Source organism: Apus apus, chromosome 6, assembly GCF_020740795.1.
Source record: "Apus apus isolate bApuApu2 chromosome 6, bApuApu2.pri.cur, whole genome shotgun sequence".
Classification (NCBI taxonomy): Eukaryota; Metazoa; Chordata; class Aves; order Apodiformes; family Apodidae; genus Apus; species Apus apus.
In genome coordinates, this window is record NC_067287.1 from 547,487 (window position 1) to 687,144 (window position 139,658).

Below are 139,658 nucleotides of genomic sequence, written 5' to 3' on the forward strand. Positions count from 1 at the left end.
GCAACAGAGCCAGGAGAAGGCACCTGAGCTGGCAGCTTCATCCTGCTGGAGCTGTGCTGCTGCCTGCCCTGCAGCCACCACGGTGCTGCCAGGAGGAGGAAGAAAGCACGAGCAGCTGAGAAGGAGGTGGCACTGCCAGCACTGGGATGACAGCTGCTGGTCGTCCCCAGAGCAGAGGTACAGAGTGAGGGGGCAGTTCCATTAGAGAATTAACTTTTTTATTGCACTTCTTATGTCTGAATGATACTAAAACGTTCTGAGAAGTTCCATTATTGCTCCCCTCGTCAAAAGGCGCTCACTGGGATGAGCACAAACTTTTCAATAGGTTGATGGGCTAGTGTTTAACAGGATTTCAGAGCCTTGGAAGAGCATGTGGGTGGTGGGGGAGCCAGGGAGCAACTAAAGAGTTGTAAAATGGTTCTTGGAACAGTCTGGGAACAGAAAGATCCTGATCTTTTTAATTGCAATGGTCAACAACACAATGTTTTTGCAGGGATGCATCATTCTGATGGCAATTCTTGGAAGGGCTCATAGGATTTCTGGATGGAGCAGAGTGGGTGACAGACTGCAAGACAGCTCCTTAGTGAGGACATGGGCCTGGGGTGCAGAGGACCAAGGTAAGTGGTAACCACTGCCCTGCTGCCTGCTCAGGGGTGTCTATCTAGTTTGTTTTGCTTGCACAAAATTTCAGTAGGTCTTAGTTTTGTCCCGATGTGGAGCAAAACAAATTACAAAACCAAATTCTTGTTTTCCAGCCAACCCTAGAAGTACTCCCAGTTGGCAAACACTGTTGTGGTGCTGCCTGTTCCCAAAGACTCCTAACTCCCCAGGAGATGTTGTTTCTGTCCTACCACGAGCCGTGCTATGCAAGCCTCTAACTCGGGAGCACGTTGGCCTCCCCCATGGCCTCGAGGTCTGGTGGGTTCTTTCTCCTCCATCCCCTGTTTGGTTCTTTTGGCACTTGGTGTGTCAAAGTCCTGGTGAGGCTTAGAGACATGGTGTGAAAGATCAGTGTGTGGGTCACTGGGACCCAAACCTGCAAGTCGCTGAGAGCTGCAGGAACACGGAGAGATGGAAGTGGCTCCTCTCTGCCCTGAGTGTGTTTTTTTTCGGTGGCTCCTGAAGGGCAGTTTCAACCCATGGACACAGTTGGGCCTCAGACCAGGGTTGTCAGCAGAGTGACCCCCACCCGAGGTGCTGGGACCTAGGGGGGACACCCACTGCTTTTCCTTCTTACTTCTGTGCTAATGAACACAGGGAATTCTGCTGTTGAGTTACAGAGGTAAAGTTTAAATGCAGGTTGTTGTCTTTTCCACTCATTGAATCTCAGACAGTTCACCAAATTCATGTCTGCAGAGTGAAGCAATGTTGTTAATCTTTGGAAAAACAAGAACAGGCCAATGTTCAGAGCACAAGCTGTGTGAAAAGGCATCTAAGCATTTCTGCTGCTCCCTTAGCAATGGGCTTTATTGCCTGTTGCAGGCACCTGAGATACTGCCTGGACAGCTGGGGCTGGAGGCAAAGACAGGGAGGGTGAAGAGGAGGGTTGAGAGGATTTGAGTGTGTTTGGTGGGGTTTTTGTTTCAAACTCAGTTTAAAAGTGATTTTAAAACATAAGCAGCTTGTGATTCTGGATCAATAATAGTTACAATGCCACTTGTTGACACAAAACCTATTGAAGAAGGGGGTTAACCCAGACAATTTGAAATGCATTGCTCCAGATTTCACAGACATATAATACATATAATACAGAATGTAATAGCATATGAAGCACCCAGACCATTAGTTTTTAATGGCCTAGATGGCAACAGAAGGTCTCAAGTGTGTTTTGAAGACACAGAATTATCAGTATTAAAACATGTGAAGGGACCTTGTTTAAAATAGATTTGTTCTGGTTTCTCAAGAAAAAAAAAATGCAGTTATGATAGAGATGTGAGAGGGAAAGGAAATACTAAGAACACCCCAACTCAAAACTCAGGGTGTAGAGCAAAATAATACTTGGAAAAAAGACCCTCATTACCTGTATTATTCAAGGAATAAGGTAAAAACTGTTAAAATGGGGAGGGGGTGTCAGGAGCAGCAAGTAACTGACATCTTCATCAGCTCTTACGTGAACACGGGTTCTGCACTGTCCTGTCTGGATGGCTCAGCAGCTGCTCTGTACTGGTGTGGTGGAAGGGGAGGGTGAATAGCACCAAGTCTGACAGATGTACCAGTTCACACCCGTGTCAGTTGCTGTGGGTGGTACCCACCAGACAAGGGGTTTGGGCTTTCTATAACCTCCTTGACTTCAGTGCAAGGACAGGCACTTGGCCTTTCTGAATATCAAACTAAAAAACATGAATACACAGAAATTTCACATAGTTAAAACCATGGTGCACTAAGGACAAACTAATTAGTGCAAATGGAGGCTGGTTTTGGCATTGCTGATGAGAACATGGGGCATGGGTCTTCTGTTGTGTGCTGTGCTTCGGCGGAACCGCCAGAGCGAGCAACCCAGGCTGTGAACCATGGTACAGAAATCAGGAGAGGGTGGTGGTAGTTAGGAGTTCCTTTTCTCCCTTCCCAGATCTGCTCCTAGGATGGGAAAGAGCAGGTAGAGGTGGAGAGAGCTGCACTCTGGGGCTCTTGCCCAGGCAGGTCTGGGTGTCCTGAGGCTTTGTGCATCAGGGCTGCTTAACACATCCATCCAGCAGCATGAGGAGCTCCAGACAGGGCTTGGGTGCTTCCAGGCATCCAGCTCGTGGGTGAGCTGGGTTGTGCTGCTCCAGGAGGAAGGCTGATGATCCCCTCACTGTACACAGGGCTCCCAAACCCAGGGGGCTGATCTGCTGGCAGCACCAGGGTCACCATGAAATATGGTGCTGGAATTATGGCCCTTCCTGGCCACACCAGGTGTTCTGTTCTGATGGGTGTCACCAGCCAGGTACCAACTGTAATGTTCTCTTCACTAGGGAAGAGATGAGTTTGGCTCTGCCACCTGCTCAAACATGCAGTCACACCCCAGACTTTCCAAAGGCTGAGGCACAGGGACACACAGTAAATCCCTGGGATCTGCTCCCTTCCTGCACTGGAGGGGGAGAGAATGGAACATTCTTCCTGCTGTGCCCCCCGAACCTGTGTAATGAAAATGGAAAACTTTAGTAGAAAGACCTTTCCCTTTTATGTAGTGAGTTAAAAGTTACATTAGGGGGTGCTTTTAAGATAAATAGCTGACCATTATTTTTATCAGAAATATTTATCTAAAAACAGAACAGATGTTTTATTAAGAACCATATTTTGCAAGTATGTGTGCTGGAAACTTCTTTCTACAAACTGATTCTTGCTCTTGACAAGCACAGGAGATGCTATTTTCTTCATTACTTCTGTAAAATGTGAGCAAATGTGTTGTATAGATTTTTTTTTTAACTGAGGAATAACCTTAACTGCTTTAATTATATAATAAATAATTCCATGTCTTCCTTCAAACAAAAAAGCAGAAGTAATAATTACATTATGAACAAGAGATGAGTCTGAGTGAGATCTATTTACACTTTCTAATAGCACTGAGCAAATAACTTGTGAGTGTCCAAAAGGAAAGAAAGAAAACATGGATTTGCCAAGAACAGTGTTATGTTTATCTAATTTTGACAGAATGATGAGCAGTAGCTAGATGTTGGTGAGGATTCAGTTGTAAGTTTTTCCCCAGTTACTTTATTGCTTTGACACCCAAACCTGCATTATTTTCTTAATCAGTTCTTGGCATGTGTTCTCTAGTCACTCTCCAATGTTTACAGAGCAGTAAGGTGTATGATATGATGTTTCACTATGATACTACATACAGTTTGCTGTCCATACACTGTATTACTTTGTGTTCTATATAGATACACACACTGTGTTACATCCAGTGCTTGCTGTGCAATAGTCAACATGTCAGACTTACTTGTAATAAGATGTTTTAGTTCCTGTTGCATTACAGTGACGATGGGGTGACATGGAAGTCTGGAATTCCTTCCCTAAATATCTTTGAATGACAATCAGAAAGAAGTTGTAGAAGAGCAGCTTTTTTGGGTCTTATTTAACAGTTACTTGGACTACCTGGATTTCATCTGTTGTGCTCTTATCTTGGTAGAGGTTAATTAATGTTCTTTCTAAAAGCGTTTAGTTAAATGCTTTTTGCTTGTGAGGGGCAGTGCAGAACCGTGGCTGGACGCAGAGCGAGTGATGTCAGCCTGAGCACATCAGCTGAGATAAACACCAAATACAAGTCGGGGGAAAATCGCACAGCACCGGCACAAACAAAAGGCCACTGACACAAACGGAAAGCCAGCCAGAGCCGGGTTTGCGGGGCTGGGAACCGGCTGTTCCCGGCTGGCAGCCCTTGTCCCTGGGCGTGGGTGCTGAGCAGGGGGGAGAGGAGCCCCTGCAGCCGGGGGGCTGGGCTGCTCTCCCGCTCGTGTGGCTCCTGCCGCTGCCTGTGCTGAGGTGTTCTCTCCTGGGATGCAGCTCCCTGGGATGCAGCTGCTCCGTGCTGGCAGCCGGGATAGCGTGTCCAGGGCCCAGCTTTCTCCCTTCCGGGGGGAATCTATCCCTGAGTTTGTTCCTGCACGGCCGGGCACTCCTCGGCTGTTGGAAGAGAATTTAGTTAGATCTGCTGGATTTTTCAAGAGCAGGTTGTGAAGGAGGATCCAAGGCTCCGGATCCCAAGGGAGAGGGATGCCTGGCTGTGGTGCCCCAGCTCCAAGGGCTGGAGTGGGAGCACCAGCACATCCCTGCACTTAGCAGTTACTGTTGGCACCGTTCCCTTCAGGTTGTTTAGGTCTGTGATCCACACCATCAGACTCTTAATTGAACCAAGTCCTAAATTAATTTTCTGTCGTTAGCAGCAAAGCACTGGAATGCATTGAATTCCCAGATCCCACAACCTGAGTATAATTCCCTCTAGAAAGGCATTTGCAGCCACAGGGAACAACACAGGCTCCGAGGGTGCAGGGGAGCAGCCCAGTGAGTGGGGCAGAGGAGCCTGAGCTGGGATCCCACAACAGAGACAGTTCTGGGATCAGGAGCTAGTAAAGACCTCAGGAATATGGCCAGAGCTGTAGCCCTGGATAAACATTTAGGGAAAACAACATTCAAAAGATCAACAGATGGTGATGATTTGTGCTTTTTCTTACTTTTTTTTTTTTTCCCCCCAGGCATTTAAATACAATTATGGAACCTCTGCCAGCACGTTTGGAAGTATCAGGTAGAACAAGGTGGGCTGCAGGAGGCTGATTTGACTAATGTCACTAACCAGTATTAAAAAAAACACCTGGAAAAAGATCACTATGAGGAACTACTGTCTAGGGAAGGCTAAAAGGCTTAATAGAAATGTCATAACAATAATAAAGCATTACAGGACAATGATTAAAATCTGGAGGTGCATCTAACTGTGTGGGAAACGGGCACCTGGCTCGTGTTTTTACTTTAATACAGAGAAAAGGAGCCTGTGCAACACCTTCCTACAGACAACCTAGGCTAGATTGTCTGCTCCTCTAAAGATTTTAGAATAGACTTGACTAAAATCCAGTTGATTTTTATCATGATACCTTTAATGCTCCTGAGGCTTCTGGGTGGTGACGGGGGCAGGATGGTGGTTTGTAGTGTGTGGGCCCCGGGGTGCTGGTACTGCCCTGGCTGTGAGGAGCTGCTGGAGCTTGTGAGGGCCTCGGTGTGGGATGAACTGTAACAAGACACTGAAGAAAGGCTGGAAACAGTGCAGAGTTTTTTTTTCCCTATGTAGAAAATCTGGCATAGCCTGGTGAAGGAACCAAGGGAAAAAGGCTGAAAGCCACGAAGAGGTATTTGATAATTTCACGACTGAGGAGGAGAAGAAGTCGTTTCTGGGGCTAGTTCTATGTGCCCCTGCAGCTGGAACTTCCCCGAGGCTGAAACGCTGGAGCCCAGGGGCTGACTGGTAAGCCCAGCTAGGAGCTGCTGCCCCGCTCCCACCTCCCGGGGCGGTGCGGGGGCTGCCGGGCCCCTCCGGAGGGACACAGCCCGGCCCCGCAGCCCGGGCGGGGAAGGTGCGGCGGGCGGAGCCGGGCGCGGCCCCTCCCCGCCCCGCTAAAGCTGCTGCCGCGGGCCCGGCGCCCGGGGGAGCTGCCGGGGGGACGGCACCGGTACCGGCCCCGGCCCCGCCGGTCCGCGGCCATGGGGCGGGCGCTGCGGGCGGCCCTGGCGCTGCTGGCGGCCGGCGGGCTCTGCGCAGGTAGGGAACCGGGAGCGGCACCGGGAGCGGCACCGGGAGCGGCACCGGGAGCGGCACCGGGAGCGGGAGCAGCGCCGGCACTGGGAGAGGGAGCTGGGAGCGGCATTGGAAACGGTGCCGGGAGCCGGGAGCAGCACTGACAGCAAGCCCTGGGGATAGCACCGGGAGCAGCACCGGGAGCGGCCCGCGCGCCGCCGGCGGTGCCGGGATGCGGGATGGCTTGCGGGGCGGTCACCCTGCCCGCCGCTCCCAGCGCCCGGACCCCCGTGCCCGGGTCCCCCCCGTGCCCGGACAGCCCGTCCCCGCCCCGGGGGTCAGCGCAGTCCCTCGGGAGGCTCAGGAGCTTAATGCGTTTAGCGATGCTCACCGTGCGTAAGGCAAGTAGGTCAGCCGGGGTTTACCGGGACGCGCCCCCCGCCGCCGGCTCCGTCCCACGCCCCCGGGACCGCTCTCTAAGAAGCGTCGGGCCCGCTGGGGTTGAACGGGCGAGACCCGACAGGGCTCGGCTGAGGATGTTCCGTCCCGGTTCTTTGGTGCTCAGAGGCAGCTTCTCGGACCCGGTCCTGGCGAGAGGCTCCTGCCTCTGCCCATGCTGGTGTCGTGCCACGTCCCGTCCCGTCCCACCACAGATGGGACAAGGTTCACAGTTCGCTGGAGGGCTTTGGGTTGTGAAACACCAGTGTCGTGGTTCTTCTGAGACAGGTCCTTGCAGGCAGTGCAAAACATTCGTTCCCCTCAGTCTTCCCTTAAGTACTCAGCCCGTGCTCTCAGGTAATGCTCTGCAAACCAGCAGCTATCTTTAAGGCAGAGTGTAGAGTAGAACACAATTTTTCTGTTAGGTTTACTCCAATTTACTTTTCTCTCCATGTTTCCCCCCGGGGTTTCTTGGTGTGATGATCATTACACTTCTACAGTGAGAGGTGGTCACAGTCCCCAGCTGAAAGTCTGTGCCCACTACCCCATCAAAGTAGTCATGTACTTCCTTCTTTCGGAGAAGCAGCATAAAACCTGAGCTATCTGAGCTCTTCTCTTTGTCTAGTTTTTAAATTATCCAAGTTTGGAATTTCTATTGCTATAGGAATAGGCAACCCCATGCTACTCTTTCTTTCCCCTGGTACGTTTGCATGGAATCACCAGTGCTGTGGCCAATAACACTTCCCTCTGGAGACCATTCTGTACACTAATGAATCTCATTGCCTTTGCTTGTCATTTATATAAAACACTGGTCTTGGTTTGCTCTCTGAAGTTGCAGTAGTGTTCTCCTCTTTTTTTCTTACCCCTTCAGTTATCTTTCCTGAGTCTGAATCAGGTGTGGAATGTGTGTGTGGTCCAGGATAGACAGATGTCCTCTTTGGAGGGAGCACCAAGGGGAGTTACCCATATCTAGAAAGTCTTCAGGTTGCTGTTGAGTGTCAAGGGTTTAGCTCTGCAGCTGCTGCCTCTACATCTGTTCATACTCCACCACAACCTGTCTGAGGTACGTGACTAAGCATGCTCTGGTAAGCTTTTTACCCCCTGTTCTCTCTCATGCAAGTTTGAAGGTGTTGTGCTGTGCAATGGAGGTCTCCTGAGGAACCTTCACTGTGCCCCAGTACTCAGGAATGTTTATAGGATTAAGAGGAATAGTGCTTTGTGACTGACGTGGTGAATGTTCCTACTCTTCCCTATCTGTTTATCTCATCTGGGCTTCCCAGAATTGCTTCGCTCCCTCCCCAGCTCCTACCACCTTTGTTCTACACCACCTCCCCGTGTTGTGCCAAATGCTCTGCATGCTGCCCCTGACCCTTCACAGCATCACTGCAGGGAAGCAGAGGGTGCTCAGTGTGCTGCAGTGTTTCTGAACAAACAGGAGTTGTGGGTGAGGATTGCAGTAAGGAAATGTGTGACTGCAGGTGGTGGCAGGTGAGCCTGTCCTGGCACTCACCCCTCCATCCTGGTTTGTGTTCCTCAGAATATGTCTGAAGGCTCTCTTAAGTTTGTGGGAGTTTGTTTCCCCCTTAAATGCAGCGTGATCCTCTAAAAAGCAAACCACACAGCCCCCAGCCATCCCTGCTGCTTGGCAAAGGCTCCTGGAGGAGCAGCAGAGGTGAGGTGGCAGGCCTGGACCTTGGCTGTGGCCCCAGAGGGCTGGAGGCCCAGGGGAGAGCACAGACACCAGCTCCTGCTGCTTCCAGCCAACAGCTCACATCGACTCCCTGCTGAAAAGTGAGAAGCAACATAGATTGCTGTTGAAATCTGCTACGTGTGGTTAAGCGTGGAGATACAGTGTAAAATAGGACCCTTGCTATGTGAGCAGCACTGTGTCCAAACAACTTCGTCTTTCCCACACAGTAAAATGTCCTTATATTGGGTGATAAACACTCAGGGAAAATGCATCTTCACTGAATTTTCTAGCACACTCGGTTTACTCCTGTGCTTCCTATAGAATGTAAACTTGGGATAACAGTCCAAGGAAGGTGACGGGCACAGTGATGGCTGTTGCTCACCCAGAAAGCTGTGAACCAGCCACTGCACATCCCTGTGTGTTCCAGCTTCATCATTTGGTTGCTAATCCTTATTAACTGGTAATATTGAAAAGCCTATGTCTTGAGCACCAAAAATAGTATGTCCTTGGAAAGAAGTGCTGCAATAGCAAAGCAGTTGTACTTCACTGAGCAATTTAATTCCATGCTATGTAACAAGTGAACAGTATGATGCTATCTTCTCATTTCTGTGCATCACTGAAGCTCTGTTTTCCTGGCTTTTAGTAAAAAGCTTTAATGAAACAAGGTGGATGAGAACTATAAGCAGTTAATGACCTGACACCCTGAGCCGTGTGTCTGCCAATAATTTGCCCAGATGAAAGGTGGTGTGTGGGGTGAGTGGGTGGAATTTAGTTCTGACTTTTTGGAGTAGGCTCTGGACCTCTACCAGTTCCTTGCAAATTATTAAATCTGGCCAGGATATCTTGTCACTTCTCACAAGCACTACGGGAAGGAGAGCAGCACAGTTGCTCTCCACACACACAGGGCAGCAGTGCAGCCATGTCCATTGCTCTGCCAGGGTGGGAGTGAGCTGCCAGGTGTGCCAGGTGTACCTGTGTTGGAACATCTGCCCCAGTCTGTCTTGAGCTCCGGGTTATGGCACTGAGATGTCGCAGCTTTCAGCAAAGGACCCTAGAAAAGGGGTCCTGGACATCAGACTGAAGCCCCTCAGCACAGTAGTCTATTACCACATTCTTCTCCCCATCAGGTGCTGAGAGGGAGAGAGGCTCAAGGGTTGGGTGTTTTTTTCCATGCTTATTTTTGTCTGCTAGGAATTCATGCTCTGCCTGGCTGTGAAGGTTCTGGTAACCTGGTAATTAACAGACCTGCAACATGCGAGTGTTGAATTAGGAACAGATGATAGGGAGGAGATGCTGAGCTAATAACTCCAGCCCAGTTCAGAAATGCCATTTCCTCTCTTTACCTCAAGTGCTGTTGTGCTCTGAACTATGCTGGGTTGCCTCCAGCTGTTGTGCAGACAAGAGTCCTGATGGAAGCCCAAGTTGTATGGCTACATTCAGATGCTGTGAGTACCTGTTGAGAGGGGGATTCCCCCAGACCCAGCAACTTTGGACGTGTGAATCTGGGCACTTGCAAGTCCCTGTGATGGAGGCTGACAGGTTCTGTGACTCCAGCACACGTCCTGTGTGAGCTTTTGGTGACGTGGTGTCCCCCAAGGTGAGAGATTTCTTCCACGCCTGAGCTGCTGCCTGTGCCAGCCTGCTCTCAGGGGCAGCAACATCTCACTGCTGGAGTAGCCTAGGAAATGCTTTTTTTTCCAGACTAAATGGTCCTTGCAAGTTGAGTTTTTCTTACAGAAGAGAACAGTTCAGCTGGAAGGGCCCTTCAGTGGTCACCCAGTCCAGCCACCGGCAGTTGGCAATTTATCTTTCTGTTCTTGGCTCATCTGAGGCAAAAATAAATGAGGTACATTAAAAAGTCAATGTTTTCTTGTTTCCATGTTTCCCAGGAAGCCAATTCTAGGCAGTGAGAGCTGTGTTTGCAGAGCTCACATCCCCTGCTTCTCCAGCAGTGCACGGGCGTCCTCAGTCTGACATTCGAGGGGGCGAAACCAGCGGCAATTAAGTAAGAGGGAACATTTTGGGTTTCCAAGTGGTGTTTTGAAACACTTTGCTCTTTTTCATGCAGTAATTCTAAGCCATTCAGCTTTTCATCATCGAAGTCAAACGTCATTCTGCAGTAGTAGCTGCTTCTTGTGAAGAAGGCTGTTTGGCCAGAGGGGAGCGTGCAAAGATGGTCAGTGGGATTTCCCAGGTGTGACGTACCTGGCCAGGCTGTTCTCTGGTACAGATTCTGTTCTGCTTTCAGCACTAAGGATTCTTTTTCGTGCTGTGTCAGGTGTGTAGTCAGGAAATGCTGTCAGGGCCGTGTCACCACAGCCGCCTCCCAGCAGTGTGTGCCCCCAGCCCCAGGCTGGAGCCTCCGCTGGCACCTGCCAACCTGCTGTGCTTCACACAGCTCCTGCACATGTCGTGCTTTACCTTTCAGGGGGCCTGCTTTTTGAAAGATACCTTGCCTGTTTGAAGCTAAGGAGGAATTAGCAAATGTCCTTTGACAATTCAGTCCAACAAAAATAATCTAATGGGTTTTGTTCCCCTTTCCCTGCTCAGTTAATATTCATTGAAATTTCTCAGTTTCTGCCTATTGCTTTTTTTTTGTCAGGGTTGCTGGGCTTTTCTAGAACAGAGAATTGGAGTACCTGATATCCTGCCTCCAAAATTATGATACTTGCACACATTAATAATACATATTTTTAAGAAAGAAAAGCATTGGAGCTATTTAATAGCTCTTGTCACAGAACATTTTCTTCAGTTGTGGAATAATTATTTTTCTGCTCTTCTCTGCAGCTTTCCAGTTTTTTGCCTAGCTCAGGATCAGTCCTTTTTGACCTTCTGAGGTCTGCACACGATGACCCTGGCAATGTGCAGAGCCCACACTCACACGAGCCCCAGACCTCTTTGTGTGGGAATAAAAGAAAGCAGAAGGGATGTACAGAATGAGGATGGAAACGTTCTGGGTATTCGGCCCTCCTTCCCACCAAGTTTAACGACAACTAATTGTTGCAAGGCCATTTAGATATTTGCTTTCCAATTTAATTTTGAAATGCTCTACTGTCCTGTAGTCACAAGAATAAACTGCTTTTGTGGGTAACACTGGATTATGACTTAATGGAAGATTAATGCCTTGTTAATCTGTATAGTAAGACGTCTGTGTTGAAATGCAGAACGTTGTGTGGCTCCTGAGAGCAACTCTGGGCTTTTTTTTTCCCCTGTAGTTTTAAGTTTATTCTTTTAATCCCACAGTATTAGTCAGTTTATGTCAATTACATGCTCAGTTCTTCCTATTTAACCTTTGAGGTTGCTTACTTGTTTTAACTGTTAGTTGCTTTCATTAAACCGGTGTCTAAACCCATCTTCTTCCACCTGGTTTTCATATGTGTCATTCTTGTTCCTCAGTTATCTAGTGATTCAGGTGTTTGAGGCTGACACTTGAGGAAAAAAAAATGATGGAAGTACATAAAAAAGAAATCAGCTGTGCAGCTCTGTGCTGATTTGTTGTGAATTGGAGGCAGGTTCATTCCTTCCTGCTCGGCAGGTGAGCTGGGCAGCGTTTGCCTGCGCCGTGCGCTTTGTCAGGGCTGTGCTGAAAACTGAAGGGAAAAAACCCAACATTGCTTTTTCTGTAAGCCACGCAGGTTATTTTCTGCTCTGAAGAGCAGCTCATTCTGTCCTTGATTCACAGTGAGTCTCATCCAATAGCCTGTTATATGGACTCAGCTCCTGTTGTAGAAACAGCAGAAAAAACCCAAACATTTGGTAAGTGTTTATGTCTTATAAATGCCACAAGCAGGGAACACCTGTTCCTTGTGGTGTCTGTACCTAAAAGTTGCTTTCCTTGTGTATCTGACAATTGCAAATCAAGGTCCAGGTTGCCTGGGTGGGCTTTGGCTTCTCCAGTTCTTCACTTGTGTAATGCCAAGTGCCTCCCTGCACGCCTGCCACTGCTGCCCCTTCCCAAGGGAGCCTGTGGTGTGTCCTCTCCTCCTGCCCTGTGCCCTGCAACGTCCTCAGCATCCTTGTGAGCGCATCCTCTGTGGGCTGCGCTGCCTTGGTGAGGTTCAGGACAGATTTGTCCACGACTGCTGGAGAAGGAGGTGCTGGGGGAGCTGTAGCCATGGGTGACCGAGCTGGGATGCCGAGCGCAGCTCGCGGCAGCCACCGCCTGCTTCGCTGCTTCACTTTCTCCTAATTTCTCAACCAGAGAACGCAGCGTTTCGAGTGAGATGTTCTCGTGCTTGAGTAAATAGTGATGTTTGTTACTGGACTAGAGAGCGCCTTATTTTGAAACTCTGGGAGCACGTTTTCCTCCCGTCTCTTTGATCCTTTTCCCTGTAGCTTCTTGTTCCCCTTCCCTGGTTTCCACAGCGGAGGAAGTCCCGACTTCTCCCCCTGACACCGCGTTGCTGGTAGTGGTGCCAGGACTGTGGTTTGCAGCTGTTTTTAAAAGGAATGACTCAAAAAGGCAACAGTTCAAGCCTGGTGGGACAAACGTGCATTGACGTGTGGTTTAGGATGCAGTGTTTCCGAGTGTGGACAGAGGTTTGTGTGCTCCTCTGCCCCTTCCAAAGGGAATGCAGTGTTGGTGGCCAGTCTGACGTGACTCCTGGCAGCTCAGTCTTTCTGCAGGAGAAGGGGGAAGGCTTATCAAGCCATCTCTGTCTCCAGGACTCTCTAGTCTACAGTGGGCACTAAAATTCTCTGGAAGTTCAACATCCTCCTGTCCCTGCTCCTCCCAGCTTGTCATCAGGTGGCTGAATCTGTTCACTTTGAATAATAATGCTGGGCTGTATTGAGAATTTTGGCCAAAGTTTTGTTTCTTTTTGTTCTTCTTTGCATTAATGGCTTCTAGCAGAAATGGCTCTGTGGGGATCAGGGCTGACTTCCTCCAGCTGTGGGCAGTAGATTGGACTGGTCCATTTTGACCAACTAACAGGAAACATGGGACTCAGAATCTTTCTGTGGGTGATGTGGGCAGAAAAAAAGGACAACCAGCAGAGTAAACCACTCTGGCTGTAGTGGTGGGAAACAGGGATGCTCAGTGGGGTCAGTCCATGGTTCCCCTGCCAAGGAAGGGGCTCAGCTCCGGGTGCAGGAGGCTCGAGGGCTGCAGGGCCCTTCCCCTCTAGGGACGAGGGACAGTCTTGGCTTGGCCAAAGCAGGCTCAAAGAGCCCTCATCCATCCTTCCCCTGTCCCGTGTTCATGGTGCTCTGAGGAACACCAGTGGAGCTGCTCAGGGCTTGCAGTGACAGGCTGGACCAGCTCCTCTCTCAAGCAGTGCACAGAACACTAGAGGATGGATAAATCTGCCAGTTGTCTGCTGTGGATGATGTTGTACAAACCGTTTCCCATTTCATTTTTAGGCCATGAGGAGGGGAGGGAGAAAGCCAGCCCAGTGAGGTGTCTGAAACACTGCAGGCACCTGGACAGCCTGGTCCTCATTTCCTCAAGTCAGGCTTTTATTTTGCAGCAGGGCGATGATGCTTTCTGCTTTCTGCTGCCAGATCTCCTGTTTACTTGGAGCTGATCAGCCTTGCTCCTGGCACCTCTGCTAGGAGCCCAGTGATGTCCTTAGGGCAGAGACTGCCCCGTTGCTGGGGACTGATTGTGCTCACTCCCCGTTCCGAGGGAAAGCCAGAGCAGGCAGGCAGGGATGTGGTTCCTGGCACACCCTGCATCCAGGATAAACACGAACATATGGTGCCAGGGAAGTTTGTTGTGGGCCTGAGCTGCAGATAAACACTCCAAGCTGTTATTTCAGAAGGGGAGCACAGGATGAAGGTTGTTGTAAAGAAAACAAGTAGCATCACAGGAACAGAAATTGGATTGGTACTGACATCTGTTGGGGCTTCTCTGCTCCTCTGGAGACTCTCTTTGTGATGGTATTTCTCAATCTTGCAGAGTTAAAACTGACCTAGGAAGGTAGACAGAAGACATTTTGGGGACCTTATGGTGGGACAATAACTGATCAAGTAAAATGTTGAGGAGATCAAGTCTCTGTACTCTAAAATGAGAGGTTTTTTCCTTCAGAAACAATTGTATAAAGTGCAGTTAAGGAAGTGTTTCCTGTGGAAATTGCTTTCAGCTGAAGGTTAAGATGTCTTGCTTGTTGTATCACTGCTAATATGGGCTCCTAAACTTGGCATGAAGCAAGTAAAAATTGTTTGTTATGAAGCAGGTGAAGAAAACAAGGCAGGCAAAAATAAATAAATATATATATGCATATATAGTTGGCATCAGATGTTTTACTGAGATGATGTGGGTTTGGCTTCCTCCTCATCTTCCAGAGTCAGTAAAGCCTGGAACATGTAGTAGTTATTAAATGTGTTTCTATTTGATTTGGTGAAACGTGAAGATTTGGTTAAAAAGATGCAAAGCTTAGAAGTCATCTGACCTGCACCAAAATGAACTGGGCAGCTGTTGATGTGCCCAAGAAACATGTCTCATCTTGGAAGGTGAGGGCAGGAAAAGTCCATCATTACAGCCCGTGTCTGTCTGTCAGTGTGGGTGGGACTTTGCATCCTGGTGGCTCCTCAGACTCGTTGCTCTGCTGGGCTGTGCTGTGCCTGGCACTGCTGAGGGTGGTCACGTTTGGGCAAGGCTCTGTCAGCAGTGCCTGTTGATGCTAGTGAGAATTCCATATGTAATGGGAGTAGCTGTGTCCGAACACCCGCCTGGCAATGGAGCATGTGCCCGTGTGTTTGCCTTGAGTGTTGTCTGAGCTGTTGTCCTGAGTCTGTGGGAGCTCAGGACATAAACTTGAAAACCTGAAACTCTGTCTCCCCACCTCGGCAAAAGGCAGCTCTCAGAGAACCTTCTGCTCAGGGTGGTCAGTCTTCTCCACCATGTGAGATAGATGCTGCAGCCTTTCCTGTGACCAGGGACCACTTGGTTTAGGAACTCACCATCTGTGGGTGTCGGGGGCCAGTGCTCTCGGGGGCCTCCTGGGACTGGCTTCCTCCTTTGTTCACCAGCAGAGGTGAGGGCCTTGGCACGGGACCTGTGCTGGAGCTGCTGGGGGTGCTGGTGAACCAGCTGGCAAGGCAAGCTGCGTGCTTGCTGTGGGGGGGGGGTCTGTCTGCCTGGGGTCTTCTCACGAGAGCTGGAACCCTCTTTTCCAGGTCTGAAGTGCGTGTGCCAGCTGTGCGAGCACACCAACTTCACCTGCCAGACAGAGGGGGCCTGCTGGGCGTCCGTCATGCTGACCAACGGGCGGGAGGAGGTCATCAAGTCCTGTGTCTCCCTCCCCGAGCTCAACGCTCAGGTCTTCTGCCACAGCTCCAAGAACATCACGAAGACCGAGTGCTGCTACACCGACTTCTGCAACAACATCACCCTCCGCCTGCCCGTCGGTGAGTGCCCAGGCCTGTGCGCGGCTTGGGGGGGCAGCAGAGCTGTGCCAAGGGCACTGGCAGCAGAGGCAGAGACTGGGGGTTTAAAGGCTGGCTGTGAAGAGGGAGCTGTTTTCCCCCTGCTTGTTTCAGACGGGAAAATCTAACCCACAGCTCTGGGGAAAAGTGCGTTTCTTGCACCTCCTAGAGATGCTCCAGATGTTGTTGTGTTTGGTATCCAACAGGGCATAAAATGTGAAGACAAAAGGAAGTGTCTGAAGGAAGCAGACTGGTAACCCCACAGATTGTTTGGGCCTGGAATAGCTTAAGGGAGTTTGTGATTGGAACTGGCATCAGTCTAGGTGTGAGGAAGGTGATGTCTGCTGTGCCAGGGACTCTCCATGGTGCATGGATCTGCAACGTACAGCAGCTTCCAGTGAGGAGCTGGGACTGTTAGCTGGTGCTTCACAAAGGAACAATGGAGACCTTGCACTGGCTGAAGTCTGACAGTCTCAAAGGTCTCTGCATGCAATTTAAAAGACCTGCTTTAGGTGGCTCAGGTAAGAATTCAGACCAGGGAGGTTTGGAAAGGTGGTGAGTTGTAGGGTCATGCAGCACCTAGTGTCTTCTCTGGGGGGTGAGAGGGGTGAAGGACATAGAAGCCCTGTAGATGTGGTGCTGAGGGACATGGGTTAGTGGTGGGCTTGGCAGGGCTGGGGTAACTGTTGGAGTCCCTGATCCTAAAGGTCTTTTCCAACTCAAACTATTCTCTGAGTCACTGGGGGGGGGATGTCTCTGGCTGATGTTGTTTCAGCAATCTTGTTAGTCTCTCTTGAACTTTGAGGTTCTGCAGTTCATTTTAGCAGCTTTTCTTTGGTGCTAGATCAGTGTCATTGATTCCTGCCCAGCAGGTCCAGCAGAGTGTAAGATTCCTGGCCCCAGTTAGAAGGAGGAAGAAGATTGGCAGGTCCAGGAGCTCTGTGTGTTTCACAGCTGGTGGAGTACTTGAGTCTGCCAGACTCAAAATTGTGTGTTGGAGTGGATTCAGTGCTTTTAAAAAAACCCAAATATTTATACTTATTTAATTGTTTGGCTCTTCTTTCCAAGATTTGTGTTTAATCCAGGCTTTTTTTGAAAAAGATGTGGAATATACTACTTTATCAAATGATGCCTTTTTATATACTTGTATCAGTGGGAGATGCTGCAGGTAAGAAGGATGCACATGAACACACAATTTACAGCTCTAACTGGCATTTCAGCTGCTCTCAGGCAGCGCTTCCAGAATTTAAAAGGCTGTTACTGGAAGCACTTGCTGTATCCTACAGGAGGCAGGAGGGCAGACCCTGGGGGTGTTGCTGTGGTGGCCTTGGGGCAGATGCTGGATGCTGCCAGGGGAAGGCCCATTCCCACCAGCATCCAGAGGAGCCAGTCTAGGTGGAACCTGGCAGCTGGGGGGTCCATGCCCCTGTATCTCATCTCACCTGTTACGCAGAGCAGGAATTAGGATTATTTAAAGATTTTTCTTTCGGTTGACAACAGGAAGGAGATACTCATAGTGGTCACACTCTGGAAACGTAGAGATAAAATGCTATGCTTATTTCTTTTCTCCCCCCCAGCTGGGATTCTAGAATCCTGGGGGAAAACTGCTATTTACAGAGGAGCAGGGGAGGCCTGTCTGTCCTCCTAGTGCTTGACCTGCCGGTTGCAAAACCTCTGGTTCCGTGTTTCAGCGCTGGAGAAAATTACTTAATTTTCACTTGAGCCCTTTGCTCTAAACATTTGGAAGACATCAAGTCGGAAGTGTGACAGTGCCAGTGTTCTTTGTTTGCTGGCCTTTCTGCACAGCCCTGCCTCCCACGATCCACAGAGCAGGAGAGTTTGGGCTCCGCACAAACAACCTCCCTTGCCAGGCAGAGCACGGGCTGAGTCCTGCTCCTCCAGGGAGGGGTGAGCTGGGAAGATTCCTGCCATGGCAGAGGGGTTCCTGCTGTGCCTGCACCCTGGGGAGCAGCAGTCAGGGTGCCATTGCCTCAGCTGCCCTTGTGGGTGCCTCCCTGCCCTTGGGAAACCACTGCTTCCAGAGCCTTGGTCAGCCTGCGTTGTTTTCTTCTTCTACTTCTGGTCCTGCACAGCCAGAAAGGAAGGTCTTGTGCTGAGAAATCCCAGTCCTGATTTCAGGTTCTCGTCTGGCTGAGGAAATGTAAATTAGAGGTACCAGAGCAAGGCTCCAGCACTGGAGCTGTTGGCTGGTCTGAGCAGGCCTGGAAGCAGCTCTTGGGTCAGTAACTCAACCATCATTGCTGCTGCTGCTCCCAGTGCTGAGCAGGGGCTACACCAGGACTTGCTGTGCTTGGACCATGCTGGTGTAAAGGATCTGTGTGTCCTGTCCATGTGTAATGTCACCTTCTCCTCTGGCCTGTCACAGTGTACAGCTGTAGGGCTTTTCCCGTGCTGGTTGTCCCTTGCCAGCTGTGGTGGGTGACTTAGCCCCTGGGACTGCTAGTACCTACCATAGTGCACAGGCTCCCTGGTCTTTAAACTACCCCTGCTTTCTCAAGAAGTGCCTTGAAGCCAGCTCACCTCCACCACCTCTCATGAAGAGTAATAACGTGTGGTTTGACACTTGGTGCAGGCGTCTCAGAGCGGATTTGGCAGGTAACTCTTATGCAGATTCCAGTTTAGAAGCACAGCACGTGGCTGGGAGAAGCTGGCCTTGGGGTGGGAGCACATCTGGTGGCGAGGAGCAGCCCCGAAAGGCCGGTGTGGTGCACATCCCAGCCAGACGTGGCAGGACCTGCAGCCACCACAGGTGCCTCCAGAGGGGACACGGGCCTGGCCTCAGCTCTTCGTGCCCACCTGCATCAGCTCAGTGCGTGTGGTTCCCGAGGGCTGTGTTGTCAGTGCATGCAGAGTGGGTGGAAAAGGATGGAAGGACTTGCAGCAGGAGGCTCTCCGAGGGCAGGAGGGCTGGTTTGTTCCGAGGGCCCGTGCCTGGATTTCTGCAGCGTGACTGCAGGTGGCATCACCTGCACCGGCAGCAGCACCCGGGGCTTGGCTTCAGCTGGTGGTTGGTTTTGGTTTCTTAGAACCACGGGTGAAAATACACGGCTCTAAGGACAGATTCGACCTGGGTATCTGCTGCTTTTGTGCTCCTTGTTGCTGGCAGGGGTTTCATGACAGTGTTCTGCATGAACAGGGGCCAGGTGTCAAAGTGCAGGGTCAGTTTGCAGTAACTGTGGTTCTTCTGTGTTACCCTGACTTCATTTCTAGGTTATTTTAACCAAGATGCTTTCTGCCCCGGCAGGTGGCTGGAGGTGCCTGTCCCCTCTCAGTGGGATGTCCTGACAGGGCTGCAGAGCAGCTGGTGTGCTGCTGCCTTGATGGATCTGCCCATGAATCTCTGTGTAGGAGAAAGTGCCTCTGCCTAAAGACACCAAAGCCCTTTTAGAAGCGTGGTGGACACAGACATGTTAGTGTTAAAGAAGTCAGACACTGCTGTGCCAAAAGCTCTGTAAGGTACATAGTCATGCAGAAAATGAGAAAACTCAGCCTTAAACCAATAGCTTTCGGAATAAAACCCAGTGTTTGAATACAAATGGTAAGGGAAATCTCTCCAGTCACACAGACACTGGGCTGCTCCCCAGGCCCCAAGGCCAGGGATGATGCCAGGCTGTGCAACAGGCTGCAGCTCAGGGCACCACGGGGGCTTCCCCTGCCCTCTGCTTTTGCTGTTCCCTGTCTGTTATTGAGCAGGAAAGGTCTCACTTTGTTTACCCAGCACAGGCTTGGTCCAAGAGTAGAGCTAGAAGGAAGGTCTGGGCAATGAGTGAAAAGACAAAACACAGTTCTCCTCATTATCTCTCCCAACGTGTTAGTGATGGGTAAAAACAGGGAGGATGGGCAGTGGAGCAAAAAAGGGAGAGGAAAGAGGATGTGTTTATATAATTTTTTTCTCTCTTCTGCGTGGCTGCTTTGTTTCCTCTTAACTGATGGTTTCTGAAAAACGCTGCTGGAGTTCAGTGGCCAACATTTACACTTTGTGTTATTACTCTGCTGCAAAGTTGTAACAGACACCTGGTGTCACTGGCTGCTTTCTGGTTTGTTTTTTGTAATGAAGGAAGCAAGTTGTCTGCTGTGGCACAGAGGTGTTGTCTGCTGTGGCCTGGGGTGGAGGTCAGCACTGAAAAACCCTGAGGAGGAGCTGCCACTTGTGACACCCCCCATCTGCACCTAGTGCCTTCCAGCCTTGGGGTGGGCTGGGCCTGGTGGGGCTGTGGAGGAGATGTGACTGCTGGGACCACGCTGGCTGCCATGAGGGGGGCTTCAGCCCAGCTCCAGCTGGCCTCTAAATCAGGGATGTTCTCTTTCTGGCTGTCGGGAGGTCAGCCATCCCTCACCCAGAAGATGGGCTGCCAGCTTGGGCCATGGTGGTGCAGAGCTGCTCAGAGGTTGAAGCAGCTGCAGGAGATGCTCCAAACCTGTGGTGCCATTCAGCCCTGTGCAGCTGGTGCAGTTCCTGGAATGAGCCCCCGCTGAGCCATCTCCTGAGGTTCTCCCCAGCAAACCCCTGTGGTCAGAGCTCCAGTCTGTCATAGCTGCTCTGTGGATGCCTCACGTCCCTTACTTCTGTCCAGCTTGGCTGTCCCAGGCTCCTGTCAGGAGTGCAGCTGTGCAAAGAGAGGGGGCAGGGGAAACAGCAATTCCAAGAATGCCTCTGTTATCTCCCAGCTGGGTCCCAGATGGGTTTGCTTGAACTTCTGGATCCTTCAGCAGATCTTTTCCTGCTGATTTCTGAATGGGGTGATAGGGCCTGTAGTCATGATGGAAGCTGGAGAAACTGAATTTTAGACTCTAGTCCAAATTGTGCACTTTAGACATTGTTTAAAGTAAAAGTATTCTGCCTGGCTGACTAGAGCCCCCATCAGATGCAATGTATTTTCTTACTGCATTGGAAAGAATGCATAGGTTTTTTTCCCCCAAGTAGCTTAGGGATTTAAACATGCATAGTTTAGGGCTTTTAGAAGGCTTGAGGTGCCCACTAGCTGTAAAAAGCAAGGCAAATGTCATCTGTGAGAATGTCTTTTCCACTGGAGGGAAAGAAAATAAATCCTTCCATCTTATTTTGTTGCCTAAAAGTACAGTTTTGTTTACACAACTTGGTCTATAACTGCACCGTGTTGTGACATTGCCAGATGTGCTGTTTTTTTTCATACATGGCAACATGTCTTCAGTTCTATTTTTGGTTAGTAAGTCGTTGAATAGTACATTTGAAATCAGATTGCAAAATGCTGTGATTCATGGTGTTGATGGTTTTAGGTAGTCAGGAGGGGATTTTCCTCTTTCCCAAAGAGTTTAACATTGCACAAGTGCTGCAAACACCACCACGTTTGGTGATGTTGCCTCCAAGTCCCGTGTGCGCCCCGTGTGCTTGCAGGGCTGCTGTTGGTCACCCTGCTGGGCTGGCTGCTGCTGGGGAGGTCCCCGAGGTCCCCAGGGCCATGTCCCAGCCACGGGTACAGTGGTAGTGCTGGCTGCAGGACACTGTGCTGCCAGGGCTCCGTGCACGGCCAGGCTGGATGGGGCTTGGAGCAGCCTGGGCTGGTGGGAGGTGTCCCTGCCCATGCAGGGGTGGGACTGGATGGTCCTTAAGGTCCTTTCCAACCCAAACCAGCCTGTGAACCTACAATCTGCCCCGCAGCCCTTCACTTACCATCTTTCCCCCCACCCCCTTCTCTCCCTCGTGCCTTCCGAAAGCCCCGGAGCCCCCCAGCGGGGCCGGCGCGGGGCCGGCGGTGCTGGTGGTGGCGGTGGCCGTGCCGGTCTGTGTCCTGCTGCTGGTGGCCCTGCTGGTGGCCCGCGCCCGCCGCCCGGCCAAGCCCCCCAGCGTGGAGGAGCCCCTCTCCGAGAGCAACCTGGCCAGCTCCGGGAAGACCCTGCGGGATCTCATCTACGACATGACGACCTCTGGCTCCGGCTCGGGTAGGTGGGCGCTGCCCGGGCGCGCCCGGCGCGGCCACTGCTGCACTGACCGCTCCAGAGCTTGAGCCGCAGGGCAGCGTGTGCCTCCTGTGCCTCTGCTCGGCGCTGGGGACCCCCCACCTCCAGCCCTGGGGGCAGCTCTGGGCCCCTCACTGCAGGAAGGACATTGAGGTGCTGGAGCAGGGCCAGGGGAGACAGCGAGGCTGGTGATGGGACCAGAGGAAAAGTCTTACAGGGAGAGGCTGAGGGAGCTGGGGTTGCTCAGCGTGGAGAAGAGGAGACTCAGGGGGGACCTTCGCACTCTCTACAACCACCTGAAGGGAGGTTGTGGTCAGCTGGGGCTGGGCTCTTCTTCCAGGCAACCAGCAACAAGACAAGAGGGCCTGGCCTGAAGCTGCTCCAGGGGAGGTTTAGGCTGGATATTAGGAATCACTTCCTGATGGAAAGGGTGATCAGACACTGGGATGGGCTGCCCAGGGAAGTGGTGGAGGCACCGTCCCTGGAGGTGCTCAAGGAAAGGCTGGAGGTGGCACTTAGTGCCATGGTCTGGAGATGTGGTGGTGTTGGTCATAGGCTGGACTTGATGATCTTAAAGGTCTTTTCCAGCCTCAGTAATTCTGTGATTCTGTGAGGAATGTTGCCCACAGGCAGAGGAGCAGGTGGGGTCTTATTTGGGGTCTTTTGCACCAGTGAGGAGTTAATGCCAAGGGAAGTCTTGTGCCAATATGCTTGGCCACACCTTGCAGCATCAAAAGGGCTTTGTTTGCTCTTTCTCTACCAAATTTTGAAAGTTCAAGCCTGGGTTTCCATGGAAGAGTTCAAAAGAGTGATTGTGTGTGAAACCAAACATGGCTGGTGCTGCACAGCTGTGAGTAAAAGGCACCAAAGGTACCTGGAGGACTCAGGATGCCACTCCTGATGCTTTATAGTGGTGCCAAAATAACCTTATTACAAAGTCTGGTTTTGAAGAATTTATAAATGGTGCTTAATTTAATTTTCTCACTTTTCCATGGACTATGTGCCATTCTGGATTAATTTGTTGTACTTCCTTGATGGCTTTTTTTTGGGATGGGGGTTTCCACAGATAGAATGAGTTTGGCTTTATTTCCCCCCGAGGCTTCAGCTGTTCACAGACACCCCTGAGCTACCAGGGGCCTCTGGGTGTGCTGACCCCCGTGGGGCAGGCCCAGCCCCTGTGCACTGCTGGGGCTGGGTTTGGTTCCAGCCAGCTCTGGGGTTTGCTCCTCTCCTCAGGACTTGGCTGCAGCAGCCTGGATGAGCCCAGGCACAGGCAGTGCCTGCTGCTTCCCTCGGGAAACGGGAGGGAGCACTGCAATGCCTTTGGATAAGCTGACCTGCACACTACATGAGTTTTTTTTTTCCCTGCCAATTATTTTGCTCTATAAAGCGAGGTTGTCTTAATCTAAAAAAAAATAATTTTAAAAAAATTGGTTTAGGTCCCAAACAAGTACAGCATCAAATCAGGGCTTGTGGCTATAAAGCCAAAATGAAACCACTCTGATAATTCACTTTCCTGTTTTGAAAATTTCAGCCAGAACAGGCCAACTAATTGACTGCCAAACACACTGTACTGCATATCAAACCAGACTGAGTAGTTCAGACCTGCTATTTTATATTATATTGTATTGTATTATATTGTATTATTATATCATGTTATATTACTTATTTTATTTTTTCTTTTACTGTATTGCATTTTATTTTCTTTCATTTCATTTTACTTTATTTTATGTCACATTATGCTATGTTATTATTTTTACTGCTTTTAGGTTTTTAAAATTGATTTGGGCCTAGGGAGGTAGAGTCTGGGGAAAGGCAGGAGCCTGTGCCCCAGGGTCTGCTGGCTCTGCCAGGGGCACCCATGTGCTCAGGGCTGGACGAGCTGCCCTGGGGCTGGGGGAGCTGCCTGGGCTCTGCTGGTCACTGCTCAGCAGCCTCCCAAAGAGCCCTCGCTTCTCTTTCAACCAGGTTTGCCTCTGCTGGTACAAAGAACAATCGCCAGGACTATTGTCCTGCAGGAAATCGTGGGGAAAGGCCGGTTTGGTGAAGTCTGGCGTGGAAAATGGTGCGGGGAGGATGTGGCTGTGAAAATCTTCTCCTCCAGAGACGAGCGGTCCTGGTTCCGGGAGGCAGAGATTTATCAGACAGTGATGCTGAGGCACGAGAACATCCTGGGCTTTATCGCTGCTGATAACAAGGGTACGCTGCCACTCCTGCCTGGAATGCCCCTCTCTGTCCCATAATTGCTTGTGCTCCCACCTGGAACACCCCCTGGAGCCTGTCAGCTGTGCTGGGCTCCAGCAGACCTGGCTCCCTGTGTGCAGGAGCAGCCCCCAAAAGAGGGGAGGCTTTTCCTAAGAAGGTTTTTTCCCCATACATCTGAATAATCCTGTTCCTCCGGGCAGATAATGGGACATGGACTCAGCTCTGGCTTGTCTCCGAGTACCACGAGCAAGGGTCCCTGTTTGACTACCTGAACAGAGGGACGGTGACAGTGGAGGGCATGGTCAGGCTGGCGCTGTCGGTGGCCAGTGGCCTGGCCCACCTCCACATGGAGATTGTGGGCACACAGGGTGAGTGCTTGCTTCTCTCCCACTGGTCCTTCCAGGACTGTCAGTGGGGGACATCTTCCTGGGATGTTGGCAAAACTGTTTATGGGTGAGGCGGGTGTAGTGAAGTGTTTCACACACTGTTCTGCTGCGGAAGCTCTGCTGGCCTAAGCACCTGTGGTGCTGTGCAAGCAGGGAATGGGAATGACACCTTCCTGCCTTCACTCTCTGGGCCTCCTTCCACCTCAAGAGCACGCTGGGGGCCTGGGGGGTGTGTGCTAATGAAGGATTCTCTAAAGGAATTCAGAGGGTGAACTTACATTTCTCTTTTATTGTTTTATTCTTGGAATACAGATTCTGGAACAAAAATGCCCTCAAGGTGTCTCTCTTTAATCTGATGGCATGTAGCAGAGCTCCCCTTAGTGCGGAGCGGGCTTAGCTTCACAGGATGTAGTAACAACATTGAATGAAGCTGGTTTTGCTTCCCTGCTGGTTATGTCAGCCTTCACCCCTTGCCATCAGCAATGACAGCCCTTTCTTGCTGTGGCCAGGGAAGCCAGCGATCGCGCACCGGGACCTGAAGTCAAAGAACATCCTGGTGAAGAGGAACGAGAGCTGCGCCATCGCCGACCTGGGGCTGGCGGTGAAGCACGACTCGCTGCTCAACACCATCGACATCCCCCAGAACCCCCGGGTGGGCACCCGCAGGTGGGTGAGGGGGGCTGCTGCTGACCCCCGCCGTGACTCCCCTCTGCTGTTGGTGTCCCTCCAGCAAGGGCAGCAGACCCCAGCCCCGGCACAGCTGCCATCTTCTGTACCAGCTGCCTCTGACAAACCCACCTCTGTACTTTCAAGGTATATGGCTCCTGAGATCCTGGATGACGTGATGAACACAAACATCTTTGAGTCCTTCAAGCGTGCAGACATCTACTCCCTGGGGCTGGTGTACTGGGAGATCGCCCGGAGGTGCTCCGTTGGAGGTGAGAGCCTTTTCATTTTGCAATCCAGACTGTCTTTATCTGCAACAAAACCCAATCAGTCCCTGGCCTACGTCCTTGGCCTCTTAGTTACCTTGGCAGCATGAGGCTGTAGAAGCCTGTCGTGGAGCAGTTGCTCAAGGTGGCCCTGGTGCTCCTCTGTTCTCTCTCGTTGCCTGTAACAACAATCAATCTGAGTTGATTCTGGAGCAGCCACTGTGGATTTTGTTTTACCTGCAGAATAAATCTTTCCTAGGGATCACGGAGGAATACCAGTTGCCTTACTATGACGTGGTGCCTTCTGATCCTTCGATAGAAGATATGAGAAAGGTGGTTTGTGAGCAGAAACTCAGGCCAAATATTCCAAACCAGTGGCAAAGCTGTGAGGTAAAAGCAGTTTTCAGTTTATTAAAAAGCATATTTAAATGAAGACAGAATTTTTCAGTAGGACAAGGGGAGCTGGATGTCCAGCCCAGCTGGAGTTTAGATGTGTTTTGGGTCATATAAAAGAATAATAGAATGCCAGGTTGGAAGGGACATCAAGGATCATCTGGCCCAACCTTTCTAAGTAATAGTACAGTTTAAATGAGATGGCTCTGCACCCGGTCAAGCTGAGTCTTAAAACTGCCCAAGGTAGGGCAATCCACCACTTCCCTGGGAAGATTACTCCAATATCAAACTGTTCTCAAGGTGAAAAATTTTCTTCTGAAATCTCCCCAGGAGCAACTCATGCCCATAACCCCTTGTCATTTCCATCTGGCTCCTTGTAAAAAAGCAGTCTCCATCTTCTTGGCAGCCACCCTTTAAGGACTGGAACATGGTTAACAAGGTCTCCCCAAAGCCTTATTTACTCCAGGCTGAACAACCCCAGTTCTCTCAGCCTTTCTCACACGGCAGGTCCCCCAGTCCTCTGATCATCCTCGTGGCCCTTCTCCGGGCCCTCTCCAGCCTGTCTGCATCATTTTTTTTTTGCACGGTGGGGAGCAGAACTGACCACAAAGCTGCAGGTGTGCTCTGGCAAGCACGGAGCAGAGCGGGCTGTTGGCTTCTCGATCTCTGCTGGCGATGCCCTCGTCGCTGCAGCCCAGCACCCCGCTGCTGTCTCTGACCCGCAGCCGCTGCGCACTCGTGCTGAGCTGCTGGTCCCCCAGCACCCCCGGGGCTCTTCCTCAGCTCCCGGGACAGTTCGGAGCCGGCCGTGCCGCGCGTCGGGGCGGTGCGAGGGCGGAGGGTCGGTGCCGGCCGGGGGGCTGCGCGCACGCTGCTGATGCGCGGTTCCGCCCGGGCCGGGGGGCTGCGCGCACGCTGCTGATGCGCGGTTTCTCCCCGGCCGGGGGGCTGCGCGCACGCTGCTGATGCGCGGTTTCGTCCCGCGCAGGCGCTGCGCGCCATGGGGCGCATCATGCGGGAGTGCTGGCACGGCAGCGGGGCCGCCCGCCTGACCGCCCTGCGCGTCAAGAAGACCCTGTCCCAGCTCTGCCTGCAGACCGACTGCAAGGCCTGACCGGCCGGCGACGGGCGCTGCTGCTCCCCCGCCGCGTCCTGCTCTGCCTCCCCTCTGCGGCTCGGCGCGGGAAGGGGCAGCGCCGGACCCGCAGCTCACGGCTCAGGCAGCAAGGCAATGTCTTGCTTTGCGTTTCTAAAGCGAATTAGGCACCGGGCTAACCGCGGAGAGGAGCTCAAAACGCCAGGACAGTCCAACAACGCCTTGTGCTATTGTGCTTTCGATCCTAGCTCGACCCCCAGACCTCCTGGAAAGAGCTGGTACTGGTTAAAGCCTGTTTGCATGAGATGGTTTGTCCTCAGACCGAGCAGAGACCAAATTTAAGACAGCTTTTTTACTAATTTTATTTTATTTTTATGCAGGAATCTGAAAAGGAGCAAATAAAAAGGTGGAGATTCCCCCCAGCGGGTATATTGGGAACAAAATAATCAGTCGGTTTTTCGTTAGCTTTTATTTTTATTGTCTTGATTTCGCACACAGTATTGTAGTTAGGATTTAGAGGTTTTTTTACTCTGTTCGTTTGTTCGTTGAACACATCGATCAAAGGACATTAAATCTTTATTTTAACAGTTAGTAGGAAAAGTTAAAGAGGCAATAATTTTCCAGTAGATAGCTAGGGATGGAAGGGGGAGAATTCCTACCTAGACTGAGAAAGTGTATATTTTTAAACAACATCTTGCCAATCTGTCATTGATAACATGTTTTTTTGTAGTGCCTTTTGATGTTTCAGGGGAAGCTTTACCAAAACTGGCTCTGGGAGAGCGGCTGGAGCCCGGCAGAGGGGCTGGTCTCTGCTCGCAGCCCGTCCCGCTCCGGGCGTGCTGGGGGGCACAGACAGCGAGATGAGCAGTGGCCGTGGGGCCCTCCTGTGCCACCCGAGACCCTGGCATTACAAATGCAAATTCCTGCTTCAAATGGGCCCCTGCTGCGGGCGGGATCGCAGCAGCGGCCTCGGGACCTGATGAAACGTGAGTTCAGAGGGTGATGTCCCTGTACAGCCTGTGCAGAGGTTCCCTGTGGGTTTCTGTCACAGCAGCGGGTTGGTGGAAAGGGTTAACAGCTCTGGTCATGTCTCTGTAACACCGCAGACGATAAGAAGTGGGGTGTGTTCTCAAAATCCTCTGATGCTCCGGCATTTAGTGAATTCTGCCCCGCCCCACGGCCCACACATTTGAATGTACTGTTCTAGTATTTTTAGTAGCCAAAATTACACACTCGATAACAATGTGGTTCTTCACATGTTTGTAAATCCAGGTAGCGCGTGGAAATTAAGCCCTGAGGTGTCTCCAGGGTAGCAAAGCTTTGCAAGAATCTGCTGTAGCGCGCACAGCTCTGTGCGAGGAAGCTGATAGAAATAACAGGACTTCAGCAGTCTTGGACAGGAAACCTCCTGAGCGGGGCTCTTAGGTGGAAGGACAGGTTAAACTGTGATGGAGTGGGACCCTCAGTACTCCCAGTACCCCGTGTTCCACCCTGACACACACTCTACCGCACTGTGGGCTCTTTATGGGTGTTAATTGCCCCGTAAATGGGCTCTAATGCAATGTCCCTGTTTGCATAACTTCTGCTCACTCCTGCGTGTGTTAAATCGTGCAAGCCTGGCCGTGGTCTCTTAGCTGAGTGGTGGAGAATATTTCTACTGGATTGCTAGCAGATTTGTCTCCAGTATGCTTTCTGAGTTGCAATCAGTCATCTTACAGATTTAATTGTCATGTGCTTCAACTGCATAAGCTCTGCCAGGGAGCTCGACAGCTGGGAACTTCCTAAGCTGTCTGAGGGGTAATTGCTGCCACTGCACCATCCAAAGTGTGATGCTTATCTTGAGTATCAAAAGATTTGCAAATGTGAGATCCAGGATTTGTTCTTGTAGAACAGAACTTGAAAAAAATCCTTATGTTGAAAAGGAACAATCAAAGATTATTTTTTTTTAAGTGGGAAAAGGAAATATTTTATCCACTGAAATCGACTCTCAGTGAATTTGCAGAATAAGGTGTCTGAAATCAGTGGTAGTGGAGCAGAAGTAGTTTTAATGAGTATGCTGGTTTAGGCCTGTTTCTGCAAAAGTATTTAAGCTGTGCAAGGGAGAGAACCATCTCGATCACCAAGCAAGAGGTGTCTGCAGCAGCCTTGCAGCAGTCCTGGTGCATTAGGACTCAGTAGTGAAAACTTGATCAGTTGCCACACAAAATGCAAAGTGACCAAGGGATCATTAGCTTCTCTTGTGCCACTTTTGAAACTCCTACTATTTTTTTTTTTCTCCTAAAAATGGAGGCATTCTTCACGGGGAGAGTGATCAGGATGCTCTCTAGGAATTTTTCTTCCATTTTAAACGCACTTTTAACCTGTATTATCCTTTAAAAGTACTTATGCCCTTGAAGTCTATCTAGTAACTGTTCCTGGGGCTTCTTTCCCCGTGAGTTGGATGGGTGGAGGAACTTGGTGCCTGGGCAGAAGCTCCTCTGGTGAGGAACTGTGCCCGACTGAGGGCATGCTGTGAAATTTAAAAAAATTCAAGCATTTTGGTGTAAGGCACTTTAGTGACCTGCTCTCAGGGCAGAACTGGGGGACATTTTCAGGAGGGTTTCCTGTGTGAGAGGGCAGTGACCCCAGTCGGTAGGTGCAGGTTGGGTCAGGAGGCTGGGCTCCTGTCCCCTCGCTTCCCCTGCTGTCACCTTGCCCTGGGCACCAGCACAACCACCGCCTGGGGCTTCGTGTTAGTTGTAAACACCACCTGTCCCTTTGGTCAGTCCGACCTGGTGGGGGTGTTGTGGGCTGCGTACCCGTTTCCCTCCTGGAGTCTCCAGAGCCGTGGGAGGGTCCTGGCGTTTGGAGGTGCCGGTTTGGTGCTGGCAGGAGGGGTGTGAGGGGGGCTGCTCTGCACAGCTGGGCCCTGGGCTGCACCTGCAGGTCATGGCTCCAGCCCTGGGAATACCTGGAATCTGCTTCTGTTCATATCTTAGGACTTGAGGTGAAACAGTCTGATTGCCAGCTCTTTTCACTTAGCTCAAGAGTTTTGCACTGGTTTTCTTTTTTTGGTTGTTGTTGTTCAAAGGCAAAGTAGGTTTTATCAAAGTAGAGTTAAACATAACAGAGCCGAGGGGCTGATGTTCTACTGGGCTTTAAGATGTTTGTAAACTTTAAAAAAAGACCCAAACCCCCTTGTTTTAGTGGCCTTTTCCCTCAATGTGGATTTGTCCTTGTTCCAGTTTCAGAACAGAGGTTACGCAGGGACTCTGCAGTTTTAGGGAGGCTTAGGTTTCTTTAATGTTCCTGCTAATCTCCATTTAAAGCACAAGTTCTTAAGGTCGTAAAAATTTTCAAGCTCAAGGGTACTCAAGACCAATCACCACGTTTAGCCTCTCCTAATTGATGCTTCTAGTTTAGGGGAGGTACTAATTTATTTTTTTTTTTATTTGCTTCTAACAACAATCTAAAACTTAATGCATGGAATATCAACTGAAAGGGAAAGTTAATTAACATTTTTTCTAGCACCTCATTTTTTGGTGTCCTTAACTGTTACCCCAAATACTCCTTGAGAAATTCAAGCTGTAATCTCTTTTGCACTTTGCTAGTTTTATAGTCAATTGCACTTAACCAAGATCATTCCCTCGTGCAACCCTATAATGAATCCTAGAATATTTTAGTCCTTGATATGTCACTTCTTTTTGGGCTATCAGATTCAGGGATTACAAATGAATTTGCTGAGAAATATGTCTAGTCCCTACAAGGGAAGGGAGCAAGGTCTTCCCTTGGTCCCTGTCATCCCCTTGGATCGAGCCACCTGTTTGGGCTCCTGATGGCCCAGCAGGGACTGTCACAGGGTGCTCTGGTTCCCCCCATCCCTGTGAAGCTTTTAGGGAAAGAGATCCCTGCTCCATTCCCACAGGCTGCACAGTCCATGAATGTACAGAGGAATAAGCATTAAGAGGTACAATATATTTCTACTGAATATCAGCAGTGTGCAATAAGTTGTAACCAAAGGCTCTGAATGTACTTTTGGCGTAAACAGACTGAATGTATTTTGAATGTAGCTGTTCTATTTATGTCTAAATCTGCTGTGGTTTTGAGTCCTCAGAGAGAAATGTCTAGTGCTTTGTCAGTCTACAAAGTTGTCTGTTTTTTAAAGAAGCATTAATGTTTTTCCTGGATGTACTGTAATATTTTAGAACTTAGTGTAGCAGTACAATGCTAGAATTCAACCTTCATATTGTGAAATGCCTGATCTTAGTGGACACTGCAGCAAGTTATTTTTAAAACTATTGCTAAAGTTACTGCTTGGTATTGCAGCTGCCCTGGATGTAAATAATTCATTTGAATGTTGTATTTTGTATGTGTACTTTACCTACTGGGCTACATTTGGAAGGATGTGGCGATTTTAATAAACTGAGCACACTCTGCCATTTAGTTGCCGTGAAGTGTAAGCTATTTTTTTTATGTTCACTTTGTGAGGGGAAAGGGTTGAGGGCTGTTTGAGGGAACTTGTAGATATGGGAGGTTTCAGATATGACCCAAAGCTCTCTGGCTGACTGTGCCCCAGCCCCTGGCTCAGGGGTCGCTGGGCAGGGGATCTGCCCCAGCTCAGGGCTCTCTGCAGAGAGGGGTAAAGGACACTGCCTGGGGCAGGGGGTGCATGGCTGGGGCAGGGGGTGCATGGCTGGGGCAGGGCCCTGGCACTGCCTGGGGCAGGAGGTGCATGGCAGGGGGTGCATGGCTGGGGCAGGGGGTGCATGGCAGGGGGTGCATGGCAGGGGGTGCATGGCTGGGGCAGGGCCCTGGCACTGCCTGGGGCAGGGGGTTCATGGCATTGCCCCGGGGCTGCTGAGGCAGCTCCCACCAAGGTTCTGCTGTTTGCTATGGTGGGAGATTTAATTGGTGTCTCCTCTCAGCTTGTTTGGAGATTAGTCACCGGGTTTCAGAAACGTAAAAGAGAGTTGCCTGAGGAACTGAAATGCACTTTGTTTGTTTTCGAAGGCACTTGGCAGGGTGACTGTGAACAGGAAAAGGGGAAGAGGTTTTGAGTCACTGCGGTCCCGCACTACTTGGTGAGCTTTAGCAAGCAAGCAGATGCCATCCCTGAAATACAGGTTATTTTTCTGAGGAAAGAGAGAGATTTCCCCTGCAGTACTTCTTAAACACTTTTTTTTTTCTTAAACAAGTTTATTTTTCTGAACAGGCACCATGGAGGAAATGAGAGAGATGAACACTGAGCAGGGTCAGTGCAGCCCCTGAACCTGGAGGTAAGATTGACTGGAAACATGAACTTCTGTGGCACTGGTAGAACTTACAGACTACATAGTCTGAGCTTGGGCCAGAGTATGTTATTTACTTAATTGCAAACATCTGCCACATATAAAATGTTTCAGTGGCCATATTTTAAATTGGTTATACTAAATAACATACACTAATGCTAACCCAGCCTCTGGTTGAAGAAAGAAACGATGTTCCTCAAGATCCCCAGGAGGACCCAAGTAGGCAAAGTCCTTTACATAAGCACTCTAACACATGGGAAGGGTCACTCCTGGGGGCGTTACAGGCCCTACATGGCAAAGCATCAGGCCTGCTATGAAATAAGAATAAAACCAAACCCCCCTTTCTGTTCTCTACTATAATTGCCAGTGCTTCTCCATAAGTGGAAAATATTATCTTCCTGCCTGCTGTGTTACCAACACCTCTTGCAAAATATGGGGTTTATCTGGTGTTGATCACACCAGAAGTTTGGTGTTGGGAAGCAGAAGCTGGGTCCGCCAACAGCCTTCTCTTTCTGGGATCACAGAAAAGCCAGGAGAAACCTGCCTACAAAGGTGAGGAAGATCCATGGGCTGCTGAGTCCATCCTGGGGCTGCTCTGGGTGGCAGCAGTTGGTGTCCCCAGCAGTGGTGAGACTGCACCCAGCCAGGGTCCCCCAACAGTGCACAGTAACAGGCTGGATCCATGGGCCAAGGTCAATAGCATGAGGTTCAACAAGACCAAGTGCTGGGTCCTGCACTTTGGTCGCAAGAACCCCAGGCAATGCTCCAGGCTTGGGGATGAGTGGTTGGAAAGCTGCATGATGGAGAAGGACCTGGGGGTGCTGGTTGACAGCCAACTTAACCTGAGCCAGCGTGTGCCCAGGTGTCCAAGAAGGCCACCAGCATGCTGGCCTGTATGAGGAATAGTGTGGCCAGCAGGAATAGAGAGGTGATCCTGCCCTCGAGCACTGGGGTCAGGTCTGGGCCCCTCACTGTAAGAAAGACATGGAGGGGCTGGAGTGTGTCCAGAGAGTGACCAAGGTGGGGAAGGGTCTGGAGGACAAGTCACATGAGGAGCAGCTGAGGGAACTGGATGTGTTTAGTTTGAAGGAGGCTGAGTTGAGACCTCATTGCTCTCTACAACTCCATGAACAGAGGTTGTAAGAGGTGGGAGTTGGGCTCTTCTCTCCAGTGAGTAATGACAGGACAGAGGAAATGGCCTGAAGCTGCACCAGGGGAGGTTTAGACTGGATATTAGAAAGAATTTCTTTTCCCAAAGAGTGGTTGGACAGTGGAACAGGCTGCCCAGGGAGGTGGTGGAGTCACCATCCCTGGAAGTGTTTGAAAGAAATATTGATGTGGTGCTTAGTGACATGATTTAAGCATTGAATGGCTAAGTCAAGTTATGGTTGGGGGATTTAGGTTATGGTTGGACTTGATGATCTTCAAGGTCCTTTCCAACCAGGATGAGTCTGTGATTCTGTGACTGCAGCCAGCCCAATTCTGCAAAAATCCCTTTCTGGTGAAAATGTGTGATTTTGGTTTTCTTTAAAATCTTTTGTCAGATGTGACAACAACGTGTAAAAAATAATTAATTCTCGTTGGATGAGAAAATCATCTCCCATGGGTCATAACTATCTGCCTGCTTTGCAAGGGAAGGCATTTTCCAGGCTTGATACTCTCATCTCTTGTCCAGTCTGGGAACGCTGCTTAATGGCGAGATGAGGCACCACAAGATTACAAGAGTGGGATCTTTACTCAACGACCAGCCCAGGTGCACTGAGATGTGTGTGAAATAATGTTCTGCCGCTTGTCCCTTCGGGCACAGCAGCGTTCCCGGGAGGACAGGGATGGATGGAGGGGCAGGGGAGGAGCAGCCGGTGTCTCTCCCGTCCCGGTGCTGTTCCCGGAGCCGAGCTGGCCGCGGTGCAAGGAGCAGGGTTAGGCAGCTCCTCCCTGGTGCGCTGACACGGAGCAGGGCTGGGTGAGTAGGAGGAGGAAAATAAACGTACTGTGGCAGAAATATGATTACAATCAGCCATGCAAAAATAGCGAACAAAACCCTCCTGTGCTGGGGGAGGTAAAGTTTACTTCTCTTTAAGCTGAGCAGCCCTTCCCACCATGCTCACAGTTTTATGTGCCCCGAGTTTCTGCTGAGATCGTGATGTGGTCTCTGTGCTCTGCAACCCCAAACCAGACTTGTTTCCAGTGTAAGAGGAGAGCAGGCTTCTTTTTTAAAAAAAAAAAAAAAAAATGATACGCACTTAAAAACCTCATCCTGCTGGTTTCACAACCCCCGGTGAAGCTCAGCTGGCTTTCCTGTGGGTGGCTGCAGCCGCAGGTCCCTCCAGCGCCCTGAGTCCAGGCAGGGCTGTCACCCAGGGCCTGTCCCCTGCCCCGCGCTGCCCGCACCTCTGCCCGCACCTCTGGCCCGTCCTGCCCTCCCACTTGCCGGGTCAGCCCTTGCTCCCTGTGCTGAGCTCTCTGCTCAGCCCACGGTCCCAGCTCCTGCTCCCAGCCCACGGCCTCCAGGCCTTGTGTCCCTCCTTGCGGCTGGGAAGCCAGAGCTGACACCCGCAGCCAAGGAAATCGTTCTTTTCCCGTCCTTGCCAAGAGGGGATCTGCGCAGCGCCAGGGATGCTGAGCGAGAGGGACGCTCCGCAGGTTGACTCCAGGCTGGTGCTTTAAGGACAAACTGTTGCCGGGAGGAGAAGCCGTCCGGCGAGGATTGTTGTGCGCAGGAATGCAGAAAGTAAGCAGATTTCTCTAATTGCCAAGCCTAATTCTTAACTCTCCCGTGAGCACGGCACACACCGAGCCCTGCTGCTGTGCCGGGGCTGGATGTAACGCGCACCTCCGCCGCACCCACGTGGCTGCCTTCCGGGACGGCCCCGGGCCGAGCGGCGGGTCCCGGCACCGGGGCGAGCGGCGGGTCCCGGCACCGGAGGGAGCGGCGGGTCCCGGCACCGGGGCGAGCGGCGGGTCCCGGCACCGGGGCGAGCGGCGGGTCCCGGCACCGGAGGGAGCGGCGGGTCCCCGCACCATGGCTCTGCGGCGGCTGCTGGAGCAGGACCACGGCGGGGCCGGGGAGCAGCCGGGGGTCCCGATGGACGGCGCCGGGATCCAGCCCGTGGCAGGGATGCTGTCTCGTGGGCACAGGCAGGTACGGTCACTGCGGGGCTGGGGAGACCCACCCTCTCTTTCCTCGCTCTTGCTGTCCGGGTGTTCTTTTAAACCTGCATTCCTGTCAGGGCAGCCGCCCAGCTGGCCCGTCCTTTGTCCCGCCACGCACCTACCAGGAGTTAATTCCGTGCGGATCGTGGAGTATTTTGTTACAGCTGTTGGGGCTGGCTGGGCTGTGTCTCTTGTCCGGGCTCCCCCCGCAAGAACAGCACAGCACATTGTGCGCGTTTCTGCTGGTTGCCTCTGCATTCTCACAGACGAGCCGATGAGAACTGTCCCTTGCTGCTGCTGCTGCCAATTGCCAAGCTGAGCAATTCCCGCCTTGGTCCATCCGCCCAGGAGGAAGGAGCGTGAACAGAAAAAAAGTTTGAGACCCATAACAATCTGAAAGTATCAGCAGCGCACTGAGGGATCTGTGCACTTAAGGCTTTGCTTTGTGCAGGGACAGACACGCACTTAATCCTTTCCTTTGTCCATGTGTGGGGAGATAAAGGAGGGCCAGTGCAGCCCCACCCTGGGAATGCGATGGAGCAGCCCCTGCGTGGCAGTTGCTGCCGGCACCGGGGCCGAGGGCAGCAGCCGTGCTTGGCCCTGCTGCTGGAGAGGAATTCCTGCATGGCACAAGGTGTGAGGGCAAATTAGGGACTGCATGTCCCCAGCACTGGTGTGTAGCAGGGCCCGGCAGCCAGGATGAGCCTGCCCGGAGCTGTGCCCACCAGCGCTGTTCCCTCCCCGGGAAAGGAATGTTTATAAAGCAGGGTGTTTCTGCAGGTGCCATCCTGTGGCGTCCTTTTTATACTGCTGAAGCCTGAGACGTCTGGCTGTGCTGGCTAAACTCGACAAACATTTTAGTGATAATGTAGTTCCTTATTTGTGGGTGACTTTTATGGGAAGAATCAATGTTTTACAGTGATCCAGGCATTTTCCAGAGGGCTCCTGAGGCTCAGGGCTCACTAGCCTGGCACAGTGACTGTGGCTGCTGGGGACAGTGACCATGCCTGGTGCTGGCATGCCAGCACCAACTCAGGACTGCCTGGCAGGCACCACGAGACACTGCACAGAGAGCTGCCCTGCAGTCACCTTAATGTACGTGTGCTTTCTGCCTGTTCTGATAGCCCTTAAGTTTATAAATGCCCACAGTTTTTTTTAGGGGAAAGGTACAGAAGACAGATGCAGTTTTGGCATAACAGGGACGTGATGTGGGCACCATCTAGAAAATAGTTCCCGCATTAACGGGAATGGTGGCACTCCCTGGTCTCCAAAACCTTGGACCCTCACCTGGTTTAGCATTTTGAAAGGTCCTTGCTGTGGGAGAGGTGTGCTGCAATAACACAGGGCAATCCACAAGGAAGGAATATTCCTTCTCTTATCTGAAAATGCAGAGCTGCCATGGAGCATTGCTTTGTTTTGTTTTATTAGGCAAATTAGGGCAGGAGGGTTGTGGACACTGGGAGGACCAGTGGGAGGTCCATCTCCAATGCTTTGCCAGATGCAGGTTTTTCCCTGAATGGTTGTTTCTCTTATCTTTCTCACTTCTGCTCTCCTCAGACATTACACCTCTAGCAGTATTTGGGAAGTGTTCCCTGCCCTGTTGGAAAATGTTTCTTGGGCTGCAATATGAATTTTTCCACTTGTTCTCAGTTTCTGGAAGCTAATTGTGAAGATGTCAAATTATCACCCCTGCTCAAAAAAAGCACCTTGTGTTGCTTCATTTTATATTGGCTGGTGGTGGCTCAACTCTTGATTTTAACTCATTGCAGTAGAGAGCTAGTGAGAGGCCAGTTTTTCCAAATAAAGCTGGGACAGTAACTCTACACTGTTGTCGCCCAGCAAGGATGCTGAGATGTTTTGTGGAGGTGAACAGCTGAAAAAAATATCATGATGTGCTAAGACTACCCATGTTTTGTTCTGTTTTTTAATTTTGGAAACGCCTTTTTTATTTGGGATTAAATTTTCTGTTTGGAAAAATGAAAGAGCTGAGATATAGCCAGTCTTCCAGGGCTTAATTTCCAGCATAATAAAAATAACCATGAATTCCTTCAACAGCCTCCTCAGGAGGGTTATGCCCTGCCTCACACCAGCTGATACTTCGTCTTGCAGCAATGCCCTTTCGACATCCCCCGTGGTGCTGACATGGGGTCTGTCACTGAGCTGAATTCCTCTCAAACTCACTTGGAGAGGAACTGTAGGGTGGAGGAGGAAGACTCCTTTGGCAGGAGGGAGGCCCTTTCCAGGCTGTGCAGGGAACAGTCTGTGTGCCCGGGGGCTGTTGCTCTTGGCCTGTGCCCAGCTGAGGTCACCATCAGGGTGTAACAGGTGGCTTTGAATGTGATGATGAGTTGTTTGGCACCACGGACCCAACAGCATTTCCTTGTTTTCTGAAAGTTTAAGTTCTTACTTGGCTGATGGAGGGGCTATGGTGGTGCAAGCCCAGGGTGGGATGCCACCAGCTGCTTTAGTTTTTCTCTAAAACTGCTGATTTTAACCATGGAACTCAAAGAACCGTGAACCTCCTGACCCTTTGCTTCTCCAAATTCTGGTTGCAGCTTGCCTTCTCCAGCTCCAGCTCCGGCTCCTTTGGCAGCTCTTCCAGACCTCACAGGTAGGAAGATATTAATCTCTAATCACCGTTCTTTACTTATTCTGCATAAAACCTGTCTCCTGGGAATCTTCCCGTGGAGCAGCCCTTGGGGGTAAGATGGGAGGCCGAGCGTGGCCCCCAGCCACACTGGGAGGGGCGGGCAAAATTGTGACATTGAGCTTGAGGGTGGACAGAGCAAGCAGCAGCAGTGCCAAGGGGAGGCTGAGACCCTGCTAGTGCAGGAGGGGTGAGTACAGGAGCACGACTGGTTTGGTTAGACACAGAGGGTGCACAGCACCCCAGCACTCACATGGAGCTCTGTGTGTTCTTGCAGACGTTTGGTGGCTATTTTGAAAGAAGATAAAGAGACCTTTGGGTTTGAAATCCAGGTAAGACTTAAATGGCGAGTTGATTCATTTAAAAATAAAATATGATGCAATCTCTTAAGAGTCACATCCTCAAAATTAGGTTAAGGCAGCATGGGGCAGAGAAAGAGATCTGTCAGCTGCTCGTGAAATTTGGAGACCTCACAATAATGATATGGAAATAGGATGTGCTTCCAAGGGTTTTCTCACAGTGAAGGTCATGGATGAGAATTTCTGGCCTTCTCACAAGTCAGAGTGTTGAATGTAGGAGAAATCTCATCCAAACCCAGACGTGCCTCCTTACCTCCACAAGTGAATATTTTTTTTGAGAATTGTATATGAGAATTTTTTTGTATAAAAGGAGACAACCCCTTTCTCTCCAAAAACTACCTTATGCCAGCATGTTCCTACCTCTAACACAGAGACAGATGTATTTCTGAGGTAGATGTGCAGTGTTGGTGTGGCTTTTAATAAATGACTGCTAAGCATGACTGTTTGGAGTCTAAATTACAGAGGGAGAAATTCTGTTAGATGTAGAAGCCAGTAAATCATTGAACAGGAAAATCAGAATCTTGCCAGGGGTGCAGTCCTGCTGATGGGAGATGTTTGCTCTGTGGATTTTTGTGAGAAAGGTAACTCTTGGGTCAGTATCCTGCTAAGATCCTGGTTATAAATACTGAATAGTCCCAGGAAAAGGTGGCTGTGGTGTGGGGCTGGGGGCTGGGGCAAGGCTGTGGAGCTCAGCCCCAAGAGCCAGTGTGGGCAGCCTCCAGACCCCTGGGTCACCCCTTTGCTGTGGCACAGGGCATCTTCCAGCACTTCCATCTCCCCCTGCACCACGGGAAAACGGCACTGTCAGTGAAATTAGCATAATTGGGAAAGCTCAACTTCAGGTTTGGCTCAGTGACTAATGAGCGGGGATGCGTTCAGCTGGTGAACAGTGCAGAGCTTTCAGGAGGGAGGATAATTGAGTCAATTACTGGGCTTTTATATAAATTGTCAGGACAGATTTTCATTCTGTGACATTCTCATTAAAAATAATTGTTCTTGGCATATTTTCTTTCTGAAGATACACTGAGCTTCAGCACTTAACTAGAACGTCCAGGCTATGGAAGGGCACCATCACTCTGAGACTGAGGTTTTAGTGGTTGGACTTGATGATCTTGAAGGTCTTTTCCAAGCAGAATGATAGTGATACTGTGATAAGTCACTACTTAGAAGCTATGATTTCATCCCTACAAGTGGAATTTAGGCAAACTAGAGCAAATTATGTGAAACTCGAGGTCTACCATCTGCAGGGAGCTCATGGGAACTGCAGGGATGGCTGAACTCCAGAGTTTCTTGCATGTTACTGCTTCTTTTCCTACTTCCCACTGGCAGACCAGAGGCTGGGGGTGACGTGGACACCATGCAGGTCTCAACATGGCTAGATGTTTGCAGAGCAGGCTCACTGGTAGCACATCTCACCCCTAAAAATTAGGTGACCCCTCAAAACTATGGCTCAGCCATCTCTGCAGTCCGTGAGAAGGTGCCTAAGAGGCAAGTCCATCCTCTGGTTAGAGTGCTTCTCATGAGCCAGTGTGTGCCCAGGTGGCCAAGAAGGCCACCAGCATCCTGGCCTGCATCAGGAATAGCGTGGCCAGCAGGAAAAGAGAGGTGATCCTGCCCCTGTCCTGGGCACTGGTGAGTGTGTCCAGAGAGTGATCAAGGTGGGGAAGGGTCTAGAGGACAAGTCCTATGAGGAGCAGCTGAGGGAGCTGGCAGTGTTTAGTCTGAAGGAGGCTGAGACCTCATTGCTCTCTGCAGCTCCCTGAAAGGAGGTTGTAGGAGGTGGGAGTTGGGCCCTTCTCTCCAGTGAATAATGACAGGACAGAGAAAATGGCCTGAAGCTGCACCACAGAAGGTTAGACTGGATATTAGAAAGAATTTCTTTTCCCAAAGAGTGGTTGGACAGTGGAACAGGCTGCCCAGGGAGGTGTTGGAGTCACCATTCCTGGAAATTTAAAAGAAATGTAGATGTGGTGCTTAGTGACACATTTTAGGCACTGAACAGGTAAATCAGGTTATGGTTGGGGGGTTTAAGTTGTGGTTGGACTTGATGATCTTCAAGGTCCCTTCTAACCAGGATGATTCTATGATTCTATGATTCTTGGGGCCATCAGTCCCACCATGGAGATGTCCATCTCTCCCGGTGGCTCTGGTGGGATGTTGAGACATCTCTGTCCATATGGCTCCAGCTAGCTGTGATAAACCCCATCCTGCTTGTGCAGCTGGTATTGCTCAAGCTGGCCCAATCTTTCAGGAAGGTGAGGCCTTCCACCCTGACAAAGGTTGAAAAAAAGGCAAGTGTGACAGACAATGACAGGTCCTGACATTTCACTTGCTGCGCTTACTTTAGCCAAAAGTTTTACTGTTGTTCTGCTGCTGGCTGAAATCATGGCGTTGGTGTCACTGGGCCAGACAAACTCTTACTTCACCCCATCCTCATCCCTATGTGTTCCTCCTGACTGAGAAACTTGGGGACCTGAAGTGACTTCTGGTATCTGGGTTAGGTGTGGCTGTCGCAGGTTTTCAGGAAGTTTAGTTTCAGTCTTAAACCTGGGTAGGAAGATGTGGCTAACTACTGGTGTTTGCATGTACCCAAGAAGACATTTCCTGTCATCACAAGATCTGGTCAGGAGGCACCACCTAGTTTTGCACTTCTCTAAACCCACGTCAGCACTGCTAACCACACGAGGGGTTTATACTTAGAATTACTTATTGTACATTTTAATGTGCAAGTCAAGAACAAAGTCCTGGCTTGTATGGTAGTGTGCTCTGCTCATCCCAGCCTTCTCTTTTTAAAAAACGTGTAAAAAGACTATTAGTTTTTAAATTGTTTTCATGGCTTTAATGCTGCTAACACTGTCCCTTTGGTACTGACAGACTATTAGATTTCCACACGAAAATGACTGCTCCCTGGAGGTATGCACTTGTGTCTGCAAAGTTCAGGAAGAAAGCCCTGCCCACCTTTCTGGCCTTCAAATGGGTAACTGCTCCTGGTTTTTCCTTGCTGGGGGTGGCCTTCTTTTGCTTTTCTCTGGATGAGTTTTTACTGTAGGTGACATGGGAGGGGTGTGTGTGCTGCAGGTGCTCAGCCCCCTCCTCCTGTGTCTCCAACAGGCGATATCCTCGCCAGCATCAATGGCGTGAACACCGATGGCTTCAGTCACAAGCAAATTGTGGACTTGATAAAGTCTTCAGGGAACTATTTAAGGTAGGCATCCCTGCCCCAGTTGGTTTTTGGCTGAACAGTGTCTCCCACTGAAGGCCAGGGAAGCTCTTGTGCTGCCACTGGGGGTGGCTGTGGCCCCCAGGCAGGCAGTGCTGGGCACCTTGTCTGCTTGGGTGCTGACATGTCCTGCTCTCCACAGGTTAGAGACCATCAACGGGGCCACGTTTCTGAGGAAAATGGAGCTGGAAACCAAGCTGCAGCTACTGAAGGTAAATGCCTAGTTCCTTAATCCTTTGTTGAATGCAGAGGGATGTTGTGGAACGGTTGAAAACAGGGCAGGGGGATGTCAGGGGGGAGCAGGCACTGCAAGGACCAGGGTTCTACATGGCTGGGTGACCTCCGTGAGGGGCTTTTCCTTAAGGCAACTCCATGCCAAAACCCTGCACGGCAGCCTGGGACTTTAAAAAGTGCGTTTAAATCAATCCGGCTGGAATAACCCTCCCTGCGGGCTGTCTGTTTCTCTCTGAAGGAGGTAAAACCGGGTGGGCGGATGGTGGGGGGCTCTGGGGGGGCGGGAGCAGCCGGGGGGGGCAGCGCTGGTGCTCCCTGCGGGGCTGGAACCGGCCCCGGCCCCGGGCGGGCTCCGGCGGGTCGGGGGTTGCGGGAGCGGGGTCGGGGCTGTGCCCGGGGATCGGGGGAGCCGGGCGGTGTTTGGGGGTGCTCAGACCTTTGCTCAAGGCCGGGCAGATTGTCTCGGCCCCCCGAGCGGGCCGTGCGAGTGTCTCTGGAGCGGGGGGTGACGGCTGCGCTCTCTGCCCCAGCACAGGCTGCAGCTGCGGCGGGGGGAGCTGCGCTCGCTGCTGCTGCGGGAGCAGCGCCTGCTGCACGGTACGTCCCGGCACTGCCGCCCTCCCTCCCAGCACCGAGGCATCCTTCCCTCTGGCTTTCCTGTGCTTTCTTTCCTCCCCCCGCCCCGTGTTAATGCAGGCGTGGGGCTGGCCCTGGGAAACCTCCCCCTTCTCCCTCCCCCCAACCCCGGGACTAAGGAATTTGGGAAGCTGCTTGACTAACACAGCCCAAAGGCTTCTTTGTTGTTTGTGGGTTTTTTGTTTGTTTGTTTGGGGTTTGTTTTGTTTTGTTTTTGTTTTTATTCTTTTTTGCATGAGTTCTAGGGAAGGAGTTGATGTGGGCTGCAAAGTTTGTTTCCATTCTTGTTTTGGGCTTATCAGGGAAGAGGGTTGTTCGGTTGGGTTCTTACGGGTTGCGCCCAGGGAGCAGCTTTGATTCTGCGTGTGGGGGAGGCAGGGGTGGAGAGCACACAGCAGGGAAGTGGGGAAGGGATAACAGGGGAAGGGGCTGCTCCGGCGGAGGGATGCTGAGCGTGGCCCTCCCCTGTGCCACCGCAGCACAGACATCCCACCCGCCGGCCCCGAGCCGCGATTAACGCTCCTTTTTGTCTTCTGCATCCAGGGGAGGTTGAGGACGCGGCTGTGCTGGGCGCTCTGGAGCTGGAGGAGCCCGGCTTGCCGGGGGGCTGCAGCCCGCCGGGACCCCTCCGGGTGCAGCCCCGCATCTCCAGCGGGAGCAGCTCCCGCAGCCGGTTCAGCTCCATGACGCTGGGCAGCGAGGACAGCTTCTACCAGAGCGGAGCCTTCGAGGACTGGTCTGCGGAGAGCCTGAGCCGCCAGTCCAGCCTGGGGGACGACTGCGTGTTCCCCGGGGAGGGGGACGGCGCTGCCGGACGCTCCTCCCTGCGCAGGAACCGCAGCTTCAGCAGCGGGTCCGCGTCCCCGCTCTGGGAGGGCAGCGGCTGCGCCAGTAGCTTTGGGACCCTCCCGCGGAAGAGCAGGAGATCCAGTGTGCGAAAGCATCTGTCGAAATTCATCCCAGGCCTTCACCGGGCGGTGGAAGAGGAGGGAAGTCGGGTGTGACCTTGCACGTGTCGTCCCTGCGGGTGGGACCCGCTGTGTGGGCTGGGAGTGAGGGCAGCAGCTCTTCCCTCAGCACGGGGTGAGTGAAACCTGGTGGCACGGCCTTCTTCCTCTCCTCACACCACCTGACAGCGGGACTGATGGTATTTGAAATACTCCGGGTTTTTAAATGATTTTAATTTTCAGTCGGAGCAGAGCGTGGGCCGCCCCGTTAGCGTGAAAAGTGACTGACTGCAACGTGGAGGATGTTTGCAGAGCTCCCTCAGCATTCTCTAGTGATGATAACAGCTCTTAATTCAATGCAAATGGACTTTTTAGCTATTTATTTCCTGTTACCGAAGTCACAATCTTCCAAAGGTCTGTAACAGAGGCAGTGCTTCCACTGAAAGCAGTGACAGCCCTGCCAGAAAGAGGAAGGAGCCCAGAGCTTTCAACAGAGAGGCTCCCCGGGCAGGAGGTTCTGAAGTGAAAGGCAGGGTTTGCCCACACTCTGCAGTGCATGGTTGAGGTGGAGCTTCCCACAGCCTCACACCTGCCTGGTCACTGGGACACGTGCTGGCCAGTCCCCTATGGGGCTGCCTAGGCAAAGACATTGCCTGGAGATGCTGCTCCAGCCCTCAGCCCCCAGGCCCCTCTGCTGTTCCACTGCAGGGGAAGCTGGTGCCCCTAGGGTCACTGCAGGACCTGGTGGCAGGTGGCATCCAGGGGACCCCGTCAGAGGGCTGTGCCAGAGACCCAGCCCCTCTGCAGCCCTGGGGTGGCAGGAGATGCAGCCCCTGGGCAGGAGGGTCGTTGGCTCTTCACAGTTCTCCAGGCAGTAAGACTGATTTGGTAGCTTATGTGAGTGATTTAATACATAGGGGCCTAAATGTGCAGAAAAAGAAGAATTTTATTCCCCTCTCAGGCAGCACAGAATGAGGCTGTTCCTTCAGCCCAAGCGACCTGATTGTGTTTTTCAAAGACAATTGGAAGAATTTAAAACATAACGTCAATGCCTTGTGTGACTCAGTGCCTGCGTGTGTTTACTGCTCAGGTTCTGCTGCTGCAGGGCTTCCTGTTCTTGTCAGCAACCTCAGGCTTAGCCCAGTAGCTTCCCTCAGAGATGAACCCCAAATAAAAACAACCTGTTCCCAATGCTTCTCTAATCAATGAATGTTGCTAAGCCAGCAGAATCTGTATGGGTGTCTGTCATTTGTCTTAAAAGGATTAACTAGGTGCTAGTACAGCAAGTCTGCGGGAGAGCTGGGGGTGGTCAGGAGAGCAGCTTGGCATGGTTTTAGATACGGGAATGATGTTCTGTCTGTGCTGCTGAGGTGAACACCTGATTACTTTTGTTCGGGCAAGCTGGAGTTAAAGGCAGTTACATGGGTGTCCAAAAGCAACTGTGGGCACAGAAGCGCTGGTGAAGGTTGTCTTAGTGTCTCTGAGAGAACCAAGACCTCCACCACTCAGAAAGGGACTTTAAACTCAGTCACATTTTGCAATTGGGACAGTGGCAGAGCTGGGGCTGGGCAGGGTGCCTTGGTCTTTTGTTTTATGAAGAGGAAAAAGGTATTTTAAATACTGTATGAACTTTACTTCCTAGGACTGTGTTGCTGGTGGAAATGGGTGCAGCTTTATGGTCCAAAGCAGTGATTCCTTTTGGTATGGGAAGTCAATTTGACGTACCCTGGGAGATAGGTGCTTGCTTTTAAGTTTGGAGAGCCTGAACAAGCTTAAGAAAGGCCTCAAGAAAGCCCAGACAAGTGATGATCTCCCAGGCTGGGGCTGCACAAGCTGACAGCCCCTCAGGCTCAGGGCGGTGTCGGAAACAGGATGTGGTGACAGGAGATGCAGCCGGCCGGTGGGCCCCGGCCTCCCAGGGAGGGAGGAGCTCAGGGCACACCAAGGAGTTCCGAGAGCAAAGCCCGCAAGAAGAGTCTTCTAAAAGGGCATTTCTGCTCGCAGAGAGCAATCTGGAACCCTCCCTGCTTTGCCTCGTGGGAGGAGGGTGGGAGTGTGGGAGCTGCTGTGGGTCACAGGGCTGGGGCTCCAAGATGCTTGGGACCTTCATTGAAGTTTGCTTGATGTCCTAACAACCCTGGGGTTACCTTTTCTCTTCTTATCCCCCTTGGATAAAGGGGATGAGGCAAGTTTACAGCGGGAAGAGGTGTGGCTGCTTTTAAGAATACAATTCCTTTCCCAATTTAAAACTTCAATTAATTTGCTGAATGTTACTGTGCATGACATTTTAAGGGCTCTTAACCAGGTCCTGGCCAGTGCCAGCCACCCCCTCCCTGACCTCAAGATCCTGCCCCAAAGAGGGGCATGAGAGTCAAGGCACTCAGCCCTTGGGTTAGCAGTGAAGAGGCAGAAAACCTCCTTGAGGAGAGGTTGTCTCTGCAGCCCAGGTTTGTCACACTGGCTCACTGCTCTCTCTCCAGCCTTGCCCAGTTTTCATGACCTTGGCAGTCTCTCAGGGTTTGGCTTTTTGCTGGGCTCTCTCAGCCTGTGGTTTGTTTTGTTTTCCGCCACAAAACTGTGAAACGGGCTGTGGCTTCTGCTGGGAACATTTCAAATCCAGTGGAAAATCCTTCTGTCTCCAAGCCTGTACTGCCCTGCAAACCCTCCCCTCACAGACCAATGGTCCAGCCCTGGAAGCTGCCACCAGGATGAGGATCTCCTGCATTTCTGACCCGTGTCCCTGCGTGTGCCAGGTTTTGCTCTGCTTCACTGGTGCTCAGAGCGGGTGACAGCCCTTCAGCCACTGCTTTCCTGCATGCTCCTCAGGGCTGGCTCCTTCTCAGCAGGAAAGCAGCAGCTGCCTATTTTTAACACTGTTCAAACTGGGATGATTCCACGTGCCCATGGTTTGTCACTAGCGGGTAGAGTTTGTAACTGCATCCCTCTGGCATGTATCCCTGGTTTTGCAGCCCCCTGCAACCAAACGCCCTGCCACGTCCACCCCTCCCTGTTTCTGGAATGGCTTTGAATTGCTGTGGCTCTAACGATGGACCTCACCAACTTTCAAATCCCTATTGTGCCCCAGTGTCTCTGAAATTCCAGGAGCTCTTTCCGAAGGACAGCTCGAACAGGGACTTCCTGTGTTCAAGGTCACGGAGAAAAGGGTTTGTGACAGACTTGGCGCACGAGGTGCTCGCTTGGGAAAACGTGAGTTGTTGAGAATTGGTCATCTATCCAATAGATGGCACCAGGAAATGCCTAAAATGGTTTCAATATATTTTTGGAAGGGAGGAGTCAGGCAGGTTCCTGGGAAGATGGGGACAGGGCCTGTCCCCATTCCGGTGGGAGTGGACATGGCTGTGGGCCCAGCAGGACTCCCTGCTGCCCAGCCTGCTGCCCTGCTCTGGGCTCAGTTCTGGGGTGAAGCCTGGTTGGTGTTTGCTCCGTGCTCCAGCCCTGGTGCTTTTCACACCGAGGGGAACCCTGGGGACAGGAGCTGCCAGATGGGAAATCACCTGAGCGGGCTCTTTGGATTATCTTGGGGGTAGGGAAACGGCTTCATAAGAACAGAGAGTGACCTGCCCCTCTGCAGCCATCAGCCCGGGCTGGGTACCAGCCTCTCCTGAGGGCACCTTGTTGTCAGCTCACCTTCAAACCACATAATCTGTCTTTGACATTTTTTTCCTAGCAAAAGGCTGATTTTATAAAGCAGTTACACCAAACTAATTTTAGTAACAATTATGAAAAATTGTTGGTTTAAAGATGCAAATTCATGGATGAATAAAACCAGTGGGAAGGTCTTGGGTCCGTTTCTAATCAAGGTCTGAACTCGACAAGAGGATTTTCAAATCCATAATCCCAAATATATAAAAAATGTTGTATTGTTTGAACACAAAAAGTCATTCACAGCAGGAGATTACACTGTTACATAAACCTGGCCTTGGGCACCGGGGTTGAGATGAGTTCAGCTGTGCTCAGAAAATGCTGGGGGGCTGGTTGGGTGATCCTTCTGCTTCCCTCTGCAGAACATTCTCCTCTTGCTCCTGGGTCTGACTGGTAATTACTGGTGGAAGTACTAATCTCTTTAAAGAGAGATTCTACTGCAGCTTTTGCAGAAGGGGGCTGTGTGGTGGAGGATGCACTGGGATGTCTCACAGGGGCCCAGCAGGCAGCAAGCACCCCATCACCTGGCTGGCTCAGCCTGGGGAACCTGCCACCTCCATCACATCTGGGTGAATGTGGCTTGTGCCTTAGGCTTTCATCTTCCAGCTCTGCTCCCTGAGGGCCAAGCCCTTCAGGTGCCTTTCACTGAGCAAACTGCTCTTGGTTAACCTGGTTGGATCTCCAGAGGTCCCTTCCAGCCCCCACCGTGTGGGGATGCCGGGATGCTGGAATGCAGGGATGCCGGGATGCTGCAGGTGCAGCGCTTGGCTCTGGCAGGACGTGTCCCCTGCGTGGCACAGAGCGTGACCTGGCACCGTGTGTGGGACGTGGGCCTGCCCAACCAGCCCCTTGCTTCCCTGGCAAGTGCAAAACGCGTCCCTCACCCAGCACGGGGAGGTTCACGGCACACGCATCCCTGGGGAATGCTAAGCGGGTTAGGTGGCAGCAGTGCTGGGACAGGGGGTCACCCTCCAGGGATTAGGGGCAGGAACAATCGGTGTCCCTGTGACCGGGCGGGGACACAAAGAGCCGTTGTGCCCAGAGGACAAAATCGCTGTTTGTTACCGCGGGGCTGACATGCTGAAAGACCCGCTCTCCACGCCAGCACAAAAGCTGCCTTGCTTCGGATTGTTTGTTTATGTAAATTGAAATGGTGCGTTTAATTATGCAACGGGCCGAGCCTCAGCAGCAGGGGAGGTGCTGATTGGGTCGCCCTGTGGCCAGAGCCCTCGGGCAAGCCCTCGGCACAGCCGATGGTGCCGCCAGGGACCCGCTGCGCTGCAGGGGAGACGCGCCCCGGCCGTGTGAGCAGGGGAGCAGGAGCGCGGGGTGCAGGAGCGGGGCCCCGCCGCTGGGCACGGCACGAAGCATGGCAGAAGAAGTCCCAGCGGCGTCCGCCATGCCCGAGTGCAACGGGAGCGCGGCCCTGGAGAAGGGCCCGTGCCAGGCCGTCGGTGTCATCGATGGAATTGCAGACTCTGTGGGGACGGGTCCTTGTGGGAATGCAGAAACCGGCCCCGATCGTCTCCTCGGGAAAGGAAACCAGGAGGAAAACAGGGATTCGTTGGCAGAGGACGTAACACGGGGGGATCTGGATGGAAGGGAGCAATGTGAAGGTAACGTACCTGCCGGCCTTTCTTTAAGCCTTTGGAAAGCAAAGCTCTGTTTGGTGGGTGGCCTGATGAATACTGGGGTGTACTGAGCGAGTTAGTCAACAGTCCCAGCCTCTGGCTTCTGTAGCAATGGCTCAGAGTAATTCAGAGTTTAGAGACAAATTTGAAGTAGCAGTTGCAGAGGGTGCGATGAAAAGTATCTTGACAAAAGGAACAAGCAATTTTTTTATCTGCTCTGAAAAACTGCTGCCCATCTGCAACCATTAGAACCTAATTACTGTCACTAACGGCTCCATCCCTCCATTCCTTGTGCTTTGTGTTTCCTAAAGAAAAGCAAGAGGAAAGCGATGGGATGCTCCAGCAGGGATCAGCTGATACCCAGGACACAGGGACCAGCAGCCAGGAATCAGAGGGAGGTAATGGAAAATGCCGTGTGTCCTGAGGGTTCCTGAGGCATAGCCATGAGAAGCCTTCACAGACTGGCACACAGAGGGGGTTCTTACTTGTTTTTAATTCGGTCAGACCCTTATACTGTGGGGAGCAGTGGCTCATTTCTCAGCAGTAGAGTTGCTGCCCTTTAGGAAGCACGGTTGGTACTTATCCAGAGGTTTGTGTGTACCTCCATCACCAGGGTGTTGAAGCACCATGGGGTCTTTGACTGGGAGATGCTTTATCTTCAGCTCTGTGCTGGGAGCTCAGAGGATGAGCTCTGCACATCAAAAATGTGCAGCCCCAAAACCCAAGCTCTTTTCCTGCCTGATTTCACCAAGTGTCAAAACACTCCAGATGCCCAAGTACCTGGCAGGAAATTCTCTGCTCTCTTAGCTGTCTGCTCCAGGGTGTGTCCCCTCGTTCCTAGGTGAAGGTGGCAAACCCCAGCTGGAGCCCAGGCTGGAGCTGGCCCTGCTGCTGTGGGGAGCAGGGCTGCTGGGGTGGGTTGGCTGCCCAGCCCTGGCAGCAAGAAAACATGTAGGGACTACATGTACCCACAGATGAACATGTTTAGTTGTGCCATGCAAAATGCAGCCCCTCCTCCTCAAAGGAGTAGTTTTTTTTATTGTGTCTTTAAAGGAGGAAAGCTACATTCCTCTGTGGGTGGGCTTTTAGCATTGCTGCCCTTCCGTGCCTCCCACCCATGGCATCTTGCCTGGCTGGTTGGTTTTGGCAGCTTGGGATGAGGAGTGTCTGGGCCATGGGCTAATGATGTTTCCCCCCCACTAGCCCAGACCATGGTGGGGCCACTCCCCAGCAGGACCCTCCTGCCAGTTGCACACCAGCTGGCTGCAGGAGGTTGCCTGGTTGTTCTGTGTGTCAGCTGCCACATAAATATGAAACCCTGCTCAGAGAAGAGCAGATTATGAAACCCCTCCTTGGAGAAGAGCAGATTAACAACCCACAGTAGCTGTTGTGGCACTGGCAAGGCTGGTGTCGATGAATGGAGCTCTGAAAGATGTATGGGCCATGCCTTGTAAACAGAAACTTTAATTACAAAAAGGAAAAAATAGATGAACCTTTGCCAGGGGCAAAATAATATTTCATAGCAGGTGCAGAGGCTGTGAGGAGGTGAATCATGCTGGAGGCTTTCCCACTTAGAGCTGACATCCATATTCCAGCTGTGTTGCTTTATGAGTGCACAATGAAACCTATTAAATGATCTTGCACAAGCCCCCCTGTGCTTGCCCCCCCCCAAGCTACAAGCACTTTATCTCTAAATTGCAGGCAGCTTTTTAGTACCTAACCAATTTAGTCTAATTAATACTCAGGACCCCACAGGCAAAATGTTGAATAGGCCATTTGTTGGGCACCGAGGCGTCAGTGAAGGCAGCAGGACAGGGAGCAGATGGCCATCTCAGCCTGGTTGGCCACTTCTGATGGAGGGACACATCCCAGGAGCCCTGTGCCAGGTCCTGCTGCACCAGAGCCCCAAGGAGCTGGGACCCTCCAGTCCCGTGGTGGGGTCAGCAGCTCCAAATGGGGAGTCTGGGTAACTGAGCCCAGCGCTGCCCACGGAGACAGCCTGGGAGCTTTGGGAAAGCTACTGGGAAAGGCACCGTGCAGGGCCCTGCAGTGGGATGTTGGCCAGTGGGGAGGACGGGAGCAGAGCTGTGGGTGCAGGGCACAGTGCCTCTGCTCTGGGGCAGGGGTGCTAGGCTGCCCCCCCTCCTCGGGCTAACCCCTCTCCTGGGACAGGAGGGCCATGGGAGGGCTCATGGAAGAGGGGGTACAAAAGAGACTGGTGGTGAAAAAATTCAGGGCAGGTGAATCCCAGACTCCTGGACTGGTTTGGGTTGGAAGGGACCTTAAAGACCATCCAGTCCCACCCCCCCCTGCCATGGGCAGGGACACCTCCCACCAGCCCAGGCTGCTCCAAGCCCCATCCAACCTGCCCTTCAACACTGCCAGGGATGGGGCAGCCACAGCTTCCCTGGGCAACCTGGGCCAGGGTCTCACCACCCTCATAGTGAAGAATTTCCTCCTAATGTCTAATATAAATCTCCTCTTTTCCAGTTGGAAACTCTGTGTGTGTGTGTGTGTGTGTGTGTGTGTGTGTGTGTGTGTGTGTGTGTGTCCGTGTCCGTGTCCGTGTCCTTGTCCTATCTCTCCATGCCCTTGCAAAAAGCCCTTCCCCAGCTTTCCCATACCACCTTCAGGTGGGTGACCCTTGGAGTGAGTTTGGGACTGTCTGGAGCCTTTCCAAAGCATTGGGGAGCAGGGGTGGTGCCAGGGCTCAGCCTGGAGCTGGGGGACACTCCTGATGCTCTGGAGGAAGGGTGCTGGGGACAGGAGCTGGCAGCCACCTGCCCGGGTGCCACATCAAGGGCAGGCAGGGCAGGGGCTGTGCCCGTCCTCCCCACGTCTCTCTGTGTTGCTGCAGGGCTGGGCAGGGCTGCGGGCAGCGGGCAGACAGAGCCAGGGGCGGCCCAGGAGGAGGTGGAGGAGGAAGAAGAGGAGGAGGAGGACACCGAAGAGGATGAAGTCCGGGTGATCGACATGAAGAAGGAGAACGGTGAGGCGTCCCCGCCGAAGCAGCAAGACAGCAGCAAGGATGTTGCATCTGCCCCCACCAGCCCTGGCTGCAACGCCCAGGCTGAGAAACCTGGGGAGCAGCCCAGCCTGGGGAAGAAAAATGACATCTCCAGACACAGCTACTCCCGGTACAACACAATCTCCTACCGGAGGATCAGGAAAGGAAACACCAAACAGCGAATCGATGAGTTTGAATCCATGATGCACTTGTGAACTGAGGGGGAGAATTGCTTAACCAGCTGAGCGGTTGCTCTGGATTTGTTTTTTCCTTTTTGTCCCCCCACAGCATGTCTCTGCACACAACGAGGTCACTGCTGTTTTCCCCTTTTTATATATGATAATCCCCTGTGAAAATTTAACATCTTTGCTTTGACAGCGGGCAGAGGCACCCATAGAGCAGGAAAATAAATCATCAGTTTGCTAAGTGTAATGCCACTTGGTTTAAAGTTTATCCTTGTATTTTCTACCCAACTTTTGTGACCGTATCCAAACAAAGGGCTGTCTTGAAGTGGCTGGGGCTCCTCTGGCTGCTGGCACACAGGTGCCCCATGCCAGCAGCTGTGCTGGTGATGAGTTGGCAGTGCAGCCTCTCCAGGGGCACCGGCCAGGGCAGTGTGAGTAGTGAGGGCTGTTTGTAGCCACACTGTCCTGGGGTGTGTCCTGGGGTGTGTCAGGCCCTGCTGGGGTCTGGCAGACACCAGCAGCCGCCTCCTGCTCCGGAGGGCTGGTGGCATTTGAGGGCAGATGTGCAGGGACCAGCCCTGCCAGCTGCACGGGGCAGGTGCCTGTGCCCGGGGCCTGGGCAGGCTCCACCTGGCAAACCCTGACACGGCCTGAAACCTGCAATTCCCAGGTGCCACCAGCTCAGACTCTCTCGCATGACTTCTCGATTCTCACGCTAACTTTAGATGCCAAATTTTAAAGATATTTTCAATTTTTTTTCCAAGCAGGTCAGTTCTGTGCATGCTTTGGTTTTGTGTCAGCTAGACACAACCCTTCTCCACTTTCAAAAGCCTTTGGGTAACTACAGTATTGTTGTTGCAGTCTTTTTTTTTTTTTTTTAACTCTTTTACAGAAAGATTTGTCTTGAGTTGCGACTAAGCTTTGCAAATGTCATCCCAGAAAGCATCTGGGAAAGCTGAGAGCAGCTGACAAAGGGAGAGGAGGTAAGAACAAAGTCAGACTCCAACTCCAGCTGCCGTGGCCTCCTTCAGCCACAAGCACTTTTTTTTTAAGGATTAGTTTTACATCTCCAGCAGCACTGAATATTGTTTGGACTCTTCTTGTTCTACGTCAAGGCAATTATTTATTGGCAATGTGAAAAGAAATAAATGGCAGTTCTGTATTGTACAAACCAGACACTGCCCTCATTGTGCCATTCAGACTTGTTTGTTCGCTCTCTGGCTTGTGGAAGTTCAGAGGTTTGCTTGTATGAACTTATACTGTGGGTTTGTTTGCCTGCTGCCAGCTGCCCCCTGTCACTCCCCTGGCAGTGGGTCGTGTAAGGGTGACACATGCTCTTAAAGACGTGGCCAAGGGCTGGGCTGTTGGGGCCTGGGTGGCAAAGTGTTGCTCCCAGCCTGAGCTTCAAGCACCTGCACCACTGAGGTGGGGCTGGCCCAGCCTGGGCTGCCTCCAGCAGAGGCAGATTGTTTTTCTGTCATACGTCTGTTTTCAACGTTTGGTTCATACCCCGGGTGGCAGCTAGAACACAGTGAAGTGCAGGGGTGAGGTGCTTGGTGTGCTGACTGTGGGCTTGGGTTCCAGCTGAGCGTGGAGTCTCACCCAGACCTTCAATAAGCTGGGACTAGTTTGTTACCTTCCTTGGCCACCAAAGTCTGGTCAGCCGAGAACAGCAACCCTCTCTGGCTTTCCTTGGTAGCTGGAAAAATTAAACTTAGAGGTTTGGGTTCCTCTAGGGGCCACCACCTCTTGCCTAACCCTCAGAGTTGGTGAGGTATGGAAATCCAGGGGTGTACAGGCAATAGATGGGCAGAAACTGTGGCTTCTGCTGATCCTCAGGGCGCTGCCTGGGAGGAGTGAGACACATCCTGGCAGGGAGGGGACAATTCCTGCCCCCAGTGCCTGCTGGAAAACGTGCTCTGGTTTCTGCTAGACTGGTACAATCTGGACATGTCTCCACATTGTGTCACAGCAGGGCCACAGCTCCCTGCCAGCAGCCCCCAGGGCACGCTCGGGTCTGAGCAAAAGACACAGAGAGGGAAGTGAGCATTTCCACCCCGGGGGGCTTGGTGGTGTGCGAGTGAGAGTGACACGCCTGGCAATGGGATGTGACCGTGACATCCCAGCCTTTGGTGCCTGCTCAGTGACAAGCGACTGAATGTCAGCAAGCAGGGGCTGATGAAAACCATGCTCTGATAAAAGATGACTGCACAAACATCTGTGTCACTCTCCTGATGGTGACTGCAGGCTAGCTGTGCTAAAGGAGGAGAGAAAATCGGGGAGACAAGATGGAACGGGAGCCAACTGGGGAGATCTGTCGGGCCAGTCAGTATTTTGGCATACTCAGCCCATCACTTGCTGATGTGAGAGGTAATGTTATGCTGAGGCCTTCTGAAAAGCCAAGGGAGAGGTATGAGGGGTCTGGTGGATAGCAGCATGAGCCCCAGTGTGATGCTCAGCCCTCTGTGTCCCCAAGGGGTTCCTTGCTCAGGGAGCAGCCTCCCACAGTGGAAACAGGGAACAAAACCCTGCTTGGGACACACTGGTGTTACAGACCCCTGAGCTCTGTCACAGGAGAATTTATTCTCTTATGAAATCTGTCCTTTAAAAAAGCTGCTGATGGCTTTTGGAGATCATAGAAGGGTGAAGGTTGGAAGGGACCTTAAAGATCATCAGGTTCCAACCTCCTTGCTATGAGCAGGGACACCTCCCACCAGACCAGGCTGCACAAGCTTCATCCAACCTGCCCTTGAACACCTCCAGGGAGGAGGCAGCCACAACCTCCCTAGGTAACCTGTTCCAGCACCTTACTACCCTCATGGTGAATAATTTCTTCCTGATGTCTAACCTAAATCTCCCCTCTTTCAGTTTAAAACCATTACCTCTTGTCCTGCCCCTACCCGCTCTGGTGAAAAGCCCCTCCCCAGCTTTCCTGGAGCCCCTTCAGGCACTGGAAGGTGCTCTAAGGTCTCCCTGGAGCCTTCTCTTCTCCAGGCTGAACACCCCAGCTCTCCCAGCCTGTCTCTAGAGCAGAGCTGCTCCAGCCCTCCCATCATCTCTTTGGCCTCCTCTGGACCCTCTCCAGCAGCTCCACATCTCTCCTGTGATGAGGGCTGTACTCTCTATAAATGTTAAATAAAACACAGTAAGAAAAACATTTGCCTGTGACAGTAAGTTGAGAGGGACTTTTGGGGTGCAGAGCCTGGCCATCCCATGCAGCCTGGGCTGTCAGGGGCTGGTGCTGGGCCAGGTCTGGATGTGCTGGACTCACCTCTGCAATGGTTCCCGTGAAACGTGTACACACGGGTGTGTGCATGCACACACTTCTGTTTGCAGCCCCTTTTGAGGACAAGACCTCACCAACTCCAGCAGGTGTTTTCACCACCTGGTGGGTGGAAGTTTGGGGTTGGGAGCTGTCCTGCTGGGACCCTGCCCTCCCTCCCCAGGGAGCGGGGATGCAGCGATGGGGAGAGTTGCTCGGGCTGTGCTGCTGGCAGGAGAAGCGTGCCTGGGACGTGCCCTCCTGCCTGGGGCTGCAAGCAAGGCCTGCTCATTGCTTCTTCCATAGCCCCCCCCTTTACTTCGCCTGCTGGGCAGCTTATCGACCCCCATTTGCCTCCCATTATGAAAAGGCAGCTTCCTCAATAAGCAATTGATGGCTAATGGAACCCTGATACTCATCTGTGGAGGCAACGGGTCTCACAGGGCAGCATCCTCCAGTCACACCCAGCACGGGCATGTCAGATGGATTTTTTTAATGTGTTGGTCAATAAACTTCCATTTTCTACAGAAGAATCAGCAGCCCAATTTGCTGTTTACAAGCTGCAAGAGCCCTGGAAGTATTTCTGTAGCTTATGCTGCTGTCTGGAGGGAACCCATGAAGGTTCACTGATGGTGGGATGGGAGACTTCAGAAAATATTTCCATTTAATAATACAGAAAATTACTTGAGTTTTTGCCAAAGTCTCCCACAGTGTGGGAAAAACAGACCTATCTGTTACAGATGCTGTTTAACCAGATGTGCTGCTCTTGGTAATCCTGATCTCTCAGTCTGCTGGTTTAAATTACGGATTTCAAGTCTCACAGATGTCCTTGCTGCATCCACAAGATGAAAACAGAGCATTTCTGGTTCGGCTGTGTTCAGTCTGCATAGTAATTGCCAAACTGCCACTTTTGATAAGGATTTGCAGCGTTGCAGGCATTCACCCTCAGGGCTCTGTGTGAGGGATCCACTTCCAAGCACGCTGGCTGCTGGAGGTGCTCCGAGATGAGGTGGTCGGTCTGCAGGGGAGAGAGACAGGCTGTCAGGCAGCAGGGCTCATGCTCTGTTTTTCCACCAAGAAAGCTTCATTGTGGTCTGCCCCTTTTTTCACACATCCCTAGCATATAAGCCCCTGCTCCAGCTGGGACCACCAAATACACTGAACTCGCTGCTTGGGGTGGGCTCGGGCTGGGGGGGATGACACAACCTGCCCAGGCACTGGCAGTGCTGCCTCCACTCCTGAGTGGATGGCAATTTTCCTGTATTTCTCACAAAATACCCCAGCCTTTGTGAGCCTTGGCGCTCTGGCTTGGAAAGTTTGATTTTTTTTCAGACTAAACAGGATTGGGAGCTGGTCAATACGATGGGTGTATAACTTAGCTTATTTTCTTTCTTAAATGATGAGTATTTATTTCCTAAATATAAAATAAGCTATTTCATATCATTTTGGACAACTACTTACACCAGGCTGATGGAGGTACTGTTACAACTCTCTTGCTTTTTGCAGGGCAGGTTATAAATATAAGTACCCATTGTTTTCATAAATGCTTCCTTTTAAAAACCCCCGTGAGCTGAATGCCAATCGATACCAAGTACTGTCTGCGTAAGTGCTATCGATGGCTCCTCTGTACAACCAGGAGGTTTTGTTACTGCTGTGGGGGCATGGCCAGCACTTCTGTCTAGTTGTGCCAGGGGAGGTTTAGATTAGATCTTGGGAACAATTTCTTCCCCAAAAGGGTTGTCAGGGCCTGGCCCAGGCTGCCCAGGGCAGGAGTCCCCATCCCTGGAAGGGTTTCAAAGCCCTGGAGATGGTGCTGAGGGACATGAGGCAGGGGTGGCCTGGGCAGGGCTGGGGGAACAGTGGGACTGGATGATCTTCAAGGTCTTTTCCTACTAAAATGGTTCTGTGATTCCATCCCCACATGGAAAGGCCGCAGCACCATGGAATCAACGCTTAATTTTAGGTGAAAAGCCAGCTTTTGGTACAGCCCCACCTGACCAGAGGGCTGGGGTACACCCCACACCTTGTGCTGGGCTGTGGCTGCCTGTCAGTCTGCAGGAACCCAGGGGAGGGGCACCGACCCAGAGGAGGGAGCTGGTGGTGCCCCCATCACTCCTCACTCACCAGCTCGGGGCGGTGGGAGGCCAGTGACCTGTGCAGCCAGGTCTGGCCACGGCCCCGTCCCTGGCAGGGGCGCAGGCCCAGGGCTCCCGAGGCAGTGGTCGGGGACAGGCAGAGCTCTCCCTGCCGGATCAGTCTCAGCCAGGTGTAGTTGAACTTCTGGTGCTGCGGGGAGAGACAGGGAGAGCTGTGACCCCACGTGCCTTCCATCGGCAGGCAGTGGGGCACAAAACACAGGCTTGTGTTGAGCTGTTTCTCCCCATTTTCCCGTGCAAGCTCACGGCTATGCTGAACTTGCCAATTCCAGCTGAATTTGCTGGTTCTGGGGCCGTTGCTTGGCTACAGGCTTTGCAAACAGAGAAGATTCCTGCCCCTCAGCATTGTCTGGCCGTGCCCCCCGGATGGGAAGTTTGGCATGAGCTCCCGGGGGATGGGGGTCACCACCACGGGGAGGTGGGGAGCTCTGTGCCGAGCCGTAAGCCTGTGTGACACGGGCGGGGTGCAGGGAGTGCTCACCGGGCTGTGGGCATCGCAGGCCTCCATCGCCAGCGCGGCGTTCTCCGCAGCGAGGCACCTCGCCGTGGCGAGGCTCACCAGCTGGAAAACAGCACCAAGAGGCAAACTCAGGGCCCAGAAAGAGGAGAGGCTGTTACACCGCAGTTCAGCTGCTGGACTCCCAGGACACTGACTGAGCGAGGCAGAGACAACGTCCCCCTGTCCTTGCCAGGGGTGCAAAGGCACACCTGGCCTGCTGCCTGTATTTCCCCCCCAGAGAAAAGCCTGAAACAAGCTCTTTGCAGAACAGCTCGAGGCTGGATGAGACGTGTTCTTTTTTGGACATAGCTAGTGTTCCTGTTCTGCCAATCTCCCAAACAACAGCTCCCAGCAGTACCAACCGTGGAGCCCCTTCCCCTTGCTACACCATGAAGGAGGTGAGTTCAGAGGCTGCCCAGCAGCACGGCAGGTTATTTGGGAAAGCTGGAAACACAGGGGGGAGCTGGGCCAGCCCCTCTGGTTCTGGGCTGAAGCCCACCACACCACAGGGACCCTGGGTCAGCCTGCTCACATCTCTGACCCCATTGCAAACCCTTATCCTTCTCCTTCTTCCAGAATTTCTGAAGAATTTATGAATTAATCCTGATAGATAAATAAACAGGCTATTCAGAAAACAGTTCTCAAGTAACTCTGGGAGGTGTTCAGCACAGCTGGAATGTGCACAGCTAGCTAAAACCCCATTTTTCTGCCCTATTAGATTTTGAGAATGAAGATAAAGGAGTGATTCAGATGGCCTGAATCAGGACAGTACAAGGGAACATCTTGAAAACTTTCACAAACACCCCTGAGAAGCTGAGGTTTTGGTGCAGTTGAAACCCAAGGGCTCTCTCGATGGTCTAACTGCTTTGCACTGAACTTGACATGAAGTTGTATTGCTCCAGCTGGAACTCAAGAGCTGAAAACAGGAATATTTCTAAAGAAATGTAGATATTTTTATGTTCTCCAGACTATTCTGCTCGGTTTTGTTTTGTTTTGGGTAGTTTTTTTTTTTTCTTTTTGTTTTTTTTTTAAGGTCACTTAAGGTGCCTTTAGTTTTCATTCCTGGCATCACTGTAATTTTTCTGACAAGCCAGATATTTTACTTCTGTTACTACAATTATAACTAGAATGCAATCAGTCTTGCATCTTTTCTGGGCAGCATACTTGAGGTTTCTGAACTGCAGCTGATATTCAGCTGAGGCTCCGGGTGGGACCAAATTCAGAACCACCTTTTAGCCTTGTACAATTCACAGAATCACCGAGGCTGGAAAAGACCTTTAAGATCATCAAGTCCAGCCTATGACCAACACCACCACATCTCCAGACCACGGCACTAAGTGCCACCTCCAGCCTTTCCTTGAGCACATTCAGGGACGGTGCCTCCACCACTTCCCTGGGCAGCCCATCCCAGTGTCTGATCACCCTTTCCATGAGGAAGTGCTTCCTGATATCCAACCTAAACCTCCCCTGGAGCAGCTTCAGGCCAGGCCCTCTTGTCTTGCTGCTGGTTGCCTGGAAAAAGAGCCCAGTCTCCAACTGAACACAACCTCCCTTCAGGGGGTCGTAGAGAGTGAGAAGGTCTTCCTCTTCTCCAGGCTGAACAACCCCAGCTCCCTCAGCCTCTCCCTGTAAGACTTTCCCTCTAGCCCTTTCACCAGCCTCGTTGCTCTCCTAATGTTGATAAAGCGACCGAGCCGCTGCCTGTGCAAAAGAAAAGCAGATTGCTGCTGCGCTCTGCTGGCGGCAGAGCACCGGTACAGACCCTGCCGGCACCGGTACGGACCCTGCCGGCACCGGTACGGACCCTGGACCAGAGCCCCTATCCCACCGACCATGCAACTCCCAGGCTGTGTATGTTCCAGGGCGCTGCTAAGACCCCAGCCAGCCCTGGAAACACGATGGAGTGCAGGGGAACAAGTCACCGGGGCACATACCAGCCCGCTGGCTTTAACCAGGGGAGCTTCCAGGTCCGGGTAGATGTTCTCCAGGTACCACCTGAAGCTCTTGCACTGAAGCTTCTTTCGCAGTTGGATTTGTTGAGTCAGGTCGCCGACATACAGGTTCTTCAACACTAAGTGGTAAGCGTGGCCATAGAATAACTCCTTGTACTCGTCCAGCCAGACCTCTGCAACACGGGCCAGGTTCCTCTCCACTGTCCTCACCCGATCTCTTGGGAAGGAGTAAGGATTGTCGTTCCTGAAAATGTGCCCAACTCTGGAGCATGGAACAATCTCCACCTCTCCACCGCACATCCAGACCTGAGAAACAGAGGTGACTCTGACAGAAACATGGGCAAATGAAGGGTGCTGGCTTTGTGCAAGCCAGAAGAGAAGCAGCACAGTAAGCAAAGTGCCAGGAGGGATGGGGACTCCAGCACGGGACTGTCCCAGGGAGCCCTGGCCTGGCCCCAGGCACCCCAGCCATGCTGGCAGGGATGCTGGAGTGCAGAACAGGCTGCCAGGAGCAACATACCTTGAATGAAATCTCCATATTTTCACCTCCCCAAACATCCAGTCCCGGGTCGTATGTTCCCAGCTCAAAAAAATACTTCTTATCAATGGAAAAGAGGCCACCAGCCATGACCGGGCACCTGGGAGCAGAGAAGCCACATGGTGTTGTCAGCTGGTGGGAAGTGCCCATCCCTTCCCCTGCTTTGATGAGGGAACCATTGAGAAGCTGCTGAGGGAAGGTGCCCAAGCCTGCACTGACAGACAGCAAGGATCACCCTGTTTGTCACTGCTGCAGGCTGACAGGCGCAGCATTAAAAGAGATGTTGTCTGGGTGGCTTCACCCAGTCTGGAGGCTGTGATGGGGCATGGAGGGGAAACATGCAGCAGTACAAGCCCTGGCCGTGCTGGCCAAACACCAGCAGTGCCACAGGGGCCAAGGGAGGCTTGGTGGGCTTTGCCCAGGCCTGGGGATGTGGTTGCCCACACCATATCACTGTCCTTGCAGACAAAGGAACATTTGCCCCCCTAAGCTGCCTTTGTTGCTACGTTATTATCAAAGGAACTGGCCGGTTCAGAAAGCTCTCACATTTGCTTTTTTTTTTGTTTTACCTTATGATATCAGTTTCCTTTATTTTCTTTTTCTCAATGACCTCCTGCGGAATCTGCCTCCATCCAAAATTCATTGGCCAAGTGAAAACCCCACGCTGAAAGTTGTCCACAGTCATGTAACTAAACAGAGAAAAGATCGGGATGACTAATTCTGAGTCACTTTCCTGATTGAAATGTCACCCTTAATGAGAGAAGATAAATATCTGTACCTAATTAAAACCAGATTTTAACGGATTTCATCAGGAATCCTCTCAGTGTACTAACAGTCATGAAAAAGGGAAAAGTTGTGTGCAGTAAGTGCAGGGGCCACCTCCACTGCCAGCGTTGGCTCCTGGTGTCCCGCAGCGACACCGACCCCGCCTGCAGCGCTGCCGAGGGAGCTCTGACCCCGTGTCTTCCTGGGATTCACGTGCAGGTGGTCCCAGGAAGGGTTTTTCTGAAGGCGATGCTGGGTGCTGGGTTTCTCAGGGCTGCAGGCTGCCTTACCTCATGTCCTTGTCGCTGATGACCTCGATGACGGGGCAGGGGACCTTGGCCCGGCTCAGACGGACCCTCTCCAGCAGCGGCTCCAGCCACCCCACGTTGCACTCCACGTGCGAGTCCAGGAAGGTCAGGACGGTGCCTGCAGCAGAGGCCAGGGCAGCATCAGGCCTCAGGTGCCCCGTGCCCATCCCCGTGGGGCTGGAGATCCTGCCTGCTGGGGCCGTGCTGAGGTGCCAGACGAGCCACGGCTCTTCCCCCCATCAGACCCTTGTGCTTCGTGTGCCAAAACCACGGCCTTGGGAAAGCGGGAGGGGACTCAACTGGAGATGGGCTGTTGGGCACCTCTGGGGGGGCAGGCAGGGCTGTACGAGGGCTCTGTCCTACCTTTGGCAACCTCTGCTCCTGCCAGTCTGGCCCGTATCAGGCCGTGCCTCTCCTGGAGACGGAGGATCTTCACCTTTGGGAACTGTGACATGTACCTGTCCAGGGGCCCCTTGAGGTACTCTGCAGGGAAGGAGGAGAGGCCGAGGTTGACTTACCCACTTCATACCTCCTTACAGAGGTGACAAGCAGAGGGTAGATTTTCCCTGGGAGCATCTCCAGGACACACTAGGGTCCTTGGGTGCAAACATCTGGGCACAGCTGCAGGGCTTCTGCTGCCTGGCACTGTGATCTGACCCTGCTCCCTGGTGAAACTCCCCTATCAGTGCCAGCAGGTTTAGGCTGATGTTCATGGAGTTATGGAATGGTTTGAGCTGGAAGAGACCTGAAAGATGACCTTGATCCAACCCCCTGCTATGGGCAGGGACATCTGCCACTAGACCAGGGCGACAAGTGTAGAAATCTGTTGGAGACATGTCTCCTGCAGTCTGTGAGGGGTAGAGGGGTTGGTCCTGGGGCTCACCAGGGGCTGCCCTGGATCTGCTCCCCCCACAAAGGACAGGGCTGTGGTGGTAGCACCATCCCCTGCTGGGCAGCCACTCCACATTGCTGCAAACCTGGTGGATGCAGCAAGGGTGGATGTGTAACCAATGCTGGGCAAGCACATGGACTTGCTGGATGCAGGAGACCTGGGAAGTAGAGAGCAGCAAGCATGGGGCTTTTGGTGACAGGCCATGAGCTAAATCCCAGTGGCCTGACTGGAGAACTTCATGATCCAAACCAGGTACTGTTCAAAGACTCCAAAATGATGCATTTTTTTCCTTCATTGCCCTATAATTGCAATTAAAATCCAGTTGTGATTTTTTTTCCTTTGCCTAAATTAAATACATAAAATTTTTGTGCTCTACAAATTTCATTGATACCCTTTGATTTTCCCTGGGAGAACGTAACTGTTGCTTTCCAAAAGGCAGTTAAAAGCTTTGAAAAGCTCCAGAGGTGAAACATTTGCAGGAGGTTATTGCACTTGGAGGACAGCACTGCAGGGCCCAGCTCTGGAACTCACCTACCCTTGCCAGGTTTCAGCTGCAAACAGGCAGATATCAGGGAAAAAGTAAAGAGGAAACCCCAGAAAGATGCCTTTGAGGGCAGTGGTATGAACATGCTTGAATGATTATTTTAAAAACAAGCAAAGTGAGTCTTTCTTCTCTTTTTTTTTGTGCCTATTGTCTCGTTGCATCGTAGGCTCCTTGCATGCAAGGCATGAGCTGTGAAGCCCGTCTGAGACAGCACCTCCCCTAAAGAACCAGCAATTGGCAAACTACGTCATTCCTAAATTTTTAAGGGCTGAAGTCAGGAGAGAGCCAAAGCACCCCGACCAGAGGCTGGGTACCACCTGAGCCAGGCAGGCAGCCCTGAGCAGGGACAGCTGCCTCGCTCTGCACCACTTGTACGGCAGCAGCCCGGGACAGGGCGTGCTGCTCCTCCCCATCACCAGCTCCGACATCACAGGGCACTCCTCTGGGGACTGCACAGAGAAGGGCGACAGCATGGATTTCATAAATGCACAAGCCCTGGAGCCAAGGAGGCCCTAGGGATGCATGGCTGGCCTCTGATCTCGTCTGGAAAGGTAACAGCAGCGCTGGGGACGTGCTGCAATACATCCACGGGAGAAAACGTGATTTCCCTCTGCTGCTCGGAATTGCGTTAGGGAACAAATCGTATTTGGGCCCCGAGTTATATTGGTTTCATAAGGCAGAAGAAGCTTCACCTACCTTTAGTGCTGAAGTCATCCACCAAAATGAGTTCTTCGATCAGGTGGGGAGGAGACCTGCTGAGGACGCTGTGGACAGAGCGCAGCAGGGTGGACCACACTTCATCCACGAAGCACATGATGATGGTGGTGGTTGGGAGGTCATCATGAACCTGCTGCTCAGAGCACCTGCAACGACAGCACGGGCTCACAGGCAATGGCCAGCCAACCTCCTGAAAATCTCCAGGCTTGGAGTCGGCTGGGAAAACACACCGGGAGGGGGAAATGCCAAATGTGAAATATGGAGGCAAAGTCCTGCAGTGGGATTTTGTTGGGAGAGGGAGCAGAGGGTTGGGTGGGGAGAACTCTCCTGGGCAGCCCTGGGGATAGGATGCACTCACTCCTTTCCAACAGGGACCTCTTTTAAACTCCCTGTCCCCAGCTGATAATATCTCCTTTCTGTGAGCAAACAGGGCCACAGTGCAAAGGCAGGGAGGCCAGTCCCAACTCTGCACCACTGGCCTCAGGGTCTCCTGTGAGGAAGGGATCCTGCAGTGCCCCTGCTGGGCTTGGGAACCTGGGCTGTGAGAGACTGCCTTGCTGGAAAGAAAAAGCACTGGCATTCTGTGCAAAATGCAGGGAAATGGCCACTTCCAGAAAGGACTGCTCAGCACAGCAACTTGTCAGACATGCAGACAGTGAGGAACAGTCACCAGTCCAACGTCTGCACCTCCCTCAGGGGACTGTGGAGGATGGGAAAACATCCAAGCATCCAAATTTAATGTGCGACGGTACTGGTGAGTCCGCCCCCCTGAGCACCCTGTATCTCATGCCCTCAGCACCCACCCTCCCCAAGGATGTCCCATCCTGGCTGATCATGCCCTCAGTCCATACAAGATCCTCCCTCGCCAACAGCCAGTGGTACCATCAGCAGGTCCAAGGAGTGATGCAATTTCTCCAATGTCTGTGGGCTTGTCATTTTACTCTGTAACAGCCAAAAATGCAACAGCCAGGTCAGGCCTGTGTCTCCAGTGTTCAAAAGGTGGACGACCAGCTTTTCTCCTCTTCCATCTGCAATTCCAGTATGGCTTTGCTCCGTGCTGGTGAGTGAGGCTCCCTCAGCTCTCCTGTCTCTGAGCAGATCTCCAGGCCTGTGGGACACCTGGCAGAGCTCCTCTCCCCTAAGCTGGCTGACCCCAGAATGCCCACGAATTGCTGGGACTTGCTTTCTCTCATCACTAGGCTGAAGCCTGACAGCAGGTTTTTCTCTCTCGTCCTTCCAGAGCAGCCCAGTCCCTCCCCACACCTTCTGTCACGGGTGCTGACTTACCCACACCGTACTGTGCCATGCAGCAGGTGACTTGTTTTTGCCAGGTCAGGAAATCTGGGTCCCTGTCTAAACCTGGATGACTTGATTGTCCCAAAGAAGCTAGGACAGGAAGCTGGGGACAGGCTGGAGGCACTCAGCACTGTGGTGCTGGGGTGAGCTCAGGTGCAGGGCTCTTGGGTGGGGGCTCCCTGCCAGCCTCCTGGCCACCCCTGGCCTTCACTTGTTCAGCCTGTGTGTCTCCCTCCTCCTTGGTGGGACCCCTCCTGCACACACTTCTGCAGAGGCACGGTGCTCTGCAAGCACCAGCACGGTGAGCAAAGCTTGGAGAGCAGCCAGCACTGCACACGGACAGGCAGACTGAAGGATGTGACAAGACAAGGTTCCTGTCGGGCAAATTTTAGTGGTCTAGTCCAGCACTCCAGCAAGGATCGAGAGAGGAAGCAGGGTCTGAGCCGGGAGAGACCGGAAGGATCGGGCAAAAAAGGTAACGTGCCGTTTGGTACCTGGGAGCTGCCACCAGCTGCTGCTGTGGGCTGCTCCTTGCAGCCCCATTTCTGCAGTGCCAACAGGCTGGGGCCAGAGCCTGCACGTCACCAGGCCAGTGCTGGGGCACCCAGAGCAGGTCCTGATGGCCCTGTGCCCCGGCGTGGTGGCACGTCCTGGGGACACACCCCTGTTTGGCCAAGGCGTTCCCGGTGTCAGCAATGCTGTCTCCTGCTGGGCAGGTGCGTCATTCCCCGGAGGCCAGCGGGTGCTCCAGGGGGTGGTTTCTGCTCCACAGCTCCGGGGCTTTGCTGCCAGACACCAAGCTTGGTGGTGACGTTGGGCCACCACAGCTCCTGCTGTGGGCAGGTGGCTTCTGTAGCCAGCATCCTCTGCCCACCAGGAAGCAGCCCTAGCTGTTGTCCTCCTTCCCTGTCTCATCCTGCCCATGCAGGGCCTCGCCTTGGCTCACAGGAGGGCACCAACAGCCCCAAAGGGAATGTCTGTGCATTGTCCTGCAGGAGGGGGGACAAATCACGGCACAACTCCCATCCCACCATGCCCATGGGAAGAGGTGCACAGGGGGGACCCTCAGGAGGCAAGTCTCACCTGCCAAGGGGCTGAGAGAAATTTCCAGCAGGAGAAACCAAGTTTGAGATGAATCCGCTGCTCACTTGAGCTGACACCTTCCCCAGATGCTCCCTGCAGCCCCCCAGGCACAGCAGCCAGGGACCCCCCCAACCCTGTACCCCTCCAGCAGCACACCGAACCCTCTCCTGTGGGAACTATGGGGAGGGGAACGTCTGTCCTGGCGCGGAATACCGAGATTCACAGAACCAGCCACACCTTTCGTGGGGGCAGCTGTAACCTAACGACAGTTTTCCAAATCAAAACTTGGTGTCCCTCCCCACGTGTGTGCCCAGGGCTCTGGGTCCCCCGAGCCACCCCAGCAGAGCGGGCACTGGCCGTGGTGCCCTGCAACCGAGGGGCAGCTGTGCCACCAGCCCGCAGAGAGACGCGCTCCCCACCTCAGCGGGTTGAGACTGTCCAACTTCACCCCATTCAGTGTTTTGTAACAACCCGCTCTCACCTGGAAAAGCAAAGCTGTCTCATGGCTAGCATGCCCGAAGCACTGGTGTGCCCAGCAGCCCTCCCCAGGAGCCACCGAGCAGTTCCCCTGGGCAGGGCACAGGTTCCTTACCCGGCAGGCCTGGTGTCCGCTACGGCGCGGTCGATGGGGATCAAATCGCTGAGGTAGACATTAAAGTTTCCTTCTTTCCATCTACTCTTTGCTTCTTCTTGTTTATCCTCAGGGACTGTAACGGGGTGCCCAAACTGGCCAGGAGCTTGGGGGTCTCTCGGGGCAAGGGTCACATCCATGGACAAGACCTTGTGCATTCCCAGGCTGTGGCCCCCCGCCTGCTCCTGCCGGTCCTCGCTGCCGGCAGGTGCCCCGGGAGCTGCTCCTCGTGTCACCCCCAGCGTCCAGCTCTGGCCACCCAGCGCTGCAGCCCCGGTGATGGCAGCATGGGCAGCACCGTCACCTTTCCCATCAGCGAGCTGCTGCTGCTGCTGCTCTGGGAGCTTTCCTTGACTCTTTGTGAAGTTCCCGGCGGAGTGGGACCCAGGGAGCAGGGCTGCCGGGCTGCCAGGGTTCATCCCCTCTTTGCCAACAAGGACGAAGTGATTTGAGGAGGAAGTTTCTTTCTTTGCCGCGTTTGTCCCCTCCTGCCCGGGCGGGGCTCCCCGGGACGGCAGGCTGGCAGCTCGTTGGCGGCTCCGGTTGGCGGCGGGGTGCCCGGGTGTCCCCGGCCCCGTCTCCCCGCCGCCGGCCCGCTGTGCTGGCCCGCTGCGCCCGGCAGCCGGCGGGGCCGGGGGCTGGTGGGGAGGCGGCCGGGACGGCGGTGCCCCCCGCAGCCCGGCTCTGCTTCCAGCGGGCTCCGTGACAAGCTTCTCCGCCGTCTTCGACGGGGCTCCGCTCGCTGCCGCCGCGGTCCCAGCGCCGGTGACAACCAGCCTCGACGGGACCCACCGCACCCCCGGGGGGTCCTCGCCGTGCCCTGCCCGCTGGCCCCAGCCCGCGGGGGAGGAGCCCGGGGGTCCCGGCGGCCGGGGGGGCTCCCGGCGGCCCGCGAAGCCCCCACCCCTGTGCCGGCCGCGGCGGAGCCCGGGGGGATCGGGCCGGGGGCTGCCCACGGGGAGCTGGGGGCCGCCCCGCAGCCCTGCCCGCTCTTGCCCGCGGCCCTGCCCGCGCTCCGCCGCCTCCCGCAGCAGCCGCCCGCCGGCCTCGCCCAGGGAGAGGCGGAGCGCGGCCATGTCGAGGAGCAGCCAGACGACGGAGGCGGCGAAGACGAAGGCCAGGGCCCGGCCGCTGCCGCGGAACAGCCTCCGCAGCCCGCTCATCCCCGGCGGGCGCAGGGAGCAGCCCGCGGCCGCACGCCGTGCCCGCAGCGGGGAGCGGAGAGGCGGGCCGGGCCGGGCCGGCTCCCGCCCCACCCCGCGCTGTAACCCAACACCGGAGGAGGCCCCGGCCCCGGCCCGCACCTCCGCCCCGCCCGGCCCTTAACCCTTCGGGCGGCGGGGCCGCCTCCTGCCCGCCCCGCCGGGCCCGCTGCTCTGTGCCCGCTCCGCGCCGGGCCGCGGGTCACGGCAGCACCGAGCGGCTGCTGAGTGTCTGCTGGCGGTGTGCGTGTCCGGGCAGCCCGGGGGAAGGCGGGTGCCAGCAGGTTCAGGCAGGCTTTGCACAGAAGCGGAGCCCTACACGCGTGGGTGCTGTGGGTGGCGGCTGCCAGCGGCCTGTGGGCGAAGCCCCTGCTGGGGCGGGGATGGTGTCACGGACCCACCCCACGGGCAGGGAAGGGCGAAGCACCGCAGGCTGCCGGCAGCCGATCCAGGCTGGGTTAATGAAGGAGCCGGGGAACCACCCCTCCCGCTGCGGGCACGGGCTGCGGGCTGAGACGTGGCGGCTGTGCTGGCCGTCCTGGCTGTCCTGGCACCGGAGGGCCAGAGCTACCTGCGAGGACCAAGACACGGCCCCACGCCAGCCCGGGCAGCACTCAGGTGGGCACCCGCAGGGCAGCCTCACCGCCCCTGGCCAAGTCTGTCTGGCTGTGGGTTAACCTGGTCGCAGTGACCCCTGAGTGCCCCCCAGGGTCCGAGTGGCAAGTTGTGTGAGGGTCAAACCTGGTGAATTGCCCGCGGAAGCTGTTACCTCTGCCATCCCACCACTGCCGGCAGCCTTGCAGGGGAGACCTTGTCACCTACAGGCACCGGCCCACTGCCCCACCCAGGAGACTCGATTCCCTGTGCCAGGGTCCCCCCCTTTAAGGAATGCTGTGCAGCCCATAAGTTGGGACAGCGTGGCACACTCGGTGCCCCCTGTGCACATCGTGGGTCTGCTGCACCCTTAGGCACGGGCAGGTTAGAGAGCTGCAAGGTCAGTTGTCATGCGTGGGCATCAGCTGTGAAAACGCAGGGTACTGGCACTGAAGTGAAAGAGGAAAAAGCCCAAGCTGGTCAGTATTTTGCAGCTCTCTTAATCTCTAGTATTAATGAATTCAAAAGCAATGCACAAGGTTCCTGAATCACCACACGAGAGATTTAGTAAAATAAAGGGCTCAAACCCACTGCAGTGCATATGAACTTTGGGAGGAGAAGAAATGAGTAGAAAAAAAATTATATTCACATTTGTACTTCAAAAAGGATGGTAATTTCAACGTGCAGCCTATGGTTATATTGTGAGATTAAAAACATGTATTTTAAAAATAAAAGGCAATTCCGTTGTTTTTCCAAGGCTTTTCTTTGTGAAGCAAACTCCCTGCAGACGTGGCAGGCAGCTCTGATTTCAGCAGGCTTTGCATGTGTGCACGGTGCATGCTTCAGGACACCCAGTACGAGGGAGTGGAGGGTAAGATTGCAAAAGGACTGTTAAATAGGGGGGGAAAATGAGTAGCTGTTTGAGACCAGGGAAGCTTGGAGCCAAGACTGAAATTAAATATCTTTGGTTTAGAGATGAACATGTCAGATAAAGCGTGGACAGTGAGTTCACTCACCAGGCTGGCACTGCTCTGTCACTCTGACTTTGGTTTCTTCCCCTCCATTTCCAACTGTCCCCCCAGGAGTGGGAGCACTCGAGGGCTCACTCCAGCACCCCCCATGGCAGGGAGAGGGATCCCAGACACTCCTCTAAGCTTCAGCTTCATGCTTCCCAGTTCTGAGGAAGTCGTTGCTGCTTCAGGATGGTCAGGCATTCCCTTTGCTAACTCCCTGCTTTAGCTCTCCTCCTTGGCAAGTATACATGTTCCAGATAGTTGAACAGATTCCTTGACACAAGACAGCTGCTTTTGTAGGGAGGAATTAATTTAATCATGGCTACCCTATCATTAAAATAATCTGTCAGATGGAAAAGCACAGAAGCAAGCTATCTTGAAGTTGAAAACCCAACACTTTTCCCAGCCAGAAGTGTCCCAGAAGATGAGGTAACATTACAATGTTACTCTGGGTCTCCATATATCTTAGTAACGTAAAAAAAAAATACAGTCCAAAAAGAAGTCATGAAGGAATGGTCTCTTTCTAAAGCCTGGCTGGCTTGATAAATTGTTTCTTCTCTGAGGCCTAAGAGACCGTGCAAAGCCAAAGACAACACTGTGGTTCACCAAGGGCAAGATTAGACCCCTGTGGTTGATCCTATTATGCAGAACATAAGGGCTCTTTGGGCTGAAAAGAGCAGAAAATAGTGCAAACAGATAGTGCAAAAAAGCTATCAAGCCCTTCCTCTTGCCACAAGGCAGGATCTGCTGTATCTTAATTACTAGGGTACTAAATGATTTCATCAGAGAGCACCACAGTCACGCAGCACGGCTATGGTTGTGTTTGCCCCCCTGGGCAGCACGGCAGGTGCCAGACCTGGAACCTCTGCAGTTTTCCAGGCAAAACCCCATCCTGGCAGGGAGGTGCAGAGCCCGTTACTTGTGCCTCAGCAGAGGTTTGTGCTGCTGAAACAACCACCTGCCTGCCACCCTGGCTGAGAGCCTGCTCCTCCGTGCAGTTTTCCATTAGAACACTTTCCAGCTAGAAGCCATGAATGTAACGAAGGAGGAGGTAAACGCACTAGAGAGGCACAGATGTGTCCTACAGCCTGCTGGCAAAGTGCAGCTGAGCCTTCCTGAGCCACTCACTGTGATCTCTGTGCTGGGATATCTGCTTTCTCTTGCTGTGGAAAGTCAGTCAGTAAAAACTTGGGGAAGACTGAACTTTGAATCCCCTGGCAGTTCCTCTGGGCTGCTGGCCTATGTGGAGATTTTCTTGAAGCCTCCACACACAGCAGTTACGCAGCCAGACAAGAATGGAAACTTTGGCTTTGAAAGGGAAGTTTACGGCCATTTTCTGCAGGAAAACCGCAAAGCTGTGGATGTGGGAAGCAGGGAAGTATCAGGCAGTTGTGTGTTCCTGTGAAGATTAAGAAACTGAAGCATACATGTCTATTTTTAAGGGTTTCTGGATTTTTAGGCTGACCTCGTTATTCTGGGGGCGGGGTGATTTTTGGTGTGCGGTGGCAGAAAAGCTCTATTTTTAGGCAGCTGCACAGGGAATGATTGGGAGCAGCTTTCCCTAACACGCAGCTGGTTACGTAAAGCCAGATTAGAGTAGCTGTTTGTCTTTATTTTTGTTATAAATAGTGGCCTAGATTCCCCGTGGCTGTCGTGACACACATGCTGTTACAGGGGGTGTGAGGAGGCTGGTGGGGGTGGCTGGGGTATCCACCCGTTTTGGGGGGCAGAGCTGGAGCACATGCACTGGGATTGGGAATGGAAATGGCAGCAGGGCTGGGTAATTTGCATAGAGGTCATGTTTTGCTAATATGTGTCTTGTAGAAGCAGACAGCATGTAAAAGAGGATGGTTAAAACCTGACCCAGCGATGTTTTTAAATTTCAAATTATGCATAAGGTATGCATAAAATTAATTAGGGAATTCATTAAGAAGAGAAGAGTAAAGAAACTAGGTAGCTGTGTGCAACATTTAGCAATATAAGCCATTTTCTATAATTGTTATATACATTTGTCTCATAACATTATCCTTTGATAAATTATTGCAGCATAATATGATATATGTAGCTTATTAACAGTTTCATTAATTACTATTAGAGAAAGACACTCTGAAATCTGGTACACATAAGAACAAATGTTGAAGCAGATGGTTGAAATTAGTGAAACGCAATTGGTTGCTGAACCCTTTTACCTAATTACATTATTACATCAAAATTGTTTAACTAAATCTGTCAAGTTGTCGGCCAAGCGCTGGGATGTTTGGAGCTGCTGCCACGGTGTGGGGCTCCCCTCTGGACCCCATATCCTGTCCTTGACACAACCCTGTGACTTCCTTCTTCTGGACAACGAGCCATGACATACAGTTCGGAAGAGACAAGCGAAGCCAAGTGCTGGACACCCCATGCCTGGGCTGCTGGGGCACCTGGTGTGGGAGCCTCGAGCCAGAGGCTCGGGGCAGGCACCTACCTGAGTGTTTGCTGGAGCTGCCTGTCGTGCAGAAATGTGAGCAGCTGGGTTCTGTGAGCTGCTGCCAGGAGTGAGGGACCCCAGGCGTGGCATTAATGCACCAGATACCCTTTGTTCCTGCAGGTCCCACAGGGAACACACTCCATGGAATACACTCACACAGGACAGCTCTGCTGGAGCAAACAATTACAGTTGAGGCTTCCTGAAGTCTTTCCTTTGGTACCTGACTAAAGCCAAAGAAGCAGGAAGCCCACCACTTCCGTGTCCTTGCAGCCCAGCAACCACGGGGCAGACCCCGAGGAGGGAGCCCTTCCTCTGCCCCCAGGTAACATGTTACCAGGAGCTCATGGGCTGGTGCCTCTGCCCTGCATGGGCTGGCCTTCCTCACCCTGACCACAGAGCTTCCTTCGGGGGAAAGTCACCTTCTGCAGAGGGTTTGGGCACTCCAGCAATCTTAAGCTCAAATTATTAACAGAAGTGTCCGAATGTGCAATAAAATTCCAGAAAAAAAAAAAATAAAATCACTTAGAATAATTTCAAAATAACACAATGTAAGAGAAATGACTTTCAGAATTATTAAAGGAGGAAATTTGGGAAAGAAACAACATTGCAGCAGCAAGGACATGAGCTCATGGATTCTGATAGGACTGTTTTGTTCATTGTTCTCTACACTAAATTTTACCAGATGTGCAGAGCTTCTCTGGACCCTGCTCCCACCTCTCCATCCCACCCTCTGCAATGCTTCCCTGGGCTGCTCCCACCCCAGCCCATGGGTAAGTCAGCCTTGCCCCAGCCCACCCTGCAGCCAGGGCAGGGGGCACCTTACCCCTCTGCCAGGACCCCCCTGCACATCCCCTGGCACCAGTTGCAGCCCTTCCAGTGAGGCAGACCCCAGCCCTTGAGTGCTGCCCCACCACAAACCCATTAGCAGCAGAGTTCCCCAGCCTGAGTAATGTTGAGGACAGATCCTGACTTTTGTAAAGACATGCTTTGTATGTGTGCAGCTCACAGGGCAGGGAATTGGAAACCTATTAAAACGATCATTTAATCTTTGAGGTACTTGCCAGGAACGCCCAGTGCCCCAGCAGGAGCTCTCCTGCCGGCTCCCCCTGCAGCGAGATGGAGATTGGGCGTGCAGAGACTCTGCTCCCACCCCGGGATTTTTTCCCCTGACATCCAAGCGATGCTGGATGGAACTCGCAGAAGTGTGAGAGTAACACAGGAAAGACTGTGTGGGGCAGGTCCTGGGGGAGGTGGGGGGAGGGGCCTGAGAAAGGGCAGCTCCTTCCCCAGGTACCCATCCCCAGGCGTCTGGGGAAATACTCGTGTCCCGTTGCTTTTCTTCAGCAACGTAAAATCAAAGATAGGAATCTCTCTCCTGAATCTCAGCTTAGTCCTTCATCTCTCTTTGAGGGATAAGGTTTTACTGTTCGGGGACTAAAGCTGCTCAGTAAATGTATTAAAATGAATCACTTCTTGTATTAGTTTCTGAACAATCCCCTTTGAAGAGGAACATTTTCTGCAGTATGCAGGTGGGTGTTTCCTCCTAACTGGTGTTAGGATTTCAGCTCCCTGCTGTGTGCAGGCTGGTCACTTCTGCTCCTTGCACAGCATCTCCTTTCTAGTGAAAAGTTACTACTGAGGAATTTTAATTTTTTTACCATACATATTTCTAGGAAATGCTCTTGAAAGGTTTTTGTTGTTGAACTTGCCAATCCCTTCGACTGGAATATTGGCAGAGATTAAAACTAGCAGGGAGTTCAAAAGGGTCTGTTAACAGAACTGAAATTACTTGGTTTGGTTGGGTTTTCCTCAGTACTTCCCTCTCTCTGGTGGTGAGCAGATGTTTGAAACCCCTCTATGGTATAGTAGAGCCCCACACAGTTACCTGGAACATCTCGAGGTGTGAGCTTCCTTCCCTCTGGAGGAGGAGCTGTCCAGAGCAGGGAAGGGCAGGCAGGACAGGACACTACACAGGTACAGGAGTGCTGCTCTGCCTGAGCATGATCCCAGATCCTCCAACATTGAAGTTACCTGCTTCATCTGTCCTGGAAGACGCCTGGCAGCATGTGCTCCATATCCTCAATTGCTCATGAAATACGGTAATATTTAAAAAAATACTGTAATTGGGAAAGCAATTGAGAGCAGCAAATGTATATTCCTTTTATAATATTTTAACATGATCGATCACAGATATGGATTAATCTAAAAAACCCTCCCATGAAATCCGAGGTAGCCAGGCAGGCATTGTGCTCAACAGCCCTGTCCCGAGGATGACTGAAGGTGTTTTGCTAGTTTGATGGCCATGAAATGATATGTCATGTACAGAGAGTCAGCCCGCTCGCTGCCAGGCAGTCTGTCATTGTCTGGCTGGGCAGTTCCCATGCATGATGCATAGGAAAGTAAAAATAATCAGCAATCTATTGCAAGGCAGGGAAAGTGATCAGTAATGTGTAATGTACTCCTTCAGCTTGTCAACCCAAATGGTTTCCTAAGCAATTTCAAAAACTCATAGGCTACTTAAAAATGCATTAATGGTCTTTTACCTGAGTCCAGAAGTGTCCCCATTTCACACCAGTGCTGTAGGGAGGAACAGGCACGTCGGGCTGCCACTGCTACCTCTGCTGCTTAGCAAGGAAGAAGAAAATAAGCAGGACTTGACGTTTTAAGGTTGTTCTTCATCGTAGCAGTGACAATAAACTGAGAAACTGTCCCCTCCTGCGGTGGTTGGTCAGGACTAGATCTGGTGCTGTGCGTGCTGTGAGCTATCTAGGGGAACACGAGGAGGGCGTGGGCAGGAGCAGGGCACGGGGACCGCTGGGAGAGGCCTTCCTTCCCTTTCCCCTTCCTTTTCCCCTTTTCTCTTCCCTCTTTCCCCTTCCCCGCCGCCGCGGGGGGGAGCCTTTGCCCGCCGGATCCACCGGAGCCAGCGGCTTGGCCGGGTGTGAGGCGGGGGCTGCGGGCCGGGGGGCTGCGGGCCGGGGGGCTGCGGGCAGGGGGGCTGCTGCCTCCAGGGGCCCTGAGGGCTCCGGCACTCGCTTCGCACCGTGACCGGCCCCCCCGAGCTGGGATGAGGAGGCGAGGGGGAACCGCTGGGCGCCGGCCACGTCCCTGTGAACAGCAGAGCCAGGAACTTCAGCTCCTGGCCGGACCTTCCTCGTGGGAGCCGGGTGGGATTCCGTAGCGACTGAGGCGAAGTGAGCTGCGCTCTGCAAAGACAGAAATGAGACACATTTCCATGTGGTTTATGGGCTGTGTCAGAAAGTTCTGCAGCAGAGCAGTTCTGCAGGACGCTTCCACACAGCTATGGAAGTGCTTTCCTTCCTTGCCCCACTTGACTTGAGCTGTTTCGTGGACTGACAACCTTCCTGACGTTCACATCCACTGAACGATTCCCACCTTACAGAGGTTAGGCAGGGTGGAAGAAGCTGGTGACCCCGAGGAGAGATGTTTAAGGATGCTTGAAAAGATCTCGGAGCAGAAGACGCGTTGCAAGGAGTACGAACAGACAGCCCCGGTCGGGTTTCAGGAGGCAGGAGAGTTTGTGGCTTTAAGCTGTACAGCCTTTGGCAATCCCCGTCCTGCATGGACAGGTTTCTCGAAGACCTGAAAGCGATTTGATCCATAAGTAACTTAAAAATTAATCTGGGCAAGCACGACAGGGCTGTTAGAGCCCCTGGTGCTCGGGGCGGGTGAGGGTGCTCAGGAGATGCACGGCCGCCTGCTCCGCTGCTGCCCTCTCACACTGCTCACCATTCGAAGTCTCCTGACACATTCAAACACCTCTGTCCTCTCCCCAGGCTGCCAAAAAGTTCCAAACTTCGCACCAGTTCAAAAGGAGCCAGGCAGAATGGCTGCCTTCAGCTAGCAGGGGCTGGAGCAGTTTTGGAGCACACGAGCATTTTAGCTCAGTTTTTAAACTGAAAGGAGAGGGCAGTCAGGCTCAGAGCATATGGCTTACCGATGTGTTTAGAGATGGTCATTTGCTCGGCTTTCCACCTGAATAAATTTAAACTCACAGCTGAAACTGACATGTCACATCTTCATTTGAAATGTAACCCACTGCATGTGGGTGCCATCGGATCCGTGAATAATTAGAACCTGGCACCTCTGCTCCAGCACAGCTGCTGATTCCGAGTCATGGTGCTTAGCTTACCTCACAGCAGTGCTGGAAATAAGGGCACGGAGTTGTTGACAGCAGATCTTTTATATCAATTTGAACAGATTTGTTTACCTCTTCCGTAATTAAAGCGAATGTGATTTAGGCACTGAGCTCCCTTTTCTGCCTTTGGAAATGTTTGCCTTTAAAGATAGTGTTTGCCCCATGAGAGAGCCTGCCTCTATGGTCATTGATTTCATAGAACTGAAGTTAAATGGAGGTGTTTTCGAACATTTACTTCTTTTTCTCTTCGTCTGGGTCTTGGCTTTTCCCCCAGAGGAGTAAAGGAGGGCTAAGAGAAAGGCTGGTCTGTGTGCTGGCTGGAGGAGCCAGGCACCACCTCCCTGCATGTCATCTTCTTGGGTTCTCCAGGAGACCCAAGAGAAGGCTCCTGGTGAAGCTCCACCAACCAACAGTTTGGCAGCAGATGACACAAACCTGGGGGACTTGTGAAGTACTTCTACCATGCGGATGGGACAAGAGCTGAAAAGTGAACACACAGTTATTCCACAGAAGTCCATCAAAGTCATAAAGAGCATAATTCACAACAAATTCCAGCCCTGCTATGAACCCTGAACCTGTAATTAAACGATCTCTCAAATTTTTTAGAAAAGCCTGTACCCAGTGGGTAAAATAATTACCTGAACACCAGCGCGGTGCTGGGAGTTTTCTCCCCAGGAGGGTGTCAGGTGAGCCCAGATGGCTGAAGGCATCGCTGGCAGGTTTGCAAACCCGCTGGCGCGCTGGAGGTCACCTCAGATGGGCAGAAGGAGAGAGAAAAGCAGGAAAAAAGCTGCCAGTGCTTAATTTCTCCCCGAGCATCAGAAGGTGAGTGGGCGGAGGGTGGGCGTGCGCCGGCTGAGTCACGGCTTCGTGTCTTTAGGTTTGATTTAATTACCCACCCGGGGAGTCTCCAGGAAGTCTCCCACCTTTGTGCTCCTCCCCTCGCACCTTTTCCTAAGCAGGCAGCTGTGCGGGGCAGGGCAGGCTGCAGAGCCCCAGGGCTTGGGGATGGCTGAGGTGCTGCTCGGGACCTGCCGGGCTGTGCCAGCCCCGCTGCCGGCAGCGACGTCCTAACCAAGCACCACAGGATTCCTGGGGAACCTGCTCAGCGAAAGTGCTTTGCCAACGGCAGGCACGTTTCCCCATTCCAGGTGCTGAAAGTTGTTATGGCCAGCTCTTCCCTTGGCTTTCCCTAACGCATCAGCCTCTCCTTATGCATGCAAGGGCTGGATCTCAGGCTCTTCAGATACTTTCCAATGCTATTTGTGATGCACATGCAACTGAGCAGGCGCTTTTTAAATTTTATTTCTATTCCACGGGAATTAAATTAATTTTAGAAATGGCACTGTAACTATTTTCCTGCCTTGGGGACCGTTTGTTTTAAAATCATTAAAGATTTTCATATGACACTGAACTGACACTTGATGTGAATAAATTAAGGGAATTAGTATAAAACCGTGTTCTTTCTTCTCAGGCTTCCTGGCAGGTATCTATCTGCATGCCCATGGGCTGAGGGCAGCCCGTGGAAAGGCAGTGGTGGCTTGAGTGTCCATGGTGTCCAGCTCCCGGGCAGGGCAGTGGCTCCTGGGCTGCTCTGGACACATCCTCAGGGGGCAGAACCCTCCTGGCAGCCCCCCCAGAGCTGGGGGGTGCAGCCCCCGCAGGGCATGGCCCCAAACGGGGACCCTGTCACTGCCCGGCTGGGCTGTGGGCTGGGAACTGGGCTCAGCAAATCGCCAAAAACTCCTGCTTCCATTCCTGAAGTCGGGAAAACTGGCCTTTCTTTTCGGACACCTGATTGCCGGAGGCTTCCACAGCTGGCAGGGCCACCGAGATGTGACCTGTCCGAGGCTGGGAGCCAGCGCAGGGAGCTGCTCCGAGGGAGGAACGAGCAGGACACACCCCGCGGTGCCAGGCAGATGGATTTCCCAGCTCTGGATCACGGAGGGAAGCGGGCACAGCCAGCTCCAGGGCTGGGAGCAGCGTGCATGGGGCAGGCTCCAGGGTGCAGGGGGTGGGCAGCCCCACCAGGCCACGGTCAGAGCCCACAGACCCGGGGGGGTGGCTGCCATCCCGCAGAGGGACACCAAGCTGGGGCTGTCCCGGTGCGGGCCGGGTCCCTCCAGCACCAGCAGCTGCCGGCACCCGGCCGGGAGGGAAGGGGGAGAGCTCGTCAGCTCCCGGCACCTCGCACTTGTACAGCAAAGTACTGTTAATAATAATTTAAATGCTTTGGTTGTCAGTCACTGCTCTTTCTTTGTAAATGTTACTCATTTCATAAATAAATCAAAACCTGCAGACCCTAGGTTTTCAGAAACTTGAATGCTTTTGTTAAAATTGTATGAAGCAAATTCACAAACACATGATTTATATTATCTCAGCACAGCACAGGAGATGATAGAATATACTATTTAAATTAACTTCTCTCCCAACAAATGAAATCAATTCTGTTCTTGGGTTACTTTTCATCTGCCTTTTGTCTTGTTGCTGAATCTTTTCTATTTCTTTCACTCATTCATCTATTGTGCCCTTTCCTTGATCTGATAGCATTAAACATATAATTAAGTCATAAAGGAGGGAACTGATGAGTATAGCAGATGGTAATTGCTTCCTACATTTGAATGAAATGATATGCATTGCTACAATTTACAGCTCTCGCCTCATATTTTATTCAGGAACCTTTTATCTCTTTTCCTGCAGAATTATTCTGCAATAAATTTAGACATCTTATCAATAGCTTGTGTGATAGTAGCAGAAACGGGGGAAAACTGAACTTTGTGCATCTTAATGTTTAAAATAATTTTCTACAATAATTGAATTATCTACCAGCAAATATCATGTATAGAACCTGCCTGAATTGGCTGTTTTCCTTTTAAAAGCTCACCCCATGATTAGAGAGAAGGACTGGCTTGTGTAATTAGAACTTGGAGGAGCAGGAGATGCTGGGAACCCAATAAAGCCCTGTCTCTTCTGGGCGAGTTTTATTTTTCAGTGCTCTGAGGCTGCTGCCGAGTCCAAGGTGAGGTCACGGTGCACTCCATATTCCTCTAGGAAAAAATAAAATAAAATAAAAAGGTGGAAACTTAACTTGCTTTGCAAACTCAGCCTGCCAGGGCTGCTGAGAGCTCCAGGCTTGAGCCAGAGACCTGGGAACCCACACAGGGAGGGGAACAGGCACATGGCCAAAAAAGGCACTTAGAGGGGAAAAGGGATGTTTTGGGGAAGAACGTCCACACTTCGATACAATTTGCTAAAGAGCCAAGAGGGTCACAGGAGAACAGGCAGCAGAGCATGATTAAACCAGCTGGTTTTCTCTAGACGAACAAACTGAAAGGAAAAAGAGGCAGATTAAAAGCTAACATTTTGGTTTTAAGTCTAAGTTCAGGACCAAGAGACCTTAGTTCCATTCTGTGTCTTAGTTTCTATCCTGATTCTTAGTTTTTATTGTGTTCTAGTCTGTTCTGTTCCCTTCAGGTCTATCAGTTGGTGCCACTTTGGTCCTTAGGAACAGAGCCCACTGGCATCCTGCTGGGCTGAGTCCTGCTGCAGCTTGTGGTGCTGGCGTGTGACATGGGGTGCCTGGCAGCAGGCTGGGGCTCAGCAGTCAGGTGTCACCCAGGTCACCAGGGCAGGGGGGCCTGTTCCCCACCCCCCTGCCAGCGCATTCCCGAGGGCAGCGGCCGGTCCCACACCGGGGCACTTCCTGCTGCTTTACTCTTGGGGGTTTGTTTTCCTTCCCATTTTCTTTGTAGACCATCAGGCCAACCTTGGGCCTGGGACAACTTTGTTACAAGGTGTCTCCAAACGTCCCTGGAGAGAAACTCAGCCCTGGAGTCCCATCCCAAATACCCACGCCCACCCCAGACCACAGAGTGCTCTCCTTTGCCCTCAACCCCTGCCAATCCTCTGTCATTCCACGCTTAAAAAACCTGGCATTTCTCAACCACTGTCCCTTTCAAACCTCAACGTTCAGATCGTTTTGCAAAAAGAGGAACTTTTTTTGGTACCCACAAGAGCAGGGGGGTTGCCTGGGCTGGCACCACGGGAGCAGAGGTGTGTGGTGGCTGGTGGCACAGCTCTTGGCCATGCCCACACCTTGGCCAGGGCCAGCTCCCGACCTCCCGCTGTGCTGACAACACTGGCAAGATGTCAACATTTTCTGGGGGAAAAAAAAAATGGCTCCATCTTTACCTTTTCACAAGTGATGAAGCGGAAATCACGTCGTGGCCTTTGGGATAGTCCAGCTGTGGAACAGCACGGGAGGAGAATCCCAGGCTGGGGATGATGAGGAGGAGCAGCCCAGGCCAGCAAGGGAGAAGGACTGAAGGATGGCTCCTGGCAGCAGGACAAATCCCACGGGGATAAGGCAGCTCTTCAGCCCACACTTCCCAGGATGGAAATGGATGCGGCCACACATGGTCATATTCTTTTTTTTCCACAGAATTTTGCTGTAATAATACAAAATGCAACAATATTGGCAAGAAATTGGTCTTTATGTCATTTCCCCTGTCATCTTTTTTATTAGGTTAAAAGCGTGATGGATAAAAGTAACTTCCTGGTGCTCCAGCCTCGGCTGAGGCGGGGCCAGGGGTCACCCCTGTCATCACACCTTATGTGGCTACAGCATCCATGGGGCTTGGGAACACCAGCAGGAAACCTGGGGATAAACATTCCTCCTGAGAGGGGGGCTTTGCCCTTGGGGGGCACACAGGGGGCTCAGCTATGCCCAGCTTTGCCCTTGCCCTGACACCTGGGAAGAAGCTGAGCTGTGCAACACACGTTTCAAAAAAGCACCACAAGTGTTTCAGAGGTATTTCCTTGAAATACAATTTCTGCCATATTTATCCAAAATTGGACACTTCCACAACTTACAGCTGCAGGTTCTGTGGCTCCGGGGGACATTCCAGGACCGTTTCACTTGCCAGGCAAGGCACTGCTGCAGGCATGGCATTGGAAGAGCACGTGTGGCAGCAAACCCAGGAGCCAGCAGCACGCAGGGCATCCTGACTTCCCACTGCTTCCTTCTGCAGAGTGAGGCAAGAAAGAGTTGTCAGCAATCATTTCCTGAGTGATTTTTAAACACCTGTGACTCTCTCCCTTACTACTTTCAATAAAGGATCCCTGCTCCCTGAGCTAGCTGGGGAAATTATTACCCATCAGCAAGACAGAAGACAAATGTAGGAGCTGCTGACAGCAGTGGAGACTGAAGCCCCTCATGATGGCTGTTAAGAGACAAGTGTCACCTTGTTTCCCACAGTCCACCTGGAATTCAGTAGCTTCTGCAGACACATCCCCGGGACCCCGCCAGAGAGCCTGGGTGCCAGTGACATCCCCACACTGCCACTGTCACGCAGATGGAGTTTAACACAATGCACACAATTCCCAGCATTTTACGAAACTTAACTTTTTCTCACCTTCAGCTCAGGAAGTAGCATGATGGCAAAGCCCCCCTGTTTGCAGAGAAAGGAGGGGGACTGGGGTAATTCGGATCTGGGGGGCTGCTAGGCTAAATTTACAGTTGTGTGTGGTCAAGCTGCTATTGATGCTTGAGAGTTTCCAATTGCTGGTAATAGACTGGGGAAAAAAGATAATGTGTTTGATCGATCAGCACGGACAAATTTTATTTAGGGGATCAATAACAGTTTATTCTTGACAGAGCGAAGGGACCACATTTATTTTTTTCCCTTTGATTGAATAAATGTTTTCAATGAGGCTGCGAATGTGAAGCAATCCCACCCATCTCCTGGCTTCTTGGAGCCACAGGCTCCTGCTGCTGCCAGCAACACGTGTCCAAAGCAGCACAGAGCCCTGGTGCCAGGGGCTGCAGCTGCTGGGGGAAACTCTTGTGCAGCTTATTAAACCAGAAAACAGGGCAAGTGCACAGGCTACATTTCCTGGCTCCCAGCAATGCAAAACACCAGAAGGAGGCATCACTCAGGCATATTTTTCAAGGGTGGGTAGAAAAGGGAAGGATTTTTTTCTGAGGTTTTCCCCCCCCCCCCCCATTTTTCTGCGCCAGGCCCAATTCCTTTGTGCCCCCGAGGGGATCTGTGGGAGGGTGAACTCGCAGGGTGAAAGAGCTACGACTCCACCAACATTTGTTGCCTCCTCTCCCGGGCAGCCACCAGAGGGACCGAGGGGCAGAGGGGGGGTCGGCAGGTACCTGCAGCCCCTACACCAGCTTCTCCCACCAAGGGGGGCCACACCAAGCGAGGTGGTGACATCCCACTTTCTCCAACCTACCCATCACCAGGTGGATGCCATCTCAAAGGCACCCGCATCTTCTGCCTGGTCAGCAGTGAGTGCTCCAGGATCTTTGAAATCCTCAACAATTCCCCCTTGGAGCAGGACCCCCCTCCCTCCCCGGAGGGGCAGGCAGAGCTGGCGTGTGGCTGTTCCCAGCCACTCACCAGACCTGCTTCACCAACATCATATGGATATTACTGAGGACTGCTGGCTTATCATGGCCCCAGAGGGTCACCATGATGGCTGTGGGTCTCTGGGGGTTTGACTCCTGCAAGAGAAGCTTTTAATTAGCTGGGAGGAATGTGACAGACACAGCAACAGATCATAGACTCACCGAGTGGTTTGGGTGGGAAAGGACCTCGAAGATCATCTTGTAGCTTTCCTGTCACCCCGTCAGGGACTGGAGGGTGCTCTAAGTTCTCCGTGGAGCCTTCACTTCTCCAGGTTGAAGCAGCCTGTCCCCAGGGGAGATGGGCCAGTCCTGCTCCACCTGCATGGCCACAGCCCCCTGAGCTAAGAGTGGAGACCCCAGCAAGGCTGGCCAGTGCCTGCACCTCGGAACAGCTCCTGCCAGTGGGCAGCACGTGGGGGTCTTGAGAAGTGCTCCCAAGAGGGGGTAGTTGAAGAATGTACGTGGTGAGCACAATGTCCATGTTGGTCTTGGCTTTCCCACTCAAGGGTGTTGTCACCTGCCTCCTAGGTTAGACTTGCTCTATCAGACTGAAGGCAGACTTGCAGTAGTTGCTTTTTTGGGCCATTTTAAGGCCTGGAGCAGGGCACGGGCTGGGCAGGCAGACCCTGCTGACCGAGCACCAAAGCTCTGCAGGGCTTCCAGCTGCTTTTGCAGCAGGACTCAGCTTTGCTTAGGTTTCTTTTCCAGGGCAGAATTTCTGCCCCTTCCCGTTGATGCGTTTTACGAACTCTCTCCAAGAGAGGCTTAAAATCAGATTTGGCTGGTGGCAGATAGCAATTAAGTTCCAGATGACGCAGGCGACAACTTCCCCCTGCAATATGGAGCAAGAGGCAGTGACACACGCAGCTTGGGCAGTGACACACGCAGCTAGGGCAGTGACACACGCAGCTAGCTCCTGGCTCCAGGTGCACCGGGAGCTTTCCCTGGCTGCCTTGCCCATCAGGGCCAGCAGCCTGCTCCAGGAAGGGATCTGTGGCCCCCTGACTGTTTTCAGCAGGCAAGTTTGGGATTGTTTAAAACGCATATTGTCTGTGTACATTTCAATAAGGCAAATGCCAAGCAGGAACGCCACGGGGCTCCTCGTGTGTCAGATGATTAAGTCTTCAAGACTCGCAGCCACAGGGTCATTATCAATAGTACTTCCAGGTCACCGTGTGCACAAAGTTAGAGGCAATGTTTGACCTTCTGGCAGCACTGCAGGGTAGCAGAGCTTCGTGAGACATAAATAACCATTTCTAATTTGTTTTTGCGAGGGGTATTTATTTTAAAATGCAAATATATTGTAACATATGTGACTTAAGGATATTCAGATGGGAAAGCAGAATGCATCTCCTCCCGTTCTTTTTTCCCCAGCAAGTTTCCAAATTCAGTGTTTCATAGGGGAAAAGGGAAGAGATGGAATTATTATTGTTATTAATAATAATAATGAAGATCACTTACCATTTTCTCTTTATGATGGTCTAGTACCTTTTGCCAATGACATGTTCTATGCGGCGTGTCTTCTCAAGGCTGGATTAAGTTGGTGATATTAACAAAAACCATCCAGTAAACTACTTGTCAGCTTTGTTTCATTTTGTGCCTAATGTCTAGCATAAAGATAATGCATATATAGCCTTATTTTATACATAACATACTGCAGCACACACAAAACTGGGGAGATTTTGAGAGTCTTCTTTCTTTCGTCTTCAATAAATTGTAAAACCAGACCTTTTAAAATTGTGCCTATTGCACTTTGTGGTGACCTGACTTAAATGCAGAAGCCATTGGTTGACTTTCTTTTTATCCTTGCAGGAAGATTAGCTATTTATAAAACTCAACAAGAATAAACCAGTATGCTTCAGGGTTATAAACAGCATTAGAAAAGGTTTTGAGATTACACACTATTGCCTGAAATACTACAGGGCAAAATTCTTCAGCTTTTGTTCAGGTAAATGAGGAGTTTTGATCAAGGAAGGACAACCAGAGGCTCAAGATGTGGCCAATAACAAGTCAATAAACCAGCAATGGTACATGCTAGTGGTGCTCAACTCCCAAGACATAACCAGCAACCACTTAATTGTGAGAAGTTGTACAACTCCAGCCCTGCAGCCCGGGGGCTGTGTGTGCTGTGACACCATCATTTCCTGTGCTTGCTGGTGGGGACTGTCCCCAGAAGCAAGACATCAGCCTGCAGCTCACCAAACTGATGTCTGTGCATGTTTCCTAGGTGTCTGACAAGTCATTTGAAGCACCTGCTGGAGTCTCTGATGCGCTGAGCAGGCACGACAGCGCGTGCAGCTATGTCTGCAGACATTTATGGAGGTGTTTAGGGAACTGGTCCTGTAGTCACGAGAACTAAATACATCTAAAAGCATGAAGGCATCAGATGAATTAATGCTGCAAAATAACCAGGTGATGAGAGGCAAACCCTTCCCTCAGCACAGCAGCTGCGTGTGGCTACCCATGTTAGGTTCATGGTTGGCAGAGTCAGGTTATGGTTGGACTTGATGATCTTAAAGGTCTTTTCCAACCAGAGTGGTTCTGTGATTAATTCTGTGTGCAGCTTTACACTCTGCCCTGGGGCTCGTGGCAGCATGTGCTGCCCCCTGGCACACACATGGCCCTGCTGCTGCCATCTGGGCAGGGCCAAGGCTTCACCTCCAGCAGGTCAGCAGGCTGCCTGCTGGTGCCATGTGGGAGGTGACAGTGCTGTCACTGCCAGGTGAGCAGTGGGGCAGGACAGGGAGCAGCCAACACACCCAGCAGGACCCTCTGTGTGTCCCCTGCCCTGGCAGAGGGGCTGCGAGGAACAGGCTGCTGAAGGAGTTCAGGAAGGGGAGGTCTGTCTCCATGCACTGAGCACCAAGGGCTTGGCTGTGGTTGTGTAAGACGCCTTTGTGCAGCAGATGGTGTGCTACTTCAGAACATCTATCCTTGTTTCTGGTCCATTTTCCGCTGTGGCTCTGGGTGATATTTTTACACGTTCATCAGCACGGTCAGAGCTCTCTTACAGCTCTGACACACACCTCATGGGAGTGTGTGTCCCTGCTGCCCTGTGCTAGTGTGTGTATGTGTGTCCCTGCTGTCTCCCCAGACCTCTGCCAGCCCCCCAAGTCTCTGCCCCCCCTGACCTGTGCCAGCAGTGGTTCTGCAGGTACTTGAGCATGAACAGTCTCTGGAAGCCTCCAGGAAGGACACCAGATGGCTCTGAAGTCTCAGGCATGTAGCAGAGCATCTCCACAGGTGAGGGGGATCCACCACTCTCGCAGAAGCATGCAAGGTGCTTGCTATGGCCCAGGGTGATATTGTGGTCACACAGCTTGATCCGATGGTTAATGAATGGCTCCAGAACAGGGACGTTCCCAGCCATGTGGATGGCCAGTGCATGTCTGGAGGGTCCCTGACCCCAAGGAGGCACATGTGGGCACCTGTTGGCACACGTTCACTGCTGATACACATCAGCTCTGCCCTTCTAAGAAGAAAAGAAACATATATTAGATATTTGTGCACCCAGCCCTGGGTGAAGGCTGTTCCTACCATGGGAAGTGCTTGACTCCCTCCTGGCCATGGGGCTCAGTGTCAGAGGGAGGAAGAGCCAGGCTGGCTGGAATGTTCTGCTTGGCCTCCATGGGGACACCAGCTGCCTCCCAGCCACGCTGGACAGGACAAAGGTGCCTGCTTTGGTGTCCAGGAGAGGTCTCTCCTCTTGAAGGGGTGCTGTCTGTCCCTGCAGCCTGCTGGCAGCCGTGTCCCTCAGCGAGGGGACAGCGGATGGCAGCAACTGCTGCTGCTTCAAGGGGAAGCCCACGTGCCATCGAAAAAGGAGCATCTGCCACTTTGTGGACACTTAGGAAATTGCTGTGACATTTGGGTGACATTTTCCTTTGTGCTCTGACCCATCACCTCTTACCTGGTCGCGTCAAGCAGCGAGCCTGCTGCCAGGGAGCCTGGGAAGCGGCAATTCCTGCAGGGAGACAACCTGCCTGATCCCGAGGGAGCTCTGCCTGGAGGTGGGATGAGGGTTCAGGCTCCACTTGTGCTGCCTCCAGATGCACAAGGCAGCACTGGCACCAGCCAACGTGGTGGCCCCGTGCCTAGCTGTTCCTCTGGCCTGTCTGTGACCAGCACTTGCACTGTGGCCAGTGGGAGGGCTGGGCTTTGGCTGAGCAGATGGCCCCAGGAAGGGACACAGAAGCCACACAGGGCTCTGCCACCCTGGAGCCAGCTCTCTGTGCCCCCAGGAGGACTGGCAGCATGGCAGGAGCTGGTGGGGCTGCCTTGCTGCTGGACAGACCAGGGGGTGTGCAGCTGCCTCTTGGCTCTTTCCAAATCTAAGTTACTTTCTGTGAGAAAAGCCTCATGGTGCTGCTCCTTCCTGAGCCCACAGCTCGTGGTGTCTCCAGGGGCAGTGAGCAGAGATGCCCGTGGAAACACTGGGAAGAGGCACCAGGAGTCACTGGTGGAGATTTGGAGCTGCCCACACCCAGGAGCACTGCTGGACCCCCCTGGGCTAAGGGCTGATGTGGTCACATCCTGCACCCCAGCACCAGGGGCCCCCAGGACCCACCGAGCACAAAGAGGGCCAACAGGGAGCAGAGGCAGAGCCTGGAGAGGAGGAGGGTCTGCAGTCCCTGGGGGCTGGAGCGCCCTGGCCAGCACCTCTGCCAGCTTGGAGAGGGGAGCAATTCCCTGCACCTGGGCTGCCTGTCATCCCCCAAAGCCACCTCTTGCCAGCATCCCCGGCCACCCTGCCAGGCCTCGTGGAAACCTTGCTCAACAGCTGCAGATTTTTATTTTTTTTTTGTCTGAAATCAGCCTAAAATCTTTCACCAGCAAGGGAGGAGGTTTAATCACTTGCTTTATCGCACCAGAAAAATCCCGCGCTCTGTTAATGTTATGAATTAGCAGAAATTAAAAAAATAGGGTTGTCTACACATTGCTTGAAAATTGTTTACAGCAAATAATGAACAAAGCCAAGCCTATTGCCAGAGGCCTGGTTGTTGAGACACTGTATCGCATTATTAATTAAAATACAAGTCAGCTTTTTCCAGCGCTTGTAGCCCGTGGGTATCCAATGTACTCCACTTGATTGAATCAGGTAGTGGCAGCACAGGCATTTTTTATTTTGTGCTGGAAGGGATAACAAAAATGTAAAGCTGTTTTCTGCTACTTCATTTGAAAAAATATTATTGTGGAATGAAGGCGCCGGAGCCGCGGGAGCGGGGCAGGAGTGATGGGAAGCACAGCTGCCAGGACGTGCAGGGGCTGCAGCACCCCCCCCGCCTTTGTGTGCCACGGGAGCCCGCAAAGGAGTCTGTGAGGAATCAAGGAGCCCCTGGACGTGACCTGCACTTGGTGTGCGCGCTCTGGCAGGGGCTGCCAGGGGGAGGGAGCCCTGGAAGGAGCCCTGACAGCCCGTCCGTCCCCTCCAGCTGCAGCCCCCAGAGCCACCGCCACGACGGACCCGCCGGCACCGCCAAGGGGACACCCGCTCCCCCCAGGAGACCACCCACCTGAAACCCAAGTGTAGCTGAGACAAAGGCAAGCTTGTCTACAAAGCCGCGGTCAGAACGCGACGTGGCTTGGTCACGACGACAAGACCATGTCGTGAGACACGCAGCTCAGGGTGCTGTCCCCGCAGCCAGCCCTGCCGCTGCCCCGCGCCAGCCTCTGCGGGGAACGGCCTCTCACGGCTCCCCGAAGCACCTACGTGACTTGGGAGCCCACCTGTGGCTTCAGAAACGAGTCCCCAGCCCCGGGGTGGCTGGCATTGCCCCAGGTCTGGGTACGGTCCCGAGCGGCAGGGACGGCACCGAGCCAGGGCTGCGGGGCTGAGGAGCCCGTCGGTACCAACACCCCCCGCAGCTCAGAGGGACTCGGTTTATGGCCCATTCTCAAAAGCCGTGTGTCCTTTTGCTCCTCTCCTTTCCAAAAAGGAAAGGATTTATCTGTTTTTTTTCCGTACATTTCCAAGATAAAAGCAGGCAATGCTCTGCCTTGCTTGAAGGAGGCAAACCGAACCCAGAGCATCGGATCTCCCAGGGAGCAGCCACAGCAGGCTCATCCTGGTATTTCACAGAATCACAGACTCATTTTGGTTGGAAAAACCCTGTAAGATCAGCAAGTCCAACCATTTGCTCAGCCCTGCCCAGGCCACCACTGCCCCATGTCCCTCAGCACCACATTTCAGGGCTTTGAAATCCTTCCAGGGATGGGGACTCCACCCCTGCCCTGGGCAGGCTGGGCCAGGATCTGACAGCCCTTTTGGGGAATAAATTATTCCCAAGATCCAATGAAGGGTGACAGGGGGAGGACAGACAGTGGGGGAAGGCAGGGGCCATGAGGCCCCTCAGCCACACGGAAGGCAGCAGCACCCCAGTACCTTCCCAAACCCTCTGGTTCAGAGCTGTTTTCCTGCCATAAAACACAGAAATTTCCCTGGTGAGCAGACCTCTCAGTTCCTAACACCCTGCTTTGACAAAACCTGGGTTTACATTTTAAAAACCTTTTTTTCAGGCTGTTACCTGTATTAATAGGGGCATCCTGAAGGGTTTCCTAGCAGACTTATTTTAGTATTGCTGAAGTACCTACAATACTTTAATATTGCTTATTTAATTGCTTGACTATTCATTAATATTTACCATTAAAGTATACAAGAAAACATACTGGATGGGCCATGTATCACCTCAACATCACTGGAGCAACCTCAAGTTATGGAATTTCCTGATTTTAAAATGCTTGATCTTGCAACATTAACATTGCATTAACACTGGGGGGTTTTGCATTTAATTTTATAAAGGCCAGGGGGAAAATAAGCTATTTCCCTGCTGCCCATATTTGAAATCCATGCTTAAGTGCACATTGGGTCAGCCCCTAACCAGATGTAAGTACACAGCCGAGTTATTGGATTTCTTGATGATGAATAGAGATCAGGAACTGCACCTGTCTGGCTGCCAGAGATTTGCATAAAAATGAAGATCCTTTACACCTGCATATGGAAAATATTGATGAATGGCCTCGAGTGTAGGGGGCCATTTACATGGAAAGCCCACAACTCCAGCCCACAGAGAACTCACCGCAGAGCTGCTCCGAACCCAAGCGTCCCCTCCGTGGGAGAAGAGCAGGAGGAGAACCTGGCAGCCTGGTCCTCATTAGCTGATCCGATTTCCTGGCACAGAAATCTGCTGGGAAGTTGCACCAGCTCTCGTCTGTCACTCCATTCAGGATTAGGCCATAAAGTGCACTAATTGCTGCCTATCTTCGGCTCTGCAGCCAAAAAAGTCTTCGGTTAGAGAGGTCAGGAGCAGGTCCCCGCAGCAGGGCAGTGCGGGAAGTCCCGGAGAGGCGCTGCGTCCCGGGGGAGCGGCTTCTGCGCTTTGCTGGGCAGGGCCTGGCAGCCCTTTCCAGGAAGGAACTGTTCCCAACATCAAATCTAGACCCTCCGCCGCGGCAACTTGAGGCCGGTTCCTCTTGTCCCATCCCTTGTTCCTGGGGAGCAGAGCCCGACCCCCCTGGCTCCAACCTCCTCTCAGGCAGCTGCAGAGCCAGCAGGTCTCCCCTCACCTCCTGGGCTCCAGGCTGGACACCCCCAGCTCCCTCAGCTGCTCCTGCTCAGACTTGTGCTCCAGCCCCTTCCCCAGCTCCCTTGCCCTTCCCTAGACATGCTCCAGCCCCTCCGTGTCCTTCTTATAGCCGGTCCGAGCTCCACAGGCCCTGTGAGCTGGGGGAGGAGTGGTGTGGGGGAGCAGAGACCCTCCCCACGGGCTGCCCTGGGGCCACCCTCACCCACGTGGCTCTAATTGCAGGTGCTAATGAGCAGGGGCCATGGGAGAGCCTGTGTCCCCTGCAGCCCGGCACTGAGCACACTCCACAGCTGCGGGCACTTGGCTTTCCATGGCCGAACCCCCGGCTGTCCTGCTGCTGTCACAAGCACATCCGAGGGGCTTGGATTTTCCATTCCTGGCTAATATTGCTTGGCTTGAAACTTTGTTCCACCAAAAAGGGGAATGTTTCCAAGTTGATTTCTCACCGGTTTTATATTCCCTTTAATTTAGAAAAACACATATAAATAGCAGAAGGTATATTTCGAGTGTACACAACAGCTTTTCCAATGGTTTCATTATTGTCTGGGAAATGAAAAGAACATGTTGATGGTGATTTTAGCTTGCTTTATTGTTAGGGAACAAGGTGTAGTGCTGCCAGATGTGCTGATCTGCAGCCCTGTGCAGGCACAGGGACAAGGGGCAGCAGCTGGGGCTGGGCTCCACCAGCTTCCCTGTGGATGGAGGATGGGATACACGTTGTGGTTGCTCCTTCTGCACTTGCTACAAGTGGGAAGGATGGTGGGGGGGCCTGGGGCCAGGGCCGAGGGGCTGAGGGACCGAGGGGATGCTCACCTCACAGTGTGGGGGCCCTGGGAGGCTCTGCCTTAACGGCACGATCGAGCCCACTTGAAGAATTACAATTAATTAAGCATTATTTTTAAATAAAGAAAAACCTCTCACTGGTCAGGGCAGCCTCACGCCATGGCAACCAAGCTTTTCCTGCCATTCCACCCACAGTATTGCTTCCTGGGAGTGAGCCTTGCTGCGCTGACAGCAGGCAGCAGGCTGGTGCCAGGGTGCCTGGCATGGCCCCCTGGGCCACCCGGTGTCACACTGCCTCCAGCCACCAGTGAGCATCTCTGGGGGGGCCCAGCCCCATGCTCCCTGCACCACTGGGCTCCCCCATCCCCTGTGCTGAAGGGGATCAGCCCCTCGAGTCTCCTGCTGCCTTGGGGAGGGTGAGAATGGGTTGGATTCCTGGCAGGCACTGTGTATGGGAAGGAAAGTGCATCGTGTAGAGGGACCTTACAAAAGTAGGCTGGCAAATACCAGTGATAACCATTTTAATTCATCTCCTCTGACATGAATAGGAACTTTCTCTTACAACTGAATATAAATAGAAGTCGGACATAGCATTACTATATGAATAAATGAATTAATCAATCAATGACAAAAACATACTATGTAATCAAAAGATTTTTCATGTTAAGATTAATTTAGTGTAATACATGCCTAAATATTACATAAGCCCCCTTGACATTGAATTATATGGCTCGGGGATGGGAAGGGGCGGGCTGAGCAGCACAGGGAGGTGGGACAGAGCTGGGGAAGCGGGTGGCCAAGGCAGCAGCTGATGGCAACTGTTTCCTCTATATATGCCAGGTGGGCTGAAGGAAAAGCTCTGTGTGCATTTATGCTGCAAATAAGGGCCACTGATTTCAGACCTTGCCCTTGCAAGCCCGCAACAGGCTGAACATTCCTGCAGGATTGGGTGCTCCCCGTCCCTGGGGAGCAACGGCAGCTGAGGGCTCTTGCTCCTTCCAGAGCTGGTGTGTAAGGCTTTGCCTGCACAAGTTAATTAATCTAATGAGGCAACTTCTCTTGATATGCTATGTGCTCTGTATGCTTTCTCCTAGCAAATGATCACACATCCTAAAAATATAATCTTCATTCTTCACTTAAAGTTGCGCTTGCAAGTTGAGGTTAGACAAATCCAGCCTGGAAAGGAAATGTAATTCCCAAGCAGTGAGTGTGGTGAAACATATGGAGCAGTTAAAGCACACGTCATTAAAACCAGATTACCAATCTCTCCAACAGATCTGCTCTCACCCAGCTTGGTGGTGGACCCTGGTCCTGGCCCACTGTGTGCCCTGTGCCCTGCTGGCCCTGTCTGGGGTTTATTTGTTTGGTGCTGCGAGATGAGACTGTCAGGGGAAGAACCTTTTGATTTTGCATTTATGTTGTGTATTGATTTCCTTTAGCTCAGTGACATGGGCTATTGCTAATACCTGTCTAGTTAATACTCAGTGGCAGCTCTGCACTAATGGCCAGCGAGGCAGAGTTATGGGATGTGTAAGGAAACACACCTCTGTACCTCTAACGCCTTGTTTCCCTCTTCTTTACTTCTAATCCCAAGGGGTATAGGTATCAGCTGGCAGAATGGTGTGATGGGGATCAGGTGTGTTCTCCAAGGGGCTCTCCTGGGGGTCAGGCTCCCCCCATGGGTGCTGCAGGAGGCAGAGGGGCTGTCCCATTTTGCAATGTCTTAGAGGCACCACCACGACCAAACTTTTGCAACACATTTCTCCACAGAATTATCTGCAGCAAAACACTACCCCTAAAACCGAAGGGGAAGCCAAAATTTTATTGTGGCCAAAAGCCACAAGGTGAAAGCACCAGGCAAGTGAGAGCACCCTTGGTGAAGAGGAGGGCCTGAGGAGGTGCTCAGGGGTGTGGGGGCTCTGCTGCTGAGCCCCGGGGAGGCTCAGCCCCGGCGGTGCCCTGGGGGGGCTGCAGCAGAGCTGATCCCCCTGCCCATGGGCACCCTCTCAGTGGCACCAGCACGGGAATGGTCATGGGGGAGATAGGGGCCAGGGCAGGGGACAGCCAGGCACAGCTGCAGTCCTGAGCCATGGAACAACTCCCCATGCAGCGTTTCCTTCAGGCAGGATCCATCGCTCCAGGTCAAACAGAAACTTGGTTTTCATTTTTCTTGCTGGTGCATGTGCCAGCACCCACTGTTATTAAAATTAAATTCTCTTTTCCTTTTGCAATGTGTTTCTTTTCGGAATTATTTCAGTGTGCTTCAATTTTTCTAACTTTTCATGAAGTGAGAGGCGTTCTGGACAGAGACGGGTGGAGACAATGGCTGCGGGGAAGGGAAGGAAATGAAAAGAGTTGATCATGGCAGAGCAGGAATAGGCAGCGAACGCCGTGGGTGGATGAAATCCGAGCAGCCAGGAGGGGGAGGAAGTGTTCTGTGGTTGGGGACGGAGCGGGCTGGCACGGCTGCAGCGGAGCTGCGGGGGGAGCGGGTGGGCCGGGGGTCCGGGCTGGGGTGGGCGACGGGATGAGCGGTGCTGGGATGAGCGGTGCTGGGATGAGCTGCTCTCGGCGAGGCGGAGGGCACGGACCCCTCCTCAGCTCCGCGGGGCTCTCAGCATCCCTGGCTGCTCACGGGAACCTCGCTCCGGCCCCCTCTGAAGTCCTGCTCGGGCTCTTCGCCCTGCTGCAGCCCTTGTGTCTGGGCAGCGGGGACTGCTGGAGCTCCTGCCGCAGCCACCCCAGTCCTGCTGTGCCCTGCCACTCCAGGGACACTTCCAGAGACCCGGGCAGGCTGGTGCCAGGGCAAAGCCACCTCCTTCTCCCCCAGCCGCCGCAAGGTGTGGGCAGGCAAGCCCGGAGGCAGAGCAGCCCGACACACAGCCCTGGGGCGACGGACGGGGCAGGGGAGCCAAGTTAGTGCCCCCCAGCAAAGGGGCGGCTGGAGCCAGGACAGGCTCTGACCGGGTAGCTTCAGAAAAGGGCTTTGGGGGAAAACACCTCGCTCTGAAATACCTGGGCACGGGTGCCTCCCCCTCGGGCCGGGATGGCAGTGTTTGGTCCCAGGGAGCTGGCTCCAGCAAGCAGGCTGGGGGGGAGCACAGAAACCCCCCTGTCCCCAACCCCCCTGCTCCCACTGCAGCGTCCCCCTGCAACACCCTCTCTGTCACCAACACAACACGGTGCTGTGTCACTGCCAGTGCCTGCAAGCCCAGCACACAGACCTTCCTTCGGGGCAGGGGGGCAACAGGCAGGAATTGCCCCTCCAGAGGCCTTCCCAAGGCCAGCCTGTGTCCGGCGGCTGGGTGCAGGTTTCCAGCAGGTCTCAAGAAACGCACGGCTCTGCCTTGCACCTGCAGAAGAAACCAGCCTCACTCCCCTGCAAATTCGCCCCATAATGAGAAACATATGTTATAGAACATGATTTTCTACAAACCAAGCATTTGCCGCATCGTTTATGGTTAAGTCTGAACGCAGTCACAGCTGTCATGGGAATTATGGGTTCCTTGATTTCCATAATTAAAAAGAGAGAGAGAGGGAGAGAGTGGGGAAAGGAAGCAGGATCCCACAGCCTGGTGCCAGGGTGGCCTCGCCGCGGGGAGGAGAAGTTCTCCTGGTGCAGATCCACCAAAACGTTCCCTGTGCCGGCAGGTTGCGCAGGGAGCTCCGTCTGCCTGGTTCGGCGGTTAATTAAATAACAGATATTCCAGGGAAAAAAAAATAAAAAAAATTAAAAAAAGTCCTGGTTTTGGGCTCTTGGGAAATCATTACTGACTGGTGACCTCTCTTGACCTGGATAAGGTTCATGCAGGAGATGTCAAAGCGCGAAGCACAGCAAATATCCGTGAGCATGTACAATTACAGGTTTGTTAAAGGGAAACAAGGAGCATACGGTGAATGGAAAACCCTGTTTTATGGACCCAGTGAGCAGGCGTTTTCAGAAGGAGCTACCTCAGTGTCAGCAGGGGCTGTGCCCCAAGCTCCAGCAAAGCTGTCCCACCAGGGAGGAGGGTGTGGAAAAAGTTCTGCTGCCACCAGGTCCTGCCAACACAGGAGATGTTTCGGCTGGGCACAGCAAGGAGTGGGACAGGGACTGAGGGATGGATTGTCTCTGCCTGGGGAAGTGTCTGGGGTGAGAAAGAGCTGCGTAGGGGCTGGCTGGATTCTGTGCACCAGCTCAGAGCCAGCAGGGAGGGGATTCTCCATTGAGGTGTCATCCCAGTGCCACTAGCAGGGCTGGAGGAGCACAGCATTCCTCTTGCCCTTTGCTGCTGCTCTTGCTCCTGACCAATGCCATGAACCACAGAAAGCGCCTGGATACAAAACCCTGGGGTGATACGGGCACCACTATATTTGCAAACACCATGGGAAATGCCAGGCACAACCTTCTTCCCCCCCCACAACCCCTCTGGTCCCCATCCTGGAGACAATTGCTGCTTCTATCGTGGTACCTCTGCCGCCACAGGGGAGGTGGCAGGAGCCCGGCTGAGGCAGCGTCGCTGCCTTCCCCGCCAGCCACCCACCTCTCCTCCAGCACTCCCACAATTACAGCTCCCTGTAATTAATAATGTTTTCATGAAGGGCATTTTCCTTGCATTGGGAAGCAACTGCAATCACATTGACTGTATATCAACCAAAATACAAGTCACTTGGGGAATAAAGCGAAGATGTAATTGAGGATCTGCTATTTATCACTCTTTCCAGAAGGATCGAGCACGCAGCGCTGAGACTTTTGACACACGCTGTTCCCCAGCACTTGTTTCATTGTCATCAGATAGGATTTTTTTTTTAAAGGAAATAAAACATCTAACTACTTTCAAAAGTCTCTTTGACTTTCAATCACGACCGTGTTGCTTATTAGTGAGATGAATTTATAGGTAAGGCTCTAGTCTGTGATAATCATCCTTTTATAGGCAGATGCCACCAGGTTTGCATAAGTAGTGACATTAACCGTTACAGCTTTAAGTAGAAGTGCAGATATGTAAATAACTACTGGGTTTTAATATGTCATTAGTGATGCGAAACCTTTGTTGCAATATTTAATGACAAAAAGTGGGCATGTTTCACCACACTGGCCCCAAACTGGAGCACTCCAACCTCCCTGGTGCCAGCAGAGCTGCCGACCTCGGGCACAGACCCGGCTCCTGGCAAGGCTGGGAGCTCTGGAGTGCCTGGCTCTGCAGGGATGCGTGCAGTGGGAGAAGAATCCAAGGATCCCATCCTAAATCCCACCTATCTGGGGGGATTAGCCTCTTGAGCTACCACTGAGGTAGGATTTTTAGTTGTTCAACCAGCCTTTCAGCCTGCATCCCGAGGGAATCAGGCAGCGTCTCCAGCTCGCACAGCCAGGCTGGCAGGTAAACCCTGCCCTCCCTGCTGGGATGAGCTGTGTGGGCAAACAGCAGCCGTGCCCATCACAAGCAGGGAGAGGAGCAAGCTTTCACACTTTGATGCCTATAGCCCAATTACGGGGATATTAGCAAGTTTATTTTTCCACCTTCAAGTAGCAGCCCACCTCCCCTCCCTGCAGGCAGAAGCTCCAGGAGGAGGGAAGGGGACCCTCCTGCCTTTTCTCTGCCTCCGTTTGCTGCTGAGGACCTTTATTTTTTGACTGTGCAGTTGAAAAGGGTATGATGGGCAATCACAGCAGTGGGGAATGAGAAGTGTCGTGAGCATGAAATAACTGGGAACAAGGGGCATCCTTCCCGCTGCCAGTGAGGCCATCAGAGGAGTAGGAGCGTGGCTGCTGAGTCCCAAATAACAGTGGCAAGGAGGGAGGGAAACTCGGCAGGGATGGCAAGAGGGAGAAGATAGGATCTCAGAGGCAGCTGGACCAGAGGGCCCACGGCCGGGAGGGTTTGGTTGTGTTCCCAAAGCTCCCATCCCCGTTCCTCAAACTTCGGAAGAAATTGCTGGGAGTTGCAGAGTCCTCTGACACTCATTAATGCTGAGAACACCCGATCAAAGGCCAGATATTAGCTGGGCAAATACAGGCAAAACTCTTTTGCAGAAGAAACACCTTTTGAAAGTTGCAAACCTCCCCAGAACCAGCGGTTGGGAGGCATTCATTGTGTCACCCACATTAATTCAGCTGGCACATTACAATGTTAAACTAAATGACATTATTACAAAGCTGTGCTAAGAAGTGTTGACAGGTCCATATGGTAATTTTACAATGTATAATGAACACACAGACTCCTTTCTCGCAGAAATTTATAGTTCAAATCTATACCCAGGATATCCAGTTTTATTTCCAGAAACTTAAATTGACTTATTACGATGTAGTGAATGTATAAATTAGTTCCAGTAGTTAAACTGAAGCATTTCCCTACAGACTCAATTAGATTCATTAATCTACTGTGTAGACCTGTAAACGGTCCATTGTTCTTTCCCCCCAAAAAACGTCAAAAACTATTTCTCTAACTATAAAATATTTCCTACAAAAACTGTTTTAAATGGTAAGAATTATTTAATATTAGGAACCCAGATCCACAAATTATTTCAGCGCCCTTGTTCTTCTTCAAAAGAAAAATAGGGTTCAGCCCTTGCCAGATAATTCAGTGGGATGGAGGCTGGATTCACTCTTCTATTAAGCTTCAGTCACACTGACATAAACCCAATCCCTTTTCAACTTCATCCCTGAGAAAAAAATCGACTGGAAAAGGGTTCCGTGTGCATTTTTGTAACATACAACACACGTTTCTCTAAATATTTGTGTACACTTGGATGCTGCCAAGGGTTGGCCCAGCATCTGCAGGAGCCTGGCTGGGATCACAGGGGAGCAGAGACCTTCCTGCCCCACAGAGTTCCAGCAGGGGAAGGGGACTGCAAAAACCCACCTCTGCCTGGGGACCTCACCTCTGCTTATGGGTCAAAGAGATGGTCTTAAAAATGTCCCTTCCTCGAAACAAAATCCACTTTATTCCCATCTGTTGGCATGGCTCCACCTGAAGTCATAGCTGCTTCCTTTTTGGCTCTGCTGCATGAAGGGATTGATTACCTGCTGCTTTGTGGGAAGGACACAAACCTGAGGTCCAGGTGACCAACAGTGTGCTGTTTGTTGGTGGGTCTCATCCACACAATAATTTCCCAGAGGACCCCATGTGGAGTAGTTTTGGGACATTCAGAGCAGTGTCCTCCACTCTCCTGAGGCCTTTGGTCCTGCACTGCTCTCTGCGTTCAGCTTCAGTGCTCTAACCAACAAAAATGTCCCAGGAACTTCTCTGGGAACACTGAAAAGCCAAATGAAAACCCAGAACGTTGCACTAGGAGCCAACTGCCAGGACAAGAAAACCATTGTCCAGCTGCCCAAGCCACAGCCACTGGTGCTGTCACCACTGCCACTCGCCTTTTTGCCTCATCACCAGCCAGGGAGCAACCTGCTGGCTGCAGCCAGGGTTATGGTGTTGCCTGTTTGTGGAGAGCCTGTTCTGTGTCTCCAGGTGTGTCCCCTCCCCTTGCTTGGCTTGAAAAGTTTAATGTGCAAACCTAGAAGCCACCATGTGGTCATGGGGGGGGGATCACCAGTGCCTGCACTGGGTCTTTGCTCTGCTGCAGCTGGCTCCACAACAGCAGGAGGTCTCCATTTGTTGTGGCAGAATGGAGGATGGTGCTGATTGCCCAGGCGAGGTGCCTGAGGGCTGGATGTGACTGAGGAAACTTGGGAAAATCTGTATGTGGAGCTGTTGGGAAAAGGCAGGATGCTCGCTGGGGATTGGAGAAGATGGGATCTGGGGGCTGGACGCAGCGGGGCTGCTGGCGTGGGCAGGGCTGATGAGGCAGGAGCGGCGCCTGCAAATTAGACCCTGTGAGTCAGAACTTCCAGCATGGGCAGTGCCAGCAGCTCGTGAGGCAGGGCCGGGGGAAAAATACCCGCTTTGTCCAGCAGAGTCCTCTGGGTCTGGCACCAGGATGGTGGCTGTTGCAGGGAGGGGTGGGCGGGGGGACATGCAGGGCCCCTGCCCAGGCCGCAGTGCCCAGCGATGCTCCAGCGCTGGCACCAGCGGAGCCACCGTGCCCGGCACCCACCAGGCAGGTCTGGGGGGCTTGTGACCATCCCCAAGCCCTCACCCAGTGCTCCACGTGTCTGGTCCCTGCAGGGACACATTGGCATTTGTTCCTCTGGAACTGAAGTTATTCCTGCCATGGAAAGAGCTGGAGCAGCTCTGAGTCACCCCCTGGTATTTCTGCTGTGCCGAAAGAAAGTGAACATTCATGGGGGGAGCCTGGCTGCTGGGAGAGCCTGCTCAGGCACAACAGGGAGATTGTGGGGGAAGAACTCCAAGGAAATAATCTGGAAAATATTTAAGACAAATGTGAACAGAGTGGTGGGGATTTGTGCTTGTTTGTTGTTTTTCTTTTTCCCCTGGGAGAGCCCAGAATGGAGCAGGAGCAGCCCATGAACTGCTGGAAGGGCCCGTGGCTGTCCTGGGAGCCACCCAGCTCCAGGCTGGAGGGATCCTGGGGGAGCTGCTTCCAGGCTGCCAGGCCACCCCAGCACATCCACCCCTGGGGACCCAGGATGGCTTTGCTGGGACTGCAGTAGCTGGGGCTGCCTGGTGGGATGAGGGAAGAGCAGCAGCACCACTCACCTTGTGCTTCAGGCCAAAGCCTGGTCCAGAGTACGAGCTGCAGCTGTGCCTGACTCACCCACTGACCCACAGGATTGAGATGAGGTGTGAGGTGCACTTGGTGGTTTCCCAGGTTCCTCTGAGGCCTTTGGGGGTTCCAGCCCTCTGGCTGCTGTTTGTACCAGCGGTGCTGGAGGTGCAGCAGCTGAGACCATGTGAACAGACACTCCTGCAGCTCTGTCCCTTCCCATGCAGCCCTTTTCCTCAGGGCCAGAACCAGCGCAGGAGCAGAGCTTGGGGACCATCTGCCTCTGGTTTTGGCCCTGCCCAAGGGTCTGGGTCTGACAGCTCCCTGCTGCTCGGGGACACAAGTGGGACATGGGGATGACTCCAACACCTCTGCCCACACAGCAGAGCCCAGGGCACCACGCTCCCAGGGGAACTGTTTGGTGTCTTGGTCTGTTTGTCCAGGAGAAGTGCCCCGGGCTGGGAGCTCACTCACAGCCTTGTCTGAGCTCCCTGCCCCAGGACACACCTCCCAGGTTAACATGGACTCTCAGAGACAACACACACCCTCAGGGCTCTTCCACCTGCTTGCTCACAGGAGGCCGCGGTGACGCGCCCCAGCCTCACCCCTCTTCCAGAAGAAAAGATCCCTTCCTGGTGCTGGGTGTGGGGAAGTTTGGAGACCCTCCGGGCACAAGCCTCAGCACTGTGGTTCATAAAAATAGGCTGAGCCAGCTGGGTCCTGACATCCGAGACGGGGCTTTATCAAAGTCACCTTTATGTTAGCAAACAGATCACATTTGCGATAGGATATTTGATACAGTTGTAAACCTTGAAAGAATAAGGGCTGCCTAAGACAATACCTTTTTCTAGCTTAAACACATTACAGTTGCGAGTGTAAATCACTTGTCAGCTGATGGCAAGTGTAACAGTGTTATAATCGGAGGGGGAAAAAAAAGAAATAAAGTGCAGATAATCTTTTTCGCCATTTTCCTGGCAGCGGCGGCGGCGGGAGACTGACAGCCCTTCTCTTGAGTGGCAGGTGTCCTTTCAGGCGCCTGTGAATCACTATCTGTGCAGACTGTTGAAATGCATATTTCCATCCTTATCGTAAAGGAATGGATGGGCAAGATAGGTGCTGTTAACATTGCAAATAGCTCCGGAATTATTCATTGTCAGCTCCGGGCAAAGAATAGGGGGAAAGTTTTATTATTCACCGCGCACAATAGCCGGGTGCTTAATGATTCCCTGCTACCTTGGCAGGATTGTCTGCCGACTTCAGGCGCTCGCGGTGGGTGACACAGGTCTGGCCAAGTGTTAGAGCAAGATCATACGTCCCGGGCCCATTTTAATTTCTAATACATTAATCTTTCCCTCGCAGATGCACAATGAATATTCCGCAGCCCCTTGTTTGTCAGGAGCTGTCTGCCTTTCATCTATTCAGGTGGTTTCATTGACTCTGAAAGCGCGCCTCAAAGGCCTGATCAGTCAATGACAACCGGGGCACAATAGCAGGAGCCAGGCCCACCCCCTCCCCGTGCCCCCCGGCACCGGGTGGACACGCTGACACCGGCTCCCCGGGGACACCCCGGGTTATCTCGGGGGGCGGTGCCGGGGGGTATCGCCGCTCCCCAGCCCGGCTCCCGCGGGCTCCCGCTGCTCGACAAGCGCCGGGCACGCACCGCTCGGCCCGGCTCCTCAGCCTTTGTCTCGGCCCGCTAATTGCCATTGTTTTAAGGTGGTTATCCCCCGGCGCAGGCTGCGAGCGGCTGCAGCCGCGCACGTGTAAGCGCTGTCCTCCCTCGGCAGCGACTGACCCCGCCATTGTCAGCCGCGCCCGGGCCGGCGCCCGACAGCAGCCATCCCTCCTCCGCGCTCCGGGCTCTGCTCCCTCACCGATGAAGGGGCAACCCCTCAACAGCAAGCGGGATCAGGACCAGCCCCCGGGGCTGGGACCCCCGCCGCGGGCTGCGCTGGCCCCAGGGCCACCGCATCTCCTGCCAGGGCGCTGCTGCCCTGGTCGCTGCTGCCCCGAAGGAAAGGGACACCTCCCACCAGCCCAGGCTGCTCCAAGCTCCATCCAACCTGCCCTTCAACACTGCCAGGGATGGGGCAGCCACAGCTTCCCTGGGCAGCCTGGGCCAGGGTCTCACCACCCTCACAGCAAAGAATTTCTTCCTCATGTCTCCTCTAAATCCCCCCTCATCCCATCCCTCCCTGCCCTTGTCCCAAGTCCCTCCCCAGCTTTCCTGGAGCCCCTTCAGGCACTGGAAGGTGCTCTCAGGTCTCCCTGGAGCCTTCTCTTCCCCAGGCTGAACACCCCAACTCTCCCAGTCTGTCTCCAGAGCAGAGCTGCTCCAGCCCTCCCATCATCTCTGGGGCCTCCTCTGGACTCTCTCTAACAGCTCCATGTCCTTCTTGTGTTGGGGACCCCAGAACTGGACCCAGCCCTGCAGGGGGTATCACCAGAGTGGAGCAGAGGGGGAGGATCCCCCCCTCAACTTGCCCTGAAGGGCCCTTAGCTCTGTATCTTTCCCATGTTACTGGACTTACAGGTGCTTGTCCCCCTCCCACACACCAAACCCAGAGCGTGGCTGCTCTGGGGCTGCTGCACCTCTGCTCTGGCTGAGCCCTGAGCCCCCAGGGCTGGGACCCCCTCCCCGCACCACTGACCCCGTGGCACCCGGGATGACCCACGGGGTGGCCCACGGGAGGCTGCAGCTCAGGACCTCTTCCCTCCCTGTGGTTCCTCTGGCTGGGCTGCACTGTGGTTGCCCCCACAGCAGCAGGGAGGGCTGGCAAAGCCCCTCTGCTGAGCACTGGCCTGTGCTCTCAATAAAAGCTCATTAAGAAAAGATTATGAACATATAACAATACATTTTAAGTGCGCTGCAATGATCCATAAAATTGGTGTGGCTAATTAGCAGATCAAATCTCTATGAGAACTGGATCACTTTAATATCCTTGGGTAGTTTAATTCTGTAGGTATTTTACTATCCACACATGTTTAGTAAAATTAAATAACAGTATAAATGTTCGGTGGGATTAAGACAACAGTAAAATGAAACCAAACAAAATGAGTTTATTTTGTTAATAGAATAACAGAGAATCCCAATGTTGATATAACATTACACAAAATCTAGAGCAAACATAGACTGAATCCCAGTCTCATTTCACATGTAATTAACCTTTCCCAATCAAGCTAAGCATCCCTTACACCTCTTCCACAGCGGCTGTGCACCCGCAGCTCCTCCTGGGCAGCAGTGCCAGCGGGCAGGGCAGGAGAAACTCTGAGCCCTGGACAGCCTCCAGCACAGAGGCCAGGCAGGAAAATGCTGGGAATGCTGGGGACACTTGGGAAGTTCTCAAGGAGGTTATCTCCCCTGGTAGATATGCTTCTTTTTGGGGGAATATAATTTATTTCTTTTTTTCCCCTCCCTTTTTTATAGTCCTTGAAATGAGCACCCGGACAAAGCTGCTCCTGCAGGGGGGTTTGAATCTGCACCCTTTGTGCTGTTCATTGCTACAGGAATCTGTCTGGAATGAGACATCAGAAAGCAACAGGGTTGATTTATACATTTATCTATCTATCTATCTATCTATCTATCTATCTATCTATCTATCTATCTATCTATCTATCTATCTATCCGTCTGTCTGTCTGTCTGTCTGTCTGTCTGTCTATCTGTCTATCTGTCTATTTAACTTTGTTTCATCAAACAAAAACTCCTGGAAAAAAAATCTGTAATAAATTAAAACCTTGTAAACCCCTTTTCTTTCCTTCCACACCAAATTAAAATGTTTTAAAAGATTCTCTTTAATTTTGTTTTCAAGGGTTTCTACCTCTTGACTTGTCAATTAAACTGTACTTTGGCTATTCTAAGAAGAAAACTAATCTTGAAACAGACAATCATGTTACTCTTAATATCACTAGTTATTGTTTCTGAATAACAATTTGGTATTTTAGAGCCCAATTACAATTTCACTGAACAAAGAAAATAAACCCAGGGATAAGTGTGCATGATCTGCACTCAGAGAAGAAGAGCTGGAGCCTGGAGAAGGTCTCTCTTTGCTGGGTCAGCCCGTGCAGGACAGGGCAGCTGCCCCAAAGCCCATCGCTCCCTCCAGGGGGGAGATGCCAGGGAGGGTCAGCGCAGTGTCCCCAGGAGGGACAGTGTCCCTTGGGGGACAGGGCAAAGGCCCCTGGAACTGACACCTGCCCCAGAGCTGCCCCGTCCTGCTCCCATCAACAGCACTTCCATGGAAAAGCCTGTCTGGTGGGATCCACTCCGCGGCACCTGGCGCGCTCCGTCCCCGTGCTGCGCTTCTGCGGTTTGTTAAGCCCTGTCCACTTTTATCTGCACAGCCAACTGGCTTTGTGCTGCTCAGATGAAAAGTTGTGCTAATGAACAGTTCTATTTATTTAAGTATTTTTATTCCTGTCTCCTCCCCACCAGCAGCCCTGTGTTTGTGCTGCTGTTTATCAAGAAACACCATGTGAAAGTTAATAATAACATAATTTAGAGCAATAATTACATTTTTATTCAATAGCTATGGGAAAACACTGAGTTGAATAATGAGATAAAAATGAGTGTCTCAGTCCTAACAGGACATTAATCAACATATTAACTGTGTAGGCAAACTGATTTGAGGCTGTTACTGCTTAATTTGTCTCAAAATCATTATTTTTTATGTATTGCATAATGTACTTTAAAATATGTGTTGGAGTGATTATATGTAAGCATTGCAGTGGCCCAGAATAGCTGCTGCACTTTCTTCTGCCATGAATTAGAACTTTTTTATCATCCCCAGCACCAAGTCCTCACTGCTGGCACTCCAGGATTTGGGAGTCAGGCTGGGATGAGGCTGAAATCTTCTACTTCATGTCTTATCCTCCACAGGACATTGTTATTTCATTGTGTCCCTGTTTCTGAAGCCTTTGAATTAGCACATTTTGGTTTTCCATGCAGCCTTCCCCTGGCTCTGGAGCCTTCCTCCCCTCTTGGCTCTCTCCCTGCTGCTGTTCTGGCAGTGGGGGTGGGGGTGGGTGGCAAAGTGGGGCCTCTCGGGGCCTCTGCAGGGACCTTCCTGGAGGGAATACAAGTGGAGTTAGATGTGGTCCCTCTGAACGGCTGTTTTCTCTACCGAGCACCCACAGTCTTAGCAAAAGTGCTGGCAAACACACCTGCTGTGTTTTCACCATGAGGATTTTCCCCCAGCTGTTTAATTTTCCAATTCCCAGCAGATCTTTGTGTCCACCCAACCTGGCCATCCACACTCGGAGGTGTGAGTCCTACTCAGATGCCACAGGCTAGCACTGGGCTACCTCAAGGTGACATTTTCCCTGCTGCTTCTTGAATTCTTGGTCCTTCAATTAAGGGTTAAGAATCAGCTGGGATTTTTCCCAAGAGCTGGAATTGCTGCCCAAAGCCCTCAGGCACATTCCAGCCTTACATCTCCCTGCCACCAGCTGGCTACCCAGGGAGATTGTGGATACCCCCTCCCTGGAAGTGTTTAAGGCCACTGAGAAGTGGTGGGACACTCTGAAGTGGGACACGGTGCATTTTACAGTTAAGTTTCTGAAACCTAAGAACTTGGGGCTGGGATTCCTCTGTCACACTCAGGCAGGAAAATGCAAACCCTGGCACCAAGGCACTGCTTGTGGTTTTTTGCTGAACAAAAATGTTCCAGGTCGATCCAAGCCACGCTTAGGATCAGGGAGGGAAGGGGCTTCCCCTGTGTTTTGCCAAAACACCTCTTGTCACAGTTGCTGTGTCCACTGGGCCAGAAGCTGTTTTCCTGGTGGTGCCAGCACAGCCTCAGCAGCCAGGATCCCTGTGTCAGCACCAGGGCTGGCAGCAGAGGCTGAGGTCTCCGTGTTAAAAGCTTCTCCCTAGTATATTTACCCTTTCCCCCCCCTCCCTTTCTTTCCCCCTTTTCCTTTTTGTTTGCTTTTCCCGTTTCCATTTTCTTCCTTGTCCTTGTCCTTGTTCTTTCCCAATATTCCAAATCCAAGTCTGCCAAGGAGAAGCTTATAGGGAAGGGCATGATCAGCCCAGAAGTCAGTCCCTGTGCAGGAGCTGCCTGGGCCCTGGCACAGCTGTGCTCCCTCACCCCCTGCCACCAGCCTGGCAGCCACCTGGGCAGCTCTGGCCTGGGGGCACCAGGGAGGTGGGTCAGACCTGGCATCAGATTGTGACAAACATCGGAGTGTTGCGGTGACCAGTGCCAATCAGCACCCAGCTTCGTGAGGTCCCCGTGCACCCTGGGGTGCCCCAAGCCCCTGCCACCAGCCTGGCTGCGGCATGTGGGGGCCTGGCTGCTCACCCTGGGACACGTGGTGGGTTGAGGAGGGGGGGTCACGGAGTACAACGCAAGAAATTCCCAAGGAGGGTCCAAAGGCTCCTCCAAAGGTGTGTTTTCTCAAGCTCTGGATTAATTCCATGCATTTCCCAGCCCTCCCCGAGCCCGGAGGCACCCTGGGGTGCTGCCACCTGGCTGGAGGGAAGCAGGGCAGAGCCTGGGGGATGGGGGTCTCGGGGACCCCCTGCGCCCCGGGGGGTCAGCACTGGCACAGACACCCCTCTGCCAGCCCCGCGCCCACCAGCAGGTACGGGGACACCCTCCCTTCCCCTCCTTCCCGCTGAGCCCCATCCACCCGCCCCCGCGCTGCCGGCGCCGGGACCCCCGTGAGCCCCGGCAGGACCCCCCGGGGGGGCAGAGCACGGCGGGTCCCCCCCCGGCCGGGCGGGCTGCGCTGGGTGATGTGTGACAAACGCGGGCGGCGACAGAAACATGTAAATCTCGGGTGTTATCGGCCCTCATCCGACCGTCAGCACAAGGAACACAAGTTGAAGGATTAAGTGCTGGAGGAGGTCTGGGAGCGGGAAGGTGCTGCGGGCTGGCGTGACGTGCTGATTAAGACACTGACAGAGTGCACAAAACCCCATTTGTTGGCGTGACATGTCAGATGGATGAAGAATCAGTCTTTGTCTGCGCCAGTTCAGTTTTCTTTCAAAAAGCCTTTTAGATCAGCTGCAGGAAAAACAAGGAGGTAAGTAGCCCATTGATTTAATACAAGCAACATGCAAAGTACATAATAATGAAAATCAAAATCCTTTCATCGCATCAGTTAGGGCAGCAAACAATGTGAATTAATGCGAGCTGCATTCCCCTCAACTTTTACCTCCAAAAGGAGTCAGCATTATACAACTAATTCTCCTTCCACCCATGACTAAATTGTGTACTGAGCTTTACTTCTGTTTGACATCAAAAAGTAAATGATAGAAAATTGGATCCAACAATACGTTCTGATTATCCCTACACTGTAGAATATTCTCTCGATGTGACCAACCGTGTTTATCCCACTAGGGAGAAAGGGGGAGGGATCCCTCAGGATTTATCAGCACGTGCTCTGCCATTAAGTGAAATAGCCCTGTTAGTATTTAACACTGACAATGATATTTTTTATTTCTCTTTCTCCTTATTATTCAGATTTGCATTTTTAAAATCTTTACTAAATATAGTTTTGGTATTGGAGAAACAGAAGGTATTTTGGGAATGACTGCTTTAGTAGAGGGAATGGCTCCACCCTTCAGGCCCTCCTCCCTCCACATTCCTGTTCACCTCCCTGGGCTGAGATTTCTCTGTGGTCTCAGAAATGTCTCTCTTTGGCCATTCTGCACATTCAGTCTATAAATTGCCACACAGGAATTGTTACCAGCTTCTTGTGTAATTTACTCAACTCTTACTCGTGCAGCAGAAACGCTACCACGCAATCCTGCCTCACCTCTCAGGTTTTTTTTACATATTCAGCTTTAATTTCTTTTCAGCATGGACAAGGACCCCAAACTCCTGGCTTCCTTTCTCGCTTTCGCAAAGAAGGGTTGGACCAGGCGGAGCTGGAGGTCCCTTCCAATCTGGTGTTCTCTGGTTCTGTGGTTCTCCTGGCTCACATCAAGCCCACCTTGAGCAAGGGGACAGCCAGACCCTGCCAGGTCCCAGAGAGATGCCAGAACAAGGCTTCTCCCTGCCATTCCTGCCTGGTGAAGCTTCTGGTGCTCTCCTGCTGGCTAGACCCCGTGGCAGGGACACCCCCAGCTATTCAAAGGGCAGTGAGTACATCAGCACAGTGGCATGGGGTGGGTGGAAGCCTTTGGATCTGGGAAGAATCCAGTGGAAATAATGGTTAAGAGAAGAGAGTGATCAGGGAGGTCCTGTGACAGCTGAGTCGGTGCTGGCAGGAGGTTTGGTGCAATTGCCTCGGGAGCCACTGGGGTGTCCGAGGTGGGTCTCAGTGTGAGGAACCTCGGCCGTGCCTGGCACAGACCTGCCCATGGCTGGGAACATGGGACAAGTCCCCATGGACCAGAGTGGTCTCCAGGATGAGAAGAGCAGTGAGCGTTTGGTCCTGCTGGTTCCTGAATTTGCTTACACACGAGCAGCACATCTTGTAAAAGACATCCTGGTTGGTTTTGGGTATTCATGTCATTTAAAAACAGCTCCTGATGTTGAGTGCCCAGGGTCCCATTTTGCCTGGCACCTCTTACAAGGGAGCAGAGCCTTTACCCAGGGCCTCAAAAAATCCGTGTATGTGCCTGCTGAGGTGCTCCATTCCTCACCCACAGCACGTGTACTTAATTTTGCTTGGCTTGCCTTTTTTTGAAAGTCCCCTGGCCAGGAACCCAAGGTGTACAAAGGGAAGGGAAGGTCTGCTCAGTTGGGTGGGTTCGCAAGGTGACAATGGGGACCCTTCCCTGCTCCTCTGAGGGCTCAGCCAGGACCCCACCTCACCCCAGCTGCACAGAGGACTGTGGCTGTCCCCAGATGCTGGCATGGGACAAGTGATGGCAATTTGGCAGACCTGGAAGAGCTGCTGGTGACTCCCTGGAGTCAGAAGAGCAGCTGGGCACTGAAGGGACGTGGAGACAGGGCACGAAATGCTGCTGGTGATTAGCAAGGAGAGAGGGGCTTAAATAAGAGCAGGCAGCCTCTCGCAGCGCGCTGAACCTCAGCCTCCACGGCCGGTAAATATTTTATGACGCGGTGATTTTACACCGCTTACCACATTCGAGAAGAAAGCCACCATCATGCCGAGGGGCTGCTGATTTCTGGCTGTGCTCACCCCCCTCTAAAACACGGCAGGGAAGCGAAGACCTCGGTGACGAAGACCCGCGCAAACCGCTTTCGCTTCTCAGCTTGAGGCGTCTCTTCTGCTTCCCTTTAAGCTCCATGTTTTCCTTAAAAGGTGGAGCTGCTTGGCGTTTCCCTGGCGGGGAGGGGGCCTGCGGGGGGCGGTGGGATGTCTGCAGGTGTGTGCGTGTCCGCACCGCTCCGCGTGGCTCCGTCTCCCGCGTCCCCGCCCGCTCCGCCGAAAGAGGGCAATGTTGCCGTGCGGAAGCGGCCGCCGGGGCCCCGCGCTGCTCCGGCCCCGGCCCGCGGGCCGTGCTCGTGCTCCAGAGGGAAAACACGGGCTTGCAGAAATGGGTCATCTCGCTTCTCTCCGAGGGAAACGGGAAGGTCCCCTCGGCACGGCCGATGCGTCCCGCGGGGCAGTGCTGTGGGTGCCAGGGGAGGGATGGGGGGCACCTGGGCACTGCTTGGTCCCCGCGCTCCTGGGTTCAGGTTGGGTGTCAGAGGCTTGAGACACCTGTGCCAGCCCAGGGCCGTGGAGACGAGCCGTGGGGGAGCAGTGCCTGCCGCGGGGGCTTCCAGGGAAGCCTTGTTTAACGTGGACTTTGTTCACCCTGAGCTCTGCTTCTCATTTCTGGAGTCAAAGCTCTTACACCAGCCATCTCATTTCTGCTGCCTCTCCAGCACCTGTCAGCAGCTGTACCTGAGCAAGTCTGTTATTAAAGGAATAATAACTGTATTGCAGGTTTCTGAGTCCAAGATTGTATTTTCTTTCTCAAATATTCATTAAAAATATAGATTGTATTTTACTGAAAGTGGCCTCTAATGAATAGTATTCTTGTTTGCGTACAAGAAGTAGCTTCCAGTGCAATTCTCTGACAGTAATTGTGGTCTGCACAGAGACTGCACAATAACCGAGTGCAGCTAATGGCTATCCTGTGGATCGAGTGCTCCACTTTTGTCATTATCAGGCTACTTTTTAAAATGCAGAAATTAGTTAGGCCAGCAAAGAGTTAATTATGTTCCTGTGACAGGAAACCCTCGGAGCACAATTCGTTTCGAAGAATTCTTTGTCTTTATTGCAAAGCGGAAATTCGAAAGACCTTGGCAGGTGATACCAGGGAAGGAAGTTACTCAGAGCATGGTTTGAAAGAGAGAGAGAGAGAAGCAACCAGAGCAAGAGGGAACCCTCCTGGTAAGTCACCTCCCATCACTAGGCGAGCAGGAGTCATCCGGAGGCAGATCCTCACTTCTCTGTTGCTGAAGGAAAAAACAGGCACCTCGACAGAGCCTTTTTGACTGCTCGTTTTCCAGCCTCACTTTTCCTGGCATTTTGCACAGTTTCTAGCTTCCATGCCTTGGCAAAGGCGTGGAAAAAAAAAGGATTTCTGGGCTTGCAGAGCAGGGTGCGGAGGCTGTGCTGGCAGGTGGGGAGCAGGGCAGAAGGTGCCGACTGCCCGGCTCCCAGTGCCTGCCCTGGGCTCTGGGCCAGGGTGCCAGCACCCTCCTTGCCACCTTCTGAGCACCCATGTGTGCTCCAGCACACCAAGAAATACATCACACCATCTTGTCCTGCACGTTGGCGTTGCCACGAGACCTGTAACTGCTGATTACCGGGCTGAGGAGGAGCAGTGATTGCCAGCACAATCAGAGGTGGTGCAATTAAGTGCAGCATGCAAAAAAAAAAAAAAAAAGAGAAATTAAATTACAACTCTCTGATGCTTAGACACCACACCGAGTTGGAGGGGTTCACACAGCCTGGGTCCTGGGGAGCTGGGATTAAGCTGGGCCAGTCCCTTGCCTGCTACAAGGACTCTCTTGTAGCTGTTCGGGGCTTGAGGTGAGACCAGAGTGGCCATGCCACCAGCTCACTTGCTTTGTGAAGGCTCTACTGACACCTTTAGTGGTGGAGTTGGACTGGGGCAGCCCACGGCTGCAGGACCAGTGGAAACCTGGCAATGTAACTGCCCAGGCCCTTGTGGCACACAGTTCAGGTGGTGATGGCAAGGATCTGGCCACGGAAGAGCTGCGTCCATTAACGAAGCAGAGCTGCAACATTCCCCAGAAACACAGTCCTTTTAGAATGCAAGAAGATCAAATATGCAAAAAGCCTCAACCAGTCCTACAAAATAATTGAGCCCCAAAGGCAGCTTAAAAAAGCCAAACCCTAGAGGAACAGACAACAAAACCACATCAGGTAGCTGCCATGAGATGAAAAAGGCATTGGGTCTACAGAGCTGGAGTGGTGGTGGATGTGGGGTGTGCTGAGCAGCACACGGTTGTCAGGGACAGGGCAGCCCCGTGCCACTGCCTCCTTTCCAACAGATACAACTGCCTCCATGCGGCAGGAATTCAGGGGATTTTCCCCCTTTTGTTTATCACTTTCTTGGCTTCCACCCTCTGCCATGGCTGTCAATAGAGCCCTGACCTTGGCAGGTTAAGAGAGTGCGCGGGGCTGGGGGTGAATCCTTCGCTGGCTGAAAACGGAGCCAGGCTCTGATCAGGATAGCCCATCCCTCATTGTCAGCAGCACTGAAGGGATGCTGAAGGGGCTGAAAAGCTGGTTATCAGGGCAGGACAACATCAGATTGTTATGTTTCATGATGGGTTAACAGCACTTGTAGGCTTATTAGATCAGCTAGCAGGCAGCTCCCACTCAAGTCACTTCTTTGAGCTGTTGAGAAGTTTCTCCCAGCTTCTTTGTGAATTTAACATAACAATTGAACTAAATCAGAATCATCTGAATAATGTATCTTGCCAAATAGCCCAGGCTTTTCCCATGGCAAATTATGAATGAACGTCCTCCCATTCAAAGCAGGAAAGTTGATACTGATCACCCTGGTGCACACTAACTCTACAGCAAGGGACAGACCGAGCACTGCTGTGAGCCCTTAAGAGACTGGAATGAGTTTGTTGTTGTTGTTGTTGGTTTTTTTTTACAGAAACTCTTTCTATTTGAATTTAATTAGACAATGGAAAGTAATAATATTGGAGGCCAATATGATCAGGTTCGTGCTTTGTACCTTTCTAATAGCATCAGCTTCCTCAAAGCAACACACGATCCTAAGGAGCAGGGGAGCCCCTGGAGCTGCTGGAAGCTGCCATGCCATGGGTCCCTGCTCCCTGCCCAGCCCCTCTCCAGGCAGGGCTCACTGGGGTGACATTTGCTCATGGTGACAGCCCAGCTCGTCTCTGGGCTTTCATCAGGATGGGAAGCACCAGGAATTTCGGCTGTCACTCCTGCTTTCTACTAGAAGTTAAACCAGTGTTCCCGAGGAGGACACCGATCATCTTACGTGTCAGCTTTTGGGCTTCTGTGGAGGTAAATTTATGCACTACCAATTGATCTCTGACGTTATTGAACTTGACAGTGAGTCAAAGAGATGTTGTGAAAGTTCAAAGTAGGACAGTTCCTGTATGTTAAAATACAGCAACATCCAATAAAATACAGCTGGATAAGATCAGTGGCTGTCAGTCACCCAGGCCCATTCCTCAGCCACTGAGACAAAGCTAGGAACAGCAGAGTGGTGTGGCAGCTCTAACACCCCGCTAACATCCAGCCTGCTTCAGCAAAGCAGGGATATGCAGAATCAATTTAAAATATTTAAGCCCCATTCACATCTGTGTAGAACCCAAAATTCAGCTCAGCTGCAAAGAAGGCTTTATTGCAGCATCGTTCATCCAAAGAACATTGTTTGCATTGTCTGATGCCCCTGGACAGGTTTCAAGCAGAACCTGTGGTCCTGGTTGGGAGGCCATGCAAAGTCTGGAGTTGGGAGGTTGTGATGGCTAACAAGCCATGGAAAGTTACTGGGATCTTGTGGGTAAATGAGAAGCATCACGTGAACATTTGGTGTTGAGCTAACACAGAGCTTCCTCCATCCCTGGGCAGAGACTCCTTGGGCTGGGTGGGCAGCACCCACCCAAAGCAGCTCTCCAAAACTCGGTGAAGCTGCTGGTTGTGGGAGATGAGCAGGCAGACACCTCCACGGTGTATGAGCTGACCATAAGAAGAAGGAGTTGGCCCAACACTAACCAGTCATGGTGGGTCCACCAGCACTAAAGAAATGGGCGTCCCCTTCTGTGTGTGGTGCTTCCCTGCAAGGGATGTGGGGAGCCCAGGGATGTGCATAATTCAGGAGGAAACTCTCCAAAGGGTATGTCTGACGTCAGCTAAAGCCTCAGCACTCCCCACTCACAGAGCTGAAGGGGGATAAATGGTTTGAAGATGTTATCTGAGTTCATCTCTAACCATCTCTTGACTGGAGGAGCCTCCAGTGTCCTTGTTATCCACATCAGATGCTGCTCTGCCTGGTGAATGAAAGGGGAGGAGGTCTCATCACAAATTACACTAGTAATTCTTTTCCAGAACTAATTAACTTAAAAGATACTGTACTGATTGCAGAAAAGGTGTTAACAGAAGCTTAAGAAGTTGAAAAACAACATTAAGCTGCATTTGAGAAAGCCTGTCTCTTTAATCTCGAGTTTGTGATGTAGAGAATACTGTGAATGGAGCATATGGAAGCAAATTATTAATTTCATTATTTTGTCTTTGAAAATCCACTACATCTGGGGGAGGGATGAGAAGGGATATCAACAATTTTGCTTTCCACTTCCACTTGCCACCTTGTCCTTTTCTGCTAACAGGAGCCATGAGCTGCCCCTCCAGAGTGCGGGGCCCCTCCTGGTGTTTATTCTCCCTCCCACTGTCCCGGGGGTCCGAGCTGTCTAAGCCCAGGGCTCACCATGGCTGAGCCCCTCTGCTTCCAGAGGGAGAGGTGGAGGGATGAGATAAAGTCCATCCCTGGGAGCCATGCTCATCTCCCCCCTCACTTGGATGCACCGTGTCTACACAGCATGTAAATCCCTCCAGGGACAGTGACCAGGGATGGTAAACCCCTTACAAATCATAAAATGAAACTGTTAAACCCGATGCCTTTGCATTTGGTATTTCAAGGCACTTCGGATGCTGCCAGTAACATTTCTCTCTTCCATCCTGGTTCCCCCCACCCCTGCTCTCCTCCATCCCTCCAGCCTGCAGCATGGCCCCTGAGCTTTGCCTGTACCCCCCAGAGCTCCAGATTTGCCCTTATTTACACCCTGGGCAGGAAGAACTCCAAACCTTGGAGCCAAAAGCCAGTGTTTCCTGCTGGGCATGCTTGGGGTGGCTGGGGGATGGAGAGGGGCCAAAGGGACTGGGGAGGTGTCCCCAGCCCGGGGGTCCTGTGGGGGTCCTGATCCCAGCTTCCTCTCCTGCATCTCCTCGCACCAGCCACGTGAGCTTTCCTGGTGGAGGAGGAAGGTGGGTTCTATTTTAATACCTAGAGACTAAGATTAGTTTATGTTTTAGGAAGTTGGCACTTTTTAGCAGCAAAGCTGCAAAACCCATGAGCTCACTATTAATCACATTTCCCTTCAGAACCGTGGGGCTGGGCTGACAAGCTCATGATGGGGAAACTGGGGTTTGTGGGGCCAGAAGTGACAGCCTGTGCCCAGCTGTCCCAGTGCAGCCCCTCGCCGGCCCGTCGTCCCTCATGGGGCACAGGAGGGTATTCTCTGCTGCATTTATGGAAATAACCCTGTTAGGGGTTGCTTTAGGAAGGTCACCTGCTCAGAGACACGGTGCTGGTGGGACAAAGGGTTTGGGACAGTGATGTGGTCCCACCAGGTCTGCTTCCAGGCTGCCTGTACCTGCTGCCCGTTTGCCTCTGGACACATCTGGGCAAAACCTGCTGGTTCCTGCACAGGCACCCCAGCCAGGCTCCTAATGAGACATTAATAGGTGGCAAAGGCAGCTGTGCATAAACATGAGTTTGTTTAAACATTGTGGACCATATACTCATGAGGAACTGTTTACCAATACATCAAAAGTAAATTATTGTTTTCTGCTGACATTAAGTAACCTCTGCCAAAAAATTAACCTGTAAACTGTTTGACATCATGGAGCAATATATCAAAATGCTGCCAGCATACTGATCCCTCACTATGCTGCTGCAACAAATCAATTAGGCCACCAATTCTGTTCATTAGAATTCATTTAAATCTCAATTAAAAAGTTAATTAAAAGTAAGAGTGAGAAGGAAATCATGTCTAACATTCTTATTAAACTCAAATCACCAAATTAATTTTAAATCCAAATCAGCAATCAGAAGTGGAGATATAAAGAAAAAGAGAAAAAAAACCAGTACAGCCTGGTCTCCTGTGGGAAGAGGGAAGGAGGTTGTGCTTTAGTACTCCCAAAGAGAGCGATTTTCTGGACCATAACATTGATCAGAGCCTTCTGCCTTGCAGTTCCATCCTATTTTATTTTAAAATATAATATGTCTGATTTCTCAGATGAATTTGTCTTTGTCAGACTGAGCCTTCAACAACCCCTTGAGTTCAAATAAATCCTGCTCCCACTCTTTTCCTATTAACTCCCTGCAAACTTCCCAAGGAGGGGGGAGGAAGGGGGTTGTTATTTTCCTCCCCTCCTGTGGCTTTTTTAAGAAGAGGGAGTGGGTCACCCTCTTTGGGATGGAATTGCCCTCCTGGGGACATGCTGCTGACAGCTCCTGTCCAGGGGGGGGATGAAGAGGAGGTCCCCCAGCCTGTGGCATCTCCCTGTCCTCTCCAGCGTGGGGGGCAGAGGGACACGGGGCCAACCCAGCTGCGATGGTGACCTGTGACTCTGAAGAGATTGGTTTTAATTAGGGGACAGAACTTTCCTGCTCGGCTGGGAGCAACGTGGCCATCTCTTTTGTTTTCCCAGGGTCCAAAAATAGAGCCCCCTCAGTGGTGAGCATCCTCCTGACAAGCTACAAAGGCCTCAGACTAATTTCCTATGCAGTTCTTGGCACCAAGGTCTGGGTGGAGGTGGGCAGGGTCCACCCAGCCTTTCAGTCTCATTAATCATTTGGCTTTCCCTGGCTGCTTGCAGCATCTTCTGGAGGAACCCTTCTCTTTATTCATTCAGACAACCCTTTGGATTAAACAGAGCCAGCTAAATGTCAAACCAAATCTGAGTCTTGATGCAGATAATCATTTCAATAATATTTCTCCATTTGTGCCCAAACACCAAGGGAATAAAGCTTTTCTGCTGTCAGGTAGTGTAAGGCTGCAGTTGGTGTAAATGCTTGACATTGAGCCAGATGGCTTAGCCGTGCTGCAAACATATGTTCAACAAGCAGGCTTGCACACATTGGAATTTTATTATTTTGAACTGGTGAGGCATGCATATTTATTTACTTGACCCCCCTTTGGTGTCACTTTGGTATTAAAACAATCCGTTCTAGAGCGTCCCGAGCCGCGGGGCAGCCCCGGTTTATCCAGTCCTCTCCAGGCTCCTGGCACTGGCTGGAATCACATTCCAGGGGGTGGGAAGGCTCCTGGGCCAACCCACGGGCCAGAGGAGTTCCCCTTCCCTGGACAAGTCTCTACTCTGCAGTTATACCAGTGATTTTCCAACTTTTAAAAAAAGCCGGGGTCTCTCGACAAGTGATTTATTAGACTCTGTCAAGTGCATCCCAAACATCTTGCTGAGATCACCAAATTGGAAAAAAAAAATATCAGTGCAAAGGGGAAAAAGAAAAAATAATAATAATAAAAAAATGAACAAGATAAAAAATTAAAATCTTTGGCTGGGAAGAGCAGCGGCCACAGCCCAACCTCCCAGCTGGGGAATGCAGGCCCTTTTTTTTGTTTGTTTGTTTGTTTTTTATCTTTTCTCTTTTCTTCCAGGCTGATATTAAATAACCAGACATAAACCAAAGTAGTTTCACAAAACAGCACCGGGGCGACCCGGGACCCCCTCCAGAACTGATTCAGAGCTGCCAGAAGCTTTTCCTCCGCCTGGCAGGTGCCCTGGGCCAGGCTGGGGTTGCGTTTCTGGGGGGTGCCTGGGGGTGCGGGAGCAGCCGCGGGGCTGAGCCCCCGCAGCAGCAGCGGGCTCTGCCGCCCCAGGGAGCGGTGCAGCTGGAACGCAGGTGCGAAGCATCTCAGGATGCTGCTTTGGCTCGGCGAAGGCCGAGCAAACCCCGGCTGAAGCGAGCGGGTCCCGGTGCCACCTTCAGCCCCGCAGAGACAGCCAGCCAGTCATTCCAAGCAGCGCCGGGCGCTGGGTGGAATGCTGAGGAAAGCCTTGCAGTGCCGGCAACGGGCACGGGGCAAGTGCAGGAGCAGGGGGGACGCCTTGGGCAGCCCCCCACTCCTGGCTCCTGGCTGCCCAGGGCCGGGGCTGAGCTGTGGCAGCCTCAGGGGGCAGCGACCAACCTTGGCTTTGTGTCCTGCCAGGTGCCGCGCGCACCCGGGCTGCTCTTCCAGCAGTCACAATAATGATGATGATGATGATAACGGTAGCGATGATGATGTTGCAGCTCCTGACAAAGCTGTTGCCCGGAGCACAGCCCCTCCGGCTTGTTGCAACGACACATCGCTAAGCAACCCTGGACCGGGTGGCTGCTGCTCCCGGCGCCGCGAAGCAGCCGGTGGTGGGGAAGGGGTGACCAGAAGACCCCAAACCCGGAGGGCTGGGGCCCAGCTCCGCCCTCTTCCCTCGGAAGCAGCCGGGTTTTAAAGCAGCGGTCCCTGCGCTCCTGCTCCCTGCCTTCAGAACCAGCGCTTTCCTTTTTCATTGCCTCTGTACACCTGGCTCATCAATGTGCAGACATTCCTGAGGGCTGCAGAAGGATGTGGTACAGGCACCAGGGCTGGAGGTGCCCCCGCACCCCAGGGATCTACCCCAGCAGAAACCAGCCCTGTGATCCTGAGTCACACTGGCTGGAGGGCAGATTGCTTGGGTATGGAACAGGATTATCCTTCACAGGAGAGAAACTTCTTCTCTTCCTGATTTCCAAACCTTTGGAGAGACTGAAGGGCACATGGAAATGGGGATGGTGACAATGAGACACGCCGTGCCAGGGCAGCAGGGCCAGATGTGCCACGTTGGGTGCAGTTGTGCTTCCCCAGCACTCATCTCCAGCTAACCAGCCCTGCTAAGCAGGCACTGTGATTTATAGCTGTTGATAAATCATCCTTCCTTAGCAATGTCCAACTGGGGTTCCATCCAGAGGAGTGGGTGCCTCCTGGAAGTGCAGTGCAAGCCAGGAGGATGCTCTGGAGCTGGCTCCGGGGGCTTGGGCAGGTGCCCTTGGACATTGCTGGAGCTTCTTTTTAAGCTGAAAGAGGGGAGATTTAGATGAGATATTGGAAAGACACTCTTCACTATGAAGGTGGTGAGACCCTGGCCCAGGTTGCCCAGGGAAGCTGTGGCTGCCCCATCCCTGGCAGTGTTGAAGGGCAGGTTGGATGGGGCTTCGAGCAGCCTGGGCTGGTAGGAGGTGTCCCTGCCTATGGTTGGAACTGGATGATCTTTAAGGTGCCTTCAAACCCAAACCATTCCATGGTTTTGTGAGTTTTTCTGCAAGCACCATGTACCTTCCACAGGGACAACAAGAAGCTTCACCAGTGTGAAAAACCCCCAGTGAATGGTTTCCAGATCCACTCAAACCTAACAGCCGTTTGACCAAGAATTTGTGCTGCCTTCAATCCGAAGCATATTTATTTTCTGTTTCCCTGAATTCTCATCCTTCCAGTGGAAAGCTGGTGGGTGTTTGTCTGTGTTATTCACTGCCATTCCAAAGTATCTGAGCATAACTTGGGAAAACCAGATCAGCCACAGAAATCTCATCCCATGCCCTCCTGCCAGGCCGGCAGAGTTGGAACAACCAGGATGGCTCCTATTGGGAATGGAGGAGCAGGTTCCCTGGTCAAAAGCACAGGGTAAACCATTCCTGCCAGGGCTTTTCCTTCAGAAACAATGAAATGGAACCAGAGTTGACTTAGAATATAGAGCTCTATCCTCTCAGCCATTTTTGTGCTGTTTTCTCATAAACCTGGCTGCCTCCTGCCTGCCCTCTGGTAATTCCCTGAGGGCTCATTCCCCTGCTCCAGCTCTGTGCAAACACCCAGCTGAGGAGAGGCTGTTCAGACTCGTCTGCCAGGACCGTGGCTTTTGAGGAAATGCTTGTTTACCTGTGTCAGTAATTTTCAAAAATAGAACGTGCATTTGAAGATCACAGACACTGGTGTGTGAAGAGCTCAGCATTTCCATCAGGATGAAGCTCCCACAGAACCGGGTTGTCCCCACGCTCCAGGCTGGCTGGCCTTCCAGTCTGGAAACAATGGGATGGCCAGGGATCCTCTGGCTCTAACAATAGGAGGATTAACACCCACCACCTCCTGTGGCAGGTGGCCTGGGTCCTTTATGACATTATTCTTCATGAGTGAGAAGGGACCTGATAATTCATGATATTAGGTCTCCCCTCATGAGTAAAGATAAATGTCATCAGAGGTAGGAGCCCATCCTGCACGGTGCAGGTTCCCTACAGTCCCCTACAGTTTTCTCTCAGTGTGTTTTCTTATTGTTTCATGTGTGCAAGTGGGGGAATATCTGTAAAAGCTGATTGAAAAGATTTTGAATGCGTTTTTTTAAGACTCCAAAATGGTAAGTCATTGAGGACATGCCCAGAACACATCCCATTCTCCTGCCTTTTTCCCCAGTTTGCAGAAACAGGCGACCTTGAGGAGAGAGGATCCCAGCTCTGGTTGCTGAATGCCAGCACCACCCACCCAGGTGTGGCTGGGCAGCAGGTGACACCCCCCATGCCATGGCCATGCCAAAGCTGTGCTGGGGTCACACTGTGCCTCCCCACTGCTCTAGGCAGGGTTCAGCACCCAGACTGTGAGTCTTCAATAAATCTGTCCCAATTGTATGGTCAAAACCAGCACTGCTGAATTATGATTATTTCTCCAAAACTTAAATCATTTGCATGAGTTTAATTAAATTGTTTTTTTAAAAAACCACACCAAACCACAGGGTAGAATGATAAGAGCAGATGATAAGCTTTCTGGAATCTCTCTATAGTTTTGCACAGCATGCATCTAGTTTTTTAATACCTTGTCAAAAAAAAAAAAAAAAAGGTATTTTTTCCCTACCAGAATAGTAGCATGAATTACATCTTCACAAGGATTTTCCCAAAAAGGATTTTTCCAAAAGGATTTTATAGCTCCAGTGGCTCCATGCACGTCGTAGGGTGAGAACTGGTCTTCCCATTCAAAAAGGAATAGCAGTGACAAAGCCCCTTTGCAAACATTTCAATCAGGCAAAGAGATTATCAACAGGCCTGGTGAGAGGGGACAGGCAGGGACTGGGGCTGTCCCAGACATTTTTCAGCCCTTGGAGCACCCATCATTCCATCCTTGTGTGCTTGGGTGAGGAGGAAACCTTTGGAGATGCTCCTGGCACCAGCCTGCAGCTCCCTGACAACATGGACAATGTCCAGATGCTCTGCAGAAACCTGGCTTGCTCCCCAAAGCGGTGTGTGGTGACCAACAGGGATGAGGAGTGTGCCCATGGGGACGAGGAGGGTGCCCACAGGGATGAGGAGGATGCCCATAGGAATGAGAAGGGTGTCCATGGGCATGAGGAGGATGCCCACAGGGCGGTGATGATGCTCCTGCACCAGTACACACCAACACTCGTGTCAGGGTGCTGGGTGTCCCATGGGACATATCCTGCAGCCTGGAGAAGACGTGGCACGTGGATGTGGCATGACCCCTGCAGACCACAAGAGGCCCACAGACCATCCCAGCCCTGTTCCTGCCATTTGCCCCCCTGGCATTTTGCCCCAATCCTGGCAGTGCAAGTGCTCCATCCCATGCCAGGTGCCCATGTCCCTCAGGGCTCGGGCAGCCACCTATGGACCCCCGTGGGCACCTCTGGGGTCACCTTCCCTGTGCCCCACAGCCCTGCAGCAGACACTGGGGTGGGCAGGGGTCCCATAGGTGGCACCTCATCCCTGGCACCCCGGGGTCCCTGGGCAAGGGTGGGAGCAGGGACGGGGCAGGCAGAGCAGTACCTGGCACCAGGGAGGAAAGTTTGTAAAGAAAGTACTGAACACAGACTTCCTGGGGTATCAGAGGAAAATTTATGCATCGCCTTTGAGTTCAACTTCTCCATTAAAGCTTTTTCCCTATAATCTAGGGAGTTCTTATCTTGGTGACTTATGATGTTATGGAGGGGCTCATGCATGGAAAATGTCAATAGAAATAGTAACTCTAGAAGGGAAGGGCCTCCTAATTAGTCCCCATTTAGATTTTATGATGGCTTTGAGATCTGCTCATCCTGACAGTGCGCACTCTGGTTACATATTGTTCTAGCCTGAGGGAACCATAGGAAAATCCAGATTTATTGTACCTATCATACCAGCATATTTCATTTGCCATTATGAGCAGCCATCTCGCAATGATGCAGGAGTATTTATTACAGATTAAATTGTAGGACCTGGATGGTTTAGTGAGGTTCTTGAGGTATCATTTATGTCATTAACTGGCTCATTATCAGATCTGCAAATCTCAATTCCCTTTTTTTGTGCCTCTTGTTTCAGAGCAGGGACCTGGGCTGCGGCTCTGGCGGGCTGTGGGTGCCGGGCGGTGCACACACGCGTGTGAGTGTGCGAGGAACCAGCCCCGGGCGTGGGTGAAAACCAGGCACAAAGCTGCCCGGAGCTGGGGCCGTGTCTCACCCCGGCCTCTCCCTTCTGGTTCTGCACCAATTCCTCTCCATCCAGCTGCAACTCAGAAAGGACAAGCCGAGCAAGGCGGTGGCAGGAGAGGAGGCAATTTAACTCTAATTATTTAACAAGTCTATTCCGGGTGTGAGCTTATTACCAGTGGCGAAAGGATACGTTGGATTTTTATTTAATTTCCCCTCCCCCCCCCTCTCTCTTTTATGCTTTATCTCTACTTGGAGAATTATTTGAAGAGGTTTAATCCAGCCTTGATTGTTGTTGTTAATGGGAAAGGAGAATAGGTTATTCTTCCACGTGCTCGGCTGCTCTGCTCTCCAGAAAAGTCATGGAGAGAAAGGACCTTCCAGACTCTGCCCCTGCTCTTCGATTTAGTGATATTATTTGAATTTATTGTTCGATCCAACTGGCGTGTCCTTCCTTGTTGGTATTTGCCCTATTTACTCTCCTATATTGCTTTTTCATAAAACCAGGGAATGGCATTTAAGTTGTTGTGTTCTTTGGTATTAAAAGGCACTTGGTACAAGGCAGAGCACATCCCGGGCTGTGGGGTTCAGGGCAGGAGCTGCCCCACTCTTTGGTTGCTGAGATTAATTCATTCACATGGTGGCCAATATCTGTGGGGAAATGAAGGCCTGGGCAGTGGGCAATAATGCATAAAAATTACAATCCCTGCTCTCCCCTCACTTGGCAAGCAGGGAAAAGGCTCCTGAAAGTGGTTACATGGGCGGGTGGCACCTGAGAGTTGTTTTTGTACAAGTGATAATTTTGGGGCTCTCATCTCCTGGATGAGAAGTGGTTGCTCACAGCCAGAGCTAGTGAAGTGGTGCTGAGGGGTGGGTGGAGAGACCCCAGCCCAGGGGCCCCCCAGGAATGCCTTCGGCACTCCCCTCTAAGGGTGTAGATGCATTTTCACCTCCAAAGTCCAAAACACATTTTGGAAATCTGTAAAAATTAACACTTGAGAGGTGCTGGGGCTGCACTAAGAATTTTATTTGGTATTTTGTACATCTCTTTAAACAGAGCTGTCTGCTCCAGAGTTAGAATCTGCAAACTGGGTTGGAAGTAGAAGGCACCAGGGTATTTAGATTGTACTTTTTGGCTTGAAAAGGATCAGAATCCACTAAGTGTTAAAAAATGTTTTGATGAGATGCTTCTCTTTTTAACTTGGCCCTTACCTATTTATTTGATTTATTTTGCATTTTCCTTTATCAATCTAAAAAAGGGACATTTATAAACCAGAAGGAGAAGAATTGTTAGATATTTATCTCAAATCAGTCTTCTGCCTTCAGTGTTCAGTCACACCGGGTGAGGAAATCCTGCATGAGAATGTAAATAAACGTGGCAATGTGTGTGCTTCTTCTCTTAAAGAGCCTTTTCTGTCCCGAGCAGCTGCAATGCCAGGAGGTAATTTAGATATTTTTGTGCCTTAAAACTACAACTGCATCAGCAAGGAAAGCGTCTGTAAATAGAAACGTTTTGGATATTGTTCAGCTATTCCCTTGGTGGGTATTTTAAAATGAAAATGGATTGTAATTATTAAAAAAAATATATATAAAAAAAATCCCTTTACCTGAGTTGATAGGCAATTACAGAGAACTTAGTGCTAATGAGCTGCCTCTCCCAGCCTGTGTACTATAGGTACCCTTCAATACACACAAATCTGCACGGCTATAAATAGGCTCCTTGAAATAAGAGCCTTATCGGAGCCTGCTTTGTAATGCTGCTCTCGCCCAGCTCTGGCTTTGTGGTATAATCTTAATATTGAGCTTGCTCATTAATCTCCATTCCCTTTTTAGGGAAGTCTAGACTGTGCCGGCAGCGGGGCTGCTGGCTGGGTTGCCGTAGGAACCAGGAATTCAAGTAAATATGCTCACGGAGAAGAAATGTCTACTAATTAAATGTGAATGGCATTGATAAGGTGCCAGATCTGGTGAAGTGTGGACCATAATGTCCTTCAATGTGATTCACTAGGAAAATACAGCCAGATATCTATATATTTTCTATATATACATATAAAAATACACATCTGAGCCCTTTACAAGACTTTACAGAGGATCCATGTAGCTCTCTAGGGGGAGGATTCCCTACCTCGAAGGCAGCAGCAGCAATGTTTGAACATAGAAGTGACACTTTACAGGGTTTTGCTCCTTTCTGGGCTGTAAATCCCAGCACCTCAGGGTCTCCCTTCAGCCCATTCCCTTGGCAGCCAGTGAGGTCTGCGTGGCAGCTGCTCGGGATCCATCCCTCCCTGGCACCCGCCGCCGGGATCACTCACTGCCCGGGAGCATTTTCCTCACTGCTCCGTGGAAAGGGACCTGGCACCCTGGGGGGCTGGGGTGTCCCTTGTGGGGTTGCATCCCAGCAGGTGAAACGGGAGCTTTTCCCAGGCCAGGACACTTAACACTGTGAGTGTCTGTGAACCTGACCCTGGCAAAGCTGGCTGGGGACACCACTGACACCCACACCTCTCCAGCTGTGCACCTCTGGAAACTAACTCAGAGAGGTAAATGGGAATATTCCTAATTGAGTATAACCAAATGTGCCTACATGGCACATGAATGGACAGGTTGCAAAAATAACAAGAAGTGTCTCTAATTACCCGTGATTACTGTACCCAGACCATTGCAGAGCGACACCCTGAGAACTGCCAACATCGGTAAATGCACTAATGCCACACCAGGGGAAACTGAGGCAGATAAAGATGTGATTTCATCCCAAAGCCTCTAACATTAGCGAGCTGCCTTCCTGTGCTCCCCTCATCCAGAAGCACAGGGAGCTGGTGGGGCTGGCTGAGCACAGTGCCCGGAGGCCTGGGAAACAGTGGGGTTTGCTGTCCCTCCTGTCCCCTGCAGCACACAGGCATTGCCCACTGCTCTCGGGTGCCTTCCCAGAACCTGGGCTGGAGATGCTGGGAGAGCACACCTGAAACACAAGCTGATCCTCAAAACCCTTCCAGCAGCACCCAGGAGCTCCTGGGGCACGGCACGTGCCGAGGTCTCCCACAACAAATGATGTGCAGAGGATTTTGTGCAGAGGATTTTCTACCTGCTGGGCAGCAGCTTCTCTGCGGAGCAGGAGAGAGTATTCTTCATCTGCATAAACAGGCAGGCTCTATGCACTCTAATTTCATTCTCATCTTTAATTACAGTTCAAGGGCTGAATTTATCCCAGTCATGCTCACTCTTGGGTGGGATAAATCCAGTGAGGGTCCCACAGACTTACAGCTGCGTGGTAAGAGCAGGATTTTCCCTAATGTGTGGTTTTTACACTTAGTCCTGGCTTTTTTTTCATGCTCACCTGGGCTTTTACACTTAGCCACCTCCCTGGAGGGGATGGGGCCAGGGCAGAGCTCATTTCCCTTCTCCTGCCTCAACGGTTCTGGCCTCTCTGCTGGTGCTCTTTCAATTTTGTGATCTTGTGTCCCTCTCCTGGTGTCATAGAATCATAGACTGGTTTGGGTTGGAAGGGACCTTAAAGATCATCCAGATCCAACTCTCCTGCACGGGCAGGGACACCCTGCCCAAGCCAAGATGGGGGCTTTGGCTGAGCAGTCCTCACCTCTCCTGCCCCCCAGTGCCCCATGGATACAGACACGGTGGGCACAGGCCATACTGGTCCCTGTCCCCACTGCTGGCACCTGGCATGGGGGGCAGGGGGCAGCAGCAGAACTGCTACCTGGTGGAAAAGCACTGGAAGACAGGCAAGCTGATCTTGGTGCCCTTGAGCATTTACAATTTATATGTCCTTGTCAGATAGGGAGTCTGATGACTCTAATGTCATGTTTGTCCTTCACCCGGAGAAAATCTCCTCTTAAAGATCACCAGCCCATCTCTATTGACAGTATCTGTGCAGGTCATGGTATTAACATGTGTTGGGTCTTTCCAAAATGCTGATCTTTTTTAAGCGCAAAAAAGCAGTAAAACCTTTCACTCCCCAGACTGGCCGGGACCCAGACAGAATTGGGTGCTGGGTGGGGGAGCTGGGGCTGGTGGGGAGAGCAGCAGCCTCCACGTGGGTGATGCCTGGTTTGCTCCTCTCCTGCACCCAGGGTTCGTCCCAGAGCTGTTTCCGTCTCTTGAGCAGGGCTGTGGGGAATGTCAGGGGCTTTGCAAGGGCTGGTGGTGACTCGGTGACTCTGTGACTCTGTGTGTGGGATGGGCAGGTCTGCTCAGCCCTCTCTGTGCTGGTGGGAACTCCATAAAATATCTTATTTATTTAAAGGAGACTCCATGAAGTGTAGTAAAAGATGCTTTTACATCTCTGCGGGGTGCCTTGTGTGACTGAGAGGTGGCAAAGCCCAGGTGGTGACTGTGGAGCCCACCAGCCTTGCCTCCAGCCCATGTCCCACTGAGGTTCCTGTCCCCTGGATCCACCGTTCAGCCAGAAAACTCCCAGTGCTAGGGCCTGTCCCCTTGGCCGGGCACAGGGCAGGGCAAGAAGGAAAAAACAGAGATATTACAGAGCCTAAGAACATGTCCCTTGTTGTGCCCTCAGACACCTGCTTTTAGTCTCAGCTTTGCTCCTTGGTAAGTTTTGGAAAAGGGCGCAGGGTACAAAACATTTTCTGAGATGTTGATCCCAAACACGTGAAGGAACCATGTTCCTTCCCCTTTTTCTGCTACTTTCCAGCCCTGTTCCAGGACAATATTGTCACTTTGCTCATTTGGGAGACAATTTGGGTCTGATGTTCTCCCCTGTGCTCATGTTGGCTGAAGGGCTCATGCTGAGACCAACCCAACTGAATTCAGCCTTAAAAATCAAGGAAAGCAGAACTGCCAGGGCCTGATCCTGCTGCCCTCTGGCCAGCAAAGAGTTTTTTGCCATGTTTGTGTCCCCTGAGCTGGTGGCTCAGCATTGCACCCATGGGGGTGCAGTTGGTATCCAGGGCACACGTGTAACTCCCATTAATTTAAGGGGAATTATGTGAATTGTACAGCAAGAGTTGACTATACTCCTGAGTATTGCTGTTATTATGTTTACCATCAATATTCATGAAGCCTTCTTAAAAAAAAAAAAAAAAAAAAGCAGCAGCAGCAGCAGGGAAATTTTGCTCTAAAACAGAGAAGTGTGATGATACCTTCTGGGAGTGCTCATGAAAGCAGCAGCGTTTTTCCCAACACATTTGCACCACTTATTTCTCAGGGTGTTGTCCTGAGCTGTGAGGACAGTTACTGAAAACAGCAAATTGTTGTGATACTGCACATCAACATTGCTATGTTTGGCCTCTTCAGGAAATTGATTTGTCTCCATTAATAATGTGGAGTTTTCCAGCCTAGATGACTGCCACGGATAAGTGAACACAGAACTCTGGAGCCAAGAACTTCCCAGCATCCAGCTTTCGTGGGGAGCTTTATTGAGTGGATGCACCAACACAGTTTGTATCTAGCACCAAGAGATTAAATTCTGCGTTGTTTTTTTTTTTTCCCCCCTGTCATTGCTGTAAAAGGGTGTTGTCTTTTATGCCCATCACAGCAGCAACGACTGCCCCCTCCACGGGCAGCACTTTGGTTTCTGCCAAGGCCTGTACATCTCTCACACCTTCATGGGGAAGTGAGGGATGCTCCCCATCCCTCTCCACCCCAGAGCCATAAGCCCAGCATGCCCCTTGCCAGGCAGTGCTGGTGGCAGGACGGAGGCTGCTCTGCCCTGGGATTAAAGCCAGCAGAGGAGGAAAAAAAGGCAGAAGTCGGGGAGGGGGGGGGGTGGGAGGTAAAAAGTAGAAGTGGGCCCACGCCTTCTGTCGCTGCCTCCAGCCGTGGCCCTGCAGCAGCCTGCCAACAGGGCACTGCTCTGCCAGTTGTAAATTTTAATTGGCCATCTGGGGAAAGCACAAACCACTGACTAGAGATTAATCAGTAAATTAACCCAGGCATAATACACATTTCCCAGCGGGGCCGGGGCTGCTGGAGGCTGGGGCGGAGCAGCCGGGGATGCGGGAGGACTCGTGCAGGGATGCTGGGATCGCTTCCTGCCCAACATCTTCCCCGTGTCCCCAGATTCCCTGCAGCCTGACCTTGGCGCTGCCCCTGATTTGTATGGCAGTTGCAGAGAGGTTTCCCTGCAAGTGCTCAACACAGATGGCACAGGCACGGCTGCTGCTGGAGGAAGAGCTGATGAATCAGTGGGTGTGACACCTTCCCTCTGGTGTGCCCGCCACTAGGGATGGTGGGGCTGGGAGTGCAGCCAGTGCCCAGCCTGGGAATAGGGATGGGGTTAAATGAGCACCACCAGCACCACGGAGAACAAGCTTTCCAATCCATTTTTTAATTACTTCTCACTCTGAAGGAGTGTTTCCAGCATCTTTTGCCTACCAGGGGCATCACCCCTTGTGAGGGACCAGCCCTCAGGACCTACACTTGCTGGAACTGGTGTCAAAACCCCATTGTAACCCCTAAACAAAGTCTATTTTGCATCCCAAAAGGCCTGCCTGAGAGGATGGAGACTGCACTGATGGACTGCATGTGGCCTGAGGCTGCAGGTACAGGACTGAGGTAAGGATGGAGGGGCAGAGGGGGCAGGCCCACTCCAGCTGCTCAGGCTTACGACTCAACACACTTGCTCATCCTTGTGAAACAAGGTAACCAGGCCTATCAAACAGGGGGCTGCAATGGTGGGCTTGGGAAGCCTCACTGACACCAACTCTCCCCTGGTGGCCCAATGCTGGATCCAAGACTGGTGACTTTCTATCTCTCTAAACTTTTCTTCTACTCTCTCTACCATCCTAACATCATTAAGTAACACAAGGCATAAGCACAATTTTTTAAGGGGTTGTGCAGCTTAAACATCTATGTATTGTACTCTTGTGATCTAATTGTCAGCCTTTATGATCTTGCAGCCTAAGATAAGAATTGAAGTATTCGTATTCCTTCTATAGCTTTAAGTAAACCTAATATTCAAATACAGACCTTGAGCGTTGTTTCACCTTAATCTGATCAAGGGGTATCTGACTTCTAGCATTTCCTACCATGACATGTTAATCACTCTCCCTGGAACAGCCAGGTCTGAGACAAAGGTTGGATCCAGCTACACCTGGGCTCCTCTCTGAGGAGTTTAGAAAGCAAGGGGGTCCGATCTGAATCTCCCTGGGTTGCCCTACTCAGGTCATGACACCCCTGGCTTGAGCTTGTGACGCGCCCTGTGGCCACCGCCCGCCAGCAGCACACGGCAGCTTCATAGAATCATAGAATCCTAGGGGTTGGAAGGGACCTCGAAAGATCATCTAGTCCAACCCCCGCTGCCAGAGCAGGGTCACCTAGAGCACATCACACAGGAACGCATCCAGGTGGGCTTTGAATGTCTCCAGAGAAGGAGACTCCACAACCCCCCTGGGCAGCCTGTCCCAGGGCTCTGTCACTCTCACAGTAAAAAATTTTTTTCGGATATTCACCTTGAACCTCCTATGCTCCAATTTCCACCCATTACCCCTTGTCCTATCACTGGTCATCACTGAGAAGAGCCTAACTCCATCTCCCTGACACTCACCCCTTACATATTTGTATATTCTCTGCTGGTTTGGGGAGAGGTCCTGCAGCCTGGGTCCCTTCACCAGCCCCCAGGAGTGACTCTGCTGGCCTCTCTGCTGCCGTAAAGAACGAACCCTGCTCTTCTGAATGTAAACATTGCTCCTATCAAGCAGTGCCTTAGCTGTGACTCCATGGATGTGCCGGGGTATTGGGGCTGCGATTCTGCGTTTTCCCCACTTTCTCTTCTGCCTGACACAACAATAAGCTACTACGTGTTAAGTCAGAAAAAAAAAAAAAAAAAGCAATATTCTCCTGAGGTTAAATTTCTTTGGATTGCCCACCTGAAGCAGGGAGTTGCATTTAAATTCTAATTTGTACCGAAGGGGAGAAGACCAAGTTAGTGTTTTGGCACAGGTGATGAGAACCAAACCATATTGACCTTCTGAGTGCTTTGTTCTCTCTTCCTAGCAATGGCCTCTGGAAGACACTGCTGTTAAACCCATGGTTTGGCTTCCTGGATGCCAGCTGTGTGCTCAATTCCAGCCAGGAGCAGCCCCTCTGCAGAAGGCTGGGGAGGTGCTGGTCCCTGAGGACCTGCTGCTGGCCACTGCTCTGGTGAGGTCCCTGTGGGCTGGGCTGTGGTGGGAGCTGCCTGGATCAGGACACGGAGCTCAGCAAAGGGTGCTGGTGTGGCCCTGGAGGCTGTGGGGATGCATCTGCCTGGGGGATTTCCTCACCTCAGCACATTTTCCTGTGCCTGAGCCCAAAGGCCAGGAATTTCCCACCCGTCCTTTCCCGAAGCAGCACTCAGCCCTTCACAGAGGGAAAAACTGCTCCTTGCTTTTTCTTTTTTTTTTATTTGGTGTGTTGTGATTAGTATGTAAAACTCCTAATTAATGATGGATCTCATAGCAGAATGCATAAGTAATTATTTTGTATTTGATAACGCTGTATTTGAGGGGCTCTGCACCTAGTTATTACATACCAATTTCCTTAAAGGGTGGGCAGCCCCACTGTCTTGACAGCACCCAGAGAGGCATGCAGCTGTGTGGGAAGAACCTCTTCAGGGACAGGGGAAATTATTGGGGTTGATGATTACTCTTTACCCTTACCAAGAAAAGAGGAAGAGTAGCGAGCAAGAAACACATTGTTCATGTTGGTGGGGATGAAGAAGAGCCTGTCCTTCTTCAGTGGGGACCTCAGTGAGGTGGAGGGGTTTGATGGAACAACACTGATGTTTAATAGCTCTAATTGTTAAAGCCTGATCTCTGCTACTGCAAGCACCTCCACGCTCCCTGGGACCAAGAGCCACACTGGCTTTATGATGGTGCAAAAACATCCAAACATAGCTCCCAGTTCAACCACTGAGAGGGAACAAAGGGAGACCAGGAAGGCTGGTGGCCTCAGGACTCCAGCTGAGTGTAGTGCAGGTGGATGGTGACCCTTGGGGACCTCCTGGGTGAGGGTCTGGGAGAGCAGGTGCTGCTCCTTCTGCAGCAGGGAAGGGCTCTCAGGAGGAATTTTTGTGGGGGAAAAGTTTGTGACCGGGGAGGGCCAGGCAGATGGGTGCATTCCTGCTAGGAATGACTGTGAAGAACATATGGTTTCATTTAATGCAAGAGACTTTGTAGATTATAATTGAGGAGATAATTGAGAAAGGATGATAATTGTTTATGAGAGGGAGGGATTTAGTAATTATTCAAAGCAGTTTTAAAGGACTTATAAATACCCCTTGACAAAGGCCCGGGAGGGGCCAAACCTTGGCTGGATCATTTCCCTCCCTCTTCAGAGCTGACATTTGAGTGTGTCTGATGACCAGTGACACGGTGCCTTGTGGCACTGGGTCCTTGGGGTGCAGGTGGTGCTGGGCCAGGGGAACCTGTCCCCAGCATCCCCAGCTGCTGCTTGGGACCCTGCTGGGAGCGCCTGGGCACAGGAGGTACAGAAACAACATGTGCATGTACCAACCCTGCACAAAAGCTGCTGAAAAAGGGGATCAAGAGGTGTCTGAGCCCCGAGGCACCAGCACCCCCGGCTGCACGCGCAGCTCCTGCCTTTACTCTGCAGAGTGAACACTGGTATCAATTAGTTAAAAATCTGAACTGTCAAAATAGAGGTGAATAAACAAATCTGAGCAGGCAAACAGCACTCACGGATACCAAATATTTCTTCTCCTCAGCAGGCCTCTCCAGAAAAGCCTGAACGTGTATCTAAAATAATTAGATTTTGTTCAGTAATCAAACTCAATCAGACGGATTCTCTGTGAACTACTTTTACACCCACCATGAGGAATGTGTGTCATTCTCTCCACATTTGCATATTTTTCCATAAACCTAAAACCAATCAATTTTGAAGAGTTATGATAATATAAAGAATCTGAGGCAATTACATGTCTTTTAAACAGGGATTCAAAACGCGCTCGGCTGACAGCATTCCTGCAGGAAAAGAGACAAAACTTCTTTAACCATCTCGGTGACATCTCCGACTCGCTGGGGCACTGCAGGAGCTGATGGCCAGAGGAGCTGCCAGAGGCCCTTAATTGCCCCTGGTTATTAATTGCCCCGGCGGGGGGGCTGTGTTGCCCAGCCAGGAGCTGCCTGGATGGGCCCCAGGGGCCGATAGGCAGATGAGCTGTGCCGCGTTTTCCGCAGCCATCCTGCCAGATACCACGTCAGGCACCATCTGGGCTCCAGCACCGACTTCTCGGGGATTTCATTTTCATAAACAGGGAGGAATTATGCAAAGTGCCATGGGCAGGGCTTGGAAACGCTTTTTTAGAAGCACCCGTTTGGTGGCAAGGACTTTCCAGTGATTTTTCTCTGTGGCCACAGCCACATTTTCCATCTATATGAAGCAGTTCAGACTTCTTTTGCTCTGTTATGCTTTGATCCAGAGCAGGAAAAGCTTGAGCACAGGGCTGGGCACCCCTCTTTGCACACCCCCATCTCACCTGCTCCACTGCAGAGGGAGCTGCGCCCAAAACCTTGGCCAAGTGTACACAGAAAGGGAATTTTTTTCCGTGTACCCATGGCCCTGCTGTGCCTTCAGGAGCCAGGAACACGTGCCACCCCGCAGGGCCCCTGCCCAAGGGATGGGGCAACTCCAGAGCATTTCCCCATGGCTGAAGTGTCCCGTTTTTTGCAGTAACTCCTCCGTTTTGAAAGGCATAACAAACTGAAGCGTTTCCCCAGGGAAACTCCTTTGTGAAAGTGAAACGTCTCACGGAACCAAACCACCTGGGCCACTGCAGAGACACTTCACAGCTCTTCCTTGTGGGGTTAGTTCTCAGTAGGAAGGTGCTTCACGGCATTTGGGAAACGTCTCACTAAGAATAGAATTTCACTTTCTAAAAACAACCCAAGAGAGTTTAGCGTTAAGGAGATTTGCAGGCTTTGGGGGCTGATGTCAGGAAAACAGCAGTTCTCCCTTTCCTCCTCAGAAACTCCCTTTGGCTGCAGCGAGCTCAAGATGTTCTTACTTGAAAAGAAGGAGCAGGAGCACAGAAGCACAGGTGTTCCTGGTTCCAGGCTGCAGTGCAACTGTTACAAACTGCCTGCAGTCTCAGGGTGATTTCACTCCCTAACCCAACCAGGGTTCTGTCTAAGTGGTGGCCTGGGTCAGAGTCCACCTGTAACTGTTGTTTCCTTCCTTTCTACAGGTTTTGAGGGCTTTGACAGGCAAGTTGTGGTGGATGAATTTCTACGGTGAGAGCCTTCCCAGTTTTCACTTCACACCACAAACATTTCTCAGACTTTTTTTTAAGCACAGCAGGAAATTATTTGGTGAAAATTAAGAGCTCTTGGGTAATTTTTTTTTTCAGGAAAAAACCCACACCCCGATCACATTAACACGACTATTCAAAGTTCCTATTTCTCCCTATTAGTGACAGTTGTGTCAGCAATGGACAGAGCAGCTGTTTGGGGGACAGGAGACCCAAACCACTGACGCTGCTGGGCCAGAGGAAGCGAGCTGGAAGACCTGTGTGTACCCAAGGAAAAGCTCACCGGGGAAACACCAGCTGGAGAAAGAAGATATCTACAGCGTGCCTGACAGGGAAGGAAGCGTGTTTGCTCAGAATATATTGGAGACCCAGATCAGGAGGAGGTCAGGCTTGTGAAAATATTGCCGCTGTAATATCGGCAGGGTCACGTCTGACAGCGGGTCTGGGCAGTGCAGGAGCTGGCACCTTCCACGTCTGCAGGAGCAGCACGCCTGGAGCACCCTCCCTGCCCGCTGCCTCTCCTCCTCCTTCAGCCAGAGCACCAGGCTGCTGAGATGTTTCCCTCAACATGCCTCTGTGTCCATCCTCCAGCCTCCCCATGGCCCCTGTCACAGTCTGAGCTGATAACCAGGTGACACGTGCTCTGTTATCCCCCCTTTATCCTCTCAGGGGAAGATAAAAAGGGGAATAAAGCAGAGAGACTTTGATGTTGGCAAAAAACTCAATGTTTAAAAATACGTAAAGGGTGAGCGTCAAGAAGATGGAGTTAAGCTTTTTTCAGTGATGACCAGTGATAGCACAAGGAGTAATGGATACAAATTGGAGCATAGGAGGTTTAAGGTGAATATTAGAAAAAATTTCTTTCCCATGAGAGTGACAGAGTACTGGGCCAGGCTGCCCAGAGAGGCTGGGGAGTCTCCTGGGCTGGAGACATTCCAACCCGCCTGGACACCTTCCTGTGTGATGTGCTCTGGGTGACCCTGCCTGGCAGAAGGGTTGGACTGGATGGTCTCCAGAGGTCCCTTCCAACCCCTAGGATTCTATGACAGGTTTAACAAAGCAGTAACAAGGGTGACTTACACACGAATACGTAAACACGGAGCCCACACTCCTCAGCTCGCAGTCGCCTCCTGACCAGGAACACCCCCCAGCTGGACCCGGCAGCAGGTGAGGGTGCCCGAGCCCCAGTGACAGCCTGCGCCAGCCTCGGAGCAGCGCACGGGCCCTACCTGGGAGCGCAGCAGCGGGTGTCCGGCCGCGGCAAGGACCGGCCCTCCCGGGCCAGGCGCCAGGAGCAGCAACAGGCCCAGCCGGGCCCGCCGGGAGCCCTTTATAGCGAGCCCCAGGGCCGGGAGCGCTGCCATTGGTCCGCCCGTGTCACCTGACCCAGCCGCGCCCCCCCCATTGGCTCAGCCGCCCGCCCCTCGCGCCCGCGGCTGGCGGAGCGGGGCGCTGGGAGAGCCTGGCCGGGCCCGGGGGCGCGGGGGGTGCGGGCCCGGGGGCTCGTCCTGCCCGGGGCTCATCCTGCCCGGACACCTGTGGGCCCCTCAGCCTCCCCAGACACTTGTGGGCCCCTCGTCCTCCCCAGACCCTTGTGGATCCCTGGTTCTCCCCAGACACTTGTGGACTTTCTTGTAAACCCTTCATCTTCTCCAGACCCTTGTGGACCCCACGTCCCCCCCAGACACTTGCGGACTTTCTTGTGGACCCCTCATCTTCTCCAGACCCTTGTGGACCCCTTGTCCTCCCCAGACCCTTATGGATCCCTGGTTCTCCCCAGACACTTGTGGACTTTCTTATGGACCCCTCGTCTTCCCCAGACCCTTGTGGACCCCTCGTCCTCCCCAGACACTTGTGGACTTTATTGTAAATCCCTCATCTTCTCCAGAACCTTGTGGACCCCTCGTTCTCTCCAGACACTTGCGGACTTCCTTGTGGACCCCTGATCCTCCCCAGACCCTTGTGGACCCCTGGTTCTCCCCAGACCCTTGTGGACCCCTGTGTGGGCGCCTGGCCCTCTTGAGACCCACCTCTCACCCCAGCCACCCCGCTTCCCCAGCTGCCAGCCTGCGGCGGTGGCTGGGTGGTTCTGCTCCCAGGAGCGCTGCGATCAGAGGCGACGCCAGCCAAGTGCTGGAGCAGCTCTGGCCTGAGCTGTCGGTCTGCGGGTCGGTGGGCTGGTCAGCACAGGGGAGGTGTGGCTGACCCACGACCTTCCAGCTGAGCAGCAAGGAGGGCTGGGGGCAGGAGGAGGCAACAGAGCCGCCAGTAAAGGTGGCTTTCAGAGCACGTCCCTGGAGATGAAGACTACGCTGGCAAAAACCTTGTAGAACAGCCCAGCCAAGATCCCCTGGTGCCTCGGCTGCTCTGGGCTGCAGTGATGTCCGGGGCCAGAGCCTCAGCACAGCAGGACCAAGCTCAGGTTCCTCAGCGCCAGGTCCTTCAGGCACAGCCAGGGCCATGGCCACCCTCCCGCAGACCCTCCCTTCCCAGAAATCCACATTTATTCCCCTTGTTGTCCTTCTGAGAGGTGAGAGAAATTCCTGCGGCGCTCCTGGCGTTTGCCTCCCAACCGGAATATCTCCCGCGAACGCTTCCTGTGTCCTCTCCCCTTGCAGATGAGTAATGGGGGAAAGTAACTTTGGAAATGACATGGCAATGTAATCATCCATATTGTGTATTGTGGTTAAAATTGATTAAAATAATATTGAAACTCCCCCAAGGGATTATGCAATTATAAGTCAAGTCCCAAATGGAAAAGGTTTTTGAGAACTTGGCAGATGTCTTAATGAAAATGAAGCATTATAGTAATATATTAGTGCTATTTGTATATTATTGACAGCAAGATCACTAAACTGTATAAATTACTGTCCAGAAGAATGGCTGGATTGTTTTCCTTTCAGGAAATTCTTAATCAAATATAATTTCAGAAAAATAATTGTTTAATTTCGGCCTCAGCGTTTGACCCGCGCATTGATGGATCAATTATTAAACCTGGCCTCAGCCACCCGTTGGCTTTGAAAGTCGGCGGCTTCAGTGTTTGATTTTTTGGCACCCGTTTTGTCTGGTGGCAGAAGAAATCCTGGCCTGTGCCTGAGACCATCACTGGCAGCCTGGCAGGAGGAGGTGGGAGCCCTCAGCCAGGGGGCTGCCCCCGCTGGGAGCCCCTTGGAGCTGCCTCACGAGGCATTGGCTCCAAAGCACCAGGGACTCGGTTCCTCTCCTTTTGCCCCGTGCAAAACAGCCCTGTGTAAACACCAGGAAATGTATTTTGTATCACTAGGTTTGCTCCCAGCCAGCAATTTCTGTTTCAGGGGTGGAGAAATAAAGCGCTTGCCTGTGACCACACAATATTTTAGTCTATAATTTAAAAAATGCACTGTATTTTTAATCTCTTTTTTTTTTTTTTTTTTTTTTTTTAGGCAGACCCCAGTTTTTATGAAGCACTACATGAGTTGCTGATGGATAAATCACCCAAGCATGGTTAAAGAGACCCTAATCTCCAGATGGTACCAGATCCATTTAATTGTATCCTCTGACCCCATCTCACCTGAGCCTGCATTAAAATCATAATACAGTTCAAGTGTAAAAATGATATAGTGTTTATTCGTCCTGTTTATAGGGGGGCAAACACACAGTTAAATTCAGATGTCGAAAATGAGCGTAGTCATTTGAAAAGGTTGAGTTAGATCAAACTGACTTTCAGCATTTTATCTGCCCCTTTTTTATTTAAATGGCTCTATTGCTGTGGTTGGAGATCTCTTAAGTGATGGAGGATGTTGGGGAAGAGGGGCAGCAGGGACTGGGACTCCTGCACCAGCCCTGGGCAAGGGTGATGGAGCCCTTGGTCTCATTTTAATTTGCACCACAGGTAAGGAGGGAGTGCCACATGCCCTGGGAACCCACCACAAATACTGTTGTATTTCAGGGTGCCCAAATCAGCCCTTCCCCTCCACGGTCCCACTTGCACTGCTCTGGCACCCGGGCATTCCCAGCTGGAAAGGTGTCCTGCAATCACCACGGAAGGGATGCTCTTCCCTCCTGGTAAGGATTTTTTACTGCAGATACACTAGATTATGGAGAGAATTGAATAATTTATCCAGCAATTTTCACATAAGCAATATTATTAAAAATGAAGACATGAAAAAAGAGGTTAGTTATAGTGGAGAATATATATAGGCCATGAATAAATGTATTAGGCAGTAAGAGTAGTGAATGTTTTAGTAGGTTTAGACTAGATTAAAAAAACCTGTATTTGATACCAACTAAATCCTAAAATATCTGCTGAGAAGCAAAAAAAAAAAAAAAAAGCCCACAGCTTGTGCTCGGCAAAGCCAGCATGGCTCTGTCTGTGTGAGCCAGAGGCTGTGCCTGCAGCAGGGGGATGCTCCTCGTCCCTCTGCCCACCCCGGGATGGGGTCCCCGGTGTCCCCCAGCCCCACGCTGCCCTGGGCACGGCGGGGACCAGCGCGGCCCCCCAGGAGCTGCTCCGGGGCACGGGCAGGGCTGGAGCCGGAGCGGGACGGGGCAGCCCGGCCCGTCTGCCAGGTTTCGGAGCTGGCCGGTGCCTCGGGGCTCCCAACCTAGGGAATGCCCGGGAGGGAGCGCAGGGTCCCGGCCACCAGCGCGGGGGGCGGCGGGGAGGGGACCTGGCCCCGAGCAGAGGTTATCTAAATGGCAGGAGAGGTCCCCAGCGCAGAGACGGGAGTGTTTGTTTTTGTTTCCTATTGAGCTCCTTCTTATCTCTTGTCCTTATGGTTATCTCTTCTCCCCCCTCTCGCGCTTTGGCAGGGAGGGCGAATACTGATGAGGCGTAAACTGGTGTTGTCCCGAGCATTTCCAGGCGGTAGGTTTGGGAACGGGAGGTTAATCTGACTAATTAGCCTGGAGGATTTTTGCTCCCCGGGCGCGCAGGTCGGAGTATGACAACAACAGCCTCTCGGCAGCCGCAGCTTTTGTGCCGCGGGCGGGGGCGGCTCCCAGCAGCACAGACCCCCCCTGGCAGCACAGACCCCCGGCAGCACAGACCCCCCCCGGCAGCACAGACCCCCGGCAGCACAGACCCCCCCGGCAGCACAGACCCCCCCGGCAGCACAGACCCCCCCCGGCAGCACAGACCCCCGGCAGCACAGACCCCCCCGGCAGCACAGACCCCCCCGGCAGCACAGACCCCCCCTGGCAGCACAGACCCCCGGCAGCACAGACCCCCCCCGGCAGCACAGACCCCCGGCAGCACAGACCCCCCCGGCAGCACAGACCCCCCCGGCAGCACAGACCCCCGGCAGCACCGGCCCGGAGCCGCGGGTCCCACCGGCTGCCTCCTCCAGGAACTCTAAATACCGAGCGAGGCAGCCCCGGTATGTAGGTGCCTGAGGCATCTACCGAGAGACAAACCTCTCCGGGGTTTTTTAATCCAAATTTTAGAATGACTTTTCGGACAGAAAAAAATATATGTATACATACACACTCATATATATTAAAAAAAAAAAAAAAAAGCCCAAACAACAAACAACCACTGTCTCCCTCTTTCTTTCTTCTTCTTTGTTTGTGGAAGAACCAGTCTCGAAGTTCTTCCAGTTCCTTGTGGTCCACTGAGAGAAGGGCTGTGGAAAAGATGAGCCCCCTGACCTGATGTTAAAAGCTCACCCCTCTGGGGCCTCTTGCTTGCTGTGGTTTGGGTTTCTTTGTCGATTTTTTGTTTAAATAGTTTTCATTACGTACCCTCATGCTCCTAAAATAAGGGCACCAGAGGAACCCTCCAGGCTTCCCACAGCAGCCAAAGGGAACCTGCCAGGTTCCTGCAGTGCAGGGGGAAGGAAAGGGTTTGGTTGGATGAAGCAACTCCTGCCTAGAGAGGAGATTTCCTCTTCTTTCACAGGCACACTGGGAAAAAGCTGGAGCTGTGCTGCAGCTCTGTGCCCCCGGGAGCCTTTGGGGGCTGCCAGCAGGGCCCAGCCGCCGGGTGCATCCCCGCCAGACGCTGCAGCAGAGGGGCTGTGCTGGCCTGCTGGGCCTGGGGGTGGCACACAGCAGTGCTGGGGACCCCTCTGTTGGGCAAGAAAACGCCATTTGTAAACCTCACACGTGTCGTTCAGAGACGTCGTGTCGCTGTGGTTACCTTGCTCCTCATTGGAAGCAAAAGGGGGAAGGGTCTGGCAGGCCGGGAGCAGAGCGTGCTGGTGTTGGAGCTGAGGAGAGGCAGGGAAGGCCAACGCCTGCTTCCCTCTGAGGGTGAGGGTCTGCTGGCAGCTCCACCTTCAGCACTGGTGCCACCTGGGGAGCTGGATTCCTGCTGCTGGGGCTGAGGGGTGCAATAACAAGGGTCCTGTCCCAGCCCCATCCCATCCTAGCATCATCCCAGCCCTAGCCCATCCCGTCCCAGCCTCGTGCCATCCCAGCCCAGCCCAGTCCCATTCTAACCATCCCATCCCCATCCTATCCCACCCCAGCCCACCCTGCTGCTGGTCCTGGTGCCCCACCAGGCACAGGGAAGAGGACAGGGCGCTTCCCTCAGGAGCGCGGGGCTGAGGTCTCCCCGGTCAGGCACCGGCAGGGACCAGGCTCCGTGTTTAAATTCTGAACTTCAGGGCGGAGAAACCCAGCGGGCGAGCCAAACCAGCGACAAAAGCCTGCACAGAGCAGCGCCCCTTGCCATTCACAAAACAGATGCTAATCGGAGGTAAATACCATCTATCCTTGACGAGCCTCGCGAAGTCGGAGCTGGCTTAGGAACAGGAAAAAGCGCTCCGGCTGCCAGGAGCGGTCTGCAGAGCGTGTGGGAGCCACCCCGGCCACGGAGCACGTCTGAAAGGAGGTGCCGGGGTGGGTACAGCACACCCAGGACTCCCTGGGCTTGGCCGAGCCCCGGCAGCACCCCAGGGTGGCCGGGACCCCCCGGCAGGACGGGCTCCTGCTGCCCCCTCCAAACCCCCCAGCCCTGGTGCTCCGGAGCTGTGCCGGCTGCCGGGAGCCGGCCCGGCTGGGATGTGCTCCCCAGGGGCAGCCCGGCTGGGATGTGCTCCCCACGGGCAGCCCGGCTGGGATGTGCTCCCCAGGGGCAGCCCGGCTGGGATGTGCTCCCCACCGGCAGCCCCGCGCTGCTCCCAGCCCCGCCGCTGCCCGGGCTGCTGGAGCTCGGGTTCGGTGCCGCTTACTTTTCACATCTGGTCGCCAAAGAGTCACTCCGTCACCCTGCAGCCTGCTAATGAGATCCCCCATTTAATTAATACCATAAGAATTTTAATTCTGACTGAATCAATTTAACGTGATGTGATTTTGTCAGCTCTATTCCCCAAGTAAAAAGTGAGCCTGATGCTTATTACATACATCATTTCACGGGCTCTGCATTCCCTGCTGACTTAAACAAATTCTAATTAAGACTAATTAAAGCATCATTTATGAAAGCGCTTGTGATAGCTATGCAAACATTCTGGGTGGGTATGCTTTGCATAATAATTATCCTAGTTAATATTAAGGCTAGCTGCTTGGCAATTAGGTCTTTGAAACAGAGGGATATTCTGAATTTAGCCCTTTTCACTGTTAGCAATTAATAACAAAAAAAAAAAATAACGTGCTAAATTTATGTGGTGACTTCATTAATTGGATAAATTTAGAAGTAGTGGTATTGTTTGCATTTTTAACTTTGCACACCATTTTTAAGCCAGGTGAGGGTCATGAAAAGAGGCTGGTTTGAGCGGTGGGGCCAGGACCTTGCAGT

At 52.3% G+C, this 139,658-nt stretch overlaps 4 protein-coding genes across 5 annotated transcripts; 3 read left to right on the plus strand and 1 right to left on the minus strand.

The window, feature by feature from the left end:
• Window positions 1–15,505: 15,505 nt before the first annotated feature.
• ACVR1C (activin A receptor type 1C) lies at window positions 15,506–31,082 on the plus strand. Its single transcript, XM_051623894.1, has 9 exons — window positions 15,506–15,683; window positions 21,417–21,641; window positions 23,628–23,858; window positions 24,065–24,232; window positions 24,760–24,916; window positions 25,064–25,188; window positions 25,442–25,572; window positions 26,564–27,657; window positions 27,944–31,082. The coding sequence occupies exons 1-8, from the start codon at window positions 15,530–15,532 to the stop codon at window positions 26,687–26,689; spliced, it is 1,317 nt and encodes a 438-aa protein (XP_051479854.1). The 5' UTR covers window positions 15,506–15,529; the 3' UTR covers window positions 26,690–27,657; window positions 27,944–31,082.
• Window positions 31,083–34,351: 3,269 nt separating this feature from the next.
• Window positions 34,352–45,017, plus strand: CYTIP (cytohesin 1 interacting protein). Its single transcript, XM_051624201.1, has 8 exons — window positions 34,352–35,080; window positions 37,647–37,702; window positions 38,016–38,070; window positions 40,972–41,074; window positions 41,209–41,302; window positions 41,460–41,529; window positions 42,082–42,148; window positions 42,731–45,017. Exons 1-8 carry the CDS (start codon window positions 34,961–34,963, stop codon window positions 43,189–43,191), a joined length of 1,026 nt encoding a protein of 341 aa, XP_051480161.1. The 5' UTR covers window positions 34,352–34,960; the 3' UTR covers window positions 43,192–45,017.
• Window positions 45,018–48,049: 3,032 nt separating this feature from the next.
• Window positions 48,050–51,867, plus strand: ERMN (ermin). 2 transcript variants are annotated; one of them, XM_051624184.1, is made up of 3 exons: window positions 48,050–48,413; window positions 48,740–48,826; window positions 51,286–51,867. In XM_051624184.1, the coding sequence occupies exons 1-3, from the start codon at window positions 48,167–48,169 to the stop codon at window positions 51,648–51,650; spliced, it is 699 nt and encodes a 232-aa protein (XP_051480144.1). In that variant the 5' UTR covers window positions 48,050–48,166; the 3' UTR covers window positions 51,651–51,867. The 2 variants fall into 2 exon arrangements, with proteins under 2 accessions (XP_051480144.1, XP_051480145.1); XM_051624185.1 differs by lacking the exon at window positions 48,740–48,826.
• Window positions 51,868–55,594: 3,727 nt separating this feature from the next.
• GALNT5 (polypeptide N-acetylgalactosaminyltransferase 5) lies at window positions 55,595–66,427 on the minus strand. The gene is made up of 10 exons (XM_051623296.1): window positions 66,225–66,427; window positions 63,233–63,399; window positions 61,464–61,583; window positions 61,083–61,218; window positions 60,597–60,716; window positions 60,010–60,127; window positions 59,472–59,795; window positions 57,520–57,600; window positions 57,007–57,168; window positions 55,595–55,900 (listed from the first exon to the last, which is right to left on the minus strand). Exons 1-10 carry the CDS (start codon window positions 66,419–66,421, stop codon window positions 55,760–55,762), a joined length of 1,566 nt encoding a protein of 521 aa, XP_051479256.1. The 5' UTR covers window positions 66,422–66,427; the 3' UTR covers window positions 55,595–55,759.
• Window positions 66,428–139,658: the final 73,231 nt, after the last annotated feature.

Bases quoted from the DNA above. Each gene is read 5' to 3' on its own strand.
- ACVR1C (XM_051623894.1), top strand. From the start codon at position 15,530: ATGCTGACCAACGGGCGGGAGGAGGTCATCAAGTCCTGTGTCTCCCTC. The intron at 15,684-21,416 runs GTGAGTGCCCAG...GCCTTCCGAAAG, and splicing joins CACCCTCCGCCTGCCCGTCG to CCCCGGAGCCCCCCAGCGGG. The intron at 25,189-25,441 runs GTGAGAGCCTTT...AATCTTTCCTAG, and splicing joins CCGGAGGTGCTCCGTTGGAG to GGATCACGGAGGAATACCAG.
- ERMN (XM_051624184.1), top strand. From the start codon at position 48,167: ATGGCAGAAGAAGTCCCAGCGGCGTCCGCCATGCCCGAGTGCAACGGG. The intron at 48,414-48,739 runs GTAACGTACCTG...TGTTTCCTAAAG, and splicing joins TGGAAGGGAGCAATGTGAAG to AAAAGCAAGAGGAAAGCGAT. The intron at 48,827-51,285 runs GTAATGGAAAAT...GTGTTGCTGCAG, and splicing joins CAGCCAGGAATCAGAGGGAG to GGCTGGGCAGGGCTGCGGGC.
- GALNT5 (XM_051623296.1), bottom strand. From the start codon at position 66,421: ATGCACAAGGTCTTGTCCATGGATGTGACCCTTGCCCCGAGAGACCCC. The intron at 61,584-63,232 runs GTAGGTGAAGCT...CCTTCCCTGCAG, and splicing joins GGATGACTTCAGCACTAAAG to AGTACCTCAAGGGGCCCCTG. The intron at 55,901-57,006 runs GTGAGTGAGGAG...TCTCCCCTGCAG, and splicing joins CCTCCCACCGCCCCGAGCTG to ACCGACCACCTCATCTCGGA.
- CYTIP (XM_051624201.1), top strand. From the start codon at position 34,961: ATGGCTCTGCGGCGGCTGCTGGAGCAGGACCACGGCGGGGCCGGGGAG. The intron at 41,303-41,459 runs GTAGGCATCCCT...TGCTCTCCACAG, and splicing joins TCTTCAGGGAACTATTTAAG to GTTAGAGACCATCAACGGGG. The intron at 42,149-42,730 runs GTACGTCCCGGC...TTCTGCATCCAG, and splicing joins GGAGCAGCGCCTGCTGCACG to GGGAGGTTGAGGACGCGGCT.